We start from the raw sequence: 120,493 nt of genomic DNA, 5'->3' as shown, positions 1-120,493 counted from the left end.
TTTACTCTAATATGGAATATATTTTTTGCAAATTCATAAATTTAAAGCTAGTTTATTCCTCAGCTTCATGTTCTATAGAGCATTTTGCACAATACGTGATAATGATGCGGAATGAATCATTTTACCTTCACCTTACAATATCTTCCTGATGTTCAGGCAAAGTTAGTTGGCAGAATGTCACTAGTAATCCTTTTTGTAAATATAATGTGGAATTCTTGTCTATTTACACACACCATCATTTGGAAAACAACAATACATGTATCTGCTAAACTTTCTGGTTGAAATGCTTATTATTGAATGTTCACTCATGTGTCAAAATGTGAGATACGAACTCGTTACTGACCTTAGTGGTCAGTTGTTCTCATTTCGCCCTAAGTGTGCTGTGCATCCTGTTTAACTAGCTACTATTAATTCATGCACTCTTTTCCTCTCTATTAATGTTTTGAGTAAAGAAGTCGTTCTCTTCACCACTTCTCTAATCCCCTAGGTCTTGAGGTGAAAAGTAAAAATACCTCAAGTAGAGGCTTTATGAATATCTGCAAAAAAAATCTAATTAATCAGCTCCTTTTACCATTTAGAAATGTGTTATAATAAATATATCTTAAATGTGAATTGTAAGCAGCTAACAGTCTTGCAGGTACAGAGCTGATTGACAATTGCTGAGTATTCCTCCTTCCCCAACAATTTAATTTAAGATGATGCTATAACTATTGATGTGGCAATAGATACTGATTTCCTCCACTAGAATTACTTCTTGGAAGGGAACTGTAATAACTGTTGGTGTACTGAAGGAAACTGGAAGATGATGTTCTGTACAAGTTACACAGTTACAGCAAAAAAAAAAAGGGGGGGGGGGGGCAGAAATATATATGAGTTACAAATTTAGTAATAATGTAAGTGGATAGATAAAAAATCTGATCACCAAGTCTCGGAAGGAGAACAGGAGAACACACATATAAAAAGTATTAAAGTTTGCTAGCTTTCAGAGCCGGTGGCTCCTTCTTATGGCAGAAGGGTTGAGGGGAAAGAAAGAGGGGTGAAGGAAAAGGGCTGGTGAGATTTAGGAAAACAATTATAGCTTGAAAAAGAGAAGAAAGTCTTTTCTTCTCATCCTGTCTGGTAAACTGGGGTTGTGGGTGACTTTCCTGAACTCTAACCGTTTTCCTAAAGCTCACCAGTCCTTTTCCTTCACTGCTCTTCCTTCCTCCTCAACTCTTTTGCTAGAAGTAGGAGCCACAGGCTGTGAAAGCTTGCAAACTTTAGTACCTTTTATATAATATGTGTTCTTCTGCTGCCGCTTGTTGACTAGATTTTTTGTGTATCAACTTGTATTACATTTTCAAAAATTGATTATTTTTGTAAATTTAGTTATACTTTTTGCAGAAACACTCAGAAAGGTCACAAAGTAGTTTGGTAAGACATTATTCTGTAGCAGATCATTATTTGTCTATGAACTGCAGTGTCAGTAAATGAGTAAGAATATTATTGATCTTTGTTATACTAAGATCACCGTATGACTACTGTTTGTCTATACAGATATGGAATTTCTTGTGTTAGCAACGTGATTAATTGTACACTGTAGCTCCAATAAGTTCTTGAACAGGTTGCTACAAAATATTATTGGTTGAACATTTCTGCTGCAGTGTAACAAGACAAAATCGTTACTTCATACACAAAGAAATTATTTTATTTTCTACGAGGTAGTTTTAACATTTCCATACCATTGTGCACCATTGTCTTTATTTGCTGGAAACACAAGCATCATGAAGTAATCTTAATTTTAATTTTTTGGCCAATAGTGTAAGAACCTAGCATAACTCTCTTTAATAATTATGTATTTTGTGGTATACTAAGTGTACTTTTGGTTTATGGAATTGTTTTTGGTTCATTTCTTCTCTTGCATAATGACGATCAAAGATTTCTAACTATCCACCTATGACGTTACCTTTGCTTCCCACTCTAAAGTGGCAGCACACACAGTTATAAGTGAAGCCTGTAAAATACTGGAATTATTCCACATTTAATATGACCAAGTCCGGCACTCTCTGATTGTTTTAAAATTGGAATAATAGAAATGTTATTATGTGCCAATAGCCTTTCAGATTTCTCAAACATTACTTTTTATGTAACAAGGGAAAGTTTCCTGGTAGTTTCCACCGATGAAGTTTCTCATCCTAAGTGGAGATCATCAATCAACTACCATAGTCTAATTCATTTCATCCCATGCAGAACACTCCACATGCCATACTGTATTAAATGCTCTAATGTCAAAATTCTACATAGATTAATCTGAAAATTCATCTAAGTATAACACATCCGAGGTAGAGTGATGGAGAGACATTTCCTTGTTTGGTGGTCCACTGTGGCAGATTTCTTAAACCAATGAGAATAGCATTTAGATCACCCAGCTACATCTACATCTACATTTATACTCCGCAAGCCACCCAACGGTGTGTGGCGGAGGGCACTTTACGTGCCACTGTCATTACCTCCCTCTTCTGTTCCAGTCGCGTATGGTTCGTGGGAAGATCGACTGTCTGAAAGCCTCCGTGCGCGCTCGAATCTCTCTAATTTTACATTCGTGATCTCCTCGAGAGGTATAAGTAGGGGGAAGCAATATATTCGATACCTCATCCAGAAACGCACCCTCTCGAAACCTGGCGAGCAAGCTACACCGCGATGCAGAGCGCCTCTCTTGCAGAGTCTGCCACTTGAGTTTGCTAAACATCTCCGTTTATTTATTTATTTATCTCTTGTTCCGGTGATCCATGTTGTGACAGTATCACAGGATATGGAACGTGTCAATTTTACAAGCTTTTGGCCAGAATTTATGGTAATACATAAAACAAAACAAAAAAAGTAAACAGTAACTTAGGTCCCACTACAAAAAAAATACATTTTAGAAATAGATAGAGATTACGAAACAAAAAACAGTAAACAGTAACTTAGGTCCCACTACAAAAATACATTTTAGAGAGAGATAAAGATTACAAAATAATAAGTGTTATAGAGAAATAAATATTGCAAAATATATGTTTACAATAAAAATATTCGGTATTACAAATACAAATTTGGGCATACATTTGCAACTTACAATACAAGAGATGTTAAACACTGTAGTTCAGGAACTCTTCTAATGTATAAAATGATCCTTGCAATAGGAACTGCTTTAAGGTTTTTTTAAACAGGAGATCATCATCTACCAAACAGTTAATTCTTGAAGGGAGGGCATTAAAAATCTTACAGCCACTGAAATGGACTCCTTTCTGCACCATACTTAGATTTGGCTGTTCATAGTGGATATCATGTTTCCTTCTAGTATTGTGACTGTGATATGCACTATTCAGCTTAAAGATGGATTTTTCTTTCCTTATGAAGCACATCAATGAGAATATATATTGTGCAGTGGATGTAAGTATTTCAAGCTTCTTAAAAAGATTCCTGCATGTGGCTCTAGGATGGACTCCACACATGATCCTTATGGCTCTTTTTTGTACACACAGTACTTTTTTAGCCAGTGGCTGATTTCCCCAAAATATAATTCCAAATGCCATAATTGCATGAAAGTAACGCTATCATGGTTACCAAATAACCCTGTGACGAAATGCGCCGCTCTTCTCTGGATCTTCTCTATCTCCTCCGTCAACCCGATCTCATACAGATCCCACACTGATGAGCAATACTCAAGTATAGGTCGAACGAGTGTTTTGTAAGCCACCTCCTTTGTTGATGGACTACATTTTCTAAGGACTCTCCCAATGAATCTCAACCTGGTACCCGCCTTACCAACAATTAATCTTATATGATCATTCCACTTCAAATCGTTCCGCACGCATACTCCCAGATATTTTACAGAAGTAACTGCTACCAGTGTTTGTTCTGCTATCATATAATCATACAATAAAGGATCCTTCTTTCTATGTATTTGCAATACATTACATTTGTCTATGTTAAGGGTCAGTTGCCACTCCCTGCACCAAGTGCCTATCCACTGCAGATCTTCCTGTATTTCGCTACAATTTTCTAATGCTGCAACTTCTCTGTATACTACAGCATCATCCGCGACAAGCCGCATGGAACTTCTGACACTATCTACTCGGTCATTTATATATATATTGAAAAGCAATAGTCCCATAACACTCCCCTGTGGCACGCCAGAGGTTACTTTAACGTCTGTAGACGTCTCTCCATTGATAACAACATGCTGTGTTCTGTTTGCTAAAAACTCTTCAATCCAGCCACACAGCTGGTCTGATATTCCGTAGGCTCTTACTTTGTTTATCAGGCGACAGTGCGGAACCGTATCGAACGCCTTCCGGAAGTCAAGGAAAATAGCATCTACCTGGGAGCCTGTATCTAATATTTTCTGGGTCTCATGAACAAATAAAGCGAGTTGGGCCTCACACGATCGCTGTTTCCGGAATCCATGTTGATTCCTACAGAGTAGATTCTGGGTTTCCAAAAATGACATGATACTCGAGCTGCATAGCTTGTGACTGCAGTGCCCCTATTGATTGTACCCTTTCTGATTATTATAACTGATCCTTGCATTCCAAATTGGGGCTTTCCGGTGATGGATGATTTTTTACTGAAAAAGGATTTTTTCCTGAGTATAGCCCAGTAAAAAATATCAAAGTACTGAAAAATGTAAACCTAATGATTTTTTTTAAAGACATGATGTGAATTCCTGCATGCACTTGAGAGATCCCTTCAGATGTAGATTGATACTAAAATATTTAAGTCACAGTAGTCAACAGCTGCACTGCATTGTTAAGTTCTTGTCTTTAAAACGTATTAAAATTTCAAAGTTGCATCTTCAAATCAAAAGCTAGTTACTCTACACAAATTTTACCAACCTGTGTGTATCATTAGTTTTTACTGAATTTACTCATTTAAAATTATCTACTGAGAAGACTAAAACCTGCTGAATGTGTCTTTTACAGATTACATGTTTTTACCTACTTAGAACTTTCTGTCTCAGTTTACTGCCAGCCATTAAAAAACATTTAAAAAAACACGTAATAAGTACGCGTGAATGCAGAGTTTCCCAGTGTACACTACTAATGATGAGAAACACCGCCAGAAGATGACATGTATGACACACATTGAGATGTCGTGTCTTAACAGAGCTACTTGGCTAGGAACCTGAATTTTTCATCAGCATATATCATCTTCTAAAAATCCTTACTTCACTGTCCTGAAATTTAGTCAAACATTATTACTCTTAATTTGCCATGACTTGATACAGTAAGTGTCAAATAATAGTACATGGCGATATTGTGTTGCGCTAGGCACAGATAGGATTAGGGAACCCCTGCTCTCATAATCAAACCCTCTGATAGTGCATAAAAAATACAGAGTGCTGTATGAATATCAGAGGTTACCATGTTGTTGTTGTTGTGGTCTTCAGTCCTGAAACTGGTTTGATGCAGCTTTCCATGCTACTCTATCCTGTGCAAGCTTCTTCATCTCCCAGTACCTACTGCAACCTACATCCTTCTGAATCTGCTTAGTGTATTGATCTCTTGGTCTCCCTCTACGATTTTTACCCTCCACGCTGCCCTCCAATGCTAAATTTGTGATCCCTTGATGCCTCAGAACATGTCCTACCAACCGGTCCCTTCTTCTAGTCAAGTTGTGCCACAAACTTCTCTTCTCCCCAATCCTATTCAATACCTCCTCATTAGTTACGTGATCTACCCACCTTATCTTCAGCAATCTTCTGTAGCACCACATTTCGAAAGCTTCTATTCTCTTCTTGTCCAAACTGGTTATCGTCCATGTTTCACTTCCATACATGGCTACACTCCATACAAATACTTTCAGAAACGACTCCCTGACACTTAAATATATACTCGATGTTAACAAATTTCTCTTCTTCAGAAACACTTTCCTTGCCATTGCCAGTCTACACTTTATATCCTCTCTACTTCGACCATCATCAGTTATTTTACTCCCTAAATAGCAAAACTCCTTTACTACTTTAAGTGTCTCATTTCCTAATCTAATCCCCTCAGCATCACCCGATTTAATTTGACTACATTCCATTATCCTCTTTTTGCTTCTGTTGATGTTCATCTTATATCCTCCTTTCAAGACACTGTCCATTCCGTTCAACTGCTCTTCCAAGTCCTTTGCTGTCTCTGACAGAATTACAATGTCATTGGCGAACCTCAAAGTTTTTACTTCTTCTCCATGAATTTTAATACCTACTCCAAATTTTTCTTTTGTTTCCTTTACTGCTTGTTACCATAGGGAAGACCATACATGCTTCCCCCCCAGTAAGACATTTTTGTAATAAGTAAATTAACGTATGCCAAAATTTAGCATACAAAAACAGTGATTAAAACAACGTATGCCAAAATTTAGCATACAAAAACAGTGATTAAAACCTAAGTCACCAACAGACCCAGGTTACGATAAGAGAGTTTGTCAATGTTAAGTTATTTAAAATGGTGTGACAAGACACATGCTTTAGTGTGAGTAGATGAACCGTGTCGTCAGATACCTACACCATTCCGCAGAACTGGTACGACAACCTACAACGGCATCACAGACATTAACATGAGCTGAAGCAGATACCATACTATTTAAAACAAGGTGTCCTGAGCTCTCAGCCATTGCTAAAAACTTTATACCAAGTACATGTTTCAAGGATTAGAAATATATTTTCATTGTAAGTCAAGGAACATTAATTTTTAACAGTCTTCAACTGCACCAATGAACTGCATATAACAACAACAAACAGTTTGCAACCAGTATGAGATATGGTGGGCAAAATCCTTCCCCTACAGAGCCTTTGAGCTATTTTTTTTTTTTTTTTTTTTTTTTTTTTTTAAACAGGCACAGAACTGGAGGGCAGTAATGCTATGGTTTGTAATTAAACTGAAGAGTGGTGGGACATTATGTAAACATATTGTTGTGGCGTAACAAGCTAGTCACGCCACACTGAGAAGGAAGCCGAAAGGCACACGTACACACACGCCGACTGGCGTCAAGTCTGGAACAGGATAAGTTATGACTGCTATAAAGACAATACGTAGCTTTGGTATATACTTAACTTTTAATGCTTCCTTTGGTACATCTCTCTTGACTATACAAATGAGACTCGTAAGATACATGCACTGATACAATTGGCACCTTGCTAAGTCGTAGCCATTAACTTAGCTGAAGGCTATTCTGTCTCTCGGCAAATGAGAGCAAAGGCTTCGTCCGTATAGTCGCTAGCAACGTCGTCGTACAACTGGGGCGAGTTCTCGTACGTCTCTCGAGACCTGCCGTGTGGTGGCGCTCGGTCTGCGATCACACAGTGGCGACACGCGGGTCCAACATGTACTAATGGACCGCGGCCGATTTAAGCTACCACCTAGCAAGTGTGGTGTCTAGCGGTGACACCACACATATATTGTAAAATTACAAGGAGATGGGTGACAGATACATTGAAAAATGTAAAGAACTGCACCTCAGGACTGGTGGTTCCTTACCAAGGAAGGAAAGAGGGAAGGGTCAGAAAGGAGGGGCAGCCTGAGACGTGAGGTGTCAGAACTGTATCCTTGTGATTTCACACTTTCCTCGGATGAATTTTCTTTTGTGTTCATACATTTGAGTGTAGATTTGTAATTTTCTTGTACATTTTTGTCTTATGCCAAAGAGAATCTTTATGTAATACAATGGTTGTTAGAGCTAGGCATCATCTGTCATACTAATGTGGTGCAATAATTTGTAACAAATATAGAATAGGTTTTGCTATAGACACCAATGAAGCACACTATACTGGGTGAGCAAGAGCTGCATTGATAAAATTTCGTATGCTGTTCAGGGATATTTTGAGTATTTTGGTACAAGGGACGTACGAGCGGGGGACCCAAAAGTAACTGGAATCGTAATGCTGCACATCGTGTACTTGTAGCAGCAGGTTGCGCCGCCAAAGGGTTGTAGTAGGAGCTCTGCTGAGACATTCTGCCGCACGGCGTCATCCAACAGTGAAAAGTGTGGTTTCTTTGGCAGTTCTTTCAGTGTGCGTATAGTGCAGACATGACACAAGGAAATGGCTAGTTCTTACAAACAACGTGTGGCAGGGAAGTTTTTTTTCTCGCTCCGCAAGAACGTGGCAGAAGCTGTTGTGATGATTCAGACAGCCTACAAAGACCATGCTCTTAGTAAAACGCAAGTGTACAAATGGTTTTCTTGGTTAAAAAAGGGAGAAATGGTGGTTGAAGATCAGCCCCGTTCTGGCCGACCTTCAACTGCTCGAAGCGAAGACAACATCAACAAAATCCATGATCTCACCAGTGAAGATTGACGCAGGTCAATCGACCAACTCGAGAACTTCTCCGGGTTGTCCTGGAGCTGAATTTAGCGCATCTTGACCATCGATTTGGGGATGTGAAGAGTGGCAGCAAAATTCGTGCCGAAGCTTCTTACCGGAGATCAAAGGGATCATCGCGTTCAAGCCTGTCTCAAAATGAAGGACACATTTTTTCAACAAAATCGTTACAGTCATGGTGCAATGGGTACGATCCAGAAAGTAAACAACAGTCATCACAATGGAAGTCACCTGGCTCACCTCGACCAAAAAAAGCTCGACAAGTGAAATCGAATGTGAAAACGATGAACTGTTTTTTTTTTTTTTTTTTTTTTTTTTTTTTTCATCAAAGGGATCATACACTCTGAATTTGTCCCTGAAAACCAGACAGTAAACCAACAATTCTATTTGGAGGTTATGAAACGGCTTTGCAGAAGTTTGTCGCTAAAACGTCCGGCTTTGTGGGATTCTGGCATGTGGTTCCTGCATCACGATAACGCTCCCGCGCACATGGCTCTCAGCATTCGCCAGTTTTTGGCCCCAATGAAGATGACTACCTTGACCCACGTGCCCTGTTCACAGGATTTAGCACCCTCGGACTTCTTCCTATTCCCGAGGATGAAAAGAGACTTTGAGAGAGAAGTGTTTTGCGGATGTGGAAGACGTAAAACGCAATGTCATGAAAGTGCTAGAAGGTATCAAAGAGGACGAATTTAAAAGGTGCTTCGAACACTGGAATGAACGTTTGGACAAGTGTGTTAATGCTAATGGAGAGTACTTCGAAGGAGATTAAGGCTGTATTTGAAAACAATAAAGTATATGCTTTCTAGAAAGAAATTCCGGTTATTTTTGGGTCCCCCCTCGTATAGTGTCTGGTGACTTATTACAAAATATTTGCGTTTTGTTTGATTTCTTACTGCCATTTATTTTTGTATCTGTATTGCACTGAAAATACCAGCACAACAGTGCAAATGTCGATGGCATGTTCTCTGCATTTTGTTTGGAAACATACTTGTTCCATTAAATTACAGAACTTGGTGTTGACAACACTAATGCCAATTTCACTCTTTGCCCTCAAGTTTGCATTCACTATTGTACAGTTCGCTCTCAGATTTTTCTTTTTTTAATTTTTTTTACAACGATATGGATAGATTTACTGATGAAGAATACAAGACAGTAGTGGCACGACAGTACTGTGCTGAAATATTTCTGTGACAACAGCTACCACATCACAGTAATTTTTCAACTGATAGTTGTGTAGCATAGCAGTATAATACATTGGTGCCCCTGAATAAAATTTCACACACCTTCCCAGCCAATGCAAAAAGCAGAAGAAATTGGGTCTAGCCGTAACAGCTGGGTTGAGTTTCAACATGGAGAATATGCTAGTATTGCAGATACTGCAGCTGCCTACTGCTATACACTGCAAGAGTTGAGTGGCCCAAGACACCAAAGCAGCAAAACGACATAATAGGGAGAGAGGTTCCACTGTTATGGTGACCACGCATGATTAAGTAAGAATGCATAAGTCAAATGCAAGAGTAGCTATTCGCTACACTGGTGCTGCAAAATACACCAGTGTTATTTGAAAACTTGGGACATCACAGGACATTCAGGAAAGCTGACTAGATGGGAAAAGCAGCCCAAACATTGTCAGTGCTGCCTCACTGTAGCATGACAAACAGTAAGTTTATGTAAATGCAGTCAACAATATAACGCAGGAATCAGCTCAGTTTTTCAATGAACTCTTCGACAGAATAGGAGTGACCCATGAGGAACTTAGGCATTAAAGTGCATGGATTACTGCTAAGATTTTTTAATTCTTGTGATAGCTTATTGAAAATCTATGCAGCAGTGTACTACACACCTTTCTGCACAAGAGTCAAGAAGTGTGATCCAAATGCAGATTGGATTTATGCCTAGTATTAACTGAGTGAAAGCTGCTCATTCTTAGGAATAAGCTGATATTAATAAGAAATGACAGTAAAGAATAATACGCAGACTAATGAATGACAAGAGGTTTGCCAACTTACACCACTTATTGCCCGGACTGCCTGTTTCTGAGCCAAAAATACCCTTTGAGAATGGAAAGAGTTACCCCAAAATATAATAGCATATGTCATAAGCGAATGAAGATAAGCATAAGTAAACTACTTTTCATGTTGAACTATCACTTACTTCATATGCCATTGTAATTGTAAAAATGGCAGCATTAAGTCTTTGAACGAGATCCTGAACATGGGCTTCCTATGACAATTTACTGTGAACTGTTCAGTTTCACTAATCTTATGCATATGCTGTGAAATTAAAACGTCAGTTTTTATTGAATTGTGTGTTAGAAACTGTAAAAGCTGAATCTTACTGTGATTTAGCATTAGTTTATTTTCTACAGCCGTGAATGTATGTCTTGAACTGCACTATTTGAGTTGGTGTCAACATTGCACCCAACATCCATTACTACCAAGCTAGTGTCATCAGCAAACAGAAATATATGAGAATCACTTGTAATACTAGAGGGCATATCATTTATATAAATAAGGAACAGGAGTGGCCCCAGCACTTATCCATGGGGAACCCCCTATTTAACCAAGCCCCACATGGACCCCACATCATAGCCATTCTCAGCACTGTGGACTGTAACATTTCGCTGTTTGTTATTAAAGTAAAGAGGTGAACCAGTTGTGAGCTACTGCCCGTATTCCATAATTGTTCAACTACTGGACCAATATTTTGTGATCAACACAATCAAACGCCTTAGTTAAATAAAAAAAGATGTGTAGCATTTGAAACCTTTTGTTTAATCCATCCAGCACCTTGAAGTAAAAGATAGACTATCGCAATTTTAGTTGTTAAACCATTTTTAAAATCAAACTGTGCATTTGATAGCAAATTATATGAAGTAAAATTATCCTTACATACACAGCCCTTTCAATGACTTAAGCAAACACTGGTGGCATAGAAGCAGGTCTAAAATTGTCTACATTATCCTTTTCTCCCTTTTTATGAAGCGGCTTTATTACTGAGTACTTTAATCATTCAGGTAACTGACCATTCCTAAAGGACAAATTAAAAATATGGCTAATTACAGGGCTAACATATGCAGCACAGTACTTTAATATTCTGCTAGCTACTCCATCATGTCCATGAGAGTCTGTAGTCTTCAGTGATTTAATTACTGACTCAATCTCCCCCTTGTCAGTATCACAGAGGAGTATTTCAGATACCAGTCTCAGAAAGGCATTTTCAAAGAGTGTTTTATCAATAGCAGAAACAATTTTACTACATACTGACTTTATATTGTCGAACTTGTGCTTGCTGACCAGACACTTCCTTCGCAACTGACCATGTGGTTTTAATTTTATCCTCTGAATTAGCTATTCTATTTGCATACCACATACTCTTTGGTTCCCTAATAACATTTTTAAGCATCTTACAGTACTGGGGTACTGTAGCTCGATTGTGACTACTTCTAAAATTTTGATATAATTCCCACTTTGTTCTATATGATGTCCTTATCCCACTATTCAGCCACCCAGGTTGCCTTTTACTGCTAGTACCCAGTTTAGAATGTTCTAATGGAAAGCAGCTTTCAAAAGAGCATGAGAAATGCGACAAGGAAAGCATTATACTTGTCATCTATGTTACCAGCACTGTAGACATCATGCCGGTCTTGTTCCTTAATGAGATTTAAAAAACACTCTATTGCCATTGGATTAGCTTTTCTACATAGTTTGTAATTATATATTATATTTGTTTGAGAACAAAAACCTTTTAGTGTTAAATTGTGCATGATGGTCTGAAAGGCCATTCACCCTTTTACTAACAGAATCCCCATCTAGTAATAAAGAATGAATAAAAATTTTGTCTGTGGCTGTGCTACTGTTCCCCTGCACCCTGATTGGGAAAAGTACAGTCTGCATCACATCATATGAGTTTAGGAGATCTTCCAACATACTTTTTCTTATATGATCACATACGAAATTAATAGTGAAGTCATTATGTACAACAAATTTTTGGTTCTTCCTACAAAGTGAACCAAGAACCCTCTCTAGCTGGAGCAGAAATGCTCTGAAGTCAGAATTAGGGCCCCTACAAATAACAACATTTAGAAGTTTAGTGTCACTAAATTCAACTGCCCCTGAACAACATTCAAATACCTGGTCAGTGCAGTGCTTTGATATGTCCATGGACTCAAATGGAATATTTTTTATGTACATGGCCACTCTCCCATTCTGCTAAGAACTACTTTAAATCTGTATCCTGTTAAAGGAAGCCTTTGAACTGTCAAGTTGTGTAAATGATGCTCCGATATGCCAGTAATGTCAGAGTCAACATCTATAAGTGGTTCACTTACTTTATCTCTAATACCGCGTATATGTTGATGGAATATGCTAATTCCTTCACTACTTGGATATCTGACCTCCTTTGAAGGTGGTACCTTTGTTAGACCGACTTCCTTAATGCTGGGTTACCTAACAGCTGACTTCAATTTAAAAAAGGTGCAGCTCAAACGCCAACTATTACAGGAATTTTCCCATTAGTGATCCCACCACTGGCAACTACACTGTCACCTATGAGCTTTGCCAACCTCCCATTCCCACCCCACACCTTATTGAGGTGCAGGCCATGCCAAGTTAAACCTGATCTATTGATATACTCGACTGGCACCACTGCAGTGTGAGCCAAGCCCTCCACCATTTGGGCCTTCTCAAGCCCCATGTTAACATGTCTAACAGCATCATTGAGATGAGGCCAACCATGACACTGAAACTGTTGCACAAAGTGCACATTTGTGCCACCAGTTTGAGTAGCTATCTTTTCCAGGTCACCGCCTACATCATACCCCCTGTCCCTATAGCTCCACCAACAGTCACTGCCTGACCCTGTTTCGTAAAATTCCTACTAACTACTCTATGTTAACAGTCACATGAGCCAACCCTGCTCTGGGCTTCACAATGCTGGTGATCTGATACTCACTGCCCAGCACTTCCTGTGACTACCGGCCTACACCTCTGCCATGCTAACTACCTAGCAGCAGAACATTCTTCTTTCTATTACAATTTGCAACTGACTTAGGCTCCCTAACTGTTGAGGTATGCTGCATGTGTCCTACACTTACAGCTACAAGAGGTTCCTCTCCACTAAACTCAGACATTTGGTCAGATCTGTTGGTGATATGCAAATTACGACTGTCTGAATACCTCCTCCTCCTAGCTGCCTTTTTACCAACTGCCAGTTCCCATTCCCCAGCATCCTCACTCCTCATGCTGTCTAGTTCCTCCTTTGCATTTTGTAACTGCACTTGAAGGGCACAGATCTGACACTCCTGTTCCTCTATCAACTTATTTCTGCTACAAATTCTGTGTTTCCACTGACTTCCCCACCACTTTCCCTCCAATGAAAATACATCGAACAAATCTCACACTATAACCCACTACTCACAAACCTATGACAAACCCCACACTTCTCACTCATGGTAAAATGTTAACAATTACTGAAAAAACTAAACATCTACATTACCCAAGTTCAGTTACTACAGTAGAAAGATTTAAAGAGCTAACAATAGTGATCTCAATTTTCACTCTCTACTAAACACAACTAATACTAATATGACAAGAGCTTCATACAATTTCTTATCTAAAACCAAAAATTCAAGTGTCCACTATAACGCTCAACGAAATTTAACACAGTGAATGAAGGTTTTTACTGAAATATTTCTCTAAAAACAGTAAGAAACGCCAGCTGAAAACTACCGTACTAAATTTAATAAATGAATACAATGCACAAACAACTTTCTAAAACACAGTGAGGGAAAGTTTATTAAACTGTTATTTCACCAGTAACAGCACAGGACACCATTGAAAACTACTAAATTTAATAACTGAATAACAGTGCACAAACAACTTTGTCACTACTTAGCTTAAAAACTGCTACAGTTGCAACTGCATGCTGCAAAATGTAAACACACTGCTAATATTTGGATGAACGATTGAAAACTACTAAATTTATTATTTTGAATACAATGCAGAAACAACTTTGCAAATACTTAACTTTAAACTGCTACAGCTGCAACTGCATGGTGCAAAATTTAATCAGATTGCTGAGACTTTGATGAATGACATAAGCTTACTCATAAACAACAGACCACTCAAATCAATAACACAAAAAGAAAGACTGAGAAGAATGAAAATCCACTAATAAATTACTTTTACAGCAAATATTAACATCAATAATCTTTAAAATAAGTATCTGAAGTCCAAAACTTTACAAAATATTGACGAGCGATTTGAACAACAGTCCAGCACGTCTTTCTACAAGGTTCTATGGAGCAGCAAGAGACAACCCGATGACTTCGACATTGTCAGCCGCAGTTCCGCCAAGTCTGAAGAGAACGATTCACATGTCTTCAACTGGTGGGCCTCTTGAGGCTCTCTATGACTGCTGCTCCCTTCCACTGTGAAGGGCTCTGGTTCCCATCTGGGAATTCAGCAACTGCTCTGCTGTAATTGTGGGGTTTCGCATTCTCAACTGCCCACCTCCCACTACTGAGGGCAAACTCTGCTGCCAGTGGGTACCTTCGTTGTGGGTAGTCTGAAGTGTGGTTATGTGCGCCCCGGTAATCCACTTCTGAAGCTGATAACTGCCTCGGGCAGCACTTACAGCACCTCTTCCCAGCTTTGCAGGGGTGGTGGCCTCGTGCTGTCACTGGAGCTGATGCTGCCACCTGTGGATGGAAGCCTCACCTCAGTCAGCGCATACTGCCTGCTGCTGGTACCCACCAGTGCTGTCTGCCTAGAACATCCTTGCATCATTTGTGTACTGCTGAAGAATAAATGTTTGATTCTTTAATTATGTTTTACTAATGGCTACCAGGTGTCACACAGGCACCCACTCATCAAGTGGCTATTCACTCACATCTGAGTAGGTGGTCCAAGGCATCGTGACCTACCTCACACGCCCTCAACCATCATCCAACGTTACATCGGACTAACCTGGTCGTTATATCTGGCGTCAGGAGTGTAGCTAGTTGCAGCATCACAACTTCGACTGTAGCTTGCAATTGTGCATTCTAGATTGGTGACTGACTCTCTGTTTTGCTCTGTAATGTTCCATTGTTTCTGATTGTGTTTTGTACAACCTTAAATGGAAGCTCAGACCTCCAAAAGGTCTGCTTTCCACTGGTTATTGCACTGACACATGAAGTTGTGCTCTATATGTGTGAACCCCACTGTTGACATGTGGTAAAACAATGGTAAACTTCAGTCCGTTGGCCCCACTATGTGCTGCAACTCTAACATCAATTCCTGCTGTATCTTACGCCGTCCACCTAAAAACCGTTGTGGCCGTAATAACACAGGACTCAATTTTTTACAAACTGTGTGAGGAACCGCTTCCTGCAACATTGCCAGTACTATCCTTGCATAACTGAAGCTCTCCACCAGTGATCACTCAAGTTGTCCACTTGTGATCATAGTAACCTTGCCACAAGCATTCTCTCCTTCAACAGATTCAGTTGTGTTTGCACTTCATCGAGGTGTTTATTAATTGTTCCAACAGCTGTCCTCACATAGCTTGTCAGCTAGACTGTTGCCTACCCAGAATCTAACCTTTCTGAATGACAAACTCACCCCAACTGATAGCATTACAAGAGGGATGGATAACCACTGAAAATGTTCCAGCATATATGGTGCAATTATGATAAGCAATACCACTATGCTATAACTACATCAGTTTTTAATGCTCCATTGTTTCTGATTGTGTTTTGTACAACCTTAAATGGAAGCTCAGACCTCCAAAAGAAGTACTGGTACATCAGGTACCAGTTGACTGGATAATCAATAGCAATAAGGATTAGTTAAGTGAGAATTAATGTAATAAACAACCTGATAAGTAAGAAATGAGTGAAATTGTAAATTTTGGAATGTTTATTCATTACAATGGGTAAAAATTATTCTACTAGTTTGTAAGTGATGACTTAGAAGAAATATGTTTCTGTAGGAATACAACATCAGTAGGCAAAATGGAGGAATATTTTTTTTTAGGATTTAAGAGCATAACTGGTGAACCATATGGGTCAAGTTGAGTTGCAGTAAGAAAGAAAGCAAGAACGTTGTATATGATAGTTGAGTTATGTAGTTACGCTCAGACTTCTCCGGAGATACCTCGAACAAAATACAAGACAGATTTTTTCAAGACAGGAGCATCACACTGAAATAATGCATTGGTGCTCCCAAGTAAAAAATCATACACCTTCCCCGCCAGTGCAAGAAGTGCGAGAAACAGGTCAAGCCATGAAAGCTGGGTGGAGCTTCAACATGGCAAACCTGCTGGTAGCACTGATATTTTGGCCGCACCACCGAGCCAGTGGCTACACAGCACAACGGGCTGAGCTGTCCGAGATTCCAATGCACCAGCACAATGTCAGAGAGGAAAAGGGTCTGTTATTATGGTGCCCACTCATGTTTAAGTAAGAAAGCATATGTCAGATGCAAGAGTAACTACTCCCTACATCTACATCTACATGATTACTCTGCAATTCACATTTAAGTGCTTGGCAGAGGGTTCATCGAACCACATACTATCTCTCCCGAAAAACGCACGGGAAAAACGAACACCTAAACCTTTCTGTTTGAGATCTGATTTCTCTTATTTTATTTTGATGATCATTCCTATCTATGTAGGTTGGGCTCAACAAAATATTTTCGCATTCGGAAGAGAAAGTTGGTGACTGAAATTTCGTAAATAGATCTCACCGCGATGAAAAACATCTTTGCTTTAATGACTTCCATCCCAACTCGCATATCATATCTGCCACACTCTCTCCCCTAGTACGTGATACTACAAAACGAGCTGCCCTTTTTTGCACCCTTTCGATGTCCTCCGTCAATCCCACCTGGTAAGGATCCCACACCGCGCAGCAATATTCTAACAGAGGACGAACGAGTGTAGTGTAAGCTGTCTCTTTAGTGGACTTGTTGTATCTTCTAAGTATCCTGCCAATGAAATGCAACCTTTGGCTCGCCTTCCCCACAATATTATCTATGTGGTCTTTCCAACTGAAGTTGTTCGTAATTTTAACACCCAGGTACTTAGTTGAATTGACAGCCTTGAGAATTGTACTATTTATCGAGTAATCGAATTCCAACGGATTTCTTTTGGAACTCATGTGGATCACCTCACACTTTTCATTATTTAGCGTCAACTGGCACCTGCCACACCATACAGAAATCTTTTCTAAATCGCTTTGCAACTGATACTAGTCTTCGGATGACCTTACTAGACGGTAAATTACAGCATCATATGCGAACAACCTAAGAGAACTGCTCAGATTGTCATCCAGGTCATTTATATAGATCAGGAACAGCAGAGGTCCCAGGACGCTTCTCTGGGGAACACCTGATATCACTTCAGTTTTACTCGATGATTTGCCGTCTATTACTACGAACTGCGACCTTCCTGACAGGAAATCACGAATCCAGTCACACAACTGAGACGATATCCCATAGGCCCGCAGCTTGATTACAAGTCGCTTATGAGGAACGGTGTCAAAAGCTTTCCGGAAATCTAGAAATACGGAATCAACTTGAAATCCCCTGTCGATAGTGGCCATTACTTCATGCGAATAAAGAGCTAGCTGTGTTGCACAAGAACGACGTTTTCTGAAACCATGCTGATTACGTATCAATAGATCGTTCCCTTCAAGGTAATTCATAATGTTTGAATACAGTATATGCTCCAAAACCCTACTGCAAACCGACGTCAATGATATAGGTCTGTAGTTCGATGGATTACTCCTACTACCCTTCTTAAACACTGGTGTGACCTGCGCAATTTTCCAATCTGTAGATACAGAACTATCGGTGAGAGAGCGGTTGTATATGATTGCTAAGTAGGGAGCTATTGTATCAGCGTAATCTGAAAGGAACCTAATCCTTATACAATCTGGACCTGAAGATTTGCCCGTATCAAGCGATTTGAGTTGCTTTGCAAACCCCTAAGGTATCTACTTCTAAGAAACTCATACTAGCAGCTGTTCATGTTTCAAATTCTGGAATATTCCATTCATCTCCCCTGGTGAAGGAATTTCATAAAACTGCGTTCAATAACTCCGCTTTAGCGGCACAGTCGTCGGTAACAGTACCATCGGCACTGCGCAGCAGAGGTATTGACTGCGTCTTGCCGCTTGTGTACTTTACATACGACCAGAATTTCTTCAGATTTTCTACCAAATTTCGATACAATGTTTCATTGTGGAACCTATTAAAGGCATCTCGCATTGAAGTCGATGCCAAATTTCGCGCGTCTGTAAATTTTAGCCAATCTTCGGGATTTCGCGTTCTTCTGAACTTCGCATGCTTTTTCCGTTGCCTCTGCAACAGTGTTCGGACCTGTTTTGTGTACCATGGGGGATCAGTTCCACCTCTTACCAATTTATGAGGTATGAATCTCTCAATTGCTGTTGCTACTATATCTTTGAATTTGAGCCACATCTCGTCTACATTTGCATAGTCAGTTCGGAAGGAATGGAGATTGTCTCTTAGGAAGGCTTCTAGTGACACTTTATCCGCTTTTTTAAATAAAATTATTTTGCATTTGTTTCTGGTGGATTTGGAAGAAACAGTATTGAGCCTAGCTACAATGACCTTGTGATCACTAATCCCTGTATCAGTCACGATGCTCTCTATTAGCTCTGGATTGTTTGTGGCTAAGAGGTCAAGTGTGTTTTCGCAACCATTTACAATTCGCATGGGTTCGTGGACTAACTGCTCGAAATAATTTTCGGAGAAAGCATTTAGAACAATCTCGGAAGATGTTTTCTGCCTACCACTGGTTTTGAACAAGTATTTTTGCCAACATATCGAGGGAAGGTTGAAGTCCCCACCAACTATAACTGTATGAGTGGGGTATTTATTTGTTACGAGACTCAAATTTTCTCTGAACTGTTCAGCATCTATATCATTAGAGTCTGGGGGTCGGTAGAAGGAGCCAATTATTAACTTAGATCGGCTGTTAAGTATAACCTCCACCCATACCAATTCGCACGGAGTATCTACTTCGACTTCACTACAAGATAAACCACTACTGACAGACATAAACACTCCACCACCAATTCTACCTAATCTGTCTTTCCTGAACACCGTCTGAGACTTCGTAAAAATTTCTGCAGAACTTATTTCAGGCTGTAGCCAGCTTTCTGTACCTATAACGATTTCAGCTTCTGTGCTTTCTATTAGTGCTTGAAGGTCAGGGACTTTCCCAGCACAACTACAACAATTTACAACTACAATTCCAACTGTTCCTTGATCCAAGCATGTCCTGTATTTGCCATGCACCCTTTGAGATTGCAGCCCACCCCATACTTTCCCGAGGCCTTCTAACCTAAAAAAACTGCCCGGTCCACGCCACACAGCCTCCGCTACCTGTGTAGCCGCCAGCTGAGTGTAGTGAACTCCTGACCTATTCAGCGGAACCCGAAACCCCACCACCCTATGGCGCAAGTCAAGGAATCTGCAGCCAACATGGTCACAAAACCATCTGAGCCTCTGATTCAGACCCTCCACCCGGCTCTGCACCAGAGGTCCGCAGTCGGTTCTGTCAACGATGCTGCAGATGGTGAGCTCTGCCTTTATCTCATAAGCAAGACCGGCAGCCTTCACCAAATCAGATAGCCGCCACCACCTGCAGCTGGCTGCATCCGGAAGGACCCTTTTCACATCAGGAATGACTCCACCCGGAATGCACACGGAGTGCACACTGGATTTCTTCCCCTCCTTAGCCACCATATCCCTAAGGGGCCCCATTACGTGCCTAACATTGGAGCTCCCAACTACCAATAAGCCCACCCTCTGCGATTGCCCGGACCTTGAAGGCTGAGAATCATCCTCTGAAATAGGGCAGGCAGCTGCATCTGGCTCAGCCAGAGACAGTATCTGAAACCTGTTTGTCAGACGCACCGGGGAGGCTTTCTGATCAGCCTCCGGGAACGTCTTTCGCTGCCTGCCATGCCTTGGAACGACCTCCCAATCAACCACAGGTGAGGGCTCAGCCCCACTGCAGGCAGCAACCGGGACAACCACAGCGGCAGATCGATCTGGGGACAGACAGGACAAGGTTGACATCCCCGTGATACCCAAGTCCGGCTCCCCACAGCGGTGCCCATTGGCAACAGCCTCAAGCTGTGTGACCGAAGTCAGCGCCGCCTGCAGCTGTGAACAAAGGGATGCCAACTCAGCCCTCATCCGAACACAGCAATCACAGTCCCTGTCCATTCTAATCGATGTTGAACAACAGTTACTGAAACACGAGTCCGTGCCTAGATAACACAAGGGAAACACACAAAAAATGTATGAACTAACCTGTACAAATGCCTAACGACTGCTCTACAATCTGCCTGAATTTATGTTTACAGTAACTAAAACTCGAAATTACACCTCCTATACGAAACTCACACGCAATTTAAGTAAGAATCTACGAAGTAAACACAGAAAAGAAGCTATATACGTATTTTTCTGCACTGTCGATGTGCACCAACTGGGAGCTCAGGCCACACTGATGCTGCAAAATAAACCAAAAATAAACTAGCCTGAAATGTAAAGTTGGGACATCACAGGGCATTCAGGAAAGCTGACCAGATGGGAAAAGTAGCCCAAGTGATGCCATTGCTGCCTTACAATAACGTAACAAATGTGGGACAGGCCCATATAAGTACTGCTCATTTCCAGCAGAAGAATTCTAGTCCGCAGCCAACCAGCCTGGAGGAGGCACCTATGTCGGCCTACCAGCTGCTTCTCTGGAACAGCAAGTTCCTGTGGGAGACTTCAACACCATCAGCCACAGCACTGCCATCTATGGCGAGTCTGATGAGAGGAACTTAGGCTACTACACCTGCTGCCACCTTCTGTCCTGAGGGTGTCTGGTTCCCATCTGGGAATGTGCAACTGCTCTACTGTCATCGTGGAGGCATACAGCCTCAGCTGCCCACCTCCTGCTCTTGAGAGCAGACTCTGCTGCTTGTGGCTGCAATCTATGTGTACAATCTGCAGTGTGATCATTTGTGCCCTGATCGTCCACTTCCAAAGCTGATATAGCTATCTTGGGCTGCACAGATGACACAATGTTCTGGCTTTGCAGAGCCGACGGCCGTATGCCGTCACTGTAGCTGATGCCATTGCCTGTGGCTGTGTGTCTCACCTCAGTCAGTGCACACCAGAGGATGCAGTCCATAGCGTACCTCACCTGCCCTGAACCACCATACTGTGTAACTCCCAACTAGCCCAGCTGTTAAGTTGCTCTGTTTTTGTGTTGTTTAATTAGGTGATGGCATATTACAGCCTTCTTCACTGTTTTGAAGCAATTTTCCTAGAAACAAAGGAATTGGAGAAATAAACTGAATTACTTTCTAACTCTGTAATGTGCCACAAGAAACCAATGGTACCTTATACCAAGATTCTCAGAAAACATCCTTGAACAACATCTGAAAATTTTCTGTATATTTTGATAACCTCAACTTGATGTTTAATTAATTCCTCAGGCTTTCCTCCTTGAGGAGTTTGGTGTTCTGCCAAATATCAGCTTCATTCAGGCACAGTATTTCAACAATATGACTTGTCATCTTCGTCAGGTGCTACCTGAGACTGCTTGTCAAGTAGAATAGGTCCAATATTTATGCTTACTGCCTGCTCCCTCCGTGGTCAGTTCTGGGTGTTCTGTCTGTGGTCTGTTCCCACTAGAAGTATCCTGTGCATCTGGTCATGAGCTGGTGTTCCAGTTTTGCTCCAGTGCAGTTCTACGGTCTACATCTACATCTACATCTACATCCATACTCCGCAAGCCACCTGACGGTGTGTGGCGGAGGGTACCCTGAGTACCTCTATCGGTTCTCCCTTCTATTCCAGTCTCGTATTGTTCACGGAAAGAAGGATTGTTGGTATGCTTCTGTGTGGGCTCTAATCTCTCTAATTTTATCCTCATGGTCTCTTCGTGAGATATACGTAGGAGGGAGCAATATATTGCTTGACTCTTCGGTGAAGGTATGTTCTCGAAACTTTAACAAAAGCCCGTACCGAGCTACTGAGCGTCTCTCCTGCAGAGTCTTCCACTGGAGTTTATCTATCATCTCCATAACGCTTTCGCGATTCCTAAATGATCCTGTAACGAAGTGTGCTGCTCTCCGTTGGATCTTCTCTATCTCTTCTATCAACCCCATCTGGTAAGGATCCCACACTGCTGAGCAGTATTCAAGCAGTGGGCGAACAAGTGTACTGTAACCTACTTCCTTTGTTTTCGGATTGCATTTCCTTAGGATTCTTCCAATGAATCTCAGTCTGGCATCTGCTTTACCAACGATCAACTTTATATGATCATTCCATTTTAAATCACTCCTAATGCGTACTTCCAGATAATTTATGGAATTAACTGCTTCCAGTTGCTGACCTGCTATTTTGTAGCTAAATGATAAGGGATCTATCTTTCTATGTATTCACAGCACATTACAAATGAGATTGAATTGCCAATCCCTGCACCATGCGTCAATTTGCTGCAGATCCTGCATTTCAGTACAATTTTCCATTGTTACAACCTCTCGATATACCACAGCATCATCTGCAAAAAGCCTCAGTGAACTTCCGATGTCATCCACAAGGTCATTTATGTATATTGTGAATAGCAACGGTCCTATGACACTCCCCTGCGGCACACCTGAAATCACTCTTACTTCGGAAGACTTCTCTCCATTGAGAATGACATGCTGCATTCTGTTATCTAGGAACTCTTCAATCCAATCACACAATTGGTCTGATAGTCCATATGCTCTTACTTTGTTCATTAAACGACTGTGGGGAACTGTATCGAACGCCTTGCGGAAGTCAAGAAACACGACATCTACCGTATTTACTCGAATCTAAGCCGCACTTTTTTTCCGGTTTTTGCAATCCAAAAAACCGCCTGTGGCTTAGAATCGAGTGCAAAGCAAGCGGAAGTTCTGAAAAATGTTGGTAGGTGCCGCCACAACTAACTTCTGCCGTCGAATATATGTAGTGCTACACAGGCATGCTTTGTAGGCACAGAGATAAATACTTGCGCCAAAACCTCTGCGTCAGTAAATAAATAAAAAAAAGGTGGAAGACGAGCTTTTTTTTCTCCGCCCCGAGTTTCAACCACTGCATTTTCATACATTATCCAATGAAGTAAATACAAATTCCGTATTGTTCGTCTTCGAAAGTGGCAGAATTTCATTGTACTACGAAAATCCGACTGGCAAGACTGTTGCTAATAGGAACCTGATGAAATGAGAATCACATGCAGTATTCTCTTCACCATAAGAATAATACGAATATAAACATTTTGCCATGTATTCTTTCATGTTTGCTGCTATCTCATTTAAATCCTGTCTGCCTAATAAACTACGAAACTAGAGTGAGACAACAGCAAACGCGGAAGAATATACGTATCGTGTCATGTTTATATTCGTATTATTCTTATGCCTAATAGTGATACAGTCAGAAATGAAGCACGGCAACTGACTAGATTTTTAAATCTAAAATGATTAATTTCTGGGCAGAATTTGATGTACTAAAGAAGTGGCCGCAAAGATTTTCAAACAGAGAAAAATTTTCGCCTAACTCTCATTCAGAACATGTTCTATCATACGCAGTCTATTATTTGGTTCTTGTTGATCATTATCAAAGAAACCAGCAGTGTAAGTAACAACAAGTAGCAGTCACTTGCCATTGTTTTGCTAATGAGACAATTCCTCTCTTTTTTTTAATCGTAAGCGGCGGCAGCGCGCACAAAAGCAAGCCATGCCGCGGGCAGCGACAGGCCATAAACATGCACTATCAGAATGTGACAAACAATGCATGACGCAGTACAGTAATGCATTTTCAGCTTAGAGTGACGTAAACACCTATAACAAAGAAAACGGCACTTATCAGATCAAAGCAAAATAAGCAATTGATTCAAACCAGACGAAGCACGTGAAAAAGGAAGGCTACCCGTATAAATATGGACGGAGCACCTGACGCATAGCAATGGCTACATGGTAAAGCTTAACTGCTAAGCTTAAGACTCAAACCAAACTATTGTAGCTGTATCGTCTTTCATTCGACCTAAATTGTGTCTCATATTACAATGGACCAACTTTGTTTCGATTTGAAGGTGCGGCCTAAAACTTTTCTCTCCCCTTGAATTTAGAGTCTCAAATTTCAGGTGCAGCTTAGATTTGGGAAATTATTTTTTTTTTTTTTCCTGGATTTCGAGTCTCATTTTTCAGGTGCGGCTTAGATTCGAGTGCGGCTTAGATTCGAGTAAATACGGTACCTGTGAACCCATGTCTATGGCCCTCTGAGTCTCGTGGACGAATAGCGCGAGCTGGGTTTCACACAACCGTCTTTTTCGAAACCCATGCTGATTCCTACAGAGTAGATTTCTAGTCTCCAGAAAAGTCATTATACTCTAACATAATACATGTTCCAAAATTCTACAACTGATCGACGTTAGAGATATAGGTCTATAGTTCTGCACATCTGTTCGACGTCCCTTCTTGAAAATGGGGATGACCTGTGTCCTTTTCCAATCCTTTGGAACGCTACGCTCTTCTAGAGACCTACGGTACACCACTGCAAGAAGGGGGGCAAGTTCCTTCGCGTACTCTGTGTAAAATCGAACTGGTATCCCATCAGGTCCAGCGGCCTTTCCTCTTTTGAGCGATTTTAATTGTTTCTCTATCCCTCTGTCGTCTGTTTCGATATCTACCATTTTGTCATCTGTGTGACAATCTAGAGAAGGAACTACAGTGCAGTCTTCCTCTGTGAAACAGCTTTGGAAAAAGACATTTAGTATTTCGGCCTTTAGTCTGTCATCCTCTGTTTCAGTACCATTTTGGTCACAGAGTGTCTGGACATTTTGTTTTGATCCACCTACCGCTTTGACATAAGACCAAAATTTCTTAGATTTTCTGCCAAGTCAGTACATAGAACTTTACTTTCGAATTCATTGAACGCTTCTCGCATAGCCCTCCTCACACTATATTTCGCTTCGCATAATTTTTGTTTGTCTGCAAGGCTTTGGATATGTTTATGTTTGCTGTGAAGTTCCCTTTGCTTCCACAGCAGTTTTCTAACTCGGTTGTTGTTACGATCTTGCTTGGCACATACTCATCTAACGTATATTGTATGATGGTTTTGAACTTTGTCCACTGATCCTCAACACTATCTGTACTTGAGACAAACTTTTGTGTTGAGCTGTCAGGTACTCTGTAATCTGCTTTTTGTCAATTTTGCTAAACAGAAAAATCTTCCTGCCTTTTTTAATATTTCTATTTACAGCTGAAATCAGTTCTAGATGTTCCACGTACAGTCCGTTCTCACTAGAAATGTCCTGAGATATTCCGTATTTGGTCTGTGCACCTGGCCATGCGCTGGTGTTCCATTTTTGGTCCAGTGCATCTGACAGCAGTTTGGGGTTCTGTTCTTGATACAGTGCACCTGGTGCTGTGTCTCGAGTTTGTTGTCCACATTCTCAGTTATTCTTTTTGTTGAGTTCTGCTGCTGCCACCATTGCATCGTTTGCAACTGCTAAGCCAGATCCCAGACTTTGCTGCGTTGATACCCAGTGTTAAGAATCATGATGTTTTCTGCCTCCTTTATCTCTATTAATTCTCTTATAACACTGTCCCAGTATATGGGGGTATCTGCCAGAAATGTCATTTTTTCATAGTTAATGGAATAATTAAGTTTCAGACAGTGCTAAGTGATGGCTGATTTATGTAGTTGCCTGTCCCACCAGGGTTTGCCTCCAATGTTCTTGGCATCTGATGTCCAATGTGTTAATCATTCAGCCACTGTATGTCATGCCATATTGGCAAGGTATATTATAAATTCCTGGCTTTTGTAGTCCCAGGTCATCTTTCACTTTTCCCTGTAGTCCTCTTATTTTGGTAGGCACACAGAACACAAATGTGATGTTAAGCTTCCTGAGAATCCTGTTGATCCTGGCAGAAATATATCCCGCATAGGGCAGGTAAGGTGCAGCCTTTGCTTCATCGTGGTCTCCTTCTGTGTCATGTGGCAGAGTGGCTGGTTGAAAGGCCTTCTGAATCTCCTTACTGTGAATCCATTTTTGCAGAAGACAAAGTGTAGATGCTCGTTTCTGATGTCAAACTATCTTTGTCTGACAAGGTGTGTACCCATTGGGTGATGACAGCTGCTAGCTTGTAGGTGTGAATCACTGTGTGTTGGTTGTTTGACATGCACTGTGGCAAAATGACTCATCTGCTCTCCTTCTGACAATTACACCCAGAAATGGCAGCTAACCATCCTTCTCCAGTTTGATAGTGATCCTTATATTTGGGTGACATGAGTTTAGATGTTCCAGAAACTCATAGAGCCTCTCCCTACCATGAGGACAGATCACAAAGATATCACACACATACCTGAAGAAGCATGTGGTTTTGTATCTAGTCATCCATAATGTATCCTCTTCAAAGCTCTCCATGAAGAAACTAGCAGTCACTGGAGACGGCGCTGCCCATGGCCACTCCTTCTGTCTGCTCATAATATTGGCCTCTGTACAGGAAATATGTTGACATCAGAGAAGGTCTATCAGAGGATCATCAAATTTCTCAGTTGAAGGAGTTTGACAGTGGTACCTTGGTAAACACGAGCGCCACATAAAAATTGACCACTATATCAGATTCCATGATATATAGTTGCTTGATACATTGCAAGAAGTCCTCCAAGTTGTGGATGTGGTGAATACACTAAACCACATATGGACAGAGCAGTTTCTTCAAATACTCAGCTACTGGGTACACTGATGTGCCAACACTGCTGACATTCGGAATTAGTGGCACAACATCTTTGTGTACTTTTGGCAGTACCCAGAGTGTAGTTTAAATTGGTGCTCTAGTTCATAGTTATTTGATGACCTTGTCAATCATGCCTGTTGCCTTCAATATGTCTCAGGACACTCGTAGTGAGAATGGACCGCAGCAGAACACCCAGAATGGACAGTGAAGGGGGAGGCAGTGGGCATGAATATTGGACCCGTTCCACTCAACCAGCAGTATCAGGTAGCACCTGATCGAGACAACAAATCACATTGTTAAAATATTGTGGACGAATGAGGCTGATATCCACCAGAACACTCGACATCTCAGGACATACAGTGTTTATGGCATATTAATGTTTGTAAAGGAAGGCTAGCATTTAATATCCCATCAACAATGTTGGCATAGACAGTGCATAAAAGAGTTTAAAAAGAGTAATAATTGCGAAGGAATGCAGGTTGAAATCCAGCATCTGACCAGTGTCAAAGTCATTAGAGATGGACTAGAAGCTACAAAAAGAGAAAAATGGCGAAGGAAATAGTTTAGGGAACTTCTGATCTCAAGTTATGTAAGCAGAACCTAAATAAATATAGCTGGACAGGGATTAAATTCCACTCCCCCAAAAAACTAGTCCAGTGTCTTGACTACACTGGTCAAAACATGAGGCTCTGTTTTTTCACTTTTCAGTTTCATTAGTTAACTTTGTAATGCAATTTAGAGACAGGTAAGCAGTGTTTTGGAATGGTTATACAAAGTTTTTTGTGAGCTACATCTCTTGTATAGGAGGTACACCATCTTAGATTCTTTTGTAGTATCACCAGTACTCGTATTTTCGACCCTACAGAGTAAAATAGTGGAGCTGCCAAGATTGTTGCAAAACAACTGTGGCAACTCTACTATTTTACTCTGTAGGGTCGTGGAAGCCAGCATGTGTAGAGCAGACCAAAACACCATTACATTAGATACAGCTACACCAACAGCTGGTTTCTAAATTGTGAATGAGAGGCAGTGCTCATAGTACTAATGGCACATCAGACAGGTTGGCCAGCTGGCACACCCTTCCACCACCTTATTTTGGTGTACATAGTCAGTAGCGGTGCCTCGGCACAACAAGGGGGCACCAGACCAGTATAAACACCTGTCATTTTTAACCAGAGACATCACAGTCTGGCAACACCCACTACAAGGTGAGTTCCAAGCCAGGTGATGGGATGACATGATTTTGCAACTTGCCACCACAGGACTTGGACTTCCACCACTGACAAGCTGACTTCTGGTTCTAAATCCACTCCTGTGAACTTGGTGCCTTCAAGTTGGTGGACCACCCCCAAGCTAATCGTAGCTACAGCTTGATTTCTGCCTCAGAGGGCAGCCATTTGTGACCACGACACTTCATCCACCCAACCACCTGTACTGTTTGCCTCTGCTTGCAAGGACAGACATTAATGCTGGGGGCTATCTCCCTCTGCAAAAATCATGACAGGCCTCCACATCTGCAGTTATGCTCTGCCCTGAGCTGCAGAGTTGCAACAGGATGGTGCATATGCTGCCGCGGACATCACGTGTGAGCATTCCGGACCAGCTGCCAGCCGCTTGTCGAATCAGCACCACTGTTCCTGACGGTATTCGCACATTGAGGGGGTGTTGCTACTACAGGACAACACTACAAGTGCTATAGTTTGTTTCCTAATAAAATGTGTGACTGTCAGTGATGTTTTATCGAGTCAACACTGGACAACACCTTGGCGTCAACACGCAGCCTCAATTCACCCCTACCACTGTAGAGGCCACCTACTCTGGGGCTCTACATTATTTCTCACATTTGCTTATCCATCTTTAAAATAGGTAACTGGCCAAGTAAGAAGTTTTGGAGAGCCCTATAATCGTGCTTAATAAGCAACCATGTTTCATGTCAGCACCTAGAGCACTATAAAAGCAATCGCACAGGATGTGACAGATGTGATGACACTTCTGTTGTATTCACAACCAAAACCCAGTTTCAGTTATGCTGAAAAACAAGAGCTTCATGAGGTACTGGAGAATTAAGTCAGTGTCATTTTGCCCACATAAAAGAAAATGGCAAAGAAATAACAATCTGAGATGGTCTGTGATTTTTACGTCTTGTCTGTCCCCTTTTTGGTGAAGTAGAATAATTAGTTTTGAGGGATTGTCTTCATCTCCAGATGTTCTCTAAACAATTTTGCAAACTCCTTTTGTATTAATTTGCCTCCATCTGTAATCATTTCTCCAGGCACATTTCCTTTTTTCATGCCGTGAATAGCTTTGTACCCCTCATGTCACATTAGCTATCCTTGAATCTATTTGTATCTAAGTACTTTAAAAAAAAATTAAAAAAAACATTTAAAGAAATATTGGAATGATTGTACAATTTTCTCTCTGTTACTTACTGCGTCATCTTTCTTCATTAAATAATTGCCACTTTCTTCTTCAACTGGTGCTGTTACAGTCTTCGGTCTGAAGAATGTTCCATGCAGTTCTCCATGCTAGTCTATCCCATTGATCTTTGCATAACTACTACATCCTGTGTCCATTGGAACCAGCTAAGTGCCATGAATCCCTGGTCTCCCTCTACAAATTTCAGCCTCCAAACTTCCCAACATTAACAAATTGACAATTCCTTGATACTACAGGATGTGTCAAAGCAACTGATCCTTTGTTCTAGTCAAGTTGTATCATAACTACTTTTTCCCCGATTTGATACAGTACTTCCTCAATGGCAATCCAATCTACCCTTCTAGTCACTGCCTTTCTTCTGTAGCACAACATCTCAAAAGCTTCTATACTCGTCTTGTCTGAACTGGTTAGTGTCTACCTTTCACTTCCATACAAAGCTACACTGCAAAAACCTAGAGAAAAGACTTCCTGAGAGTTAAATTTATATCAAATGTTAACATATTTGTTCTTTCCAGAAATGATTTTCTTGTGATAGCAAATGGCTCTGAGCACTATGGGACTTAACTCTTGTGATAGCAAAACTCATTTACAACTTTTGGTGTCACATTTCCTGATCCCTCAGCATCGCCCGATGTAATGGGACTACATTGCATTACCCATGTTTTACTTTCATTGCTATTCATCTTATGGCCTCTTTCCAAGACGCTATTCGTTCTGTTCAACTCTACTCTTCCAAAATCTTTGCCATCACTGACATAATTACAATGTCACTGGAAAAATTGGGAATTTTAATTTGTTCTCGTTGAATTTTAATTCCCTATCTAAATTTCTCCTTGGTTTCTTTCACAGCTTTCTTTCCCAATGTTTATATTGAATAATATGAGAGATAGATTACAGCCCTGTCCCACTCTCTCCTCAACTACTGTCTCCCTTTACTCTATGTCTGTGCAATGGAAGTTTTCTAAGACATGACTTATTGTTTAAATTAGCTTGGTGTACCTTCCTATTCTTGAGTAAAGCTTCATAATATAAATTTCTGACTTTCTACCTGATTAAGTTAATGGCACCAAAATAACATCTGTATAGGGAGAGCAGCAATATACCCTGGGATTTTCCATTGTTTAACATATTATAACATCCACACTGTTAGCACTAGTAGCACAAAAGATAAATGCAATAAAATACAAAAATGTGTTGTAGTTAATAACAAGGATTGGATTAAGAAACTGAAACTGTAAAAAGGACCACAAATAAGAAACTAAATAATTTGAGTTGAAAGGTTTTTATTGAATTCGATTAGACTTTTCAGCAGGCTTGTGAGTAAGGCTGAAATTGTCAGTAACCTTTCATGCAAGCGTTCTTCCTCAGAGCTAACAAACCACACAGTCCTGCACAGATGGCTACATTGTCTCAGCTGGCCAGTGTCTGCAGCACCTCATTCCCTCAGCCACTCTTTCCCCTCTCAGCCCTCGAGCTGCAGTGCCAGAATAATGCAGCCAGAAGTGTGTTTACCAGCTCTGAGGAAAAACTTCGTCTGACAGCTCGATGACATTTTCAAACTCGTGGAAGTGCATGTTGATGGTTCAACACTTAAAGTCCGTATGGTGAATGGTTATCTTACACCTCCCAGAAAGATTAACCTGAAACCACTCATGTGTGGGACACTACACCAAAGTTGCCAATATCAAATTGTATATAATATCCTCAACGATGATCACTGCATTCAACAGATTTTTAAATGATTTCATTGTGACTGTAATAATCTGTGGCTGCTTTGTGTTTGTGTACAACTTACCACTAACTGCAAATAGGAAGGTACTGTAGAGTCTTGTGGTTCCCAGTGATGAGGGATGCTAAAAGGTTCCCAGTAGCTTCTAAATATGTGCATAGGTGATCATATCAATAAAATCAGATTGAATCCACTGAAAATTTATTGAGTATCTGTATAGTTCACATTCTATGACAGACAATATAATACACTTGTCATTCTACAGAAAATACATTTCTGTAATATAAAATAATTATCTGATATCTGCTTGCTTTTATACAAAAAATAAATTAAAATGAATCATATTAAATTATCTACAGTATATGTATCTGTATAGATATATATATATTGCACCTCAAATAAAAGATTGACTGTATTTACTCACAGGTACACAATTTTATATCATAATTGCATATTCGACAATCAGCTGCACCATAAATAACCAGCAAACCTGGCCACCAATATAGTGTCATGGTTATCTGCTAAACAGGTACAATGTCACCTTCACTTAAAACACACATTAATTTAATAAAGCTTATGCAAGGAAAATATTAACAGTGACTAAAGCGTTATACTCAGCCTTTAGCTACACATATTCTGCAACTAATTGTTCTCTTATGATGATTTTAAGCTGAAATAACTGATTTGAAAATAGTTTCAGGCTATATACAAATCTATTATAATCACAAAATGGAGTTTACTCTTTATACATGGTAATGTGGTATGTTAGTATTTAATTCTTAGAACAAACAAGTGAAAATTGACATGAGAAAAGTCTATTTTAGATTTCCTGAAATTTTTGTGTTTGATTGAATCATGGGAACAGTAGTACAGGTGTAACAAACAATTACTAAATATGATGTGAATGATTATTAGTTATCATGAAAGTGATACCTGAAAAAATTATCTATTTTCTCATATCTTTCCTCAGCATATAATTATTACAAATCTGAAGCAATCAACAAGAACTGTGTAATTTGCAAAATAAAATTTTCTGTGAAGAGTTGGTGTTTATTTGCATAATGTATGATTCTTTATGTAGCTTCACAAAAATCACAGAAGAAATGAAGACGGGCAATAATACTCTATATATCTCATTAATAAATACACAGGGGGCCATTTTCAGAAAAATAACACAGAAGATAGCAATGAATTACCAGTTAAAATGAACAGCAATGGAAGCCCATACAATGCATCATCATTCTTTGTTCAAAAAGAAGGTTTATTTGACACACACACTTCACTCATACCTCTAAGCATCACATATTATCACTAGGAACATTACAAGATATGTAAGTACAACATATATGTCTACAACAAGTGGAAACGTAACACCAATTTCCATGCCTGCAGTACACAAGGGTATAATATTTCATTCTTTCATAGGCTTCATCGTTAATGTTAAAGTCACATAACATACCAGTATGCAATGTAGTCACTAAAACAGAATATACGCAAGCCACCATTAACGTCGTAAGACGGCATTATAATGGTTCATGGCATTAGATGGGCACAAATGCTGATGCCCATCACGCAGTTAACATCAAGGCCTTGAAACAGGAAAAACCATATGCTTTTTCAGTTCTTTGTGGACTGAAAATAATGAGTGCACATAATAAATACTCAGCCTCTAAGCTATATTCAACTTTAACAAAGATGGGCAGCTGTTCATTTTCTTGAACAGTAGCAAGTGTCTCTCTCAGTATGATCATTTCTCAACAGTTATTGAGAATTACATTGGGATGCCTGAAGTTAACAATTAATTGCTAAGACTGTCAATATAGTACTTATCATTTCATTTAAACTGTTAACATTGTTGTCATTTTGTTACACTTACATTCCTTTACAGACATCACAAAAATCTTAGTGTTAGAAGTGAACATATAACTATATTGCATTAGGAAAAAAGAGCAGTTTGTTTCTTTAACTAGCAGCAACAGCTACTATATATACTGAACTTTCTCAGACACCTTTTCATGAAAAAGTGAATTGGCTTTCAGTTTAGTGCCAGTTAAAAAAAGTCCTCTATCTTCTGTCAGTTACTACACTTCATTTTCTTTCATTTCCTTGCAGTTTTACTAGTTCCATTTTCAAAATTTGTTTTTTTTATTTAACTTATAGCACACTTGTCTCTTCCATTTGTTTGCCGGTCCACTTTTGAGTTTATGTTTTGATTTTGTATCAGTGTTTAATACTACATAGTGTGCGGGGCAAATGAAATTCAGTGTGTAACTGGGAAAATATATGCAAATCTAAAACATGAAGTAATTTAATCGTATCCATCATGGAAGCAAGAAAATAACCACCAGTACGACACACACTGTGTGCTGTTAGCTGACAAATTATACACTGTGCCTCAAGAGAAGATGGGTAGGTGTGATAAACATCCCCGTGTTAGAAAAGTTGCCTAATAGCAGCTACACTGATTATGAAATTATCTACGTAGAGTTGTACAGAAAAATGACAAGTTTCAACATAAGACTAGCTACTGTGTCTTAAGTCACTGGTTACATCTCATGTCGAACACCAATACAGTTTCTTATCGAGGCCAACAGCTATTTTCTCAGCACCTATGTCTTACGTGCGTAAATCATGCATCATTAAGAAAGATGTTAACTGAAGAAAAGCTTAGTCAGTGAAGATAAATGGAAGATGACATTTCATGATGTTATCTGTAATGTTTTAATGTCTGGTTTGTACATATTGCTGAGCCTGGGCTGGAGAAAAGGCAACACCATATGACGAATGAAGTGGAAGACGTGTAAAGCAAATATTCAGAATGATCTCAATGGAAATATTTTGTTTTTATTATTATTATTATTATTATGGATGAGAAAAATTACGTGATTCGCGAATAGATGGCACAAGCGATTTTGCTCCCTCACTGGTAACTGTGGCAGCAGAACGAGTAGGTGGTAACAAAATTTAAATAAATAAAAGCCAAATCACTATGAAACTGGACCCCTTGACTACAAAATAACAATAGGAAGAAAAATATGAATCATGCTGAAGTGCACACAACTGGAAAAGATATAATAACTGAATTTTGCCTTTGGTTTAGACAAGGCAACAATTTTGGGTGTTGTAGCACTCCTCCTTCTTACCCTGTTTATCATTAAATAAATCAACATTTTTGCACCTATAAAAATCATAGTTCTCTGACACTCCATATTGGAGTTCAATCTAAATTTAATGTATATTTCTTGGTTATTGCTTTAATGTGATCCTTTTCCGACGATCCAGGGTTTGTAATGATATTTCTGTCTCTTCATCACATCTTGTACCTTTTCTTCTAAAAAAGAAGCTCAACTTTTAAATACATTATATACGATGCCTGGGTAGTTTATTTCCATGTTTCCCAGCCTTAACGTGAAATTCAAGACTTACATTACACGTTAAAAGGGCAGTTGTGAAAAATTATTCTGTACACATAGACCTTTTTGTGGGCATTCACGTTTTCACCATTCTTTTGAAGCTAACTAGTACTGCTAATATTCTAACACACATTTTTAAGATAAGTACCACTCTGAAACAGGGCCGTCGGAGCTCTGCGGTAGCTGTACTATGCATGCTTGCAATCTACTTCCAACTGTTGATTATCAACAAATACCATTATGATAGCTTTCATTTGTGTGAACACTGATTTATCTTGGGTAATTAAAAATGCAGTCGACTGTTAAATAAGTGCTGTTATTCATTTCTTAAATGCGGGTGAGGTGAAAGCTACCAAAATTCGTTAGCATATTAATGAAGTATGGAGAAAACGCTTGGAATTGTTAGAAAAATGGTGGAGCGTTTCACATGTTGACTGCCACTAGGCCATCACAGCAATGTCTCACATTGTGTGCCCGCCGGTGGCCGCAGAGGAGTCTCATGACTAATATCTGGCCTGATGGTGAAACATTCATCATTACACACGTGGCAGTCAGTGTATTTAAAGGCCGCACAATTGAGAACGATGACATGCGAAGTGGGTGAATGTCCGTCATTACTGATGACCTGGTGCAGAAACTCAATAAAAAAAATTAGAGGAGACAAATGTTACACTATTTCATCATTATCTCACACCTTACATCACACTACAAAAAGTGTTGTGTGATGGAATGCTTACACACATGTCGGGTACCAAAAATACTAAGCGAGTTGCACAAAACCACTCATTTAGCCGGTGCAATGACTTTCCTCCAGAGCTAATGCTGAAGAGAATAAATACTGGTGACAAAATGTGGCTTCCCCACATATCAGTATCGAAGCATAAGTGCTTGGAATGTAGACATTTAAGATCACCCGAGGAACAGTTCCAACAAATAATTTCAGTCTGAAAAATCAAGTGCTCTATTTTGGAGTAGGCAGAATGTTCTGCTTGTTGACTTTTTTGCCTTGGGATAGCATTGTCAATGCAGTTACTGAGAAATTTAAAGAAACTGCACCTTGAAATCCAAAACAAAAGGCAGAGCATACTCAAAGAGGGCTTGTTTTGCCCCACATCAGTGTCTGCTCCCGTGTGGCTCATTAAGACTGTGTCTGGTTGGGAATAAATTGACCACCCTCTGTATACCCCTGATCTAGCATCTAGTGACCATCATTTGTTCTTGTATTTAAAAGAAGCACCTTCCCAGTCAGCAGTGTGAGGAAGACGACAATATTGCCAGTCCATGCTACGAGGAAGTAGACGACATTAAAACTTTAGTACAGGATGCTTTAAACAAAAATATCAGGTGGGAGATTTCTAAGGATTCCAGAAATTTATCAAAAGTTACAATAGGCACTTTTAATACAGGTGAAAATTATGTTGAAAAATAGATTAAGGTCCAATCTTTCACATAAAAATAGAGGGGTTGTACTATTGCATTTTTTAATTTTTCTAAAATTGGTACTTATTTTAAAAAAGTGCCTCATACGTTCAATGTCAATTTACGTTGATTTAATGAACCATTATGTTCAATGCCAGGTTTGTAAAATCCTTTTCTTAGGATCTGACCTAATTAGTGGGTTGCTTATTTATAGTCTAAGATGACTCATTACAATTTTTATATAACCAATCTTTTGTTAGTAAGTTAACATATTAACTGCCCCAGACCACCAGCAGACACAACAGAGGTTCATATCTGACACAGAGTGCCTGCCACCATCCACACACTCCACTGTTTAGTACAGTATATCTTTGGATGGTGCCTAAAATTGTAAAAAACAAAGATCAAAACACTGAACAAGATGTTGTACCTGATTTCCTGTACAATGGCATCAACCCGATCAAAGAGACACAAACTAATGCACAGTACTGTACCACTATGGTCCTAAACATAGTGCGGCACGTGGCTGCTGGCAAGCACAAGGTATAAGGCATGAAAACTCTATTCTGCCTTCCGCTGGCCTCACGCCAGTCAGCTTGTTGATCGAGAAAAATGTAAAATATTATTTACCCTGCCCTATTAACAGACAAAAATTGCAAATCATTTATATTAAATCAGGTTTTTCTCATAATTCATGGACCAAAAAGATACCTGCCTGGAAGACGTGTCCATTTTACCAATAAAGTTCAAGGGAATAAACTTCTGATCCAGAATGCATATATTTTCTATGTAACACACAGAAGAGACTAAATATGACTACTCCCGCCAGCAACTGACAGTATGATGGTTTTCATCAATTTCAAAGAACAATTTACACATTTTTATAGTATGTAAACTACTGATGGAAGAATTACATGTATCTGGTCCATGATATAGCAAAATATTAAAATTTTTATGATCGTAATATTACATAAAAACTGTCATAGTGGGAACTTCACAAAATTTTTCATGCCTACATTTTTGGATATATAGCTGAAGTGTTCAGCTATAAACCAGAAAGATAGAAAAGAATAAGTCTCTCATAATAATTTGAAATGATGATATTGTCTGCCACATTCATTTCAGCTTTCTTTCTTGAAATGGAACATTTGGCTTTCATCATCATTTTGTTAGAAATCTACTGAGAATTGGAGAGTGTCCAAACTTTCTGAAAACACAAATGTTAATCTTTCACTGACACCACACAACAAGAACATATGGAAGCTCTTAATGATACAGATTCACAAGCCTATATTCATTTTATATATGTGGACGGGAAATTATACTCACAGGGAATGGCTGCAACAAATTGCACAAGAAGACATAAGTTCAATCTTATAAAATACAGATTGTTTAAGGCATTGGAAGTCAATTGCAAGCTATATTACCATTTAAAATCATATACTATAATAATTCACAGCTGAATTATGGATACCTGGAGCACACAGGTTTCTATGTTATACTCTAATCATAAACATAGTGCCATCCAATGTTTACATGAAATGCACCAATAGCTGTTACATTACTTTACAACATTAATAAATTATAATAAAATAAATAATTCCTTTGTACAAAGTTATTTACATTTTAGGTCTTTTTTATGTGCAAATAGGAAATTTTACACAGTACTAAATCCAGTCTATCAAACAAGCAACTTCATTTGATAATCCAACCACTGAATTTGAATTCAGTTTCACATACATAAAATCAACCTAAGCAATGACAAAAATATTTAGTTAACAAAAAATCAGAAGTTTTAACAAAATAAAAAGTACAATCTTTGCCAAAGACTTTTGAAGACAAGAAACAAGTTAGTGTGTCAAAGTACCATGCCAATACACTGAAATTCACAGTCATACTTCCACAGCAGCTAGTGAAATGTGTGAGTGATGTACGATCAACTCAATACTTGCTGCTCCATTTAGGATTTTGGTGTACTTGCAAATTTAACTGGAAAATTAGAGAATATCTTGCACAAAAATTAAGTAAATCTAAAACACCTGTTATGTGCAAAATGTTCAAATGGTTCAAATGGCTCTGAGCACTATGGGACTTAACATCTATGGTCATCAGTCCCCTAGAACTTAGAACTACTTAAACCTAACTAACCTAAGGACAGGACACAACACCCAGCCATCACGAGGCAGAGAAAATCCCTGACCCCGCCGGGAATCGAACCCGGGAACCCGGGCGTGGGAAGCGAGAACGCTACCGCACGACCACGAAATGCGGGCGGTGCAAAATGTCATCAACTACTTAGTAATATGACAGCTTACAGAATCATATACCTACACAACACTGATACATAATGATCCTTAAAAAAATTAATACAGCAGTAAATAAAGTTTTAGTGCAAGATACATGAACATTTTTCTTCTATTTCTAAAAATAGGTTTTTTCGAAACACAATGTACAAACTATGGTCTCAGCGCAAATTTATGTAAATCACTGCAACAATCTCGTGGATTAGGTACAAAAGTACATCATCACACCATATTCTCTTCAGCATTCATTTAAAAAATGACATTTTCGGAAAGAGATGCTGACTGTGGTATTCAGAATTTTTTTGTCTTCTTTTGACAGATGGCTCTAAATTAAAACTAAAGGAATGATCTATACATTGCATGCCTCATTAAAAGAAAAAACAACAACATTCAAAACTCTGAAGGCCACATCGAAACCACCATAAAAGCATTTGCAACTGCATGTACAATGACAAATAAAACTGTAACACTGAGGGTCAGAAACACAAGATACTACAGAAAAAATGCTAAAAATAACTTCAACACCGATACGAGTAAATGTTTAGGTTAGTTACACCATTAAAATGCAAAATACAGGAACTAAAAAAAAGCACTCATTTTCATTTCACAAGTGATTTAATTTACACTGATGAAGCCTTCACCAACTCTCCAATGTTAGCTGAAATTTTTACACAAAACAATAAAAGTTATTACACTTCTTTTATTTTGCTCCTCATGAAGATATATAGGATTAATGCATAGCAATAATGATGAAATGCTTAAATGCTGAATTCATGTTTTACTATAAAATGTTCTTATTTGTCCTGAAGTCCTGGGTATCTACACATTACAAAAATTGGCTTTACCGTTACACAGTTTGGTGATGAAGACTGTAACACAATATATGGGCAAGAGAGACAAACTGCCAGTACTTTAAATAAATTCACATGAGTAAGCATTAAAATATTTTGAAATGATCTGATTTTGATTAGAGCTCAAATAATTTTATGAATGGCTGGTGCTGCCATGCACTTCTATAACAATGAAATCGACATTTATGTGAAAGTGATACTTGCTCATTCTACATATTTTCAGGTATAACATCAGGTATAAGATATGTTGATAAGTCATTTATATCATCCACAAACTTAACTTTTCTGGAAGTGTTCTCATCCAACCTGCAAAAGGAAAATATTTTATCAGTCTGATCTGATTTCAAACAAGTCTTTCATATTTATCACATGATTTTATTTAACAGGCTATTGAAGCAGAATTTATTATACAAATAAATTATTTTATTATCTGCATTTTAAATATAGCTCTACAGAAGAATATTAGTGAACAGATGTGATGTCTCTAGACACACAAGATCATACAGACCAGTAGTGTGTAAAGACTGAAGCAGCCACTATATTATATTACCATTATCCAGTGTTCATACAATAATAAAAAATATCAGCTTTCTTACTGACTTAGTCAACATACAGAAAACTGCTGCTTTTCAAAGATGTACTGTACATGATGGAAGAACAACACAACAAAAGCAGAGTGACAGAACAGGAGAAAGGAAAAAAATACAACATTATGGAAGCTGGTTTTGTTAAATTTCTCTAAACCCAACAATTAAAATCTACCACAACATCCACGTATACACCACACGTCAAATATATTTTATACAGCTTCACATTCACAATGACACTACTGTCAATGGAAATGGAATTGGGAAAGAGAGGTTACCAGTCTGTCGCAATTTATGGAATTACCTTTAGTGGAAATACGAATGGCATATTAAAAAGCATCAATAATTGTTGTGACTCGCCGATCTTTCAAAGTGCCGCCGCGCAATTACACACGTCCCCTACATGCGGCGCTGTCTGCCAGCCATGCAGCAGCAGCGCTACCTAAGCGGCCAGCCAGCCAGCGGCCGCTAGACTTTGACTTAGTTATGATTTAACTGTGTTAAAGTGTACACACGTCTTACTCTGTTTACTTGATCTGTGACTTTCATGTATTGCGTCTTCCTTGAAATATATTTGTTCAACTTGAAGTTATTACAATAATGAGACAGGGGCACTCCTAGAATATGAAATTAGTGTAAAACAAACAAACAAACAAACAAAAAACACACACACCATAAAAAGAAAAGTCTGCAATAATTACATACCACAGCAGGTGGATAGCTAAAAGCAAACATACTTTGAAAGTGAATAGAAATAAAGAGGCAACTAAACATAAATTACAGTGCACAGCACAATTCATTTTTGGCAGTTGTGCCTAAGAGGCCAGCAGAGCAGAGACACATACCATCCCCTAATGACTGGCCAGCAGGTGGAGAAGACTGCTGGTGCATTCAGGATCAAGCAAATGCCCAGCCGTTCAGGGTAGTGCTTGCTCAGAAGCCATATGAGGTTCTTGATGAGCTGGTAGTCCATGCACGTTATTCCAAAGTCCTTCAAGTCAAATATTATGCACAAGTTGTCTATCACCTCCTCAAAGCACCTCTTGCATGCGTCTTCCTAAAACACAAATAGTAAGCAGAGTCTAATTTCTTTGGACCACAGCATTGGAAACTGTTGGGATAATACAGGTGCAGCACAGACATGGAGGTGAGACAAATGGAGCACCAGTTAGCTATGTAGTCAATTGCATGTACCACTGCCTATCATTTTAAACAATGGAAAATCCAGGATGGAATGTAACAATATTATGAGAAGAAAAGTTGCCATTCACCATATAGCATAGATGCTGAGTTGCAGATAGGTACAACAAAAAGACTGTCACAAATAAAGCATTCAGCCAGTAAGGCGTTTGTCAAAAACAGACAACGGACACACACACACACACACACACACACACACACACACACACACACACACAATGTGTGCAAGTTGCTTTGTGTGTGTGTGTGTGTGTGTGTGTGTGTGTGTGTGTGTGTGTGTGTGCGTGTGTGCGCGCGCGCGCGCGTGCGTGCGCTGTCTATTTTTGACGAAGGCCTTACTGGCCAAAAGCTTTATTTGTGATAGTCTTTTTGTTGTACCTATCTGCGAATCAGCGTCTCTGCTATATGGTGAGTGGTAACTTTCCTTTTCATAATATTGCCTATCATTTTGCATTTTTAACTTGCTAAATTTTCTCTCTGCCTATGATATCAAATAAACACATTAAAAAACTTGTGAAAAACAGCAAAAAGCTTTAAAAGGAAGCAAACTTACTGGGAGTGTTGTGTAATTCATACAGTTTTTATGTTCAATTTTGCACTTCATGTCACAGGAAGTCTCCAGCACAAATAAATCAGTAAGTTAACATATTTTGTCAGTATTATTTACTAATGTGTTCCAGGAAAACATTTTGGAGGACGTTAACTATTACAACGAAAGTCTGCATACAGAATACATATGCATACCTCATGCACAATTATCTTGCAGATGTACCGGTTAGAAGTTTCTAAGACTATTACATGTTACATAGCATACACAATAATTTAATAACCCATCATGGTTCAAAAGACAAAGAATGTTTTCATTATTAAAGTCCCATGACAAAGCTAGTTTGCATTAAAGTTGACCTCAACTAAGAAAAAAACATAATTGGTGATGAAATAAATTTTCAATGTTTTTGCAAGTGATTTACTGAGCCTCCCAGATACCAAAATTAGTTTAAATACCTAGCTTATGATACATATACTCAAGAACACATCAAATCCTGTATAAAATCTTTATTTATAAATCTATAGCATATTCAGAGGAAGAGGATAATGTATCTAACAGTGTTAAATTACATTTTTTCTTTATTGTATTTGTTCACTTGTAAATATGCAACAAGTATTGTTGAAGGATACAGCCATCTACAAAAAGTTAGAGACATAAAATGCAGACGTGACAGTCACACATGTGTTCTGTGTTTATTTGAGAGTGGGCACAGCCATTGTCAACCTAGCTCGGCTGTCTGACAACTAAAGACAGGTGAGCTTCAGTCGGGCTGTGAGCTGAAGAGCCTATAGACAGCACCAATAGACAGTGGCACATCTGAAACGGAGTCATCGGGGACATAGTCAGAATGTGAAACATCTGTATCCTCGCCCTAGTGCTGGTAACACATGCTGGATGGAAACCTGCAGCTTCTGGCCATTTTAAGAAGGCAGCATCCATAGAGGTCTCAAAATATAGTTTAAACATGAAAATATTCTATAAAAGTGAATCCAGACTAACTACACAAAAACCAATATCGTCATTTTAAGGAGAAAATTAAGATGATTTCACTGATAGTTATCTGCCTTTAAGGATACAGTGTACTTTTTCGGCTCAATATAATGTAAAAATCAACACCTACTTCTTTCAGGCACTGTGTATAAAGTATATGTTTTACAGATGTTTTTGTTGATTTCAGGTAATGCATCACAATTTCTAAACAAATCAGAAGTATTTTGAATATTTATGAACCTGCTTATGGTTACTAAAAAAATTACAAAGTGGATTTTTTTTCCAAAATGCTTCCTCAAATTGAGGTACCTTTTAATCCAATGTTATACATTTGAAGGAGACCAAATTTTTACCAGATATGCATGACATGATGGCTGAGGTACTGGACCTATTTAATTCCACCTATTATGTATATTACAAGTATTAAAAAAAAATCAAATCTTACACTTTTTCCTAATAAAAATGTTTTTTTTTTTTCAATAATTTAGTTGATTCTGCAATAAAGCTTAGGTCTACTACATAAGTAAGGACTATTGCAAGTTATAGAAAAAAAATAGAGCAATGCTTTATAAACTTTAGGAAATATCTGTACCTGAATTCTGAAAAAGACAACTTGTGGGAAATTGTGAATGAAGATATGAATCCAATTAAATTGTGGCCCAGAACATTCCTAAAGCATAGTCTTCATCCTGCAGCATTTCTTCATCTTCAAGCTTCCTCTTGACATTCCTTTTAGCACTTCTTGCTTCTTTGGTAACTTGAAGACCAAATCTTTCAGCTTCATGCACCCATTGTCTGTCACACGCAACCAATCAATCTTCCATATTAGAGCCACATTTTATGCCTAATTTTCTCACGACTTCCAACCTTCCTACCACTCCATCACTGAAATATATCACTGCATCTAGTACACGAACTTGCAATGTATTTAGACCTACAAAATCATTCTTGGCTAATCTTTTCCATATGAAATGGTTAAAACTTTCATCTGTATTCCGAGTACCCCCATGAAGACATTTACTAAGGAAAACAGGGTCACTCAGGCCTCTAAAAATTGGTTTTATTTCATTCATAAAGGCTCAGGAACAGAATGCTTATGATGGTATATCTGACCACTTTCTTTTGCTTTTTGGTAACCACACCAAGAATCTGTTTCCTTTAGGGCAAAGTCCGCGAACAGGGTGGTCATCTGTGGACAATCTATGAAAGCAGGTGCCCCATACAGTTTTTCTCATTGCTGAAACATCATTCAGAGGTTCAGTTCATCTAATGGCCAGTCCATAACAACTCTGAAGAAGGTCTATTTCAGTTTCTGTCAATCTGCATCTGCCAGACAGAGATTTTCCATCAGACAGCTACTTTCCTTACATTTCTCTTTGTAGCTTTCTCAATCTAGCACCCATCCTCTTTTGCACATGTCCACAACACTCAAGTTTTGTTACCAAGGTATCACCATAAACATTGAACTCATTAATTTCATTAAAAGCTTTAGAGTCCCCATCATCTAGATAATTCGTATATCTAACGTTATAAACAGGCACTGAACTCTGAAATATCTGTAGAGCTGCATCACACTCCATACCTCCACTATAACCATCATAATTCTTAGAACACTGATGTTCACAATATGTCCTTCAGTGTTACCATGGCTGGTGTGGCAGTACTTAGATAAGCACTCAACATCAACAGCTTTTTCATTCTCCAGAGAAGTAGCATTTACACCACCATTCAAGGAACGATGTCCTCGATGTTGCCATGTCCCATCAAGTGCAACAGCAATGTCCCTGGTTCCACTAATATTTACAGTTTCTGCACGTATCATAGATGCTTTATACACAACTGTCAAGGCACCTAAAAGTATTTTTATGTGCCTGCTGAACCTACTGGAAGGAGGAGGAAGGGCCATCAAACCACAAAACATTTGAGCAGTCTTTTTTCCTTTTCCTATTGCATACACTAACTTCAAATTGACATCATATAAATTATGCACAATGTTCGAAGTCATTTTCTAGGTAGATTTATTGCAGGATCTACACAGAACAACTAATTTTCACGCTAAACCCTTTCTGCTACTTTGTTGTACAGTTATTTCCAGACAGCCTACACATTTACATTTTGTCACTTCCTTTATCAAAGGAGACAAGATGCCCACATCAACAACAACAAATCCACTACAAACAACGTCATTGTTAACACAAAAATTTGAATCACCAGGACACGTGCCATGTGGGAGTTTCTTTCCTGAAGAACTGATACATAGGTTACTTTCAACAGTGTGGCTTGCTTTGTTTGTGAACTGGTTACCATGGAATTTCCTTTTATTGAATTTCTTGATGTGTGGCATAGTTCATATTTATTGCATACTAAAGGATATGTACTTCCACAAATATATGTAGCACATGGGCAACAAACATTCAGTAACACATGAACAAACTGCTTCAGCGAAACAAAATTAAATACTAGCAAAGATAATCATTAACAGACACTACAAACCTGCACTGTTACCAACATATAAAATCATAAGCATAATCGCTGGAAACAGAAAGTTCACAGTTCTTTTTGAAATAATATTGGTTTCCGTAACAGAAATAACTGAGGTGTGGTCGCACACATGACCGTAACTTTAAAATTTGGTATATATAGGTCATTTTTCATTTGAAACCCTATAATGTATACATTAATGTAATCAGGAAAGACTATAGAATACAATAAAGTCATAAAAAATTTCGATTTTTCCACCACTTATAAGTACCCTGTATCCTTAATCAGAGTAGTGGTTTTAAAGGCATTTAACTTAAAGATGTTGCATTTAAAATATATTTGAAAAATTAATATCTTTAGAACATATAGCTGTATTGTAATAAACAAAGTGTCTATGGATAGAGCACAACATGCAGTCAGAACATATCAAAGTGATTTTGATAATTGGTACACAGCTTGAACTACAAGCCAGGGTATGCATTCTGAGCCACAAAAACCTGAATTTTGCCAAAAGTATTATTTAAACATTAAAAGTAGTGGCAGCAAATAATAAGTATTATGTTCTTTTTACTTTATTATTAATTTTTGGTAATGAAACTAGGCCAAGTAGTCTCAAAACGGACAAATTCATTAATATTAAGATAACTATTTGCCTGACTGGAAATCTGCATACAGGAATGGAAAGCCGATAAAACTCTGGACTAAACTGAAGTATAATACATGTACATACAGCAGAAATTAGTAATTTTAAACATTCCAAGAAACGGAATTTCATTCATTTGATTACTCTCTAAGCAAGGTCACATTAAGGGGCCATCTTTATTGTGGCATTGAGGGGATTTTCTGGCAACCTTGAATGTGTGTGTGTGTGTGTGTGTGTGTGTGTGTGAGTGTGTGAGAGAGAGAGAGAGAGAGGGAGGGAGAGAGAGAGAGAGAGAAAGGGGGTTTGGGGGGGGGGGGGTCTGCACACGATTTTGACCATGTCATCTTTGGGATTTATTATTTTCATGTCCAGTACCATGAAATACTTAGAACATTTTCAACCAATCTTGGAGGCTGGAACGTGAAATATTTTCATTTTCAACTTTAAAATTGTTTGCAAACAGTTCTAAGGATTGGGACTTATATTTATCACATCCAGTACCGTGAAATATTTAGAATATTGTTAATATGATGTAATTGGATAGATAAAAAGATCTACTCACCAAACAGTGACAGAATACACACATAACAGAAGGTTATAATTACGCAAGATTTTGGAGGAAGTGACACCTTCTTCAGGTAGAAGGGTGGAAGGGTGGAAGGGGAAGGAAGAGGGTTGAAGGAAAACGACTGTAGAGGTCTAGGAAAAGGGGTAGATTTTAGGTAAGACACTCAGAACCACGAGTCAAGGGAGGCTTACCGGACGGGATGAGATGGGAAGACTGATTGCTGGGAACTGCACCGGACGAGATTTGAAAACCTGAGGGCTTAAAAGTGCATGACAGGGTAATAAGCAAGACAGAGATTAATGCTAAAACATTGTGTAAGAGCTAATAAAAGTGAGAAGCTAAGTGTATTGCACATAACAGAGGTGGGAGGGGGACAGGGAAAAATAGATAGGTAAGAAAATGAAATACGTAGAAAACTAAAATGGAGTGAAGAAAGAAGTAGTTGTTGTTGTTGTGGTCTTCAGTCCTGAGACTGGTTTGATGCAGCTCTCCATGCTACTCTATCCTGTGCAAGCTTCTTCATCTCCCAGTACCTACTGCAACCTACATCCTTCTGAATCTGCTTAGTGTATTGATCTCTTGGTCTCCCTCTACGATTTTTACCCTCCACGCTGCCCTCCAATGCTAAATTTGTGATCCCTTGATGCCTCAAAACATGTCCTACCAACTGATTCCTTCTTCTAGTCAAATTGTGCCACAAACTTCTCTTCTCCCCAATCCTATTCAATACCTCCTCATTAGTTACGTGATCTACCCACCTTATCTTCAGCATTCTTCTGTAGCACCTCATTTCGAAAGCTTCTATTCTCTTCTTGTCCAAACTATTTACCGTCCATGTTTCACTTCCATACATGGCTACACTCCATACAAATACTTTCAGAAACAACTTACTGACACTTAAATCTATACTCGAATTAACAAATTTCTCCTCTTCAGAAACGATTTCCTTGCCATTGACAGTCTACATTTTATATCCTCTCTACTTCGACCATCATTAGTTATTTTACTCCCTAAATAGCAAAACTCCTTTACTACTTTAAGTGTCTCATTTCCTAATCTAATCCCTTCAGCATCACCCGATTTAAATTGACTACATTCCATTATCCTCGTTTTGCTTTTGTTGATGGTCATCTTATATCCTCCTTTCAAGACACTGTCCATTCCGTTCAACTGCTCTTCCAAGTCTTTTGCTGTCTCCGACAGAATTACAATGTCATCGGCGAACCTCAAAGTTTTTACTTCTTCTCCATGAATTTTAATACCTACTCCGAATTTTTCTTTTGTTTCCTTTACTGCTTGCTCAATATACAGATTGAATAACATCGGGGAGAGGCTACAACCCTGTCTCACTCCTTTCCCAACCACTGCTTCCCTTTCATGCCCCTCGACTCTTATAACTGCCATCTGGTTTCTGTACAAATTGTAAATAGCCTTTCGCTCCCTGTATTTTACCCCTGCCACCTTCATAATTTGAATGAGAGTATTCCAGTTAACGTTGTCAAAAGCTTTCTCTAAGTCTACAAATGCTAGAAACGTAGGTTTGCCTTTTCTTAATCTTTCTTCTAAGATAAGTCGTAAGGTTAGTATTGCCTCACGTGTTCCAACATTTCTACGGAATCCAAACTGATCTTCCCCGAGGTCCGCATCTACCAGTTTTTCCATTCGTCTGTAAAGAATTCGCGTTAGTATTTTGCAGCTGTGACTTATTAAACTGATAGTTCGGTAATTTTCACATCTGTCAACATCTGCTTTCTTTGGGATTGGAATTATTATATTCTTCTTGAAGTCTGTGGGTATTTCGCCTGTCTCATACATCTTGCTCACCAGATGGTAGAGTTTTGTCATGACTGGCTCTCCAAAGGCCATCAGTAGTTCTAATGGAATGTTGTCCACTCCCGGTGCCCTGTTTCGACTCAGGTCTTTCAGTGCTCTGTCAAACTCTTCACGCAGTATCTTATCTCCCATTTCATCTTCATCTACATCCTCTTCCATGTCCATAATATTGTCCTCAAGTACATCGCCCTTGTATAAACCCTCTATATACTCCTTCCACCTTTCTGCCTTCCCTTCTTTGCTTAGAACTGGGTTGCCATCTGAGCTCTTGATATTCATACATGTGGTTCTCTTCTCTCCAAAGGTCTCTCTAATTTTCCTGTAGGCAGTATCTATCTTACCCCTAGTGAGACAAGCCTCTACATCCTTACATTTGTCCTCTAGCCATCCCTGCTTAGCCATTTTGCACTTCCTGTCGATCTCATTTTTGAGACGTTTGTATTCCTTTTTGCCTGCTTCATTTACTGCATTTTTATATTTTCTCCTTTCATCAATTAAATTCAATATTTCTTCTGTTACCCAAGGATTTCTATTAGCCCTCGTCTTTTTACCTACTTGATCCTCTGCTGCCTTCACTACTTCATCCCTCAGAGCTACCCATTCTTCTTCTACTGTATTTCTTTCCCCCATTCCTGTCAATTGTTCCCTTATGCTCTCCCTGAAACTCTGTACAACCTCTGGTTCTTTCAGTTTATCCAGGTCCCATCTCCTTAAATTCCCACCTTTTTGCAGTTTCTTCAGTTTCAATCTGCAGTTCATAACCAATAGATTGTGGTCAGAATCCACATCTGCCCCTGGAAATGTCTTACAATTTAAAACCTGGTTCCTAAATCTCTGTCTTACCATTATATAATCTATCTGATACCTTTTAGTATCTCCAGAATTCTTCCAGGTATACAACCTTCTTTTATGATTCTTGAACAAAGTGTTGGCTATGATTAAGTTATGCTCTGTGCAAAATTCTACAAGGCGGCTTCCTCTTTCATTTCTTCCCCCCCCCCCCCCCCCAATCCATATTCACCTACTATGTTTCCTTCTCTCCCTTTTCCTACTGACGAATTCCAGTCACCCATGACTATTAAATTTTCATCTCCCTTCACTACCTGAATAATTTCTTTTATCTCGTCATACATTTCATCAATTTCTTCATAATCTGCAGAGCTAGTTGGCATATAAACTAGTACTACTGTAGTAGGCATGGGTTTTGTGTCTATCTTGGCCACAATAATGCGTTCACTATGCTGTTTGTAGTAGCTAACCCGCACTCCTATTTTTTTATTCATTATTAAACCTACTCCTGCATTACCCCTATTTGATTTTGTATTTATAACCCTGTAATCACCTGACCAAAAGTCTTGTCCCTCCTGCCACCGAACTTCACTAATTGCCACTATATCTAACTTTAACCTATCCATTTCCCTTTTTAAATTTTCTAACCTACCTGCCCGATTAAGGGATCTGACATTCCACGCTCCGATCCGTAGAACGCCAGTTTTCTTTCTCCTGATAATGACATCCTCTTGAGTAGTCCCCGCCCGGAGATCCGAATGGGGGACTATTTTACCTCCGGACTATTTTACCCAAGAGGACGCCATCATCATTTAATCATACAGTAAAGCTGCATGTCCTCGGGAAAAATTACGGCTGTAGTTTCCCCTTGCTTTCAGCCGTTCGCAGTACCAGCACAGCAAGGCCGTTTTGGTTAATGTTACAAGGCCAGATCAGTCAATCATCCAGACTGTTGCCCCTGCAACTACTGAAAAGGCTGCTGCCCCTCTTCAGGAACCACATGTTTGTCTGGCCTCTCAACAGATACCCCTCCGTTGTGGTTGCACCTACGGTACGGCCATCTGTATCGCTGAGGCACGCAAGCCTCCCCACCAACGGCAAGGTCCATGGTTCATGGGGGAAGAAGAAGTAGTTACTGTGAAGAAATTCTGAGATGGAAGAAATTAACGTTAATTAAGGCCAGGTGGTTGTCATGAACCAAGGACATATTGTAGAACTAGTTCCCACCTGTAGAATTCCGAGAAACTGGTAACTGGGGGAAGAATCCAGATCCATGTGTGGTGGCATAAGGCACTGTGGTCACGACTGTCATGCTGTAGAACATGCTCCACAACAAGATATTGCGAGTTGCCAGTATATACACTCTGCCTATGCCCATTCATCCTAACTGCATATTATTAGATGTGGCAGGCTGTGGACTTTGTCATATTTTCGTCATGTGAGCATTGAATTTATTGTTACGATTAGTTGCAGCAATCTAGACTTGCAACTTTTGAGATTAATTCTCCACTTGGAACTTTGGTTTTAAAACTTAATTTTTGAGGAATTTTCTGGAAAAGTTCGCAGATATTACGCAAGGTAGCTGCCAGGTTAATTATAACCTTGCTCTTAAGCAGTATTTGAGATTTTGTAAGTACCAGCTGATTTGATGATAATGTACGAAGTGAATAATTGCCGTTTATTGTTAAACTTACAAATACTGCGAGTTGAGTAGTCATTTCTGCACTGGAATAATTCCTGCCTGCATTTCCTTGTGTGACTAATTCTAGGGTAACTGCAACATTGCATTTGGTTGGTACCTCTGGTCAGTAACGAAGCCACTTGCAAAGTCTATCCATGCATTTGACACCTTTTAAATGGTTATCTTTTGAAATTCATTTAATTTTCAGTTCATACAAAAGCATGTGGAGACTCCGAGCTATTTTATTACAAACAGCAATCCTTAAAAGTAGTCCAAAAGCAGATCACTGAGAAGTAATAAATGTCACACTGTGTCAAAACAAGAACTGCGTTAAACTAAACCACCAAACATCATTATGTTAGGTTGTGCAAGTGATTCAGCTGATAAAACTAAAGAAAATATTAACTTCTCACATCAATCATCTTATCAGATCACAAACATCCTTCTCACTGAATTACACTGTTAAACAAATCCTCTTCATTACAATAACCAAAGTTTTTTAATAATACAACACAGGAAGGTAACAAATGATGTTTTCAAATTTTAGACTCTGACACAGTGTACGGAAACTTGAAAAGACTTGCAACAAGCAGCATTGCCATCATAAATAATCTGATTGCCCGTAGGTCTCTTATGCCAGTTTTCTTCTTCTACAGTAAAAAATCTTGCCCTCTAATAACGTGACACAGAGAGAATTCACCTACAACACGTGGTGAAAAATAAAACCATGTCATAAGTTGCAAACTAGCCTTCACGTCCTTTCACGTGTTTCTAAATACAGAATGAGTTTCGTGTAAATAATGGGATTTTCTCTGTTTTGTTATTGTACATAAATGACATACATCACTTGACAGAAACACAATGGAACTGCTAATCCATCTACATGCAGACAAATGCAAAAACACTACAGCTGGTCATGTATCCACACATGCTGCTAAACAGAGGGATGAGTTGCAGTTGGATAATATTGCAGATGTCCTTTGATCATTGCAATGTGTGTCGAATTATGGCGTCTCATGATTTTGAAATTAATTGCAATTAAAGTGTAAAGCAATAAACAGAACTTTGTGGATACAGAAACTAAAAGAAGAATAAATAGTTTTTGTGGTGGTGGTGGTGGTGGTTGTTGGAATGTTTAAGGGGGACTAAACAGCTAAGGTCATCAGTCCCCCATTCCAAAATCAGGCGTGCCGAAAATCGGCGAAGCAGGTAAAAACCAAAGGGGGGAGGAGACGCCCCCCAGGCGCTAAAACAACACAAATGCAGCAACAAACACTACAGACTAGAAGAGGACAGAGGAACACCAGACAGAAAGAAACAGATGAAAGAAGATTACCGGAGACTGGTTGACTGACCATGAGAACAAAAAAGGGAAAGAGTCAACCATCTGATGACACAACAAAACAGCGACAAACGGTGAGAGACACAAGGACAAAAGACACAGAAAGGGAAAGCTGCAGGACCTCCCTAAATCGAACCATAAAAAGGACTACCACGGATAAAATGTAAAACATTGTCAGCCATGGAGGCATCGTCGGATAAAACCAAAGCCAAAGTGCCCGGGAGATTAAAAGATTGCCGGAGTGCGCGCAGTCGAGGACACTCCAGCAAAATGTGGCCGACCGTCAGCCGGGAGCCACACCGACACAAGGGGGGATCCTCCTGACGCAACAGATGGCCGTGCGTCAGGTATGTATGGCCGATGCGCAGCCGACACAGGACTACCGAGTCCCTGCGAGAAACCCGCAGGGAGGAACGCCACACATCGGTCGTCTCCTTGACAGCCCGCAGTTTATTCGGGGCTGTCATGCCGCGCCACTCAGCAGCCCACATCCCAAGCACCTTACGGCGCAAGACCAGCAGCTGGTCGCTAGCCGTAAGGCCGATCTCCAAAGCTGGGGCATCTATCGCCCCTTTGGCCAGCCTGTCTACACGTTCGTTCCCCGGGATGCCAACATGACCTGGCGTCCAAACAAAAACCACCGAACGACCAGAGCGGGCAATGGTGGAAACAGACTCCCGAATAGAGGACACCAGAGGAGAAGAGGGATAGCAGCGGTCGATGGCCTGGAGGCTGCTCAGGGAGTCACTGCAGATGACGATGGACATACCTGAGCAGGAACGCATATGCTCAAGAGCGCGCAAGATGGCTACCAGCTCTGCAGTAAAAACACTACAGCCAGCTGGCAAGGAGCGCTGTTCAACATGGCCAGCGTGAGCAAAAGCGTAGGCAGTGCGACCATCAACCAGGGAACCATCGGTGTAGACAGGCTCACAGTCCGAAAATGAGGCGAGGAGCGCAAGAAAACGGCGACGGAGGGCCACAGGCGGAACCGAGTCCTTGGGTCCCTGTGCCAAGTCCAGACGGACGGACGGCCGGGACAAACACCAGGGAGGCGTAGGTGCACGGACCCGGAAGGGAGGCGGAAGAGGGAATGAACCCAATTCCGACAGCAGGGACTGAACGCGGACAGCGACGGAAAGCCCAGACCGAGGTCGCCGTTCGGGAAGTTGGAGGACCGTGACAGGGAAAAGCAGGCGACGATTGGGATGGCCCGGCGAGCAATGAACGTGGACAGCATAGTCGGCGAGCAGGCGATGGCGGCGAATCCGCAGCGGGGGAACCCCGGCCTCCACCAGTAGACTATCCACGGGGCTCGTACGAAATGCGCCAGTTGCAAGCCGAACCCCACAGTGATGTATGGGGTCTAACAACTTCAACACTGAGGGTGATGCAGAGCCATAGGCCAGGCTCCCATAATCAAGCCTGGACTGCACAAGGGCTCTATATAATTGCAACAGCGTGCAGCGATCCGCACCCCACGATGTGTGGCTGAGGCAGCGGAGGGCGTTGAGGTGCCGCCAGCACTTTTGCTTCAGCTGTGTAATATGAGGAACCCATGTGAGCCGGGCATCAAAGACGAGTCCTAAGAAGCGGCAAGTGTCCACCACTTCAAGCAGGTGGCCATCGAGGTAAAGTTCAGGATGAGGGTGGACCGTCCGACGCCTGCAGAAGTGCATAACGCGAGTCTTGGCTGCAGAGAACTGAAAACCATGAGTCAGAGCCCATGATGCCGCCTTGCGAACGGCTACTTGCAGCCTGCGTGCGGCGACTCCCGTAGTCGTGGAGCGAAAGGAGATGCAGAAGTCGTCGGCATACAAAGAAGGAGACACCGACGACCCCACGGCTGCAGCCAGACCATTAATGGCCACCAGAAATAAGGAGACGCTCAACACCGAGCCCTGTGGGACCCCATTCTCCTGTGTATAAGATGAACTAGAGGCTGCACCGACTTGCACCCGGAAAGAGCGGCGCAATAAAAAGGATTGAAGGAAAGATGGGAGCCGACCACGAAGACCCCACTCATGCAACGTAGCAAGGATGTGATGCCTCCATGTGGTGTCATACGCCTTCCGCAGATCAAAAAAGACAGCAACGAGATGCTGACGTCGGGCAAAGCCCGTACGGATATCAGATTCCAGCCGCACCAAACTGTCCGCTGCAGACCGGCCCCGACGGAAGCCACCCTGGGATGGAGCGAGGAGACCGCGCGACTCAAGGACCCAACACAAACGCCGCCCCACCATACGTTCGAGCAATTTGCACAAAACGTTGGTGAGGGTAATGGGACGATAGCTGTCCACCGCCAGTGGGTCCGCACCGGGCTTCAAGATGGGGACAATAACACCCTCTCGCCATTGCGACGGGAACACGCCTTCGCTCCAAATGCGGTTAAATACCGCGAGAATGTGTCTCTGGCAGTCCCTGGAGATATGCTTCAGCATCTGCGCGTGGACGAAGTCTGGTCCTGGTGCTGTATCAGGGCAATCGGCGAGGGCAGCGAGGAATTCCCTCTCGCTGAAAGGAGCATTGTATGGTTCAGAACGACGGGTGTGAAATGAGAATTGCGTCCGCTCGGCTCGCTCCTTGAGAGAGCGAAAGGCGGGGGGATAAGAGGCAGTCGCAGAGCTCTTCGCAAAGTGCGCGGCAAGGTGTTCGGCAATGGCGGCAGCGTCCGTGCAGACAGCGCCGTCCAAGGAGAGCCCAGGTACACCTATAGGGGTCTGGTATCCATAAATCCGCCGGATCCGGGACCACACGAGCGAGGGGGAGACACGGGAACCCAAGGATGAAACATACCTCTCCCAGCACTCCTGTTTATGCTGTGCAATAAGACGACGGGCAAAGGCACGGAGCCTCTTAAAGGCGATGAGGGTCTCCAGAGATGGGTGCCGCCTATGACGCTGGAGAGCCCGCCGACGGTCACGAATAGCCTCAGCAATCTGCGGCGACCACCAGGGTACAGCCTTCCTCCGAGGGAGACCAGAAGAGCGGGGGATGGCAGCCTCGGCCGCCGAAATGATGGATGTGGTTATGACACGGACCACCCCGTCAATGTCACCCTGTGGGGGAGACTCAATGGTTGCAGCAGAAGTAAAAGCCGGCCAGTCAGCCCTGTGGAGAGCCCAGCGGGGCAGGCGCCCAGAAGAATGACACTGGGGCAGTGACAAATAGATGGGAAAATGGTCACTACCACACAGGTCAGGATGCACTCTCCAGTGGAGGGATGGGACAAGTCCGGGGCTGCAAAGCGAGAGATCGATGGCCGAGAAAGAGCCATGGGCTACACTAAAATGCGTGGGAGCACCGGTATTCAAGAGGCTAAGGTCGAGCTGAGCCAACACATGCTCCACGGCCCGACCGCGGTCATCGGAGACAGTCCCACCCCATAGAGGGTTGTGGGCATTAAAATCGCCCAGAAGCAGCAAAGGTGGCGGGAGTTGAGCCAGCAGTGCAGCCAAGACATGGCGGGGGAGCTCCCCATCCGGAGGAATGTAAACAGAGCAAACTGTAATAGCCGGCGAGAGCTCAACCCTGGCAGCGACTGCCTCTAAAGGCGTCTGAAGGGGTACTAGCGAGCTACAGACAGAGTTGTGAACAAAGAGGCAAACCCCACCTGACGCTCGGTGACAGGCAGCACGGTTCTTATAGTATCCCCGATAACCGCGAAGGGCGGGGGTCCGCATTGCAGGAAACCAAGTTTCCTGCAGAGCAATGCAGAGAACAGGGGAAACACTCAGAAGCATCCGGAGCTCAGGCAGGTGGCGGAAATAACCGCCGCAGTTCCACTGGAGAATGGAAGCAGGAAGGGACTGGGAGGGCGTGAATGCGACTAAGAGGCAGACGGCACCTCAGAGCCATCTGCCGCCACCGGAGGAGAGTCAGCCGAGTCCATAGGAAAGGCCCCCAAGGGTTCCGTGAGGGCGAGATCCGCGGCAGAGGCGAGGATCTCCACCTCATCCCCGGAGCCAGGACTATGTACAGCAGGCGGTACTGAAACTGCCGGAACGTCCTTCTTCTTGGACACATTCCGTTCCTTCTTCTCGCGTCGGCCCTTAGGGTGAGAGGGCTGGGAGAGCTTCTCTGAAGGAGCGTCGGAGGCTGACGACGACGCAGAAGCCCTACGACCAGCAGGTGGCGGAACCTTCAGCCACTGGCTGACATCTGGCTGGGTATGAGAAGAAACGGAGGAAGGGAGAGCCCCGAGGGACCCCTTCCGCGAGAGAGGAACCGGCAGAGGCAACGCCGGCGGAGAAGGAGGGGGGGGCATCGAGCTCCCCGGTTGTGGAGCAGATGTCACTCCCGAAGTAAGCGTGGTGGGAGCGACAGATGAGGGTTTGCCCCCAACTGCTAAGGGGGCAACAGAGGAAGGCTTGCCCCCAGACACGAGGGGGGCAGACAGAGAGGCACGGCCCCGAGGGCCCACTGAAGGCGGCACAGATGAGGCGACAACCGTCGCTCGCGTGGGCGACGATAACGTGGCTGCAGCATAAGATGTTCGAATGGAAGCAGGATACAACCTTTCGTATTTCTGTTTAGCCTCTCGATAAGTAAGCCGGTCCAGGGTCTTAAATTCCATTATCTTCCGCTCCTTATGAAGAACGGGGCAATCCGGCGAGCATGGAGAGTGGTGCTCCCCACAGTTGACACATACAGGCGGAGGCGCACATGGAGAATCCGGATGAGAGGGGCGTCCGCAATCTCGACATGTAGCGCTGGATGGGCAACGGGAGGACATATGCCCAAACTTCCAGCACTGGAAGCACCGCATCGGGGGAGGGACGTAGGGCTTGACGTCGCAACGGTAAACCATTACCTTGACCTTCTCGGGCAAGACATCACCCTCGAAGGCCAAGATAAAGGCACCGGTGGCCACCCTGTTTGTCTTGGGTCCTCTATGTACACGACGGACAAAATGCACGCCACGTCGTTCCAAGTCGGCTCTCAGCTCGTCATCGGATTGCAACAAGAGGTCACGATGGTAAATAATCCCCTGGACCATATTTAAGCTACTGTGGGGAGTGACGGTAACAGGGACGTCACCCAGCTTATCACACAAGAGCAACGCTCGTGACTGGGCTGGGGAGGACGTCTTGAGGAGGATGGACCCATTCCTCATTTTTGACAACCCCGCCACTTCCCCAAACTTATCCTCCAGGTGTTCCACAAAAAACATAGGCTTCGTCGGAAGAAAGGAGTCACCATCAGTCCTGCTACAGACAAGGTATTGCGGTACGTAAGGCTCCCGCTTGGCACTAGATCGGCGTCCCTCCCATGGCGCAGCCAACGAGGGGAACGTCTGAGGGTCATATTGCGCAGCATCGAAGTCGACTCTACCTCGCTTAGAGACGCTGGTGGCTGTGCGACCACCAGCTTGGTGGGATTTATTGCGCTTCATTGCGCCACATCCGCCCAGATGCCACCTACTCCGAACGAGGGCTCTCCCCAAGGGCGCCACCCAGCCAAAGCAACGGGTACCTGGCCGATATCCCGTTGCCCGGAGTCCCCGTGCCCCAGACAAGATGGGCACATACTCCTTGGCATGCATGGGGAGGAAACAGCTCTGGCATCTGTAGTGCGATCCCTGCGTGGTCAGGGGGCTACCACCAAGAGGGTACATGACGACCCCACCACAACGGACTGGCTACCGTGCTGGATTTTAGGTGTTGAAAGGGTCCACAGGTGTCGTGGGTGCTAAGAATGGTATTGTGCACAAGGCGAGAAGGAGGCAACCCAGGAGACGTTGGGCGTAAATCCCGCCACACGACAAGAGGTAACATGCAAGATGGTGGAGCATGATGGACCAATAGAAAAACACCACGTAAGGTGTCCTTCCCCAAATGGCACGCACTAACAACGGAAATTTGGAAAAATAGCGGTCAAACCCAAGAGGGGACCATCACATTAAAGCCGAAATGTTTGAGACTCCTTTTAGTCGCCTCTTACGACAGGCAGGAATACCGCGGGCCTATTCTTACCCCCGAACCCGCAGGGGGAAGTTTTTGTGGTGTCACCGCCAGACACCACACTTGCTAGGTGGTAGCCTTTAAATCGGCCGCGGTCCGCTAGTATACGTCGGACCCGCGTGTCGCCACTATCAGTGATTGCAGACCGAGCGCCGCCACACGGCAGGTCTAGAGAGACTTCCTAGCACTCGCCCCAGTTGTACAGCCGACTTTGCTAGCGATGGTTCACTGACAAATTACGCTATCATTTGCCAAGACTATAGTTAGCATAGCCTTCAGCTACTTCATTTGCTACGACCTAGCAAGGTGCCATTATCATTTGCTATTTATCTTGTGATGCATGTACCGTCAAGAGCGATGTTCACCAATTATGGATTAAAGTTAAGTATTCCAGAAGCTACGTACCTTATTTGCTAGTCTCCATTACCTGTCCTGTTCCAGACCTCACGCCATCCTGCGTGAGCTTAAACGCGTGCCTTTCGGCTTCCTCCAAACCCCGTGGATTGGCTCCTGCCAATTCACAACATATGGCGATGAGAATTTTGTGTTCGTATTGCCCTGATTTACTTGTGTCATGGCTTCGCCACAATCTCCAGATGTACTGTCCAAATTTTATCGCTTGCAGAACGAGCAGACGCAGGCCTTACTGGATGCCCTTGGACAGCTGGTCCAGGGTCAACGTGCAATGCAAAACGATGCGGCGGCCGCCGCTCCACCGCTCCCACAGCCACAACACGCAGTTGCACCACCTTTTCGTCCTTTTGATGCTGCACTGGAAAGCTGGACGGAGTCGTCACGCCAATTTGGATTCCATCTCGCCGCCTACAGAATTCAAGGTAATGAGCGGCAGCCTTTTTTGTTAGCATCCGTAGGCGTCCAGACGTACCGAGTGATAGTGAAATTATTTCCCCGACGCGACATCGCAACTCTGTCCTACGACGAAATTTTGTCTGCCTTAGATGCATATTTCAAAGAATCAGTCAATGTAGTTGCAAAAAGGTACACGTTCTTTCGTACAAAACGTACGGCCGGTCAAACTAATCGGGAGTGGGTTGCAACTTTGCAAGGCCTTACTAGGGATTGTGCTTTTGAGTGTCAATGTGGCCTCCCTTATTCAGATACTATGGTGCGTGATGCAATTGCACAGAACGTTTCTGATGTTTGTATCAGGGAACAGATTTTGAAACTAGTCCATCCCTCCCTTCAACAAGTGATGGACATATTGGATCGGCAGGACACACTTGAATTTTCTCAGGAATCATTTGAAACTTCTCCAGCCGTGTGTCACATTCACCGGCCCGCCGGGCGCGCTGCATGGAACAGTAAACAGCCCTCACGCCCGATTTGGAATCACAAGGTGTAATTGAACGTGTGCAGGCTTCTCTCTGGGCCTCACCCTTAGTAATATTGCCAAAACCTTCCGGAAAATTGCGACTTTGTGTGGACTTCAAGGCAACGGTGAATCCACAACTAGTGATTGCAACATTTCCTTTACCCCGCCCGGAAGATCTTTTTGACAAACTGTGCCCGGGTAAATATTTTTCGAAGTTGGATCTAGCAGATGCGTACTTGCAAATACCGGTGAACGAAAAATCCCAGCACGTTTTGGTGGTTAACATGCATCTTGGTTTGTATCGCTTCAAACGACTGCCATTCAGGTGTGCTTCCACCCCTGCATTGTTTCAGCAATATCTGCAAACTGTTAGTGCGTCAGTCCCTACTGCAGCAAACTATCTGGACGATATTGTGATCTCCGGAAAGACGGAAGAAGAACATTTAGCCAATCTCAGAACATTATTTCAGGTCTTGCGACAAAATGGTCTACGCTTGCGGAAGGACAAATGTGTGTTTTCTGCTCGTGACTTACCCTACCTGGGACATGTAATCAATGCCCAAGGCATACATCCTAGTCCCGAGCACCTCCGTGCCATACAAGACTTGCCTTCGCCGAAAAATCTGAAGCAGCTACAGAGTGTGCTGGGAAAAATTAATTATTATCATCGCTATGTGCGCCACGCCTCTTCCATTTCAGCTCCACTTCATCGCTTACGCCGTAAAGGTGTTCCGTTCGTCTGGATGTTGGAATGCGTACGCGCCTTTCGCCAGTTGAAATCGGCGTTGCTTTCCAATACTTGCCTTACGCCATTTGATCCCCGGAAGCCCCTTTTGTTGATGGTGGATGCATCGGATTTCGGGATCGGTGCGGTGCTTGCGCACAATGATGGATCGCACTATTGCCCTATTGCCTTTGCGTCCAAATTGCTCTCGTCTGCGCAAAGAAATTTTCACAGATCGAGAAAGAAGCTTTGGCTCTCGTATTTGGTGTTACTAAGTTTCATGATTTCTTCTATGGTCGTCACTTTACCATCATCACAGACCACAAACCTTTGACGTCGCTTTTTCATCCGAACAAGCCTGTACCTCCACGTACAGCGCAGAAATTCATTCGCTGGTCAATTTTCCTCTCGCAGTACCGCTACGATATCTTGTATCGGTCCACTGCTAAGCACGGAAACGCCGATGCGTTGTCCCGTTTGCCTGTTGCTGAGGATAGAGCATTCGATTCTTCCGAACTTGCTTGCATGTTCATTGATTCAGAAACCGATGGCGTGGTCGAATCGTTTCCGACTGATTTTCGTCATGTAGCTACAGCCACAGCTGCTGACCCTGTCCTTGCTACCCTTTTGCGTTTTGTTGCCACGCAATGGCCCTTGTCAAAGTCACGGATCGAGGATCCGTTGGTTCGCCGATCTTTTGCTCACAAGGAGAGACCTTTTGTACGACGTGGTGTTTTGCTGTTGCATTCTGATAATGATCAGTCCAGGGTCGTGGTCCCACGTTCGTTACAGTCCTCTGTCTTACGGCTTCTCCACCAAGGACATTGGGGTATAGTGAGAACGAAACAACTTGCTCATCAGCACTGTACTTGGTTCGGAATCGATGCTGCGATTACGAAAATGTGCTCTTCTTGCATGGCGTGTGCCGAACAACAATCCGCACCGCCGCAGAAATTCTTTGCGTGGCCAAAAGCCACTTCCCCTTGGCAACACTTACACATCGATTTTGCTGGTCCCTTCTGGAATGCTCGATGGTTGGTTCTGGTCGATTCATTCAGTAATTTTCCTTTTGTTATCCGGATGTCTTCCACGACGTCTTCTGCCACAATCCAAGCCTTGTCTGCTATCTTTTGCATTGAAGGTCTTCCACGGACTATTGTTTCCGACAATGGCCCACAATTCATGTCCGCAGAATTTCAGCTCATTCTGCAAGGCCAATGGTATTCAACATCTGACGTCCGCGCCGTTTTCGCCACAGTCAAACGGTGCCGCTGAACGATGGGTCCGGACTTTCAAGTCACAGATGTTGAAGTTGAAAGAGTCTCATTCTCGGGAGGACACGTTATTGCTCTTTTTGTCCATGTATCGCTCTCAGCCCCGAGATGGTCGCTCGCCGGCTGTGTTATTCCACGGTCGTCCTCATCGAACCTTGATGTCTTTGCTACATCCGCCGCATCAGGTTCCTGTGCAGCGGCAGACACCTGCTTTTGCTCCAGGCGATGTTGTCTACTACCGCAACTATCGAGGTTCACGGCGTTGGCTCGAAGGGCGCATTCTTCGCTGCCTTGGCCGCGCGATGTATCTGGTTTTGGGGGCCTCTGGTGAGGTGCGTCGGCATCTCAATCAGCTACGCCTCTGTCTTCGCACGGGATCTGCCGCTCCCTGTCTGCTTTCAGCAACGGTGCCGTCCGGTCAGCGCCCTGGGGACCCATCTACTGGCTCGCCTCAGCCCCAGGTGTTACCGACGATGCCTTCCATTTTGCCCCATGGCGACGCGCCGCCGCCACCTGTTCTCCCTCCGGCGCCGCCCGCAGTGGACGCGTCGCTCCGACCGCCAGGCGCCTCCCTGGGTCACGCGTCGCCGATCGCTTCCCGTGACCTATTGTCCTCCGCCATGGACTTCTTGCCCGCTCCGGACCACATGGCGTCTTCGCCCGTCGGGTGCCCCGACCCGATGGAGGTCGACCCTTCGGCCCCTCCTGTCTCTCTATGGGCGCATACACCGCATGTTGGCGTGCACCCTGGAGTAGGTTTTCAGGCGTTTCCTAGCTCCCCTCGGACCGAATGGCACAGCCTCGCCTGTTGTTAGGCTCCCCACCTCGTTGCATGCATCAACATGGGGTCCTCCACACGGCAGGCGGAAGCCTTATAACACAACCGTACGCCGATTTGCGGGGGAGGAATGTGGTGTCACTGCCAGACACCACACTTGCTAGGTGGTAGCCTTTAAATTGGCCGCGGTCCGCTAGTATACGTCGGACCCGCATGTCGCCACTATCAGTGATTGCAGACCGAGCGCCGCCACACGGCAGGTCTAGAGAGACTTCCTAGCACTCGCCCCAGTTGTACAGCCGACTTTGCTAGCGATGGTTCACTGACAAATTACGCTCTCATTTGCCAAGAAGATAGTTAGCATAGCCTTCAGCTACTTCATTTGCTACGACCTAGCAAGGTGCCATTATCATTTGCTATTTATCTTGTGATGCATGTACCGTCAAGAGCGATGTTCACCAATTATGGATTAAAGTTAAGTATTCCAGAAGCTACGTACTTTATTTGCTAGTCTCCATTACTTGTCCTGTTCCAGACCTCACGCCATCCTGCGTGAGCTTAAATGCGTGCCTTTCGGCTTCCTCCAAACCCCGTGGATTGGCTCCTGCCAATTCACAACAGTTTTTATTTTCGGTCAGGAAAATGTTAGTAGTTGATGTGCCCATCTCTTCCATCATTAAGGAATCTATGAGAAGGCCTAATACCTTGGCAGCATACATACAAAACTGATTAAATATATCAAGTAGGGTTGGTATTGATTATTTTGCCCCATGGCGACGCGCCGCTAAATATTCTGACTTTGTCCTCCTAATTTTCATCCCTCTTTCTTCTAGTGCCTTCCTCCAATCCTCCAGCTTTCCCTCAGGTCTGTCGATGCTCTGCTCACAAAGAACCACATCATCCGCAAACATCATGTTCCACGGCGCTTCCTTCTTCACATCTTTCACTAGCACATCCACAATCAGGTCAAAGAGGTAGGGACTAAGCGCAGACCCTTGACGTAACCCTACTTTTACTGGAAACTCCTCTGTCATGCCCACACTACTTCTCACCTGTGTCATTGCTCCTCTGTACATTTCCTTCACTAACCTCACATACTTCTCTGGCACGCACTGCTCTCTCATGCTTCTCCATATTTCGTCCCTTTGGACTCTGTCATATGCTTTCTCCAAATCAATGAAAACAATATGTAGATCGGCTTGTAGCTCCCCATGTCTCCTCACTATCCGCCTTAAAGCATGTATTGCATCAGTCGTTCCTCTTCCAAGCATGAACCCAAACTGTTCTTCACACACCACAGTCCCCTTGCATAATCTTGCTTCTATAACTCTTTCCCAAATTTTCATTGCGTGTGCCATCAGTTTAATACCTCTATAGTTACTGCAGTCCTGCACATGACCTTTCCCCTTAAATATTGGGACCAGTACACTAGTTCTCCACTCATCTGGCATCTCCTCCTGTCGCCAAATCTTCTTCATTAAATCCCAAAGGAGCTCAATTACCTTTTTACCGAGACACTTCCATACCTCAATGGGGATCTGGTCTGGGCCAACTGCCTTCCCATTTTTCTTCTTTTCAACTGCCCGTGCGACTTCATCTCTACTTATATCCATCGTTAATCCTTCGTTTGCCCCTCCTTCCTCAGTTTTCACTCTTATATTTTCTTCATTCAGCAATTTCTCAAAATAATTCAACCACCTTTGGATTATTTTTCTATGGTCATGCAGAATTATTCCTGTTTCATCTTTCCTTTGTTTTATTGCTGTTAGATCCTTAGAAGCTGTATCTCTCGATTTGCCTATCCGTATCATTTGTCTCATATCCTGATTTTTCTGTAGTTGTTTGTATGCCTCCCTTACTGATTCAGCTTTAGCTTTAGCCACTGTTCGTTTTGCCTCCTTCTTTGCACTTTTGTATGCTTGCCATCCGCAGCACTTCTACACATATCCCACTTCCTCTTAGCATCTTTCTTTTCCTTCACAACCTTCTGCACCTCTTCAATCCACCACCATGCTTCCTTATCTTTTTGCACCCCTCTCCCAGACGTTAACCCAAACACTTCCTCCCCAGTCTTCCTTATAACAACACTATATATTTTTCACCACTCTTGCACAGTCTCTGCCAAATTTACCTTTCCCAGTACTTTTTCACTAAACTCTTCTCTCAAATTTTTATCCATTACTCTCCACCACTTAATTTTCCTTTCACATTGATTTATGTGCCTCTGTCTTTTACATACTTTTATCTCGCAATCCGCTACAATAAACTTATGTTGTGTTGCTATTCCTTCACTATATGACCTTAGTATTTCGCACCTCCCCACTATTTTTCCTGCTACATAATATGTAATCAATTAGGAAGTGAATATACAGAATACAAAACTGCTTCTAAACAGAAAAATATGAACACTCCCACAAAGTTTGTAATTTAGCACCACTAATAATAATTTATTGTAGTTCCTCCATCCCGACATTTTCCTAACACTGCTCTGTATCCCTAGGTCGTAAATTGCAGCCGTGAGCCAAAGTACACCCATCTGCTCTGCCTTCGATTTTCCCCAACTATTACTACCTTGGTCAGTGACAGAACTCTGGCGCTCCTTTACTAGAAGTTTCTCCTCAGTCTCCTGATGACAAAGATGAATTAAATCATCCATACAGGACTGATGAGACTACTCACAACTCTCACAAGTTGGTTAGTGTACTCTGCCCCTCCCTTTCTTGTTGTTGTCACTGACCACAATGGTGAAGTCTTTTGAGAAGATATGAGAGGAGTAAGATTTACAATAAACTTTTTACTTATCTTTTCTTGCTCAGTTGGCTCCAATTCTTCATGTCTAGGGATCTAATTCTTGAGGCTGAAATTCTCAAATTTTATGTTCTCATGGTTCAATTGATCTAAATAATTTTGAAGGCTGTCTTTGCAGATTTTTTTTTTTTTTTTCGTGATAATTTATTGTCTCACATTTACTATATCACACTGTCTTTTGAATTTTCACATTAATAAAGCCGAATTAACATTGTTCATCCAAAATACAAAAATAAGTCCAATCACATCAGAGGCATACTCACTGCTACTTCACTCAGCGGTAACAACATTCCAAAGGGCTTATAATTTTTCTTGTTAAATTAATTTCTCTTAGTTTAGATTATTATTTTATAAATGAATCCAGAAATAAACATAATAAACAGTACTAGATTTCATAATTAATAACAGAAATTTTAAATGTGCCAAATATTTTGTAATTTCAAATGTTTCTAAAAACAATTTTAACTGTACATTCAGAGCTAGTACATATTGATTGTAACAACAAAAAAAAAAGTAATTCCTTTTCATAAATTTTAGCCTGAAATCTAACTTATTGTGTATAAAACTATATGAAACTTTTCAGAAAAGCATCTTATATAATACTGACCTGTCCAAAATTCGAAAAATATTTCTGGTATTGACTACTACTGTTGAGGAAAAGTAATTCTAGAGGATGAGGTCCCTTTACAATGGTGCGACGGATTTTTACGCGCATGCGTGCGGTGCACGAATTGCGACTGATTATACGTTGCTGCTGCAATGCAATTTCTTTTATAATTTTTGTTCACCTACCTCTTTACAGCAGTAGATCTTCCCACCTGAAACTCCTAACTGCAGCTACTTACGAGATCACAGAAAAGCAGACTTGAGGAAACTGTAACCTCATAGCTACACGCTGGAGGCCGCTATAAGTAAAATTTGCTGAAAATTTTCTATGTACTTTAAAGAAATGATTCGGAAAGGGGATGTCACTCGTACTTTAAACATGAAGTTCAAATTTAGACCTTCAATAGATCCTTATTGCTGTTAAGCAAGATCATCAGCCCACATTTACGAAAATTACTAAAGTTTCTGCTCACAGTTATCACCATACCTAAAACAGCCAGAACTTTTACCTTCCCAAATTCCGAAACCAATTACTTGTAACACAGTCAATGATCGGCCAATTACTTCTGCACACGATATTCAGTGGTTGTCTTTAGTAATAGTTTATGCTCGCCATAAAATACGCAGTAAGAATATACTCAGTACCGCCACGCTATATAATTCAAAGTTCACTCGCGATTTTTGTCGGAACGAATTATCACAACACTCTTAAGTTTTCATAAACAGTTTTTAGTCACTATCAGATACCATTAACACTGGACCATAACACAGAAGTTATCCCAAGACTTCATCTTACACATAATGCGAAAAATCACATCCAGCATAACCGCCTCCAATCAAAGCTAGCTGCCGACTCTCCTCTCACTCTCCCACACTCAAAACTATATCTCCTCACTAGGCGGCCAACCGTCTCATTTCTCATTGGCTGTCAGCACTTACGACCAATGAGAACTCACTTCTAGGGCACAGCTCGCGCCAAAATCTAGCAAGCACCAACCACTTCTCTAGGCTCATTGACGTCATCAAATTAAGTAACACAAAACTCTCTAATTAAACAAACAAAACAAAATTAACTATAAACTTTATATCTGGAAATTTATTATGTAGTCGCAAATGTTCTGGCTGTCTTATACATAAGCACACATACTTGGACATCCGACATTCACTAGTAGGGGAACCACTAGTGGATTTGTTCCCACGTTACAGAGTTAGAACACTTGCCAGTTTCTGTAGAGAATTACGTGAATGATTTTTAATACTGCCGAATGTCCCACGTACTCTCACGTATGCATTCTCATTCACATGCACCCTAACACACAATACACATATTTACTTAGAATTCTTGAAATTATTATTATAGAAAAGTCACAGAAGTTTTCTGAAACTAAAAACTTTCCAAATTTATATATGAACACTGAAAGTGTTATCAGATCATCGTACATAGTCACTGAATGTGAACTATTACATCACTGTATATATTTAAATTCTTGACTGTCGGAAAATTACGTTTCTTTTGTGGAATTTTACTAACTTCCAAAATACAACTATTTTTGATCTCAGACTTTGACATATTGTTTGTTTTCACAACAGAAGGATGTACATCAAATATGACGTTCCTCAGGTTATTCCTTTATTAGTTATTAGTATTTTTAGTTTCATATAACGTAAGTGGCCTGCCAGCGCTACTCCGCTGCTCTCACACGCGCAGCTGCAACAGATGGTCGTGACGTCAGTCTGCAGGACACAACTCGTCCGTTACTGATCGTATAATACTCTACCGGCTTACATTGCAGCCCACATACATTCTGAAGTAAAGCTTTTAATAGACAAATGGGCGATCGCGCACTAGTTGCGACGCCACAATGGGAAAGCTCATCTTCGTTCCTAACCACTGTACTTGGGTAGAGCAAGTATCAAAAAACACTAAAAGGTGAGCAGAGAGGAGCTACTTCAGATAAACAGCACATGCTATAGTGAGAAAACAGTAACGAATGCGTACGATGCCTACTTTGATTCTCGTCTTAGATATTGAGGCACCTTCTGGGGAAACTCTAAAACAGCTAATAGGACTTTTAAACTACAAGAAAGGGCCATTAGAATCTAGTTTGGGTGCAAGCCTAGAGACTCTTGTAAACCACTGTTTAAGAAATTTGGTATTCCTCCATTACCAATGTGTACATTATGGAAACCCTTTTATTTTTTAAAATAAATGTAATACGTAAGGACTGCAGACTGCAAAAGAACTGTGATATACATGATCACTTTACCAGACAAAAAAGAAACTTACATATAACCCAAAGCAGCACAGCTCTGTGCGAAAAAGGCACTTTTCACATGGGAGTTAAACTTTATAACAAACTTCCTGAAAACATGAAAGCTGTTACTGAGGTCAATACCTTTGGAAAATTCCTAAAGTCATATTTATAGCATCACTGCTTTTACTGCACTGACTAATATTTAAATTTATGAAGTGTGTTATATAAATACTTATGTATAAAGTGTATTATTGTAACCTTAAATACATATGCCTAGAAATGACCTTCAGCTGTATAACTTGACTTATCCAATGTCTTATGCATAATCTGCTCAATAGACAATAGGACCAATAAATACAATGGCGACAATGACAACAGCAACGGCACTTGAATGGAGCCACTAATAGCACACAAGCATAAATGGTCGCCCAGTGACACTGAGTGAGACAATCTATCTGTGCTAGGAGACGCCAAAAACAGATAAAATACGTAACACAAAGTGCTCAGAACACAAAGTGCTCAGAACGCAAACTGCATCAGACAGCAGTTACATCTCAAGGTTACACATCAAAGACAGGGTAATAAGTATTATGTTGTGCGCATTGTGCTACTTATCCAAAATGTAGATAATCAGATAATTATAGTCATAAAATTTATGCTTTTATAAATTGGCAATAAATAAAGACTGCTGTGATATAAAGTGTTGGACACTGTGTAAAAAGCACCACCATGTTTCAAGCATTTTGTGTGCTGTAGTGCAATCTGTTTTCTTATTTTTGCCATGAGAATAATGATTTGTGAGGTCTCAAAATGAGTGGAGTGAAAATGTGCATCTATCCACTTACAGTGTATAGCACCAACATTTATCACATCAGAGTGCTCGGTCTCTTTCTATTTCAGAATGTCACAGCTGAAGCTGTACCCAGGGAGGAGGGCATACACAGGCATATCGACACGACTGAGGGTGCTGCGTGGGGAATTTTGTATAACTAAATTCTTTAGTGCTTAATGATGTGAGTACATTATTTAATTTCTGTTCAGCTTTTCAGTCTAACATACTCATTCACAGTTGTCAAGAAGGCCACACTGATACAATCCATACAAAACTTCACAGTCTCTGTGCCTCCACTGCCTACAAATGTGCCGTAAGAATAATACATGGTGCTCACCCGCAATTATCTTTAAGGAGTTGGGCATTCTGACTGCTACTTCACAGTATATTTATTCCCCCACTACAGTTCAAAAGGAACAGTGAGGTACATAATTACAAAACTAGAAGAAAAAATGGCACTCATTACTCAATATTAAGGATGTCTTTAACACAGAAAGGGGTGCACAATGCTGCAGCAAAATTTTTTGACCACTTACCTAGCGATATAAAGTGTCTAACACACAGCATGGTAAAATGACAACTCCTTCTGTTCCTTAAAAGGATTTCTATATTTGTAATGTGTAAAAGATGGTGGGTAGGAATTGCTAACTCAATCTGTATATGTTGTTTTCAATTTGGGGGAGGAAAAAAATGGTGATGCTTAGAGTACAAATAGATGTACATACTAATTTTCAAAATGAATGTAAAGTGACTCATTCCACATCATGACGATTTATCGTGCAGAATGATCTGTGGAACATGAAAGTAACTAACTAACAAACAAAAGAAAAAATAAAGAACAGTTTGATGATGCATTTACCAGAGTAGTTAAGTACTGCTCACAGTGCCTAGAACCACTGACATTTTTAATACACGTCTATGGAAGTCCTAAGTCCCTCAAAGCCCGTAAAGCGATTTCTTTTCCATAGTCATAGGTCAACCAAGTCAGCAACTGCAAATTTCCTGAGACACACAATGACAGCTTTAAATGACCAAAAGAAAGTTTCGGTTTGTTCCTAGATCTAACCAAAGCTTTTAGTGTGTGTGTCATGTTGTGACGAAGCAAGTTGGGATTTTTTTCTTTACTTCCCCTCCTGTTTTGCTACCTGCCTCCTTAAAATTCATTTTTTCACTTTTAACTAATTACCATCAACATATGTGAGTAGTGTCTGCATTTCCAAAAAAGAGAAAGGTTTGTTCCTGGTTTAATGAATATAACACAAGGTTTAATTGGGTGCTTAGTTTTATGTAAGTAATTGATTCTCTGATTTATTTTGAATATTCCTAGTTAGCATCTTTTGTTATAGGGTGAAATCAGTAATTGTTTCATAACTTAAATTCTATTGCTGACTTATGAACAAATATAAATTCTGTACTAATTATAGACATTTAGAGGAACAACTAACAGTATTCTTAAAAGACCTATTTGGCTCTATTCGAAAATATGTTAGCAAAGCCAGCCCTGAATTAATCCTGAAATAATTAACAGTTTTGTCAAAAGTATTGTTTGCATAACGATATCTGTTAATTTCATCATTTAAACAGATAATTCAGCTTAACCTCCTCAGTAGAAGAAACTGTTAAAAAGAAGGAATTTTTTGATGTATTCAGTTCATTTAATGAGTTAAATTTTAATTGTTATTTCTGTAAATTAAACATCAAACAATGTGTAGTTTCAGTGCCTATTGTTGTGAGGAAATATAAGGGCCAGATTTTTGGTCCTGACACAGTCAGTCCACGGCCGACTTTCAGGCATGGAACCCAGTTTGGTTAGATCAACAACAATGCATCCACTTAATTGTGAAATAAGTGTTACACCAATAGGCCATGTGTTAAAAGCAATGACAGTGTCCGTTCCAATTTATCTGAAAGACTGCGAAATGTGTGGTTAGGTTTTTACTGCTCATAGATGTTCAACAGTAAACTATTGTAGCAGTATGTGGATGTTCGCCTGCAACCTATTAATGAGGCTTATTGAAAGTTTTAAACAATAGTGCACTCACCATAAAACTGTGTACTATGGGGAGGCGGGTTGTGAACAGTGAAAGTAAAGAACTGTGAAATGAAAATGTGCACCTGTCAACTACATCACTGAAGTAGTCAGTGTCGAACTTCCAAATAGTATTTTTCAGCCAGTGTAGCAACACAGTATATTGACACCAAGGACAGCAAACGAAGAAACAAAGCAGGTGAACATCACAATGTTACACTATAGCAGAAACTTGATCAATACAACATGAGAGGACATTGCTGACATTATACAATCCTTTGTAAAATAAAAGCCCACTGCTTTTCATTCCTTACATAAATGATTTCCATTTGAGCTCTTGATATTCATACAAGTGGCTCTCTTTTCTCCAAAGGTCTCTTTAATTTTCCTGTAGGCAGTATCTATCTTACCCCTACTGAGATAAACCTCTACATCCTTACATTTGTCCTTTAGCCATCCCTGCTTAGCCATTTTGCACTTCCTGTCGATCTCATTTTTGAGACGTTTGTATTCCTTTTTGCCTGCTTCATTTACTGCATTTTATTATTTTCTCCTTTCATCAATTAAATTCAATATTTCTTCTGTTACCCAAGGATTTCTACTAGCCCTCGTCTCTTTACCTACTTGATCCTCTGCTGCCTTCACTACTTCATCCCTCAAAGCTAACCATTCTTCTTCTACTGTATTTCTTTCCCCCATTCTTCTCAATTGTTCCCTGAAACTCTCTAGGAGAAACCCAGTTCTAAGCAAAGAAGGGAAAGCAGAAAGGTGGAAGGAGTATATAGAGGGTCTGTACAAGGGCGATGTACTTGAGGACAATATTTTGGAAATGGAAGAGGATGTAGATGAAGATGAAATGGGAGATATGATACTGTGTGAAGAGTCTGACAGAGCACTGAAAGACCTGAGTCGAAACAAAGCCCCGGGAGTAGACAACATTCCATTAGAACTACTGACAGCCTTGGGAGAGCCAGTCCTGACAAAACTCTACCATCTGGTGAGCAAGATGTATGAGACAGGTGAAATACCCTCAGACTTCAAGTAGAATATAATAATTCCAATCCCAAAGAAAGCAGGTGTTGACAGATGTGAGAATTACCGAACTATCAGTTTAATAAGTCACAGCTGCAAAATACTAATGCGAATTCTTTACAGACGAATGGAAAAACTAGTAGAAGCCGACCTCGGGGAAGATCAGTTTGGATTCCGTAGAAATATCGGAACACGTGAGGCAATACTGACACTACGACTTATCTTAGAGAATAGATTAAGGAAAGGCAAACCTACGTTTCTAGCATTTGTAGACTTAGAGAAAGCTTTCGACAATGTTGACTGGAATACTCTCTTTCAAATTCTGAAGGTGGCAGGGATAAAATACAGGGAGCGAAAAGCTATTTACAATTTGTACAGAAACCAGATGGTAGTTATAAGAGTCGAGGGACATCAAAGGGAAGCAGTGGTTGGGAAGGGAGTGAGACAGGGTTGTAGCCTCTCTCCGATGTTATTCAATCTGTATATTGAGCAAGTAGTGAAGGAAACAAAAGAAAAAATCAGAGTAGGTATTAAAATCCATGGAGAAGAAATAAAAACTTTGAGGTTCGCCGATGACATTTTAATTCTGTCAGAGACAGGAAAGGACTTGGAAGAGCAGTTGAACGGAATGGATGGTGTCTTGAAGGGAGGATATAAGATGAACATCAACAAAAGCAAAACGAGGATAATGGAATGTAGTCGAATTAAGTCGGCTGATGCTGAGGGAATTAGATTAGGAAATGAGACACTTAAAGTAGTAAAGGAGTTTTGCTATTTGGGGAGCAAAATATCTGATGATGGTCGAAGTAGAGAGGATATAAAATGTAGACTGGCAATGGCAAGGAAAGCATTTCAGAAGAAGAGAAATTTGTTAACATCGAGTATAGATTTAAGTGTCAGGAAGTTGTTTCTGAAAGTGTTTGTATGGAGTGTAGCCATGTATGGAAGTGAAACATGGACGATAAATATTTTGGACAAGAAGAGAATAGAATCTTTCGAAATGTGGTGCTACAGAAGAATGCTGAAGATTAGATGGGTAGATCACATAACTAATGAGGAAGTATTGAATAGGATTGGGGAGAAGAGAAGTTTGTGGCACAACTTGACTAGAAGAAGGGATCGGTTGGTAGGACATGTTCTCAGGCATCAAGGGATCACCAGTTTAGTATTGGAGGGTAGCGTGGAGGGTAAAAATCGTAGAGGGAGACCAAGAGATGAATACACTAAGCAGATTCAGAAGGATGTAGGTTGCAGTAGGTACTGGGAGATGAAGAAGCTTGCACAGGATAGAGTAGCATGGAGAGCTGCATCAAACCAGTCTCTGGACTGAAGACCACAACAACAACACATAAATGATATGAGTACACCATCATCAATACTGATGATACACCTCTTATAGAACAAACATGCTCTGAATACAGAAAATGCAACACGGTCTTTTAGCAGCATTTTTTTTTTTTTTTTAAATCTTGTTGTTGTCATGGTCTTCAGTCCAGAAACTGTTTTGATGCAGTTCTCCATGCTGTTCTATCCTGTGCAAGCTTCTTCATCTCCCAATACGCTGTCCTTGCCATAGCCAGTCTACATTTTATATCCTCTCTACTTCGACCATCGTCAGTTTTTTTGTTTCCCAAACAGAAAAACTCATTTACTACTTTAAGCATCTCATTTCCTAATCTAATACCCTCAGCATCACCTGACTTCATTCAACTACATTCCATTATCCTCATTTTGCTTTTATTGATGTTCATCTTATATCCTCCTTTCCATTCAACTGCTCTACCATGTCCTTTGCTGTCTCTGGCAGAATTACAATGTCATCTGCAAACCTCAACATTTGTATTTCTTCTCCACGGATTTTAATTCCTAATCAAAATTTTTCTTTTGTTTCCTTCACAGCTGGCTCAATAAACAGATTGAATAAGATCGGGGATAGGCTACAACCCTGCCTGTCTCACTCCCTTCTCAATCACTGCTTCCCTTTTGCGCCCCTACACTCTTATAACAGCCATATGGTTTCTGTACAAATTGTAAATAGTCTTTAGATCCCTGTATTTTACCTCTGCCACCTTCAGAATTTGAAAGAGAGTATTCCAGTCACAATTGTCAAAAGCTTTCTCTAAGTCTACAAATGCTAGAAACATAGGTTTGCTTTTCCTTAAGCTATGTCTAAGATGAGTCATAGGATCAGTATTGCCTTGCATGTTCCAAAATTTCTATGGAATCCAAACTGATCTTCCTCAAGTTTGGCTTTTACCTGTTTTTCCATTCATCTGTAAAGAACTCGTGTTAGTATTTTGCAGCCATGACTCGTTAAACGGATAGTTCGGTAATTTTCACACCTGTCAAAACTTGCTTTCTTTGGGATTGGAATTATTATATTCTTCTTGAAGTCTGAGGGTATTTTGCCAGTCTCATAAATCTTGCTCACCAGATGGTAGAGTTTTGTCACGGCTGGCTCTCCCAAGGCTATCAGTAGCTCTAATGGAATTTTGTCTATTCATGGAGCATTTTTGAAACTTAGGTCTTTCAGTGCTCTGTCAAATTCTTCACACAGTATCATATCTCCCATCTCATCTTCATCTATTTCCTCTTCCATTTTGATTTCCATAGTATGATGGTTTCACTAATACAAAATCTTTCACCAACAGTGTGCCAGCTCTGGGACTACAAAGTTGCAATGGAGACAGGTAATATTAAGTGCTACCCAGGGTTTGCTACTAGGTCCAGTACACATCTATGCATAACTACAACTTACAAAACGGCATCAGAATCTCTCCATGCTGTGCAAAAACATAAAAGGATTTTTCATTCGGAACTGGAAAAGGAGCTCATACAAACATCTGCACTCTTGACTGATGATTACAGCTACATTATCCAGCAAATACTTTCTCAGGAATGCTCATAGTGCTCCAGGCAGTCTGCAACAATCTTTGATGTTTAATCAAACAAAGGAAACTCCAGGTAGGAATATCAACAATGTAGGAAAAGATTGTTACTTACTGCAAAGAAGACACTTCAAGTTGCAGACACAAACAGGTAGCTTTCAGCCGCAACCTTCATCCATGAACATTCATTCACACACACACACACACACACACACACACACACACACACACACAAAAGCAAGCACACCTCATGTGCACACAACCACCAACTCCAGCATCTCGAGCCAGATGTTTGTAATTTTGATCATCTTAAGCACAGTTATGTCAACTACGTGCTAACTGGCATAGAGATTTCAACACACACTGCCTGGTTCACACTACTGCTGTTAATTAATTAAAGCGCGATGCACAGAGATTAGCATGTGTGAAACCCTGTGCAAATGTAAGAAAATATCTGAAGGCCCTAATCTGATAAGGCTAAATAAATAAATAGATGACTATTTCCCTTGACATTGATCGTATCCTCTCTGATGATTCCATCAATAGCTCTTTCCACATTAAATCCACCAACTACCAACACTACATGCTTTCCAACAGTTGCCGTTCCTTCCACACCAGAAAATTCCTCCCATAGAGCCTGGCCACATGGGGACAGTACATTTGCAGCAACAAGAACACCCTTGCACAGTATGGTCCTACCAAGGCCTGCACAGACAGACACTATCCCCCACCCCCAGACCTAGTCCACAAGAATATTTGCCATGCCATTTTCCTGAATACTCCCAACACCCCCAAGAACAAACTACACAGGAGTGCTGTCCCCTTTGTTACCTAGTACCATCCTGGACTGTAACAACTAAATCATATCCTTTGTCACATCTTTGATTATCTAACATCACACCATGAAATGAGGGATATCCTGCCTAGGATCCTTCCAAACCCTCTTAACATGGTGTTCTGTCACTTATCCAACTTCCACAACATTCTGGTCTATCTCTACGCCATGTCCAATCCTAATACCTTGCCACAGGGATCATATCCCTATAGATATGCCCAATCCACCCATTCAGCACTTCCTATTCCAGCCCGTCACAGGCTTATCCCACTCCATCTGAGGCCGGGCCACACATGTGAAAGCAGCCGTGTCATATACCAGCTCAGCTGCAACCACCGCACAGCTTTTTATATTGGTATAACTACCAATTAGCTGTCCTCCAGGATGGACAGCCACAGCTAAACTGTGGCCAAGAGTGGAGCAGACCACCCTGTGGCACAATGTATAGCTGAATATAACATATTTGATTTCAGTGGCTGCTTCACAGAATGGGCCATATGGATACTCCCCTACGACACCAGCTTTATGAACTGTCCTGATGGGAATAACCTTACAAAACATTCTCTGCTCCCAGAAGTATCCTGACCTCAATCTACAGTAACCTACTGTCCCCACACCCTCCACCCAACAGTTTCCACCCACTCCGTCCTATCAAGTCCTCCTTATTAACGTCTCCTCACCCTCATTGTGTCGCTCTCTGACAATGCTCCGGCCCATCTTTTTCCCCACCCTGCTCCTCTCCTTTTCTGCTCCACCCTCTTCCCCCCCCCCCACCCCCCACCCCCCCCACACACACACATCCCTGTCACACAGCCTCCGGATGCTGCACCTGGCAGCCTTGTAATGCCACCATATACTTCCTGCACACCCCACCAGACAGTGCTCCCCCCTACCCCCCTACCCCAACCGTAGCCCGCTATCTCTCCTCTTTCCTCACCCCACTCCACGTTGCTACTTTCATTCAACATGACGGACGTATTCTGGAAGTAGCTGTCAGAGATAGCATTCATGCGTGTTTGAGGTGTGCTTGCTTGTGTGAATGTGTGTGTGTGTGTGTGTGTGTTTCCTTTTCTGAAGGAGGCTTTGGCTGAAAGCTAAATGTGTAACAGTCGTTTCACTGAGCTTATCTGCAACTCAACATGTCATCTATAAATGAGTAGCAATCTAATTTTTTCCTAATACTGTAAATTAATATTTGTATATAACTACTTTCTAATCAAGGTAGTGTATAATAAAAATGAGATTTTTGGCAAAACCAGAACAGACTGCAAGAAATATCCAAATATTAAGTTAAAGTAGCAGTTTCTACAAAGCCCTCACCAGTTTGCACCACAAAACTTCCTAAGCATTCGTAGTAATTGCTTGCGGGCTGGTCTCAGAACAGCAACTGTAACACCAGCAACTGTTAAGTGAGACTCCATCACAGAATCTGTTACAAAGCAAAGAAATAGTAAGAGCATTTGTGCCCATCACATTCTAGGCCATACTTTTTCTTAATATTCTTGTTGTACTTGATCTTCTACATAGCAAGGTTTTAAGAAAACTGGGAAACTTTCAAACTCTTTCAAATTCACAGCCTCATACCTTTTTGAGGATTAGAGATAAATTCTCGCAGTCCACAATGAGCTGTAATAATCACTCCTCTCTTAAATGAAAATGTTTTCACTCGGATTAAATAATTAGGCTCCGAGATACGATCCTGCTAATGTACAGGTGTTGAATCCGTAAAGTCAAAAATATCGGGTTCACTTTACAGGAGTATAGTCTCTGACGTCCGGCCAGCACAACTGCCCAAGAGTAAACTTTTGGTTTCTTTGATAGACATTATGATAGTTCTACATCTATTTTTAGCTGAGTTTGTCATGTCCAAAATTAACTGGGTGGGACAACTGCAACAGATCAAGTTCACAAACTGGAGTATAATATGCTGTATTCAGTATCTCCCAACATATATTTCTACACTGTGTCCCTCCTTGTACTAAAATAAATTAATTTTAGAGACCTCTGAATGTGAGGGTCAGTGTGCACCGGTCCATCTTTTTCCCCAATCTGCTGCTCTCCTTTTCTGCCCCCCCCCCCCCCCCCCCCCACACACACATCCCTGTCACACAGCCTCTGGAAAGCACTTTCTATCTGATTTGGTTGGTTGGTTGGTTGGTTTGGGGAAGGAGACCATACAGCGTGGTCATCGGTCTCATCGGATTAGGGAAGGATGGCGAAGGAAGCCGGCCGTGCCCTTTCAGAGGAACCATCCCGGCATTTGCCTGGAGCGATTTAGGGAAATCATGGAAAACCTAAATCAGGATGGCCGGACACGGGATTGAACCGTCGTCCTTCCGAATGCGAGTCCAGTGTGCTAACCACTGCGCCACCTCACTCGGTCACTTTCTATCTGACTTTGTAATTTTTTGCTAGGGCAAAAGGCAGCTGAAGGTGGCACATTAATCTCCTCTCAATCACTCAGTACTTACTGAACAGACTCCAAGGCCAGACGGAGAGGCAGCATTTTAACAAAGCTGCTCCTGAGGGTAATCAGTGTTTCTCCACTGCACCTCATAACCCTTTACCTCTAAAGAATAGCTATACCATATCTCTACTGTTACAGATACATGAGACATGCAATTTACCTGCAGTTGGGATCAAGTTTTCTGTGATGCACTGATGCAAAGAAGTGAAATGGTGACATCAACAAGTGTGCAGTGACATCAGCAAGTGTACAAACGATACATTAATCAAATGGCTAACTTTAACAGCATGCAACTTACCAGGCAGAAAACAATAAACTTTGTCAGCTCTTCAATGTCCCTGTCATTAACATTGTGGTTTTTTGCTGGAATATAAATAATCGGCCTCCCACTGACATCTCTGTGACGCAGCACTCTTGCTTTCTTCCCTTCCACATGCTTCTGGATAATTGGATTTTTTTCGTTTAACAATTCGACACCGTACTCCTTACGCCATTTGTTGGTTTTCAGAATTGCCTGAAAGAAAAGTTTTCTTTATTGTGTGATGTTTGACTGACGAGCAAAAATTGCTAACAGAAATGATTCGTGTGACATAAAGTTGAAGTCGTAATACCAACACAACAAATGCTATTATTACACTGAGAGCCCTTGTGATAGATAATAAGCGGTAAACATGAAAGTTCTGAATAAGTAGTTTTCTGAATATGATAGTTCTCATTTTGGGACTCAGAAAACACACAAAGGGACTAAAACAATACGGAGATATCAAAAAGTAGTGGCTAAAATGATTGAAACATAGAGAATGAGTAAAAGTAAAGACTCACTCCCATTTCACTTGTGCTAGACTCATACATCTTGATTAAGTGATTTTTACCATCATAGATACATCGTATATAATGGTGAGATCAAGACGTCAGTGACTTATCAGAGGTGTTTTGTTTATATTACCATATACCAGATGAATCAGACAATGGAAAGTCCAGGATGGAATAATGACAGAGACAGTGGTCACCCGTGTGAGTTGCATTTGTGTAAATGTGTTTGTGTATGTTGTCTAACTCAGGTAAAGGCCTTTTGGCCAAAAGCTTACTTGTCTAGCAGTCTTTTTGTTGTGCTTGTCTGTGACTCTCAGCAATGTGGTGAGTAGCACTCTATACTTTGCAACCTATAATTTTCGTAATATATACTAGATGAGCTTGCATTGGTGCAGCGTGACACAGATAATGTAAGATAAACATGTTTTTGGTAGCTTGTTGATGTTGTGGTGTTCAGTCTGAAGACCATTTGATGCAGCTCTCCATGCTAGTCTATACTGTGCAAGCCTCTTTATCTCTACTGCAATCTACATTCATATGTACCTTCTTGCAGTATCTCACAATTTCAAAAAGTTTTGAGACTAGATTGACAGAAAATAGCGAATAGTTATGGTGGTGGTTTCAATGCTTCAGGTGTTCTACATAGCCTCCCCTCATTTGAGTACAATGCACAGACCATTCACACAACCGTTGAAACTGTCATAAAACTACTTTGGCAGCAAGTTGTTCAACTCACACGTCACAGTAGCTTGAACGCCAGTTTCACAATCAATTTCTGCATTTTGGCATTTTGTGGTAGGCTTCTATTGATAACGTAAGATTTGATCACATGTGACGATTTTTCCCAGGAATGAATTGTCTGTGTTTTGCATTTCAATCAGGTTGTGTCATCTGCCCAAGCATTGTCATTATTGTCTGGGAGTCAAGCTTCGCAGGACAAACACATGTACACTTTTCTCTTCTGCAAAACTTTCTGGAGAATGTCATTAACACTTGATTTAGAGATGATGTTCCACTTTGATTTGTGACACGATAAATGTTCACACACTAAGTCTGCACGTTCAGTACTAAACACTGCCTGCTCACAGCTGTCTGGTCAAACGCATGTCTATTGTTTACAGTTGTTAGTTCATGTTGGCAGTGTAGTTACTGCACTGGCATTGCTTACATGCCAGGAATAAAATCAGTCTCAGAACATTTTGTTCATATGGTGTATTCACGCCTCAGTCTGCCGCTCCAGTTTTTACCCGATCACACTTCCATCCGTTACCAAAGAGACTATTCCTTGAGGCCTCAGGATGTGTCCTGTCAACCAATCCTTTCTTTTAATCAAACTGTGCCATAAATTTCTTTTCTTCCACAGTTTGATTCAGTACTTCCTCATTAGTTACCTGACTTACCCATCTAATCTTTAGCATTCTACCGTAATACTACATTTCAAAAGCTTTTATTCTCTTCTTGTCTAAATGTTTATTGTCCACATTTCACTCATGTACAATGCTACATTCCCAAACATTTAAATTTATCTTCAATGTTATCATATTTCTCTTTTCAAAAACATTTTTGCTACTGCTAGTCTGCATCTTATGTACTCCCTACTTTAGTCATTCCAGTTTTCTTCTGCCCAAACAGCAAAACTCAACGACTGACGAAGCAAGCTGGGATACTTTTTCTGTCCCTCATTTTGCCATCTGCCTCCTTAAAATTCATTTTTTTTTTAAATTTTAATTAATCACCATTAACATACGTGAATATGATCTGCATTTCCATAAAAGAGAAAGGTTGGCCCTCAGTTTTGAAGAATATAGCACTGGATCTATTTTTGTGCTCAGTTTTATGTATGTAATTGATATTCTAATTTATTTTGACTATTCCTAGTTAGTATCTTTCATTACAGGATGAAATCAGTAATTGTTTTGTGACTTAGAGTCTACTGTTGATGTATAAACAAACATAAATTCTGTACTAATTATACACATTTGGAAGATGAAATACTAATAATCTTAAAGTATCTATTTGGCTCTATTCAAAAACATTTTAGTAAAATCAGCCCTGAATTAATTTGTCACAGGTATTGTTTGCATAATGATATTTGTTAATTTCATGATTTAAACAAATAATTTGGCTAACTCTTGCAGTAGAAGAAACTGTTAAAAAGAAGCAATTTTCGATGTATCCAGTTAATTTAATGAGTTAAGTTTTAATTGTAATTTCTGTAAATTAAACTTTGAGCAATGTGCAGTTTCAATACCTATTATTGTGATAATATATATAAGGGCACAATTTTTGGTCACGAGACAGTCAGTCCACGGCCGAGTTTCTGACGAGGACCTTGTAATGGTTAGAACAACAGTAAACTAAGTGTTACTCCAATAGGCTGTGGATAAAAACAGTGACTGTGTGTTTCCACATGTACCTGTTTATTCTTTAAGAACTGTGAATTATGTAGTTATGTTTTTACTGCTCATAGATGTTCAACAGTTAACTATTGTAGCGGGTATGTGGAGGTTCGCTTGCAACCTATTCATGAGCCTTATCGAAGGTTAAACAATAGTGCAGTGGCCATATCACTGTGTATTATTGGGGGGTTGTGAACAGCAAAAGTAAAATACTGTGAAAGGTAACTGTGCATCTGTCGGCTACATTATTTACCATAGTCAGTGTCCAAATTAGAAACCCCATTTTTCAGCCAGTGCAACAACGCAGCACGTCGACACCGAGGATAACAAACGCAGAAACAAAGCAGGTGAAACCACTACATGTAGTGCCCTTGTGGGTGAGGAATATTGTATGTGGGCACAATAAACTAGAACTCACGAAAACTTGACAGTGAAGTGTGAACTCGAGTGGTTTTAAATGGAAGAGATGATACAGCCAATCAGCGCTGGGGTTTCATAGTGAAGAAGGTGCAGCAGTCAGTCAGTGAGTGGGTTCTATGGAAGCAGCCACTGAGTACAGGAGCAGCCAATCAGCACGCAGGTGGACACAGCTGACCAGAGGTAAACAAGACACCTTCCCAAGAGAATTACAACTTGTCACAGGCATGCAGACGATGGACCAAGTTGACAACCACAAAAGCAGCAGCATCAGAGCAGCAGAAGAAGAGTGAATGAGAACAAGGTAATTCATTGTAAAAGCTATGTTATATTAAGAGATAAATAATGAGTGGCCTTAACGAACAAGTCAGTGTGACTGAGGACAAAGCTATAGAGGTTAAGTTTTTAAGTGAACCGAAACACCTAAGTATGACTGATTCTGTAGCCGATTATAAGTCAGACATGAATGTAACTTTCATGGATGGGGATGAATGTCCTATTGTAAAGAGCGAAATGGACAAAAACAGTACTGAAGTGGGTGAGATTGTTAAGGTTAAGGAGGAGGAATCTAGAAGCTGTTAAGGTTAAGGAGGAGGAATCTAGAAGCAAAAGTCAGCAAGGGCCAAAGTTTATGACATATGGAGAAGTGGAAGTGATGTTAAGGTATATTATGAAGACATAAATAGTTTGAGAGAAGGCATTAGGAGGGTGGAAAATAGTATAAAGAGAGTAGTACATAACACTGATGAAAAATTAACATCAAGTAGTAAATGTGTAGAAGAGAGAGAGAGAGAGAGAGAGAGAGAGAGAGAGAGAGAGAGAGAGAGAGAGAAACTTTGTGATGACAATAGTAGGAAGGTGGAGGTTTTCGAGAAACAATGAAAATAGAGTTAAACTTGAGAAACAAATTGATCACATTAGAAAAGATTTAGAAACGGAGGTAGAAACCAAGTGTGCAGTAGAGGTAGAGGAAAAACTGGGAAAAGTAAATGAATGAGAAGATTCAAAATTGACTAAAATAGAGAAAAAAGTGGAAGAGGTACCAAATCTACAGCATAGCTTAAGTGAAAGTGTGTCTGATCCTGACTGTAGTTGTAATGATGATAGCAACAATGAGTAATGATGAATACAGTAGTGATGAAAATTGAGTATCTGAATCTATAATTAATAATTAGGGCAATGTATTAAGTAAAGAAAGGATCTGTTGTAATAAGATCATCACATGGTAAGTAAACAGGAAGTGTGTCAAACAGTAATAACGGCAAGTGTACAAGGTAAACATGTTAAGTATTTCCTAGTGATCTGAATGACATTTCACAAGCATTTTTTGAATAGATTCAGAACACTGAGGGTATAGTAGTGATGTATGTTTCTGGAATAAAAATTATTGGTGCTACTAGTAAGCTGTCAAAGAGTGTGAAAGAAGAGGTAATATTAACTGTGGAATTGGGACGCAATTTGTTGATGATTCAAAATCGCAACATTGATGTAGTATTTGAGACTAATTTCGTGTGCAGTTAGCAAGTAGGGGGTTCAACATTCTGTGTTGGATTCATTATGTGGCAATAATGCTTACTCCAGTTGCATGTCTCATTTTTCATGTTTCCTGAGGCATTGAGGCATTCAAACTCTTCTACTATCCTATCTGTAATTTATAAGTGAATCACAGACATTCTACCTTCGACTTTCACGTAATTTGGTACAGTAGTATTCTTTGATACAGAAATATGTTAGAAAAAGTTTCTCCAGTGTTATCTGTGTGTGTGTGGGGGGGGGGGGGGGGGGCGGTGTATTACGTTGTGTTATTGATAAGTGTTGCAATCATAAGAGGATGGAAGAAAATAAAGTGGTAACATGATTAAAGAATTTCTGTCAAACAAATGGAAGACTAAAGGTGTCAGCATATGTGGAGGATAATTAACATCTAAAATAATCAGCTCATTGGTGCAGCAGCAGAGGCAATATGCAGTAAAAATCATCTTGAATACCAGATCTTAATATTAATTATAGTAGAATGTTGTTGTTCAGTGCAATCAGTATATTGAGATAACTATCTACCTTAGAAGTGTGTCATGGTACAGTCGTTTCTAGCATTAAGGAATTACAACTTTAAACACAGTTGCCTGGAGTAATGTGTGTGGAAAGAGTAAGCAAGGTTTGTATGTATAGTGCCCTTCAGGCTAGATTATCAAGCAAATTAATGGAATACAGTGAAATAACAGCTTTTCTAAGTGATAATTTTGTCTAATCGGTAATGAGAGTTACGTTTGCCTTAGCATAAGGATCTGTTACTGTAGAGTGCTTTTCAGTAGAACCAATTTTGCAGTGAATGAGCAGAGCGGGTGTTTATTTATTAGATAATGAACCAATAATGAAATAATAAAATAACGGATAATGTTAGGGTCTTAATGGTTAGGGAGCCTGTCCCTGCAGTAGGGACATTTTTTGAGAATGCAATCCACTAGTTAACAAGCTAAGAAAAATGTAAGTGTAATAATGCTGCTGACAGACACGATTAATGAAAAAGATAACTGTATACAAACAAATGTGGTGCAACTATCTTGATTATCTATTTGTGAACCAGGCAACATTAGGTACTGTTTATAATGTGCAGTTCATGACACTGCAGCTGGTAATGAGAGATTAACAGAAAGAGCAATATTTACAAGTCGTATAAGGCTGCATCACTGGACCTATAGGTTATCTGAAAACTTCTACTTGTCTTCTGAGGAATTATGAGCTTGAGGTGGTAATACTGAAATGAAGAACGATAATTTTGCTGATTAACAAAAACTGTGGTGCTAGCCTGATATGAATATTCTGGCAGGTCAACTATTTGATGTGATTTTGTGAGGACTTAATGTTCTGGTTGGATGAGAGTAGTGCTCGGAGTGGAGTAGAGAAGTGGGGCAATGATTTGGTACAACTTCCATCCCCTTAATTTTGATTTGGATAGTAATTAAGCTATGTAATGGTGACTATTCTTTTCTCATAATGTAATGATTAGTAAATCTATGCAACAGCACATCTTGATTTTTTACTAGAGGTAATGCACATCTAAAGTTTTTGGTATTTTGCAAATGGGAAAGAAACAAAAGTCTTCCAAGTTTAACCAGTTTCAGACAGTTATGACTTATAGTAATGTTTTGTTGTGTAAAGTGTACTTGATTTTAAAATTTTTTCTAGGCCACACCTTTCATACTATAGTCAAATTTAGTGCTAATTACTGTGAGATTACGAGAACTATGTAATGTATTTATTTATGCTGTAATGACTATCATTTGCCATTAGTATTAAACATATTTTTTTAGATTTAAGTTAGAAGTAAAAGTAAATGTACTAAACTAGGATATTTTGTCTAATTTTTTCATGTACTGTGGCGGAGGAGAACCACCTCCAAGGGACCTGATCGCAGTGCATTTCCTAACTAGCTGCCACTTGGACCTGTTGAAGGCGTGGACAGCTTGGTGAGAAAGTGTGTTAAAGATTAAAAGTGTGAAAGTGAGTCTGAAACTTTTTTCAACCCATGAGCATTTGTTCTGTTTAGCAAGACAGAACTTTTACAAAGCGGTATGTATTTTAAAATGTAATCCTTGTTTAGTCCAAAAAGGACATCTCTTATGATGAAGATGCATAAATTTTGTTAAAAATATAACCTGTAGTTATTTTGTGATATGTATGTAATTATTTTGTATGGGGATTTTTGAATGGCCTGTTCACATAAGTACAAATTTGAAAAAAAATGATGTCCTATAGTCTTTCGTAAGATTTCTTATGTCATTTGTTTTGTGTGTAAATTTTATACCCAAAATCTGGCATCACTTGTGGTCATTGAATTGCCCATTTAGCTATTTGCAAAATCTATCTGGTCAATCCAATGAGGGGGTGATGTGACGAAGCAAGCTGGGTAATTTTTCTGCCCCTCTTGTTTTGCCTTCTGCCTCCTTAAAATTCATATTTTAATTTTAACTAATTACCATTAACATACGTGAATATTATCTGCATTTCCATTAAAGAGAAGGTTGGCCCTCAGTTTTAAAGAATATAACACCAGATCTAATTTTGTGCTTAGTTTTACATATTAACTGATTTTCTAATTTATTTTGACTATTCCTAGTTAGTATCTTTCATTACAGGGTGAAATCAGTAATTGTTTCTTAACTTAAATTCTAGTGTTGATGTGTAAACAAATATAAATTCTGCACTAATCATAAACATTTGGAAGACGAAATACTAGTAATCTTAAGAGTATCTATTTGGATCTATCTGAAAACATGTTAGCAAAACCAGCCCTGAATTAATTCCAAAGTAATTAACAGTTTTGTCAAAAGTGTTTTTTGTGTAATCATAATTGTTAATTTCATGATTTAAACAAATAATTTGGCCTACCTCTTGCAGTAGAAGAAACTGTTAAAAAGATGCAATTTTTGAGGTATTGGAGGTATGTGGAGGTTCACTTGCCATCTATTAATGAGGCTTATCGAAGGTTAAACAATAGTGTACTGGCCATATCACTGTGTATTATTGTGGGGCTGTGAACAGCAAAAGTAAAAGACTGTGAAACGGAACTGTGCCTCTGTCGGCTACATTATTTACTGTAGTCAATGTCCAAATTACAAACCCCATTTTTCAGCCAGTGTAGCAATGCAGAACGTCGATACAAAGTACAACAAACAAAGAAACAAAGCAGGTGGAACCGTTACAAACTACTTTCAATGTCTCATTTCCTAATTTAATTCTTCCAGCATTGTGTCATTTAATTCAACTGCATTCCATTATCATTGCTTTACTTTTGTTGTTGGTCACCTTATAAGCTCTTTTCCAAAAACTAGCCATTGGTATTCTAAGCCCTTTGCTGTCTCTGACAGAATTGCTATATCATCAGCAAACCTCAAAGTTTTTACTACTTCTCTCTGAAGTTTAATGCCATTTACAAATTATTCATAGGCATCCTTTACAACTTGCTCAATGTATGAATTATGAATCGAATGACACTGGGAACAGACGCCAACATGGTCTCACTCCCTTCTCAACCTCTGTTTCCTTCTGTTAAGTTATGTGTATGTAGACGGGACACCTAAAATTGGTAGGAGATGATGTTGCTTGTGTGGCTGACTACCAACCAGCTGGCCAAGGGCACACCGCAGCCCGTCCAACAAAACAACTGGTATGGCCCTACCCAGGTACACAGGTGGCCAGTGGGTCCTGAAATGCGTAAAACCCAGAGCGGGGTATTTGAACGACAGTTGTGCGCTTAGCAAAAAAAAACAGACAATGTACCACAACTGACTGCATGTAAGACAGTCCAAAATACGGCTACTTACAGCTCTTAGAAAGACTATAATAAATAAGAGAGCAAATCTGAACACATCAGCAATCTCAAAAAATGAGAAGCAGCCAATGAAACAACAATACTTTCAATAACTTAAAAACTACAAAAGTTTATATTTTACAGTGACAATATTTTCACAATGAACCTTGAAATTAACAACTTTTAAATGCTACATGGGATTTCAACAAACAATATCTCAGATGTTAGTTAGTTACTTTCATGTTCCATGAATAATTTAGCACGATAAATCGTCATGATGTGGAACGAGTCATTTTACATTCATATTGCAAATTAGACTCTAAACATCACCATATAATCTCCCCCCACCACCGAAATGAAAACAAGGTATCAAGGTATACAGATTGAGTTAGCAATTCTTACAAACCACCTTTTACTCATTACAAACACAGAAATTCTTCCACTGAATAGAAGCACTTGTCAAGGAGAAACTTTTTCAATTTATTTTCATATTTTACCTTGTTGTCTGTTAGACATTTTATATAGTTGGGTAGGTGGTCAAAAATTTTTGTTGCAGTGTTGTGCGCCCCTTTCTGTGCTAAAGACAACCTTAATGTTGAGTAATGAATGCCATTTTTTCTTCTAGTATTGTAATTGTGTTCCTCATTGTTCCTTTTGAACTGTAGTGGATTATTTACAACAAACTTCACGAGAATAAATATCCGGTGAAGCAGTAGTCAGAATGCCCAACTCCTTAAACAGATGTCTACAAGATGATCACAGATGAGCACCACATATTATTCTTACAGCACGTTTTTGGAGAAAGACTTTCTTCATTCTTAAAGATGAGTTACCCCAGAACATTATTCCGTAGGGCATTACTGAATGAAAATAAGCAAAATATGTCAACTTATTGATTTTTCTCTCTCCCAAAAACTTGCTATGATTCTAAGTGCAAATGTGGCTGAACTAAGTTGGTTTAGGAATTCCAAAATGTGTTTTTTCCAATTCAAATTCTCATCAATATGGACACCTAAGAATTTTGAAGTTTCCACCTTATGTATTATTTCATCACCCTGTATTACACTTATCACTGGTGCAGTACCCCTAGAGGTGCAGAACTGAGTATGATGTGTCTTTGTGAAATTCAGGGTGAGACCATTTGCAGAAAACCAGTCAATGATACTTTTGAGAACTGTGTTCACCATTTCTTCCATTTCCGTATATATGCTGGGAGTGCTTACAATACTGGTGTCATCTGCGAAAAGAACTAATTCTCCTGAATGAAATTTTCACTCTGCAGCGGAGAGTGCGCTGATATGAAACTTCCTGGCAGATTAAAACTGTGTGTGGACCAAGACTCGAACCAACTGAATATAACATGAATACCTTATATCTTGTCATACTTGTGTTGTTATTTAAAGAATATGTTACTATTTGCAAACAGCGTTATTTAATTATGGTTTGGTCAATCTTATGTTTTTTCAGAACTAGTTCTGCTTGTTGTACATTACACGGTAGATCATTCACATATTTGAGAAACGGTAGTGGACCTAAGACTGAGCCTTGGGGAACCCCACATGTGATTTCTCCCCAGTCAGAATTATGTCCCTGGATTCTGTTGGTTGAACTACTACTAAGTGCATAACATTGCACTGCAGCTATCATCCCTGAAGGGTATGTATCTGTAACTATTTTATTTATTGATTTATTATGTTTTATATCTTTTCATTATGCAAATGTTTGTCAGAACCCCATATCCTTCACAATAACACACCAACTGAATATAGCCTGAATACCTCATATCTTGTCATACGTGTGTCGTTATGTAAGGAAAATGTTACTATTTGCCAATAGTGCTATTTAATTATGATTACAGGAGAAATAGAAAACCATTGTAATTTAAGAAGTGGTCAATCTTATGTTTTAGCTGACACCACTATTGAAAAGATTGCCAAAAAATGCTTCTATCAAGCAGACACAAATAATTGTTTAAACAATGTCTAACAACATTTTGTGGTCATTTAATGTGAGTGTTCTTAAGCAAGAGTGCTAGATTGTTTATTTATGAACAAACCTTTATTTATATTTCCTAATGGTCTAAGTGTTACCGAACCTTAATAATATTTCTTTATTTAAATATTATTGTAATATATTAGTTTACTGTGGGAGGTGCTCAAGTTGTGTCAAAATCATGTCTGTAGAACTTAAGAATGATAATTTTTGGCTGGGATGGCCTCCAACCAATGAGAGTTGGATAGTGACAGAACACTGCTGGAGTCACGTGGAGGCTGTCACTTTTCGAGTGGTGCACTCAAGGGAGAGTGGACACTTTTACGTTAGTTCTGGAATGAGGCAGACCTGCCTCAGAGAAGTGTGTGATTCAGTCTTCTGGGCGACTGATTCTGCCTGGCGAACGGTCACTACAATACTTCAACTTTAGAAGGGATTCTAACCCTCGCTAGGTCTGAATGTGTTCCACTGCAGAGCTTCAATGCTTCTCCTTGCATTATGGAATTGAGAACAGAGAGCGTATGAGTTTCTACTCATTATCCGTCATGTGTTAATGTACAGGTCGTCATGCTGAACTCTGAATTACTTTGAGCTGACGAATATTTCGTGTACTGTGATCACGAAATTGACTATGTTCTTCACACATCTTTGATGACTATTTAGCTTGTGGATTTTGCTACCATTCTCGTAACACTCTCAATGCAATTTTACTGCCTTCATTAAGATTATTTTCTGTTTGTATTATAAATGGATATTTTAGAACCACTTTCCATATATTTGAGAATTACCTTCTTGAATAAAGATTATTCAGCATTATTCCCTGTATCATTTACATCAATAACAGACATTAAGAATATAACCTTTTTTTATTAATTATTCATTTACCTTTTATTTAATTTTTTATTCAATTGATTTTATTTGGAATTCCATACAATGTACAGACTATTTGACTGCAAGATCGCAGCTACAGGTTATTATTTGCAGTAAGTTAGTTGCTGGTTATGAAAGCAGATGTGCAGCTCAATCCTACAACATTATCAAGCTGTTCTCTTTTAAACAGAGCTGTACATGACCCTGTCACCTAAGGTGCATGCAACATCACGTAAAGTTGCAATTGCTTTCCTTGTAAGGTATGTTAGTTAGCAAAAGCATGATGTTTAGTTTCTATATAAGTTGCAAATTACCTTTCACACCCTGTATTCCATCCCTAATAATGCCTTCAGAGTTTCAAAAGAATTTGTTGCAGTCAATATCTAAATCTACAAATGCTATACACAAAGGATTATCTTTCTTCAACTTATCTTCTAAGAGAACTCATAGGGTCACTGTAGCCTCACATGTTCTTACTTTTCTCCAGAGGCCAAACTGCTCACCCATGAGGTTTGTTTCTACCAGTTTTTTCCATTCTTCTATATGTAATTTGTATCAGTACTTTCTAATCATGTCTTATTAAGTAGATAGTTCAGGAGCATTCACAACTGTCAGCATCTGCCTTCTTTGCAAGTGGTATTATTACAATGTTCTTGAAGTCTGAAGACATTTTGCTAAACAGTTTTGACATGGCCAACACTTACAAGAATCTCAATCATTCTGAGGGAATGCTGCCTACTCTAGTAGGTTCTGTTTCAGCTTAAGTCTTTCTGTGCTTTGAGAAATTCTTCTCGCAGTATCGTATCTTCTATCTCATCTTCGTTTACTTGCTCTCCTCTTTCACAAAATACTACTTTTTTCTGAAGGTATTTAATTCCCCTACAGGCAGCATCTACCATTCCCCTAATTATGAATGCTTCTACAGCCTTTCCATAAACTCGTGGAAAATGGTGACTGTTGTTGTTGTGGTCTTCAGTCCAGAGACTGGTTTGATGCAGCTCTCCATGCTACGCTATCCTATGCAAGATGCTTCATCTCCCAATACCTACTGCAACCTACATCCTTCTGAATTTGATTAGTGTATTTATCTCTTGGTCTCCATCTACGATTTTTACCCTCCATGCTGCCCTCCAAATCTAGTCAAATTGTGCCACAAACTACTCTTCTCCCCAATTCTATTCGATACCTCCTCATTAGTTATGTGATCTACCCATCTAATCTTCAGCATTCTTCTGTAGCACCACATTTCAAAAGCTTCTATTCTCTTGTTGTCCAAACTATTTATCTTTCATGTTTCACTTCCATCCACGGCTACACTCCATACAAATAATTTCAGAAACGATTTCCTGACACTTAAATCTATACCCGATGTTAACAAATTTCTCTTCTTCAAAAACGCTTTCCTTGCCATTGCCAGTATACATTTTATATCCTCTCTACTTCGACCATCGTCAGTTATTTTGCTCCCCAAATAGCAAAACTCATTTACTACTTTAAGTGTCTCATTTCCTAATCTAATTCCCTCCCCTCAGCATCACCCGACTTAATTCGACTACATTCCATTTTCCTCGTTTTGCTTTTGTTGACGTTCATCTTATATCCTCCTTCCAAGATACTGTCCATTCCATTCAACTGCTCTTCCATGTCCTTTGCTGTCTCTGGTGACTGTAGTTCCCCTTAATATCAGCTTATATAGATTCATCTCTAAGAATACATACACTGCCCATGTGTTAATGGCTAACATTTTCTTTCAATATTCTCATCAGTCATGAATTCTTCAATGCTATAAGAGTAAAGCCATCTTTAACCTTAAGTTGGTTTGAACACTACAAGGCTTTAGTAGACGGTGTATTACTGGATGTGGCAAGCCATCGCCTTCCACCATCCTATGAAATGGCTTACGTGGCCAGTTATATGTGGTCCTACACTTTAATAGGGATCCTGAGACATGGTGAAGTGGCTGAAATTTCACTTACACAAATCAATGCCAGCAGGTGAAAGAAGCAGTAAGCAGATGAAAATAAAATAAAATAAAACCTTTGATGAGGCAGAGATCAAATATCAGACCTCTGAGTTTGTAGTGCTTCAGGTCGCACAAAAAAAAAAAAAAAAAAAACAACAACATTGCCAACATTGGCAACAGTTGGAGTTTGTCCATAGTTGAGCCTTTATTACTTGCTGCCATTTGAAAGTAAGCAGCAGTCAGTTCTTTTCCCGTCTGTAGAGCTTTTTAATTTCTGTACTCTTTCTGTTTATCAGACATGGTCCTAATGAATTTGACTAACTAAAGTTTGGTGGTGGTGGGGGAGGGGGGGAGGGGAGGGGGAAATCCTATGACAATGGCAATAAGGATGTGCCTTTTTTTCGCAGGGTACACTGTCTAAATGCAGTAACAAATGCCTTAAGTAGTGTGCATCACTACCACACTCATGATTCCACCGCTGAAAGACTCCCCCATACTTTTCCATAGTCTTTGGTCTTCTATACATAACCACATTACTCTTGCATTTTTTATGATCTGAACTATCTGCATTCCATTAGATCTCTGTCTTGGTATACTCTCATCTCCTGGAATCTAGCAAAGAAATTCCACAGTCCATCTACAACCCATTCACTTGGTTACATGTCCCAACCATTTCCATTACAGTCGCAGTTTCATCTTCCACTCTAGACTGTCGCCTGATCCATACTCTGTCTTCTGCACCTACATCTATGTCCACATTCTGCAAAGCAGTGAAGTGCATGGCAGAGGGTACTTGTCACTGTCCCAATTATTAGTGCTTCTTCCTGTTCCTTTCGCATATTGAGTGCAGGAATGACAATTTAAATGTGTCTATGTTTGCCATAATTAATCTTGTCCTCACTTTCCCTATGTTCATCTCCTAGTAACTCTCAATGTTCATTTCTCCATTGCCTGCTGAGTCACCTTCAATTTTTGCAATGAAGTCCATGTCTCCATGCACTAAGTCAAAACTGATCACACAAACTTACTGTAAACTTTCTATGTTGGGCAGCTTGGAGGTTGTTTAGAAAATACTATTTAGTTTACAAACAGCACTCTGGGCGATTTTTACTTTCCACGTATTTCTTTCCTGTCCATACATCCAATGGCTTCAACTGTCCTAAACAAACACTCTTCATTCAATTCTGTGACTTCATTGTAAAACTTTATTATTTTCTTTCTGATATACTCAGTGTTCATTATTTCACTCTGGATGTAATTGACTTTATGATATATATTCAAATTTTCTCTACTTAGTTCTTGCATTAGTGGAAGTTAATTTATTTATTTAACCTGGTCAGATTAGGGCCATTAGGCCTTCTCATACATTCTTACATTAGAGCAGGGTTTCACACATACAGTGCTTCTGTTTAAATAATAATAATATTTTTATATAACAGGGGGAATAATATATCTAAAAACAAAGATGATGTGACTTACCAAACGAAAGCACTGGCATGTCGATAGACACACAAACATACACACAAAATTCAAGCTTTCGCAACCAACGGTTGCTTTGTCAGAAAAGAGGGAAGGATAGGGAAAGACAAAAGGATGTGGGTTTTAAGGGAGAGGGTAAGGAGTCATTCCAATCCCGGGAGTGGAAAGACTTACCTTAGGGGGAAAAAAGGACAGGTACACACACACACACACACACACACACACACACACACACACATACACAAGCAGACATTTGTAAAGGCAAAGAGTTTGGGCAGAGATGTATTGTAGATTATGGTAAAAAGGAGAAGGTGAATACAAAGTGAAACTAGTTGCAAGAACAGAACGAGAAAGTAAGATGACAGAAAAGATTTCGAAATGCAACAGTGACAATAACAAACGTAATTGTTGGGTTCAAATTAATGATATGAATATAACAGAGGGAAACATTCCACGAGGGAAAAATATATCTAAAAACAAAGATGATGTGACTTACCAAACGAAAGCACTGGCATGTTGATAGACACACAAAATTCAAGCTTTCGCAACCAATGGTTGCTTCGTCAGGAAAGAGGGAAGGAGAGGGAAAGACGAAAGGATGTAGTTTCACTTTGTATTCACCTTCTCCTTTTTACCGTAATCTACAATACATCTCTGACCAAACTCTTTGCCTTTACAAATGTCTGCTTGTGTCTGTGTATGTGCGGATGGATACGTGTGTGTCTGCGCGAGTGTATACCTGTCCTTTTTTCTCCCTAAGGTAAGTCTTTCCGCTCCCGGGATTGGAATGACTCCTTACCCTCTCCCTTAAAACCCACATCCTTTCGTCTTTCCCTCTCCTTCCCTCTTTCCTGACAAAGCAACCATTGGTTGTGAAAGCTTGAATTTTGTGAGTATGTTTGTGTTTGTGTGTCTATCGACATGCCAGTGCTTTCGTTTGGTAAGTCACATCATCTTTGTTTTTATATATTTATATATTCCTACGTGGAATGTTTCCCTCTATTACAACCATCTTTGTTTTTAGATATAAATAATATTTTTAGTATGACAACTAACATTGAAATGATCTGAGTCTCTGAAGTGCCAGTGTGAGTAAATTATACTGACTATGAACTAATAACATGTGACAGAGTGAGTTAATTATACTGAATATGAACTAATACAGTTAATACTGGCAATATTTTTAGTACTGCAGCTGCTGCCACTAATAGTGATAATAGCAGTAATAAAACTAACAACAATAACAACAATGAATGTGGCAGATATAATGAGAATTTATAGGTGTACAAAATGGATGTTTCATGATATAGTGAGTTCTGGGGCAAAGTAAATTTAAGAAGATTGCACTGGCTTATAATACTGGGAATGAGGAAGAGTAGGTTGAAAAGATGGATGTACAAGGGTAACAAGTGCGTACAGGGACAATGGTTATCTGTATTTATCCCCATTAGAGAGGCACCAGTGAAACTTGGGTAGTTGAGATATGTTCCATTAACACGCATCCTTTTTCGTGTTACTTGGCCAAAGATCTGAAAGATTCCTCTACCTGTGCTGAGAGAATCTCTTAGAATAACTACTCTTTCAGTTCTCAATCTCTCTCTCTCTCTCTCTGTCCTGGCTTGGCAAAAGATGAATCAGTTCTCTGATCCTTAATAGCTGACAGTTCCAGTTTGGCTGATAATGAATCAATAGTGCTCTCAAAACATATAAATCTCTCCCCCCCCCCCCTTCCCAACAAAGTGATTCCTACTTGCTGCTCTGTTCTACATATTCATTCAAGAGTTACAAATGGTTCATTAGGCTGCATTCACTTCTAAAGCCAGCTTATTCCTTAGTCTGATTACATTTTCTTCTGTGCAGTTTGCTGTGTCATCAGCACAGGTGCAAAGATGAGAGCTGGTGCCAGTTCCAGAGACCCACCACTTGTGAGAGTTCCACCAGCACCATAGGCGGCACTGAGGATGAAGTCAACTGCAGGCCAAGTACAATCCACCAATGACTGGATGACAACGGACAGAAGTCTACTCAGAAGACAGAAGAGCAGTTCTTGTCCACTTGGTTATAGATCATCATCCAGGGCTCTTAGAAGTGAACAGACAGTTGTTGTAAATTTCATTTGCTATAACTGTGAAGTTTGCCTACGTTTATTTGCACTTAGCCATTGAAAGGCTGTTTTGTGTTATATTGCAAGCAGTGTTGCAGAACCTATTATTCAACTAGTCACCAAGATAAGTAAACCTTTTAACTCATTTGTGTGACTTCGTTACTGATTTGTTGGAGTGCTGTAGAACCTTCTTTCTCCTATCACGTTACCTGACCCTGGGGTATAGCTGTGTAATAGTGGCAGGGATAAATTTTCCTCACAGTGTACTGCACCAGAAACTGTTTCACGAACCCACAAACTCGGCCTACCATAACAATAATGGCATCTCGGCTGCCACAGCAGTAGCGACGAGGCCTTTACAAAACTGGTGATGAGAGCTTACAAAACAGTTTATGATAATTTCAGTGAATACCTCACATTTACAGGTAGGTCTGCAGCTTTCTTTTAAGTCTTGTCGATCTCCTGTCCTGTGATGGGTATAATTACAGCATTGCACTGCAGGTTTTGGGAATGGGTTCCTCTGCAGACACTATGTCAATAATTTTGCTACTCTTCTTGCATCACTTTTCCTCCAGCTTTAATAATTTTGATTGACACACTATTATCACTTGGCACCTTCCCTTTCTTTGTACTCCTAATGGCTAGCCGTACCTTACCAAGTGTTAATACATGAATTTAATTATTTCCATCTCTGTGTTCCTGCATCACTTTCACTTCACTAACCCTTGTCAGTTTTTGGGAAGCACTTATAGTCTCCTCTCCTCCGTTAAGTGTGACACCATCCAACAAATACTGTTTTCTTTTTTTCATGCTATTATTCCTCTCAATTGTTTCTCTTCTCAAATTTTCATTTGTGTCTTTTTCACGTTCTCTGAAAGACATTTCCAAATAATTTTTGTTAGTTCAGCAATTTGACACACTCATTTTCTCAAAACTTGGCCACCTCTGAAAAAGTTGCTTTGTTCCACTTGTGATTTCCTTTTCTTTTGCTCTGCTACAACACCTTCTGATTATGCATCTGTACCCCTGGCACACAAATACACCTTTCATCTGTCATTTCTAAGATGGTGAACTTGTTTCTCATTTAATCCTATCACTTAAATTTCCCATCTGATGGGTTTGTTTCCTTCAATTTTTATGTCTATTTTTACTGTGGCTCACTTTAAATACTTAATTGGTTTAAAACAATCACACACTGTGTAATTTCCTATTGTTTTATGAGATATAATCAATTTTATATTTGTTTTCTTCTGAAGGAATGTATTATGGCCAAACAAGTTTTTTCTCTCAGCATAATTATTCCAATTATTTATGGCCTCTTCATTCTAGTATTATACCCAAACTTCCCTACTGAAGAATTGTTCTCTACGTTTTGTCCTATTGGTCACTAAAATCATACATAATCAGCATGTGATGGCATCTGCTGTCAACAATGACTTGATGTAACTATTCATAGTAGTCTTTGGCATTTTCACCAGAAAGGGAGGCCATTTGTGCATTGACTAATGATTTTGAATAAATAAACTTTTTTTTATTTTTGAAACGTGTTTTTTTGTTCTGCTTTATATTCCCTTAACATTTGCACGCACGCACGCACACACACACACACACACACACACAAACACACACAATAAAGCCTACACCTTAAAACACATGGCCTCATTTTAATTCTATTTGGCCTTGTATTTTTCACTGCACTTCTGGGAAGGCTACTATTGCCCATTTGATGTTATTTGACTCCAGTAGCAATGCACAAAACTAAAAGCTGAATAATTAATTGTAGGTAAATTACTAAGGAAAGATGTACCTGTATATCACCAAGTGGAATTCTCCAGTGTTAAATTGTTGGAGCACAGATCATTTACATTTACATTGACAGCATACATATGCCACAAAAAAATGCAACAGAAGCACCTTGATGAAGAGTTAGAGTCCCACCTTTTAATAAAAAAATTAAAAAAATAAAAAAGGAAAAAAAAGAAAGAAAAGCACCACCACACTAATTTGTGTGATTCCAAATAGTGTATAATAACTAGCCTTGGCTCTGCACTATAACAGCAATTTTGTTGCACCTTTTGTAGCATTGTATCGCTGCTCAGCACCATGACCTATTTTCTCAACTTGAGTTTACCATATTTTTGAGACCCACTGCTAAAAGATTTTTTCTCACAGAAGATATGTCTTCAAGAGTTATTGTGAAAATTTGCATTATGTGAACAAAATTTAAAAAAATTTAATCATTGTTAATGGAACACAGACCTCAGCTATAACTGATCAAAAGATTGTCATGCATAGCTTACACTTTTTTAGCAGAATCCTTTAAAGCAATCATTTGCCTCCCAAGTTGCTCTACAGCTGAATACATTTCTTCAGAATCATATCCTCAAAGTCAGTGAACCATGCCTCCAGGCCTACGAATAAATTTTCAAGCCACTGAGATTACATCCACAACTTCAGCATCAATGGACACACTGTTTGGCATGTGTGAGCCTAAAAGCTCAACTAATACCTCCCTGCTGCCCTACCCCTCTTTTTACCTCTTGTTCATTCCCAATAAGAAAGGAAAGATATTTGTGGATATATGTATCTTTCCAACAATTTATTTCTGTTGTGTAACTTACTGTTTACACAGTAGTTGTTGCCGCAACAGAAGTAAAATAGGTACTATAATACCTGCTGCAGGGATGCTGACACTTTATATATAGTGAAGAAAGAAATGTAATTTTGTAATGCAAGACACTACTGTCACATTGTCATTAATTTAAAAAAATAAAATAAAAAAAATTTGAAACTGACAAACAGCTCATGAAAACTGTGCTAAATCAACCACGAAAAAGATGAAATGACACACATTCTCACCTCTTTTATTTACTAGAAATAAATTTAAAAATGGCAGAGATCTTGTCAGTGTAGACTAATTAAGAGTGGCAGTTCTAATAAAGGTCAGGACAGTCAAGAATGCACAAAACTTTCAGGAGCAACTGCAGCAAGCACGAAGATGTTAAGTGCGTAATGGAGGCAGCAGTCATCGGAAAAGGGGGTTGTTGTGTCCATTGTTTGCAAGATGCCCATCTTGTGGCCATGCCACAAGCAGAAGCAGTTTGAGGTTCAGGATGTCACAAGTGCAGGCAAGTTAAGCTCATGTGACTTGTGCTGATCTTCTGCTTGTTTAACTTTTCTTCTTGTCTGCATTCAAGATGCCAAATTCAAAACAGACACTGGACAAATGTATCACATTGTTAAACAGAGTAGACATGGCAGTATTTAATGTGATGGACAATTACGATTCAGTAGTTGTAACATTTCAACTGCAACTGGTGAAAAACAGTAATGAAATTGCATTCAATAGCTTGTGGAAAAGACAAAGCACGCCAAGAATAAGGAACAGCAATGTGGCAACAGTATAGGGGGACTGTAGTTTATTGGTGAGGCACTGGTGTTTCAAATTCAAAAAGCATAAATGAATTCTCTTTTGACATAGTGGAGACATTTCTAGACAAGGTGTTACCCTTTCCATGTTCAACAATCGTATTATGGAAACTTATCTTGAAAAGTATACTAGAAAGTATTTCCCAATGAGAGTACTTTAGAAAGTTATACCTGCAAATGATATAAGAAGAAAAAAAAAGTGTCACAAATCAGAGAGGTAGTAGCTGACAATTCTGGGTATTTTATTCTAGATGAAACCAGTGATGAACAGAACTGATATGTACTGTATATTTCAGGAGGGACCACTGAATGAAGAACATGTGAAACCCACAGTTTGGAGGGGTGGGGGAGGGATGCCACTGTAACACAAAGTTTCAGCAATGCATGTTTAGTGTTGTGACCTGATGCAGTAAAATATGAACGAGCATGAAGGGTGCTTGCAGCTTTCCCTTCTTGCACGTTGTTTGCATTCTCCAATAAATCAATATTCTGTAAGTTATGGCATGTGACCTACATTGTGTACGTCATTTATCATATTTGTGAGGTACTAAAAAAGGAATACCCATATGTCAATGAATTCATATCTTGCATTAAGAAAATCTTGGGAAAAAGCTGTAGCCAAAACAATGAAGTTAAATACAAATTAAACAAATTCATTTACCATCTTCCCCCATCATCACTACATCATGTAATCAGTTAAAGCAGCAGCGTTTATGTGCAATAATTTTCGGACTATATATAGATTCTTACATGTTTTGCCAGATGATTCTTCAGCTGTAAGAAAAGCAAAAGAACTATCAGGTACACAACTGCAAGATGAACTTCATGAATAGCAGAGGTGTTGAGTCATCAACAGGTACAAACAAAAGAGAAAGAAAACTTGCTAGCTTCCAGAATAAATCCTTTGACAAGCTAGCACACGCACACACGCACACACGCACACACGCACACACGCACACACGCACACACACACACACACAGAACTTATTGAAATAATACAAAACAATAATAAAAGATAGAATTACTAAGGATACAGCACTGAAAAAAACAACATTAATAAACATACAATAACGGGCAGGGAAAGAGTTGCTGGCCACCTTATAGCCCACAATCACCACCCAACGACAATGGAAACAAACTTAAGAATACCAAAACTCAGCCACAGCCTATATAGCAAACAGACCATTGAGAAAAACTTCCACATACAGAAGGCAACAGCAGAAGGAAAACAGGTCATAAATGTATACATTACCACTCTGCAAGGGCACACTATTTAACACATTAAAGGAACATTATGAAAAAGACAACACAAACAAATAAAGTCTACACACACACACACACACACACACACACACACACACACACACACACACACACACACAGAAAAATGTGAACAAAATTCAAATTTGGCACTGAAGTCACTGGTGAACAAATGAACAGTGACTAGACTGGAACACACAACAACCACAATTACACTGAGTTTTGGTGAAGTGCAAAGTGCTTTTATGAACTTATTTGTGAAAATACGTGTTATATTTATGAGTGCATCACAACACCTCACCACGATGTTGAGAATTAGAGGGCTTGCCATACGAAAACGTAAGTAAAAACAAATATAGGTGTGAAATATTGCGAAAAACTAAATAACTTTTAGATGACAGATTAATTCCTAATAAAATTTCTCATCAACATCATTTGGTTGCAGATGACAAGCTACCTGTAATAAATAATACACAAGTGATCCTGAAAAATCAAGCACACCAAGTGTATAGGTATTAACAAAAAGAAACAAATTATTGTTTTTAACTAAATATCCACACAATTTTTGTAATCATTTAGTAAAAATGTTCACATTATGGATGAAATAAAACGGAAACCCACTGGTGATGGCACAGTGGTGCTGACACATGTTTGGGAACTTGGAAAAAATGGTGTTTTGCATGACTGGCAGGCCTTACATTCTACAATTTTAAGTGCAAACATGGCAAACACAAGGAACTGCAAATCCAATTGATGAAAGAGTTGCTTATTCAGATGAAATTTGTGGAATGGATAGATAATGTAACCTCTGCCCTTCCCAAAAAAATTTTGTAGCTCACAAGACATTCAAGCAAGTGTGAAATACTCATTGGTTTTCAGTAAATAATTTCCCCAAAAGATAAAGTACTTCCACAGGAAACAGAAAGAGTTTGCTACAAGAATGGCCCCACATTTGAAGTACATCATTAGTGGCCTGCAACTTTTGCGGAAGATTGTAAACAAATGTATTGCACAGTGCAGAACACTTTTTTAACAACAGCTAAGAATGTGGGCAGAAAGTAAACAGAATTCCTCTGTCCCATGTTCACTAAACACATTATCAACTTTAAGAACAAACTCCAAGAGTAAGAAGATGTCATCTGTGTAACAATGACAACATTGTTAAACTGAGACATACACGAGTTAATACAGTGTGTCACATGTTGCCCCACAATATTATTCCGTACATTGGTGATAATACAAGAGAGTGCCATAAACTGGGTACTCTGTCTTGTATTGCAGTCAACAGACAGTCTATTAACTTCTCCACAGAACTCAATTTGCTATAAACTTCTCATAAACAGGTTGAAGACACCTGCAAATCAAGCACCAATAATGGCATAAATGTCAAAACTGCGATAACAAAATAAAACCCTCAACAGTCATACACAGGTTATGACATGATTTCAACAATTTGCCATATTGTCCAGTTCCTGAGCTGATCAGTAACAATTACATGTGTGTCATCTGCAAACCAAATTGTTTTAAGTTAGCTGTTAAAGGTGAGTAGCATAAAATATTGCCAGGCAAGTATCAAAATATTGACAGCCACATCTCATGACTGGTTTCTGGTGTCTGGTGTCTGGGGGTTGGTGGCATCACCCAGCCAAGAGCTAGGGGCCAGGATTTCTGTAGTGCTTCTGAGCAGTCTGTGGTTGGGACCCAGCAGGTGGGCTGTGAGGTTTCCACGGTGTGAGGTGTTCACCAGGACACATCGTAAGGAAACCTTCGAAAAGTACTGGCAGGAAGCAGCACCTTCTAGAGATGTTATGTTAGTGGGAGCAGAAATTGTCCAACTGAAGTGCATACATCGCAGTCAGCAGGCCGGTTGGCAAAAATGCCTGGACATTACAACAGTTTTCCACATAAGCTTTGGAGCTTGCAAAACCGATAGGCTTTAGACTGCCCCTGCAGGGTGTAGGAGGAAAGTCTTGTGCCCTCTGGGAAGAGGAGGTGTAACAGAGTGTACTTCTGAAGATCGCCAGCAGCCCTTAGGAATGCAAGAAAGGAGTCATGGGCTCTCTGAGGCGGAGGTAACGTTTCAAGACTGTCGAGTGTTGAGGAGGAAGTGACAGATCCACCATGATCAATAAAGTTGTTCCGCCTGTTCGGAAAGCTGTAAAAGAGTTTGCAATTGTGATAGTGTGTATAAGGGTAGAATCTGGCTTTGTCCTTTGCTTGTTTTCTAGTGGTGTATAGCAGTAATGAATAGGAGGCGAACTCATTGCAGGGTATAGATCATTAGCTAGTTGGAGGTGCAATTTAATGGACCAAGCAGACATAGCCAGGTCTAATAGAAGATAATGAATCCCTTTATTCCCATGGAAACTTGAAGTGTAATGTTCTGATATTACCATTCCGACTGATTGGAAGTATAGATTGTGAAGTTATCTTTACTGTCATTCAGTACAGTTGTGTTTTGCATGCTAAATTACTATAATGATTGAAATGGTGTTTGTGTGTGTTTGTTTCTGTTTTTAACTTGTTATCCAACCAGCCGGAGACCATATAGCGACTGTTCAGAGTGTTTTTGTTTTCCCGTATATTGGTCAAATCTGAGAAACTTTTGAGAGACGTCAGATAGCTACTGAGCATTTACGATTGGTATAAGAATAGCGGCAATTCTACTCAGTCTCGCAAGTCAAACCGAGATTGATTTAATAGTGTAGCAGGGCTGAGGATTAACCAGGTCCAACAATACACGTTTCTCAGTAAATCTTCAGATAAATATGTCACATAATTTGTACTGTGTGATGCACTTCACCCAGAGAGTGCCGATTCTGATCGCAACTTTGAGGAAGGCTTCAAGTGACACCACAGAAGTTCCCAAGATGAGACATACACACACTTCAGTAAGTCTGGAGAAGAAGCAGAACTAGTTTCTAGTTATGCGAAAGAGTAAAACAAACCAAGAATGCTCAATCCTTGATGTCAATAATGTTTTAATTGAAGGTAGCAACACCGCATAGTCAACAGCCTGAGGCAGGTTGGGGTAGGCACACAACTTTTTTGCTCAACATCTTCCATTATCTTTTGCAAGAAATGATACTGTTTGGTCAGTTGATGAGCCACCACTGTACCAAACAAATTCACCCCTATGAAGACCATGATGGCATTGCACCTGACTGCAATTACTGCACGTGTGTATTCGTTGCTGCATGTGTTACCCCTAAATGCTTAGTATCTGAAAGCCTGGTGAGACAATGTTTACAACAGTTAATGCACATTACTGTGACTGTGTTTAGAACATGACATATCAAAATGAAGCTGACAAGAATCTTGATGAAAACTTATCTAAAACATTCTCTTGACTTCAGAAGGAATTTTCACTTGGCAGCTGAGTGTGCACTGATTTTATCTACCTGGAAGATTAAAACTGTGTTCCACACCAGGACTTGAAGCTGGCACATTTGCCTTTCGTAGGCAAATAACTCTACTAAGTTACAGCTCAGTCAGTAGAGTACTTACCTGCGAAAGGCAAAAGTACCATGTCTGAATCATGTTCCAGCACAGTTTTAATCTGCCAGGGAGTTTCACTAACTTGACAACATCCAAGGAGAGCAGTTGAGAGACAAAAGTTTTCTTCGTTCCATGGTTGTCCATCTTAAAATATTGAGGAGTTCAATGAATCTATGGAAAAGGAATGGCTCCACAATCTTTATCCCATTTGTTGGTTGAAGGCCCAATTTATGACCCTTGTCTTACCGTCACACAAATAAACAAACAGGTGGCATTAAATGTAGATTTGGGATTGTTAGCATCTTCACTGAGACTGACGTAATTTAATGGTACTCCAAACTGTGTTGTTCTTTGGAATGAGTTACAATAGTAGATACTGAGGAGCATTTAGTAACTTGTGTATAACAGTGTTCATTTTCCTTAACCAAATTACACAAAAAGATTAAATTATGAAAGACAGGCCTGTTTAATTTTGGTTTATAGTTTTCAATGCGAACCCTATTTCAGATTGATACACCAGTCTTTGGAAGTTGATTGGACGATTGATTTGGGGCAGGGGACCAAACAGTGAGGTCATCGGTCCCATCAGATTAGGAAAGGATAGGGAAGTAAGTAGGATGAGCCCTTTTAAAGGAACCACCCCAGAATTTGTCTGAAGTAATTTAGGGAAATCACAAAAAACCTAAATCAGGATGGCCGGACACAGGTTTGAATCGTCGTCCTCCCGAATGCGAGTCTAGTGTGCTAACCACTGTGCCACCTCGCTTGGTAATCATTGTAAGTGTAAAACTGTAATGTTACATGTACCTGATAATTCCATAGGAGTGTAACAAATGTAACATTTTTAGGTATGTGTATTTAATGTCATATCTCATCCATGAGGAACTTGAAACTTTCAGCACAGGTCGGGAGCATGTACATGAACTCTGTCTCAAGTGTAAAAGAATAGTTGACCACACACTGGATAGATATGTACCCAGTAGAACAGTTCATTGAGGGAAGGAACCTATATGGCGCTCAGTCATTGTAAAGACACTTCTAAAGAAACAGAGATTACTGCATTATAGGTCTAAAACAAAGTGTAGGGCTATAGAAAGAGAGATGAATGAAATGTGTTTGGCATTCAAAGAGAGCAATGCATGATGCCTTCAATGACTACTGTATCAGAATACTGATAAATGACATTTCACAAAAGCCAAATAACTTTTGGTCGCATGTCAAAACCAAAGTTAGTGTTCAGTCCCTAGTGAATGGGGCAAGAACTGAAACTGAGGATAGCAACAAAGCTGAAACGCTTAATTCCATTTTGAAATGTTCCTTTACATTGGAAAACCCAAGAGAATTGCCCCAATTTAATCTTCGTGCCACTGAAAAGATTTATGAGATAGGCCTTAATGTCAGTGGTGTTGAGAAACAGCTGAAATCATTAAAATTGGACAAAGCTCCATGCCCCAATGGAATCCCTGTCAGATTCCATACTAAATTTGCAACCAAGTTAGCCCCTCTTCTAACTATAATCTAGCGTATATATCTTGGCCCCCCCATGAACCATGGACCTTGCCGTTGGTGGGGAGGCTTGCGTGCCTCAGCGATACAGATGGCCGTACCGTAGGTGCAACCACAATGGAGGGGTATCTGTTGAGAGGCCAGACAAACATGTGCTTCCTGAAGAGGGGCAGCAGCCTTTTCAGTAGTTGCAGGGGCAACAGTCTGGATGATTGACTGATCTGGCCTTGTAACATTAACCAAAACGGCCTTGCTGTGCTGGTACTGTGAACGGCTGAAAGCAAGGGGAAACTACAGCCGTATTTTTTCCCGAGGACATGCAGCTTTACTGTATGATTAAATGATGATGGCATCCTCTTGGGTAAAATATTCCGGAGGTAAAATAGTCCCCCATTCGGATCTCCGGGCAGGGACTACTCAAGAGGACGTCGTTATCAGGAGAAAGAAAACTGGCGTTCTACGGATCGGAGCGTGGAATGTCAGATCCCTTAATCGGGCAGGTGGGTTAGAAAATTTAAAATGGGAAATGGATAGGTTAAAGTTAGATATAGAGGGAATTAGTGAAGTTCGGTGGCAGGAGGAACAAGACTTTTGGTCTGGTGATTACAGGGTTATAAATACAAAATCAAATAGGGGTAATGCAGGAGTAGGTTTAATAATGAATAAAAAAATACGAGTGCGGGTTAGCTACTACAAACAGCATAGTGAACGCATTATTGTGGCCAAGATAGGCACAAAGCCCATGCCTACTACAGTAGTACAAGTTTATATGCCAACTAGCTCTGCAGATGATGAAGAAATAGATGAAATGTATGACGAGATAAAAGAAATTATTCAGGTATTGAAGGGAGACGAAAATTTAATAGTCATGGGTGACCGGAATTCATCAGTAGGAAAAGGGAGAGAAGGAAACATAGTAGGTGAATATGGATTGGGGGGAAGAAATGAAAGAGGAAGCCGCCTTGTAGAATTTTGCACAGAGCATAACTTAATCATAGCTAACACTTGGTTCAAGAATCATAAAAGAAGGTTGTATACCTGGAAGAATCCTGGAGATACTAAAAGGTATCAGATAGATTATATAATGGTAAGACAGAGATTTAGGAACCAGGTTTTAAATTGTAAGACATTTCCAGGGGCAGATGTGGATTCTGACCACAATCTATTGGTTATGAACTGCAGATTGAAACTGAAGAAACTGCAAAAAGGTGGGAATTTAAGGAGATGGGACCTGGATAAACTGAAAGAACCAAAGGTTGTACAGAGTTTCAGGGAGAGCATAAGGGAACAATTGACAGGAATGGGGGAAAGAAATACAGTAGAAGAAGAATGGGTAGCTCTGAGGGATGAAGTAGTGAAGGCAGCAGACGATCAAGTAGGTAAAAAGACGAGGGCTAATAGAAATCCTTGGGTAACAGAAGAAATATTGAATGTAATTGATGAAAGGAGAAAATTTAAAAATGCAGTAAATGAAGCAGGCAAAAAGGAATACAAACGTCTCAAAAATGAGATCGACAGGAAGTGCAAAATTGCTAAGCAGGGATGGCTAGAGGACAAATGTAAGGATGTAGAGGCTTGTCTCACTAGGGTTAAGATAGATACTGCCTACAGGAAAATTAAAGAGACCTTTGGAGAGAAGAGAACCACTTGTATGAATATCAAGAGCTCAGATGGCAACCCAGTTCTAAGCAAAGAAGGGAAGGCAGAAAGGTGGAAGGAGTATATAGAGGGTTTATACAAGGGCGATGTACTTGAGGACAATATTATGGAAATGGAAGACGATGTAGATGAAGACGAAATGGGAGATAAGATACTGCATGAAGAGTTTGACAGAGCATTGAAAGACCTGAGTCGAAACAAGGCACCAGGAGTGGACAACATTCCATTAGAACTACTGATGGCCTTGGGAGAGCCAGTCATGATAAAACTCTACCATCCGGTGAGCAAGATGTATGAGACAGGCGAAATACCCTCAGACTTCAAGAAGCATATAATAATTCCAATCCCAAAGAAAGCAGGTGTTGACAGATGTGAAAATTATCCAACTATCAGTTTAATAAGTCACAGCTGCAAAATACTAACGCGAATTCTTTACAGACGAATGGAAAAACTGGTAGAAGGGGACCTCGGGGAAGATCAGTTTGGATTCCGTAGAAATGTTGGAACACGTGAGGCAATACTAACCTTACGACTTATCTTAGATGAAAGATTAAGAAAAGGAAAACTTACGTTTCTAGCATTTGTAGACTTAGAGAAAGCTTTTGACAATGTTAACTGGAATACTCTCTTTCAAATTCTGAAGGTGGCAGGGGTAAAATACAGGGAGCGAAAGGCTATTTACAATTTGTACAGAAACCAGATGGCAGTTATAAGAGTCGAGGGGCATGAAAGGGAAGCAGTGGTTGGGAAAGGAGTGAGACAGGGTTGTAGCCTCTCCCCAATGTTATTCAATCTGTATATTGAGCAAGCAGTAAAGGAAACAAAAGAAAAATTCAGAGTAGGTATTAAAATTCATGGAGAAGAAGTAAAAACTTTGAGGTTCGCCGATGACATTGTAATTCTGTCAGAGACAGCAAAGGACTTGGAAGAGCAGTTGAACGGAATGGACAGTGTCTTGAAAGGAGGGTATAAGATGAACATCAACAAAAGCTAAACAAGAATAATGGAATGTAGTCAAATTAAATCGGGTGATGCTGAGGGAATTAGATTAGGAAATGAGACACTTAAAGTAGTAAAGGAGTTTTGCTATTTGGGGAGAAAAATAACTGATGATGGTCGAAGTAGAGAGGATATAAAATGTAGACTGGCAATGGCAAGGAAATCGTTTCTGAAGAAGAGATATTTGTTAACATCGAGCATAGATGTAAGTGTCAGGAAGTCGTTTCTGAAAGTATTTGTATGGAGTGTAGCCATGTATGGAAGTGAAACATGGACGATAACTAGTTTGGACAAGAAGAGAATAGAAGCTTTCGAAATGTGGTGCTACAGAAGAATGCTGAAGATAAGGTGGGTAGACCACATAACTAATGAGGAGGTATTGAATAGGATTGGGGAGAAGAGAAGTTTGTGGCACAACTTGACTAGAAGAAGGGATCGGTTGGTAGGACATGTTTTGAGGCATCAAGGAATCACAAATTTAGCATTGGAGGGCAGCGTGGAGGGTAAAAATCGTAGAGGGAGACCAAGAGATGAATACACTAAGCAGATTCAGAAGGACGTAGGTTGCAGTAAGTACTGGGAGATGAAGAAGCTTGCACAGGATAGAGTAGCATTGAGAGCTGCATCAAACCAGTCTCAGGACTGAAGACCACAACAACAACAACATATCTCTTGGACAAAGAACTGTGCCCAGTTCTTGAAAAAAGGCACAGGTCACCCCTATCTACAAGAAGGATGGTAAAAGTGATCCACAAAACTAACATCCAATATCCTTGGCATGGATTCATTGAAGAATCTTAAAACATATTCTGGGCTCAAACATAATCAGGTAACTTGAATAGAATGGCCTCCTCAATGCCAACCAGCATGGATTTCAAAATCACAGGTCATGTGAAACTCTACTTGCCTTTCCTCACACGACACTGAAAGCTTTGGATCAAGGCAACCAGGCACTCGTAGATGCACTGTTTCTTGATTTCTGAAAAGTGTTTGACTCAGTACCGCACCTTCGCTTATTGTCCAAAGTATGATCATATGGGGTATCAAGTGAAATTTGTGACCGGATTGTAGACTTTTTGGTAGGGAGGACACAGCATGTTATCTTGGATGGAGAGTCATTGTCAGATGAAGTAACTTCAGGTGTGCTCTAGGGATGTGTGTTGGATCCATCTACATCTACATGACTACTCTGCAATTCACATTTAAGTGCCTGGCAGAGGGTTCGTCGAACCACAATCATACTATCTCTCTACCATTCCACTCCCGAACAGCGCGCGGGAAAAATGAACACCTAAACCTATCTGTTCGAGCTCTGATTTCTATTATTTTATTTTGATGATCATTCCTACCTATGTAGGTTGGGCTCAACAAAATATTTTCGCATTCAGAAGAGAAAGTTGGTGACTGAAATTTCGTAAGTAGATCTCGCCGCGACTAAAAACGTCTTTGCTTTAATGACTTCCATCCCAATTCGCGTGTCATATCTGCCACAGTCTCTCCCCTACTACGTGATAATACAAAACGAGCTGCCCTGTTTTGTACCCTTTCGATGTCCTCCGTCAATCCCACCTGGTAAGGATCCCACACCGCGCAGCAATATTCTAACAGAGGACGAACGAGTGTAGTGTAAGCTGTCTGTTTAGTGGACTTGTTGCATCTTCTAAGTGTCCTGCCAATGAAACGCAACGTTTGGCTCGCCTTCCCCACAATATTATCTATGTGGTCTTTCCAACTGAAGTTGTTCATTATTTTAACACCCAGGTACTTAGTTCAATTGACAGCCTTGAGAATTGTACTATTTATCAAGTAATCGAATTCCAACGGATTTCTTTTGGAACTCATGTGGATCACCTCACACTTTTCGTTATTTAGCATCAACTGCCACCTGCCACACCATACAGCAATCTTTTCTAAATCGCTTTGCAACGGATACTGGTCTTCGGATGACCTTACTAGTCGGTAAATTACAGCATCATCTGCGAACAACCTAAGAGAACTGCTCAGATTGTCACCCAGGTCATTTATATAGATCAGGAACAGCAGAGGTCCCAGGACGCCCTCACTGATTATTTTGTATGTTCATGATCTTGCAGACAATATTAATAGTAACCTCAGACTTTTTGCAGATGATGCAATTATCTCTATGATGATGTACTATCTGAGAGAAGCTGCATAAATATTCAGACAAAGCTCAGTAAGATTTCAACGTGGTGCAGAGATTGGCCACTTACTTTAAATGTTCAGAAATGTAAAATTTTGTGCTTCACGAAATGATAAAACATAGTATCCTGTGACAATAATATCAATGAGCCACTGCTGGAATCTGCCAACTCAAACAAATACCTTGGTGTAACACTTTCTATGGATATGAATTGTAATGAGCACGTAGGTTCAGTTGTGGGTAAAGCAGGTGGTAGCCTTCAGTTTATTGGTACATTATTAGGGAAATGGAATCAATCTACAAAAGAGATTCCTTACAAATCACTTTTGTGACAGGTTACAGAATATTGCTCACATGTGTAGGATTCATATCAGATAGGACTAACGGGATACTGAATGTACACAGAGAAAGGCAGCACAAATGGTCACGGGTTTGTTTAATCCATGGTAGAGTGTCACAGTGATACTGAAGGAACAGAACTGGCCAATTCTTGAAGACAGGTGTAAATTATCTCAAGTAAATTATCTCAAGAAAGTCTATTAACAAAGTTCCAGAAATCGGCTTTAAACAGTTACTCTATGGATATACTACAACTCCTTACATATCGCTAACACAGGGATCATGAGGATAAGACTAGAATAATTACTGCATGCACATAGGCATTCAAACACTTGAATGGAACAGGAAGAACCCTAACTGGTACAATGGGACGTCCCCTCTGCCAGGCACCTCACAGTGTTTTGCACAATATAGATGTAGATGTAATGTATGTGAAGTGATATTAGTACAGAAGTATACTAGCAAAGAGAATGTTATCAACATGTTATGCCCCCACAGTCCTGTCATTACTATGTAACAGTCAGTGCTTCACAGTTGCATAATATTTCTATGTACAATCAGCCCTTTGGTATGTTAATTTTTTGATGATAAAGTACACTATATTCATAATACACAAAAGTCCAATAAACATAATAAGCAGAGAAATAATCGAGCTCATAGTACAAATCTATTTAAGAATTTGTGTAGATCTGAGGACACCTAACAATCCATTACATACATTAAGAAAAAACTAGTAATTATTACATCAATACCACTGTTCATGATGACGAAACAAGAGCCAGACTTAACTTACGCATATTGAGGAAAAAAAAAAAAAACTTTTTTCTACCAGGGAAACAATCTAAACTACATCAAGTAAATGAAAGAGAGAATTAAAATCCACAAATTAAAACATCAGTTAAAGCATACCTTTTAAATAATATAAACTGTGCAGTAGCAGACTATTTAAATAATACAGTTAGGACTGTACTGTGTCCTTCCACAATACACTTTTAGACTGTAATGCATGCTATTTGAAAACTGTGTGGCCAAATGCTGTGATGGAAACTGTTAACCTTCTTTAATCTCCCAGTTAACTGTTAATTACAGTTTATTGTTCTGTTAAGCACACATATGCAATATCACTGTTAATGATTTGCAAACAACCAACCTCTGAACAGGAAGCTGGCTGCATTCTTTTTTCAAAGAAAATGTCCCGGCTCTTCCTCTCAGTGAACGAGGGGAATCATGGAAAATTTAACTCCGGGGGTTTTCGTCATGGATTTCGGCCTCTCCGCTCCCAAATGAAAGTCGTCCAGTTCCTCAGCAAGTAAGGCAATTACATTAACAGGCACTCTGTCAGACTCAAGTTGATTAAGAATTTTGTAACTTTTCCAGTAATGATGGATAACAGTATAAAGACCTGAATGTAATGGACAGTACAGGTGGAAAATATAACTTAAGTGGCAACAGACTCCTTGCCACAACTGGGACTCTGTTCTCCATCAATGATATCATCGCACAGTTCTTGATCGGCTTTTATTACAACTGCAGAAAAGCAGGTAGCAGATAAAAGTTCTAGATGATTGTCTATACAATCTACTGGAAACTATTACTCATCAGTAAAAAGAGTCTTCAACAACAAGTTCATTCACATATGATATGCTTACATTATGACTAAGACAGAGAGAGAGAGAGAGAGAGAGAGAGAGAGAGATGGTTTGAAAGGTCACTCCTCTTCCTGCTCCTTTTATCTTAACTTCAAGCAAAGCTTTTACGTAACTTTACAAAGAACACTGTCGGCTCTCTATATGTCACCAAAGTCAAAGCCTATTCAATACAAACATTAGAGTAAGATGCAATTTACATCCTTGTTTCAAAATACAAGGATGAGTGAACAAGGCACTCTTTTACTTAGGGAATATCTACAGACTTTCTATTTCTAGCCCGATGTTTAAATTTTTGCAACAGAATATAAAGTTCCATTCCAAAACCTAGATGAAAATGAATGCTGCACATGGTAACCGTTTTTACCTCTGGTATCATACTTGTGGATTTTATGGTGCTAAATTGACACTGTTAAATACGACACTACTTGGATGTAAGTGTAGGAACACCAGAGCCTCTAAAGAGGCTTCTGCAAGATGGCTGGTAATGAACTTGACAAATATTCTTACTGCAACATTTGTGCAGAATTCCCCCCTCCCCTCTGCTAGAGTTACAGAAAATTATTCTGTAGAACAGTATTGAGTGCATCTATGCATCTGGATGACTAAGAACTTGACACGTAGGGCTTCTTCCTGTACTTGTCTGGAAGACAAAGGATCAAGCTGAAATTTCCTGGCAGATTAAAACTGTACACTGGACCAGAAGCCAAACCCTGTTGCTAATTTGAGTTGCAGTCGAGTCCAGTGTTTTAATATGCCAGGAAGTTTCTGATCAATATACACCATGTTGCAAAGTGAAAATTCATTTTAGTGGGTTATGCTCTTTGTTGTGAAAACATTGCCTTCAGATAGTTGAAGGACTATTTGAATGTTTCATTGAATACTTTGATTAATCCAGACACAAAATGTTGGTAAACTAGATGGTTTTATGGAGTTTCTATGGAATGGAATGGGGGAAGATATGGTTTTGTGCAATCTGACATAATTCTAAATGTATAAAAGCAGTTAAATGAAAACAAGACAGATGGAAAAAGAGTAAGTAAATCATTAAAATGAATGTCATGTGACTAAGGCCTCCTGTTGGGTAAACCGTTTGCCAGGTGCAAGTCTTTCGATTTGTCGCCAATTCGGCAACTTTCACGTCAATGAGGATGAAATGATGATGATTAGGACAACACAATACACAATCCCTGAGTGGAGAAAATCTCCGACCCAGACGGGAGTCAAATCCAGGCCCTTAGGACTGACATTTCATTGCAATGACCACTCAGCTACTGAGGGCGGACAGTAAATAATTTATAATTTGAAAAGCAATTGCCACAACTATTAATACATTTATCTCACAGCAAGAAAAGATGCTCTATGCATCTACAGAAAAATGTTTGTGGTTGCTACAGAACCACGACTGTACCCAAGTGTGCACCTCTTCATCTGAAGCAAATTGACAGCCATGAAAGTCTTTCTTCGGGCTCAAATAATACAGAACACGCATGAGTAGCAATAAGAACCATATCATAGTCAAAACAACAGGCACACCGACTACAGAAAAGTAATGGTGACCTTTTTATTTGAAGGCATGGGCCCGTTGCTCATTCACTTCCTGAAGCACAGCACCACAATCAGAGAACAGCAGCACATGGACACTTTGCAAAAACTGAAACACTTCATCAAGAACAAAAGCCCATGAATGTTTACAGACAGCATCATTTTGTTGTAGGATAGTTTCTCCCCGCCCCCCCCCACCCCACCTTACTAAAATTGTTTCAACTACACTGCAGAAGTTTTGAAGCCCTTACACATTCTTCATACTGTCCCAATCTGTCTCCATTCAATTTCCATACTTTTGGAGCCCTGAAGTTAGACATCTGTGGCCATCAATTTGCTTCCGATGAAGAGGTGCATGCCTGAGTATGATCATGGTTCTGTATGCAACTACAAACATTTTTCGATGAAGGCACTGATCCATCTTATCTCACGGTGGGATAAATGTTTAACAGTTTTTGTAATTACTTTTGAAATAATGTACTTTATCCACAGATAAACATTTTTTCCATACACAATTTGTATGAATGCCCCAGACAATCCAACTCTCTTTTACCTTTAACATGCTGCTTTATTTTTGATTATTATTTTATGTTTGGTCTTCTCACATTACTATCTGCATCAATTGAAAATTCATTTGAGAAGAGGTGGGTCTCTATGACCCTGGCAACTGAGTGACTTGCACTTACTATTCAAACCATCCCTCTCCTCCCCCCACGAAGGAACTAATAGTTCCAAGTGTGAGGTACTGTAGTGTGTCCATTTTACCTTTATACGAGTCTACCGGCAGTACTACACATTTCGCCTCCTGAAGGTAGGAACTTGTCAGCAATTCCATCCTGTAATCTGTTCACATTGCTATCTGTATCTTATAGACCTAACCGGTGAAACAGCAAGGTGTCGCTTGAGTTCTGGGAGGGTTTCGTCACAAACAGCTTTTTCAATAACAGTCAGGCATCAATGAAAAAGTATGTCACAATTTTTCTTTTTGAGCCTGTGCATAGTGGAATGGTGCAAGGAGTGCGAGCAGTCACTCCAGATTGTAATTTATACAAGTACCTGCTTGACATCCAATTTTACACTATGGAAGAATTCTTTTGCAATAATAAATAAAATCTTTTTGTATGGTATTGGAAATTCCTGTTAACTGTCCATGACAGTATGTATTTTAATTTAAGATGACAAAGTCAAAAACACTGTAGAACCCATCATTGTTTGTAAAGTTCGTTGTTACTGCTGAGTTGTTGCACGACATTTATATTCTGTATCTTGACTTGTGGTATCTGGTAGAACTGGTCATTCATTTCCGCATAAAATACATCTATACAGGATAGCTCGCAAGCGTGGAAGAATGAACAATTAACTGTTATGAGCGGCACAGAATCATTTATATCACTCACATAAGAGTAACACAATAACAAACCCCAGCCACATGGAGTGTTTATATAGCACTGTACACTCGAATTTGCGGGGACAGAATGCGATGCTACATCACTCCCCCCCCCCCCCCCCTCTACTGTTAACGATATCCCAGATTAAATTTTACACGTCGCCCTGCACATGTTACCACTGGTTTCTTGAAAACTGGCATTGTGCCAGTGGTTCAAGCAGGATATGAGATACCAGTCTTCTGTGTCTTCTTCTCCCTGGCACCTGGCGTCCGTAGTGTCTCCTGTTGGCTGTGGGGTACTAGGATGTTTTCTGGTGCTATATTCGTATCTTCTCATTCACTTCCTGCAGTCCTTCCTGGGTCCAATGTGTCAAAAAATACGAGCTTGAGTTGCGACACTGGTAGGCATATCGTTTACTCTAATCTGGAATGTGTGGCCACTTCTGCTAATCAACTAATAAAAACTAATTTACTTCATTCAGTGATTACTTTTGCCTAAGTGAGCAGTTACCACAGGATAATATCTTGTGTGACACCACCTGAATGTTAACTTACTTAATTCTGTGTTCCCAAAATTGCCAGTTGTTATAATGGCAAAAGAAGCTGTATTTACATGTGTTAGCAAGTCTGGCATACTGTTTTTTCAGTTTAAATTTACATCAAAGTGTCCACCATGCCGTGTATTATTTATTGTTGATAAATTACGATAATACGAGGTGAGATACTTATGAAAACACAAAACTGAATGAGCTAGTTTTTTTATTCTAAAGTTAACAGCTATTTATTTCATGCAGACCACTAAATAACTAGCAAAAACATCATTCACTGCTTTGACCATAGAGGTTTTTTCACTTTGTTTAAAAATAATGACTATCACATGTATGAAGAACCAATCCTAGTTGCTGAATGATATAAAAAGGTAGATTGTTATCACAGAAGAATAGTTCATGATCGAATCCTGCAGACTGTCGATTCATTTTTCTTGATACAGAGGATGTTGTGACCTTATTTGACTATTCATATTACTCGAACTCAAGGGATAAAATAGTGAAAGCAACAGAGGGTCAAACAGATAAAAAGACAAGGCCTAGTAGAAATTGTTGGTTTAACAGGGGATAATGAATTTAACTGATGAAAGGAGAAAATATAAAAATGCAGCAAATGAAGCAGGCAAAGGGGGATGCGAATGTTTAAAAAAATGAGATTGGCAGGAAGTGCAAAATGGGTTAGCAGGAATGGCTATAGAACAAATGTAAGGATTTAGAAGTATATTTCACTATGCGAAGATACATAAAAGAGGACATAGATGAAGATGAGATGGGAGATACAGTATTGTGAGAAAAATCTGACAGAGCACTGAATGTCCTAAGTTAAAACAAGGCTCAGGGAGCAGACAACATTCCATCAGAACTTCTGATAGCCTTGGGAAAGCCACTCATGAGAAAACTCTTGCATCTGGTGTGCAAGATGTATGAGAAAGGTGAAATACCCTTCAACTTTAAGAAACATGTAATATATCCAATTCTAAAGATAACAGGTGCTGAAAGGTGTGAATCAGTTTAATAAGGCTTGGCTGCAAAATCCTTACATGAATGTTTCACAGAAGAATCAAAAACTGGTAGCAGCTGACCTCGGGGAAGATCAGTTTAAATTCTGGAGAAATGTGGGAACACAAGAGGCAACATTGACCCTATGACTTATCTTAGAAGATAGGTTAAGGAAAGGCAAACCTATGTGCATAGAATTTGCATACTTAGAGAAGGCTTTTGACAATGTTGACTGGAATATTCTCTTTGAAATTCTGAAGACAGCAGGAGTAAAATACCAGGAGCAAAAGGCTATTTACAATTGTACAGAAAAAAGACGGCAGTTATGAGTTGAGGTGTATGAAAGGGAAGCAGTGGTTGAGAAGGGAGTGAGACAGGGATTACAGCCTATCCCTGATGTTATTCAATCTGCACATTTAGCAAGCAAATTTGGAGTAGGAATTCAATTTCATGGAGAAGCAATAAAAACTTTGAGGAATGTCAATGACATTGTAATCCTATCAGAGACAGCAAAGGACTCGGGAGGGCAGCCAGATGGGGTCTTGAAAGGAGGATATAAGATGAAAATCACCAAAAGCAAAACAAAGAGAACAGAATGTAGTCAAATTAAATCAGGTGATGCTGAGGGAATTAAATTGGGAGAGAAGACACTTGAAATAGTAGATGAGTTTTGTTATTCAGGGCATTAAAATGACTGATGATAGCTGAAGTAGGGAGGATATAAAATAAAAAGTATTTGTACAGAGTGCAGCCATGTACGGAAGTGAAACATGGATGATAAACAGATTGGACAAGAGTAGACTAGAAGCTTTTGAAAAGTGGTGCTACAGAAAAATGCTGAAGTTTAGGTGGGTAGATCACATAACTAATGAAGATGTACTGAATAGAGCTGGGGAGAAAAATTTGTGGCACCACCTGACTAGAAGAAGGGATTAGTTGATAGGAAACATTCCGAGGCATCAAGGGATCAGAATTTAGTACTGGAGGGAAGTGTATGTGGTAAAAATTGTCGATGGAGACCAAGAGATGAATACGGTAAGGATATTCACAATGATGGAAGTTGCAGTAGTAATTCGGAGTAGCATGGAAGGCTACATCCAACCATTCTTCGGGCTGAAGACAACAACACAACATTACCCAAACAGCCTAACTGAATTCGGACACAATCAAAGCCTTGCGTAAGTCACAGAAAATCCCAAATGACAATATTTCATCATTTAAAAGCCAATAGACCTCTGGTCTTTCTAACATATCAGTAACACACAAGGTGTATTCTAATTTCATAATAGTTTCTGGTTTTAATGTAACACATATTATAATTTCTTTACTAATACCTACAGCTACAAACAGAAAATACCATTTAAAAGTAACACAGGTCTGTCAACAAAGTCTCGGCAAGCGGAACCATCATCATTCTAGAGCAAAGTGACACTGTAATTAAGCAATGGCAGTTATCACAGCTGTCAAAAAACGACTCAAAATTCTATACCTGAAAGGCTGCGTCTACAGTTTTGAAAGCTCGAAGATATCTCATCAGTGAAAAGGAATTATGGTACTGAGATGGGTCCGCATCAGCAATTAGTTTCATTCTGGCTCTAAGCTCCTGTACATCTTCTTCCGCTACCGGGTTCCCTGGGTTGGTTTCCGACATTTTTCCAAAAGGAGCAGTCACTGAATCATAACAAATGGTGTCAACAAACCCTGTCACTTTGCAGTAGGTCAACATATGTCATTGTCACTTACATAATAAACAAATCTACGACGCTAATGATATACCTAAAAGAATACGACGGCAGGTGGCCAAAAAGAATTAAGCGTCTTTTATACACATTTCATTTGGTTTTATGTACCACTAAACATTCTGCCACCGTCTTTACTACACAGTACAGAGCCGGTTTACACTAAACCAAAACAACCCACTTCCTCTACGGTGACAGCCAGCTGAACCAAAGAGTTTCGACATTTGCTGACGAAGTTCGAAAATTACAAAGAATATGTACTAAAGATATTACAGTTAGAAACAATATTTTTAAACTAGTTTTACATTTCTATTGTGCACCAGAAGTTAACACTTGCAACAAATGTGATGCCACTTGGCCGCTACTCTAATGGCGTTACCGAAGGTGCGTGTCGAAAAACTCTGGCGCTCCTCGAATACCTTCACTTTCAGCCATGCGACAAAAGCTAAAATCGCTTTGTGAAGCCACTTTTGTTCCCCTATCACCTGTTAGCGTCGTTCAGCTACCACCTCGTGGCTGAATTTCAAAGCACCATCACAATATTTAAATTCTCGGATGGTGAATTTGCCGTGTTTGTGTTCTCCAGTGCCAAAAGACGTCTAAAATGTTGCTGTTAACAACAATTGTGTAGTTCATTCCTGTCTATTGTATTGTATTCTATTCTGTTTGGACCCTTGCTGTTCATGTTGTATATTAATGACCTTGCAGACAATATTAACAGTAACCTCAGACATCTTGCAGATGATGCAGTTATCTACAATGAGGCACTGTCGGATAAGCTGCGTAAATATTCAGTAAGATCTTGATAAGATTTCAAAGTGGTGCAAAGACGGGCAACTTGCTTTAAATGCTCAAAAACGTAAAACTGTGCGCTTAACAAAACGAAAAAATTAGTATCCTATGACTATAATATCAATGAGTCACTGAATGGAATCGGCCAACTCATACAAATACCTGTGTCTAACACTTTGTAGGGATATGAAATGGAATGATCATATAGGCTCAGTTGTGGGTAATGCAGGTGGTGGACTTCGGTTTATTGGTAGAACACTGGGGTAATGCAATCAGTCTACAAAAGGAGATTGCTTACAGATCACCCATGAAACCCGTTTTAGAAAATTGCTCAAGTGTATGGGATCCATACCAAATAGGATTGACAGGGAATATTGGACACACACACAGAGAGGCAGCTCGAATGGCCAGAGATTTGTTCAATCTGTGGGAGAGAGTCACAGAGATACTTAAGGAACAGAAATGCAAGTCTCTTGAAGACAGACGTAAACTATAATGAGAAAATCTATTAACAGTGTTTCAAGAACTGGTTTTAAATGACAAATCTATGAATATACTACAACTCCCTACATAGATCTCACATCGGGATCATGAGGATAAGATTAGAATGATTACTGCATGCACAGAGGCATTCAGACGATCATTCTTTCTGCACTCCATATACAAATGGAATAGGAAGAAACCATGTAAGAATGCATGGTTTCGCGGCGATATGAATAAATTTTCTTGGGCTTCCAGCCGCGTCAGGTGCTAAAATCCCACGAGCTTTGGACCGAGCTCTCTTCAGTCATTGTCAAGTGGTAAGAATGACTGCTGTGTCGCCGTGGCTGCGTCGTTATATAGCCGCACTACTGACTGTGTCGTCACTAGTGCTCTCTCCCTCGTCATATATGGTAATGTTTTCATCCCGCGTCCGTCGCGCCTCTTTTAATCTCGCGATGGCCGGGTCCCTGGCTGTGCTGAGTTGCAAACCGCCGTCCTTGTTGATGGTGTTTTCAGAGGTTTTTATTTCAATAGCCTCTTTTAAGACGCTATCCCAAAATCCGTTCGTCCTCATAACGACAGATGTTTCGCCGAATAGAATTCGGTGTCCATTTTCTAGTGCGTGTTCTGCCACGGCTGATTTTTCTGGACAGCGTAGGTGTAAGCACCTCTCGTGTTCCGTCCGGCGTTGCTCCATTGTGTGTAGACATCGCCTTGGACACGGCTCCAGCTAAGCCAAGTTGCTTTTATTGTTGCGTCGATGACACTTTTATCATCTGACACCATGGTCGTGAAAAACTGGGAGAATTCTTAGAACACCTGAACAGCATTCACAGCCACTTCAAGTTTACGATGGAAGTCGAGACAGATGGTGCATTGCCCTTCCTTGACGTCCTTGTTCGACGGAAAACCAATGGGCACCTCAGCCACAGTGTCCACAGGAAACCGACACACACAGATCGGTATCTGCACGCTCGCAGCCACAACCATCCGGCACAAAAACATGGCGTTCTGAATGCCCTCGTCCATCATGCTAAAGTCGTCTCAGACGCTGAAAGTCTGCCACTAGAACTGAGCCACCTCCGAAAAGTCTTCTGAGAAAACTGGTACAGCCAAGGACGGGTGTCACAGGCTATATCTGGCGTGACACACAAGAAACACACCAACAGAGTAGAGAACACCACCGAAGACGAAAGCAAGAAACTTGTGTTTTTGCCTTTCTTTGGTACAGTGTTGGGAAAGATTAGCCGGCTCCTAAAGAGATATAACATTTCATCAGTGTTCAGGCCCCCTGCAGAAATTCGACAGCTCATGGGGCCTGTGAACGACAATCTAGGGCTTAGTGCGCCTGGAGTGTACAAGATACCATGTCAGTCTGGCTGTTACTACGTCGGTCAAACAAT

General features: G+C 40.3%; 1 protein-coding gene across 1 annotated transcript; it reads right to left on the bottom strand.

The window, feature by feature from the left end:
• Positions 1-39,041: 39,041 nt before the first annotated feature.
• On the bottom strand, positions 39,042-118,028 carry LOC126198768 (uncharacterized). The gene is made up of 5 exons (XM_049935327.1): positions 117,853-118,028; positions 117,566-117,747; positions 78,051-78,266; positions 40,694-40,905; positions 39,042-39,567 (listed from the first exon to the last, which is right to left on the bottom strand). Exons 2-5 carry the CDS (start codon positions 117,725-117,727, stop codon positions 39,471-39,473), a joined length of 687 nt encoding a protein of 228 aa, XP_049791284.1. The 5' UTR covers positions 117,728-117,747; positions 117,853-118,028; the 3' UTR covers positions 39,042-39,470.
• Positions 118,029-120,493: the final 2,465 nt, after the last annotated feature.

Source organism: Schistocerca nitens, chromosome 8 (genome assembly GCF_023898315.1).
Source record: "Schistocerca nitens isolate TAMUIC-IGC-003100 chromosome 8, iqSchNite1.1, whole genome shotgun sequence".
In the NCBI taxonomy this organism is placed as follows: domain Eukaryota; kingdom Metazoa; phylum Arthropoda; class Insecta; order Orthoptera; family Acrididae; genus Schistocerca; species Schistocerca nitens.
The sequence above is the reverse complement of the archived record's forward strand: the minus strand, read 5'-3'. Positions and strand labels throughout refer to the sequence as shown.

Coding starts and splice junctions, on each gene's coding strand:
- LOC126198768 (XM_049935327.1), bottom strand. CDS start 117,727: ATGTCGGAAACCAACCCAGGGAACCCGGTAGCGGAAGAAGATGTACAG. Junction 78,267..117,565: donor CTGTAGACGCAGCCTTTCAG/GTATAGAATTTT, acceptor CTTTTCTTTCAG/GCAATTCTGAAAACCAACAA. Junction 40,906..78,050: donor AGTTTATTGTTTTCTGCCTG/GTAAGTTGCATG, acceptor TTTGTGTTTTAG/GAAGACGCATGCAAGAGGTG.